Below are 141,945 nucleotides of genomic sequence, written 5' to 3'. Positions count from 1 at the left end.
TGAGTGTGAATGTGCACAGGATGGTGATCGTAGTGGGGTGAGATGAGTGTGAGTGTGCACAGGATGGTGATCGTAGTGGGGTGAGATGGGTGTGAATGTGCACAGGATGGTGCTCGCAGTGGGGTGAGATGAGTGTGGGGGTGTGAATTTGCCCAGGATGGTGCTCGCAGTGGGGTGAGATGGGTGTGAATGCACAGGATGGTGCTCGCAGTGGGGTGAGATGAGTGTGAATGTGCACAGGATGGTGATCGTAGTGGGGTGAGATGAGTGTGAATGTGCACAGCATGGTGATCTCAGTGGGGTGAGATGGGTGTGAATGTGCACAGGATGGTGCTCGCAGTGGGGTGAGATGGGTGTGAATGTGCACAGAATGGTGCTCACAGTGGGGTGAGATGGGTGTGAATGTGCACAGGATGGTGCTCGCAGTGGGGTGAGATGGGTGTGAATGTGCAGGGGATGGTGCTCGCAGTGGGGTGAGATGGGTGTGAATGTGCACGGGATGGTGCTCGTAGTGGGGTGAGATGGGTGTGAATGTGCACAGAATGGTTCTCGCAGTGGGGTGAGATGGGTGTGAATGTGAACAGGATGGTGCTCGTGGTGGGGTGAGATGGGTGTAGGGGTGTGACTGTGCACAGGCTGGTGCTGATAGTGGGGTGAGATGGGTGTGGGGGTGTGGCTATGCACATGCTGGTGCTGGTAGTGGGGTGAGATGGGTGTGAATGTGCACAGAATGGTGCTCGCAGAGGGGTGAGATGGGTGTGAATGTGCACAGGATGGTGCTCACAGTGGGGTGAGATGAGTGTGGGGGTGTGAATTTGCCCAGGGTGGTGCTCGCAGTGGGGTGAGATGGGTGTGAATGCACAGGAAGGTGCTCGCAATGGGGTGAGATGAGTGTGAATGTGCACAGGATGGTGCTCGTAGTGGGATGAGATGAGTGTGAATGTGCACAGGATGGTGCTCACAGTGGGGTGAGATGGGTGTGAATGCACATTATGGTGCTCGCAGTGGGGTGAGATGAGTGTGGGGGTGTGAATTTGCCCAGGATGCTGCTCGCAGTGGGGTGAGATGGGTGTGAATGTGCACAGGATGGTGCTCGCAGTGGGGTGAGATGAGTGTGGTGGTGTGAATTTGCCCAGGATGGTGCTCGCAGTGGGGTGAGATGGGTGTGAATGCACAGGATGGTGCTCGCAGTGGGGTGAGATGAGTGTGAATGTGCACAGGATGGTGCTCGTAGTGGAGTGTGATGAGTGTGAATGTGCATAGGATGGTGATCGCAGTGGGGTGAGATGGGTGTGAATGTGCCCAGGATGGTGCTCGTAGTGGGGTGAGATGAGTGTGAATGTGCACAGGATGGTGCTCGCAGTGGGGTGAGATGGGTGTGAATGTGCACAGGATGGTGCTCGCAGTGGGGTGAGATGGGTGTGAATGTGCACAGGATGGTGATCGCAGTGGGGTGAGATGGGTGTGAATGTGCACAGGATGGTGCTCGCAGTGGGGTGAGATGGGTGTGAATGTGCACAGGATGGTGCTCGCAGTGGGGTGAGATGGGTGTGAATGTGCACAGGATGGTGCTCGCAGTGGGGTGAGATGGGTGTGAATGTGCACAGGATGGTGATCGCAGTGGGGTGAGATGGGTGAGAATGTGCACAGGATGGTGTTCGTAGTGGGATGAGATGGGTGTGAATGTGCACAGGATGGTGCTCGCAGTGGGGTGAGATGGGTGTGAATGTGCACAGGATGGTGCTCGTAGTAGGGTGAGATGAGTGAATCTGCACAGGATGGTGCTCGCAGTGGGGTGAGATGGGTGTGAATGTGCACAGGATGGTGATCGCAGTGGGGTGAGATGGATGTGAATATGCACAGGATGGTGCTCGCAGTGGGGTGAGATGGGTGTGAATGTGCACAGGCTGGTGATCGCAGTGGAGTGAGGTGGGTGAGAATGTGCACAGGATGATGCTCGCAGTGGGGTGAGATGGGTGTGACTGTGCACAGGCTGGTGCTGGTAGTGGGGTGAGATGGGTGTGAATGTGCACAGGATCTTGCTCGCAGTGGGGTGAGATGGGTGTGAATGTGCACAGAATGGTGCTCGCAGTGGGGTGAGATGGGTGTGAATGTGCACAGGATGGTGCTCGTGGTGGGGTGAGATGGGTGTAGGGGTGTGACTGTGCACAGGCTGGTGCTGATAGTGGGGTGAGATGGGTGTGGGGGTGTGACTGTGCACAGGCTGGTGCTGGTAGTGGGGTGAGATTGGTGTGAATGTGCACAGAATGGTGCTCCCAGTGGGGTGAGATGGGTGTGAATGTGCACAGGATGGTGATCGCAGTGGGGTGAGATGGGTGTGAATGTGCACAGGATGGTGCTCGCAGTGGGGTGAGATGGGTGTGAATGTGCACAGGATGGTGCTCGCAGTGGGGTTAGATGGGTGTGAATGTGCACAGGATGGTGATCGCAGTGGGGTGAGATGGGTGAGAATGTGCACAGGATGGTGTTCGTAGTGGGATGAGATGGGTGTGAATGTGCACAGGATGGTGCTCGCAGTGGGGTTAGATGGGTGTGAATGTGCACAGGATGGTGCTCGTAGTGGGGTGAAATGAGTGTGAATCTGCACAGGATGGTGCTCGCAGTGGGGTGAGATGGGTGTGAATGTGCACAGGATGGTGATCGCAGTGGGGTGAGATGGGTGTGATTGTGCACAGGATGGTGCTCGCAGTGGGGTGAGATGGGTGTGAATGTGCACAGGATGATGCTCGCAGTGGGGTGAGATGGGTGTGACTGTGCACAGGCTGGTGCTGGTAGTGGGGTGAGATGGGTGTGAATGTGCACAGGATGTTGATCGCAGTGGGGTGAGATGGGTGTGAATGTGCACAGAATGGTGCTCGCAGTGGGGTGAGATGGGTGTGAATGTGCACAGGATGGTGCTCGTGGTGGGGTGAGATGGGTGTAGGGGTGTGACTATGCACAGGCTGGTGCTGATAGTGGGGTGAGATGGGTGTGGGGGTGTGACTGTGCACAGGCTGGTGCTGGTAGTGGGGCAAGATTGGTGTGAATGTGCACAGAATGGTGCTCCCAGTGGGGTGAGATGGGTGTGAATGTGCACAGGATGGTGATCGCAGTGGGGTGAGATGGGTGTGAATGTGCACAGGATGGTGCTCGCAGTGGGGTGAGATGGGTGTGAATGTGCACAGGATGGTGATCGCAGTGGGGAGAGATGGGTGTGATTGTGCACAGGATGGTGCTCGCAGTGGGGTGAGATGGGTGTGAATGTGCACGGGATGGTGCTCGCAGTGGGGTGAGATGGGTGTGGGGGTGTGAATGTGCACGGAATGGTGCTCGCAGTGGGATGAGATGGGTGTGGGAGTGTGAATGTGCACAGGATGGTGCTCGCAGTAGGGTGAGATGGGTGTGAATGTGCACAGGATGATGCTCGCAGTGGGGTGAGATGGGTGAGAATGTGCACAGGATGGTGTTCGTAGTGGGATGAGATGGGTGTGAATGTGCACAGGATGGTGCTCGCAGTGGGGTGAGATGGGTGTGAATGTGCACAGGATGGTGCTCGTAGTAGGGTGAGATGAGTGAATCTGCACAGGATGGTGCTCGCAGTGGGGTGAGATGGGTGTGAATGTGCACAGGATGGTGATCGCAGTGGGGTGAGATGGATGTGAATATGCACAGGATGGTGCTCGCAGTGGGGTGAGATGGGTGTGAATGTGCACAGGCTGGTGATCGCAGTGGAGTGAGGTGGGTGAGAATGTGCACAGGATGATGCTCGCAGTGGGGTGAGATGGGTGTGACTGTGCACAGGCTGGTGCTGGTAGTGGGGTGAGATGGGTGTGAATGTGCACAGGATCTTGCTCGCAGTGGGGTGAGATGGGTGTGAATGTGCACAGAATGGTGCTCGCAGTGGGGTGAGATGGGTGTGAATGTGCACAGGATGGTGCTCGTGGTGGGGTGAGATGGGTGTAGGGGTGTGACTGTGCACAGGCTGGTGCTGATAGTGGGGTGAGATGGGTGTGGGGGTGTGACTGTGCACAGGCTGGTGCTGGTAGTGGGGTGAGATGGGTGTGAATGTGCACAGGATGGTGCTCGCAGTGGGGTGAGATGGGTGTGAATGTGCACAGGATGGTGCTCGCAGTGGGGTTAGATGGGTGTGAATGTGCACAGGATGGTGATCGCAGTGGGGTGAGATGGGTGAGAATGTGCACAGGATGGTGTTCGTAGTGGGATGAGATGGGTGTGAATGTGCACAGGATGGTGCTCGCAGTGGGGTGAGATGGGTGTGAATGTGCACAGGATGGTGCTCGTAGTGGGGTGAAATGAGTGTGAATCTGCACAGGATGGTGCTCGCAGTGGGGTGAGATGGGTGTGAATGTGCACAGGATGGTGATCGCAGTGGGGTGAGATGGGTGTGATTGTGCACAGGATGGTGCTCGCAGTGGGGTGAGATGGGTGTGAATGTGCACAGGATGATGCTCGCAGTGGGGTGAGATGGGTGTGACTGTGCACAGGCTGGTGCTGGTAGTGGGGTGAGATGGGTGTGAATGTGCACAGGATGTTGATCGCAGTGGGGTGAGATGGGTGTGAATGTGCATAGAATGGTGCTCGCAGTGGGGTGAGATGGGTGTGAATGTGCACAGGATGGTGCTCGTGGTGGGGTGAGATGGGTGTAGGGGTGTGACTATGCACAGGCTGGTGCTGATAGTGGGGTGAGATGGGTGTGGGGGTGTGACTGTGCACAGGCTGGTGCTGGTAGTGGGGCAAGATTGGTGTGAATGTGCACAGAATGGTGCTCCCAGTGGGGTGAGATGGGTGTGAATGTGCACAGGATGGTGATCGCAGTGGGGTGAGATGGGTGTGAATGTGCACAGGATGGTGCTCGCAGTGGGGTGAGATGGGTGTGAATGTGCACAGGATGGTGATCGCAGTGGGGAGAGATGGGTGTGATTGTGCACAGGATGGTGCTCGCAGTGGGGTGAGATGGGTGTGAATGTGCACGGGATGGTGCTCGCAGTGGGCTGAGATGGGTGTGGGGGTGTGAATGTGCATGGAATGGTGCTCGCAGTGGGATGAGATGGGTGTGGGAGTGTGAATGTGCACAGGATGGTGCTCGCAGTAGGGTGAGATGGGTGTGAATGTGCACAGGATGATGCTCGCAGTGGGGTGAGATGGGTGTGACTGTGCACAGGCTGATGCTGGTAGTGGGGTGAGATGGGTGTGAATGTGCACAGGATGGTGCTCGCAGTGGGGTGAGATGGGTGTGAATGTGCACAGGATGGTGATCGCAGTGGGGTGAGATGGGTGTGATTGTGCACAGGATGGTGCTCGCAGTGGGGTGAGATGGGTGTGAATGTGCACGGGATGGTGCTCGCAGTGGGGTGAGATAGGTATGGGGGTGTGAATGTGCACGGAATGGTGCTCGCAGTGGGGTGAGATGGGTGTGGGAGTGTGAATGTGCACAGGATGGTGCTCGCAGTGGGGTGAGATGGGTGTGGGGGTGTGAATGTGCACTTAATGGTGCTCGCAGTGGGGTGAGATGGGCGTGGGGGTGTGAATGTGCACAGGATGGTGCTCGCAGTGGGGTGAGATGGGTGTGGGGGTGTGAATGTGCACGGAATGGTGCTCGCAGTGGGGTGAGATGTGTGTGGGGGTGTGAATGTGCACGGGATGGTGCTCGCAGTGGGGTGAGATGGGTGTGGGGGGGTGTGAATGTGCACAGAATGGTGCTCGCAGTGGCATGAGATGGGTGTGGGGGTGTGAATGTGCACGGAATGGTGCTCGCAGTGGGGTGAGATGTGTGTGGGGGTGTTAATGTGCACGGGATGGTGCTCGCAGTGGGGTGAGATGGGTGTGGGGGGGTGTGAATGTGCACAGAATGGTGCTCGCAGTGGCATGAGATGGGTGTGGGGGTGTGAATGTGCACGGAATGGTGCTCGCAGTGGGGTGAGATGTGTGTGGGGGTGTGAATGTGCACAGGATGGTGATCGCAGTGGGGTGAGATGGGTGTAGGGGTGTGACTGTGCACAGGCTGGTGCTGATAGTGGGGTGAGATGGGTGTGGGGGTGTGACTGTGCACAGGCTGGTGCTGGTAGTGAGGTGAGATGGGTGTGAATGTGCACAGAATGGTGCTCGCAGTGGGGTGAGATGGGTGTGAATGTGCACAGGATGGTGCTCGCAGTGGGGTGAGATGGGTGTGGGGGTGTGAATTTGCCCAGGATGGTGCTCGCAGTGGGGTGAGATGGGTGTGAATGCACAGGATGGTGCTCGCAGTGGGGTGAGATGAGTGTGAATGTGCACAGGATGGTGCTCGTAGTGGGGTGAGATGAGTGTGAATGTGCACAGGATGGTGATCGCAGTGGGGTGAGATGGGTGTGAATGTGCACAGGATGGTGCTCGCAGTGGGGTGAGATGGGTGTGAATGTGCACAGGATGGTGCTCGCAGTGGGGTGAGATGGGTGTGGGAGTGTGAATGTGCACAGGATGGTGCTCGCAGTGGGGTGAGATGGGTGTGAATGTGCACAGGATGGTGCTCGCAGTGGGGTGAGATGAGTGTGAATGTGCACAGAATGGTGCTCGCAGTGGGGTGAGGTGGGTGTGAATGTGCACAGAATGGTGCTCGCAGTGGGGTGAGATGGGTGTGAATGTGCACAGGATGGTGCTTGCAGTGGGGTGAGATGAGTGTGAATGTGCACGGGATGGTGCTCGCAGTGGGGTGAGATGGGTGTGGGAGTGTGAATGTGCACAGGATGGTGCTCGCAGTGGGGTGAGATGGGTGTGAATGTGCACAGGATGGTGCTCGCAGTGGGGTGAGATGAGTGTGAATGTGCACAGAATGGTGCTCGCGGTGGGGTGAGATGGGTGTAGGGGTGTGACTGTGCACAGGCTGGTGCTGATAGTGTGGTGAGATGGGTGTGGGGGTGTGACTGTGCACAGGCTGGTGCTGGTAGTGGGGTGAGATGGGTGTGAATGTGCACAGAATGGTGCTCGCAGTGGGGTGAGATGGGTGTGAATGTGCACAGGATGGTGCTCGCAGTGGGGTGATTTGAGTGTGGGGGTGTGAATTTGCCCAGGATGGTGCTCGCAGTGGGGTGAGATGGGTGTGAATGCACAGGATGGTGCTCGCAGTGGGGTGAGATGAGTGTGAATGTGCACAGTATGGTGCTCGTAGTGGGGTGAGATGAGTGTGAGTGTGCACAGGATGGTGATCGTAGTGGGGTGAGATGGGTGTGAATGTGCACAGGATGGTGCTCGAAGTGGGCTGAGATGAGTGTGGGGGTGTGAATTTGCCCAGGATGGTGCTCGCAGTGGGGTGAGATGGGTGTGAATGCACAGGATGGTGCTCGCAGTGGGGTGAGATGAGTGTGAATGTGCACAGGATGGTGATCGTAGTGGGGTGAGATGAGTGTGAATGTGCACAGGATGGTGCTCGCAGTGGGGTGAGATGGGTGTGAATGTGCATAGGATGGTGCTCGCAGTGGGGTGAGATGGGTGTGAATGTGCACAGAATGGTGCTCGCAGTGGGGTGAGATGGGTGTGAATGTGCACAGAATGGTGCTCGCAGTGGGGTGAGATGGGTGTGAATGTGCACAGGATGGTGCTCGCAGTGGGGTGAGATGGGTGTGAATGTGCAGGGGATGGTGCTCGCAGTGAGGTGAGATGGGTGTGAATGTGCACGGGATGGTGCTCGTAGTGGGGAGAGATGGGTGTGAATGTGCACAGAATGGTTCTCGCAGTGGGGTGAGATGTGTGTGAATGTGCACAGCATGGTGCTCGCGGTGGGGTGAGATGGGTGTAGGGGTGTGACTGTGCACAGGCTGGTGCTGATAGTGGGGTGAGATGGGCGTGGGGGTGTGACTGCACAGAATGGTGCTCGCAGTGGGGTGAGATGGGTGTGAATGTGCACAGGATGGTGCTCACAGTGGGGTGAGATGAGTGTGGGGGTGTGAATTTGCCCAGGATGGTGCTCGCAGTGGGGTGAGATGGGTGTGAATGCACAGGATGGTGCTCGCAGTGGGGTGAGATGAGTGTGAATGTGCACAGGATGGTGCTCGTAGTGGGATGAGATGAGTGTGAATGTGCACTGGATGGTGCTCGCAGTGGGGTGAGATGGGTGTGAATGCACAGGATGGTGCTCGCAGTGGGGTGAGATGAGTGTGGGGGTGTGAATTTGCCCAGGATGGTGCTCGCAGTGGGGTGAGATGGGTGTGAATGTGCACAGGATGGTGCTCGCAGTGGGGTAAGATGAGTGTGGGGGTGTGAATTTGCCCAGGATGGTGCTCGCAGTGGGGTGAGATGGGTGTGAATGCACAGGATGGTGCTCGTAGTGGGGTGAGATGAGTGTGAATGTGCACAGGATGGTGATCGCAGTGGGGTGAGATGGGTGTGAATGTGCCCAGGATGGTGCTCGTAGTGGGGTGAGATGAGTGTGAATGTGCACAGGATGGTGCTCGAAGTGGGGTGAGATGGGTGTGAATGTGCACAGAATGGTGCTCGCAGTGGGGTGAGATGAGTGTGAATGTGCACAGGATGGTGATCGCAGTGGGGTGAGATGGGTGTGAATGTGCACAGGATGGTGCTCGCAGTGGGGTGAGATGGGTGTGAATGTGCACAGGATGGTGATCGCAGTGGGGTGAGATGGGTGTGAATGTGCACAGGATGGTGCTCGCAGTGGGGTGAGATGGGTGTGAATGTGCACAGGATGGTGATCGCAGTGGGATGAGATGGGTGAGAATGTGCACAGGATGGTGCTCGTAGTGGGATGAGATGGGTGTGAATGTGCACAGGATGGTGCTCGCAGTGGGGTGAGATGGGTTTGAATGTGCACAGGATGGTGCTCGTAATGGGGTGAGATGAGTGTGAATGTGCACAGGATGGTGCTCGCAGTGGGGTGAGATGGGTGTGAATGTGCACAGGATGGTGATCGCAGTGGGGTGAGATGGATGTGAATATGCACAGGATGGTGCTCGCAGTGGGGTGAGATGGGTGTGAATGTGCACAGGCTGGTGATCGCACTGGGGTGAGATGGGTGTGAATGTCCACAGGATGATGCTCGCAGTGGGGTGAGATGGGTGTGACTGTGCACAGGATGATGCTCGCAGTGGGGTGAGATGGGTGTGACTGTGCACAGGCTGGTGCTGGTAGTGGGGTGAGATGGGTGTGAATGTGCACAGGATGGTGCTCGCAGTGGGGTGAGATGGGTGTGAATGTGCACAGAATGGTGCTCGCAGTGGGGTGAGATGGGTGTGAATGTGCACAGGATGGTGCTCGTGGTGGGGTGAGATGGGTGTAGGGGTGTGACTGTGCACAGGCTGGTGCTGATAGTGGGGTGAGATGGGTGTGGGGGTGTGACTGTGCACAGAATGGTGCTCCCAGTGGGGTGAGATGGGTGTGAATGTGCACAGGATGGTGATCGCAGTGGGGTGAGATGGGTGTGAATGTGCACAGGATGGTGCTCGCAGTGCGGTGAGATGGGTGTGAATGTGCACAGGATGGTCATCGCAGTGGGGTGAGATGGGTGTGATTGTGCACAGGATGGTGCTCGCAGTGGGGTGAGATAGGTGTGAATGTGCACGGGATGGTGCTCGCAGTGGGGTGAGATGGGTGTGGGGGTGTGAATGTGCACGGAATGGTGCTCGCAGTGGGGTGAGATGGGTGTGGGAGTGTGAATGTGCACAGGATGGTGCTCGCAGTGGGGTGAGATGGGTGTGAATGTGCACAGGATGATGCTCGCAGTGGGGTGAGATGGGTGTGACTGTGCACAGGATGGTGCTCGCAGTGGGGTGAGATGGGTGTGAATGTGCACAGAATGGTGCTCGCAGTGGGTTGAGATGGGTGTGAATGTGCACAGGATGGTGCTCGCAGTGGGGTGAGATGGGTGTGAATGTGCAGGGGATGGTGCTCGCAGTGGGGTGAGATGGGTGTGAATGTGCACGGGATGGTGCTCGTAGTGGGGTGAGATGGGTGTGAATGTGCACAGAATGGTTCTCGCAGTGGGGTGAGATGGGTGTGAATGTGCACAGGATTGTGCTCGCGGTGGGGTGAGATGGGTGTAGGGGTGTGACTGTGCACAGGCTGGTGCTGATAGTGGGGTGAGATGGGTGTGGGGGTGTGACTTTGCACAGGCTGGTGCTGGTAGTGGGGTGAGATGGGTGTGAATATGCACAGAATGGTGCTCGCAGTGGGGTGAGATGGGTGTGAATGTGCACAGGATGGTGCTCACAGTGGGGTGAGATGAGTGTGGGGGTGTGAATTTGCCCAGGATGGTGCTCGCAGTGGGGTGAGATGGGTGTGAATGCACAGGATGGTGCTCGCAGTGGGGTGAGATGAGTGTGAATGTGCACAGGATGGTGCTCGTAGTGGGATGGGATGAGTGTGAATGTGCACTGGATGGTGCTCGCAGTGGGGTGAGATGGGTGTGAATGCACAGGATGGTGCTCGCAGTGGGGTGAGATGAGTGTGGGGGTGTGAATTTGCCCAGGATGGTGCTCGCAGTGGGGTGAGATGGGTGTGAATGTGCACAGGATGGTGCTCGCAGTGGGGTGAGATGAGTGTGGGGGTGTGAATTTGCCCAGGATGGTGCTCGCAGTGGGGTGAGATGGGTGTGAATGCACAGGATGGTGTTCGCAGTGGGGTGAGATGAGTGTGAATGTGCACAGGATGGTGCTCGTAGTGGGGTGAGATGAGTGTGAATGTGCACAGGATGGTGATCGCAGTGGGGTGAGATGGGTGTGAATGTGCCCAGGATGGTGCTCGTAGTGGGGTGAGATGAGTGTGAATGTGCACAGGATGGTGCTCGCAGTGGGGTGAGATGGGTGTGAATGTGCACAGGATGGTGATTGCAGTGGGGTGAGATGGGTGTGAATGTGCACAGAATGGTGCTCGCAGTGGGGTGAGATGAGTGTGAATGTGCACAGGATGGTGATCGCAGTGGGGTGAGATGGGTGTGAATGTGCACAGGATGGTGCTCGCAGTGGGGTGAGATGGGTGTGAATGTGCACAGGATGGTGATCGCAGTGGGGTGAGATGGGTGTGAATGTGCACAGCATGGTGCTCGCAGTGGGGTGAGATGGGTGTGAATGTGCACAGGATGGTGATCGCAGTGGGATGAGATGGATGAGAATGTGCACAGGATGGTGCTCGTAGTGGGATGAGATGGGTGTGAATGTGCACAGGATGGTGCTCGCAGTGGGGTGAGATGGGTGTGAATGTGCACAGGATGGTGCTCGTAGTGGGGTGAGATGAGTGTGAATGTGCACAGGATGGTGCTCGCAGTGGGGTGAGATGGGTGTGAATGTGCACAGGATGGTGATCGCAGTGGGGTGAGATGGATGTGAATATGCACAGGATGGTGCTCGCAGTGGGGTGAGATGGGTGTGAATGTGCACAGGCTGGTGATCGCAGTGGGGTGAGATGGGTGTGAATGTGCACAGGATGATGCTCGCAGTGGGGTGAGATCGGTGTGACTGTGCACAGGATGATGCTCGCAGTGGGGTCAGATGGGTGTGACTGTACACAGGCTGGTGCTGGTAGTGGGGTGAGATGGGTGTGAATGTGCACAGGATGGTGCTCGCAGTGGGGTGAGATGGGTGTGAATGTGCACAGAATGGTGCTCGCAGTGGGGTGAGATGGGTGTGAATGTGCACAGGATGGTGCTCGTGGTGGGGTGAGATGGGTGTAGGGGTGTGACTGTGCACAGGCTGGTGCTGATAGTGGGTGAGATGGGTGTGGGGGTGTGACTGTGCACAGGCTGGTGCTGGTAGTGGGGTGAGATTGGCGTGAATGTGCACAGAATGGTGCTCCCAGTGGGGTGAGATGGGTGTGAATGTGCACAGGATGGTGATCGCAGTGGGGTGAGATGGGTGTGAATGTGCACAGGATGGTGCTCGCAGTGCTGTGAGATGGGTGTGAATGTGCACAGGATGGTGATCGCAGTGGGGTGAGATGGGTGTGATTGTGCACAGGATGGTGCTCGCAGTGGGGTGAGATAGGTGTGAATGTGCACGGGATGGTGCTCGCAGTGGGGTGAGATGGGTGTGGGGGTGTGAATGTGCACGGAATGGTGGTCGCAGTGGGGTGAGATGGGTGTGGGAGTGTGAATGTGCACAGGATGGTGCTCGCAGTGGGGTGAGATGGGTGTGAATGTGCACAGGATGATGCTCGCAGTGGGGTGAGATGGGTGTGACTGTGCACAGGATGGTGCTCGCAGTGGGGTGAGATGGGTGTGAATGTGCACAGAATGGTGCTTGCAGTGGGTTGAGATGGGTGTGAATGTGCACAGGATGGTGCTCGCAGTGGGGTGAGATGGGTGTGAATGTGCAGGGGATGGTGCTCGCAGTGGGGTGAGATGGGTGTGAATGTGCACGGGATGGTGCTCGTAGTGGGGTGAGATGGGTGTGAATGTGCACAGAATGGTTCTCGGAGTGGGGTGAGATGGGTGTGAATGTGCACAGGATGGTGCTCGCGGTGGGGTGAGATGGGTGTAGGGGTGTGACTGTGCACAGGCTGGTGCTGATAGTGGGGTGAGATGGGTGTGGGGGTGTGACTTTGCACAGGCTGGTGCTGGTAGTGGGGTGAGATGGGTGTGAATATGCACAGAATGGTGCTCGCAGTGGGGTGAGATGGGTGTGAATGTGCACAGTATGGTGCTCACCGTGGGGTGAGATGAGTGTGGGGGTGTGAATTTGCCCAGGATGGTGCTCGCAGTGGGGTGAGATGGGTGTGAATGCACAGGATGGTGCTCGCAGTAGGGTGAGATGAGTGTGAATGTGCACAGGATGGTGCTCGTAGTGGGATGAGATGAGTGTGAATGTGCACTGGATGGTGCTCGCAGTGGGTTGAGATGGGTGTGAATGCACAGGATGGTGCTCGCAGTGGGGTGAGATGAGTGTGGGGGTGTGAATTTGCCCAGGATGGTGCTCGCAGTGGGGTGAGATGGGTGTGAATGTGCACAGGATGGTGCTCGCAGTGGGGTGAGATGAGTGTGGGGGTGTGAATTTGCCCAGGATGGTGCTCGCAGTGGGGTGAGATGGGTGTGAATGCACAGGATGGTGTTCGCAGTGGGGTGAGATGAGTGTGAATGTGCACAGGATGGTGCTCGTAGTGGGGTGAGATGAGTGTGAATGTGCACAGGATGGTGATCGCAGTGGGGTGAGATGGGTGTGAATGTGCCCAGGATGGTGCTCGTAGTGGGGTGAGATGAGTGTGAATGTGCACAGGATGGTGCTCGCAGTGGGGTGAGATGGGTGTGAATGTGCACAGGATGGTGATTGCAGTGGGGTGAGATGGGTGTGAATGTGCACAGAATGGTGCTCGCAGTGGGGTGAGATGAGTGTGAATGTGCACAGGATGGTGATCGCAGTGGGGTGAGATGGGTGTGAATGTGCACAGGATGGTGCTCGCAGTGGGGTGAGATGGGTGTGAATGTGCACAGGATGGTGATCGCAGTGGGGTGAGATGGGTGTGAATGTGCACAGGATGGTGCTCGCAGTGGGGTGAGATGGGTGTGAATGTGCACAGGATGGTGATCGCAGTGGGATGAGATGGGTGAGAATGTGCACAGGATGGTGCTCGTAGTGGGATGAGATGGGTGTGAATGTGCACAGGATGGTGCTCTCAGTGGGGTGAGATGGGTGTGAATGTGCACAGGATGGTGCTCGTAGTGGGGTGAGATGAGTGTGAATGTGCACAGGATGGTGCTCGCAGTGGGGTGAGATGGGTGTGAATGTGCACAGGATGGTGATCGCAGTGGGGTGAGATGGATGTGAATATGCACAGGATGGTGCTCGCAGTGGGGTGAGATGGGTGTGAATGTGCACAGGCTGGTGATCGCAGTGGGATGAGATGGGTGTGAATGTGCACAGGATGATGCTCGCAGTGGGGTGAGATGGGTGTGACTGTGCACAGGATGATGCTCGCAGTGGGGTGAGATGGGTGTGACTGTACACAGGCTGGTGCTGGTAGTGGGGTGAGATGGGTGTGAATGTGCACAGGATGGTGCTCGCAGTGGGGTGAGATGGGTGTGAATGTGCACAGAATGGTGCTCGCAGTGGGGTGAGATGGGTGTGAATGTGCACAGGATGGTGCTCGTGGTGGGGTGAGATGGGTGTAGGGGTGTGACTGTGCACAGGCTGGTGCTGATAGTGGGTGAGATGGGTGTGGGGGTGTGACTGTGCACAGGCTGGTGCTGGTAGTGGGGTGAGATTGGTGTGAATGTGCACAGAATGGTGCTCCCAGTGGGGTGAGATGGGTGTGAATGTGCACAGGATGGTGATCGCAGTGGGGTGAGATGGGTGTGAATGTGCACAGGATGGTGCTCGCAGTGGGGTGAGATGGGTGTGAATGTGCACAGGATGGTGATCGCAGTGGGGTGAGATGGGTGTGATTGTGCACAGGATGGTGCTCGCAGTGGGGTGAGATGGGTGTGAATGTGCACAGGATGATGCTCGCAGTGGGGTGAGATGGGTGTGACTGTGCACAGGCTGGTGCTGGTAGTGGGGTGAGATGGGTGTGAATGTGCACAGGATGGTGCTCGCAGTGGGGTGAGATGGGTGTGAATGTGCACAGAATGGTGCTCGCAGTGGGTTGAGATGGGTGTGAATGTGCACAGGATGGTGCTCGTGGTGGGGTGAGATGGGTGTAGGGGTGTGACTGTGCACAGGCTGGTGCTGATAGTGGGGTGAGATGGGCGTGGGGGTGTGACTGTGCACAGAATGGTGCTCGCAGTGGGGTGAGATGGGTGTGAATGTGCACAGGATGGTGCTCACAGTGGGGTGAGATGAGTGTGGGGGTGTGAATTTGCCCAGGATGGTGCTCGCAGTGGGGTGAGATGGGTGTGAATGCACAGGATGGTGCTCGCAGTGGGGTGAGATGAGTGTGAATGTGCACAGGATGGTGCTCGTAGTGGGATGAGATGAGTGTGAATGTGCACTGGATGGTGCTCGCAGTGGGGTGAGATGGGTGTGAATGCACAGGATGGTGCTCGCAGTGGGGTGAGATGAGTGTGGGGGTGTGAATTTGCCCAGGATGGTGCTCGCAGTGGGGTGAGATGGGTGTGAATGTGCACAGGATGGTGCTCGCAGTGGGGTAAGATGAGTGTGGGGGTGTGAATTTGCCCAGGATGGTGCTCGCAGTGGGGTGAGATGGGTGTGAATGCACAGGATGGTGCTCGTAGTGGGGTGAGATGAGTGTGAATGTGCACAGGATGGTGATCGCAGTGGGGTGAGATGGGTGTGAATGTGCCCAGGATGGTGCTCGTAGTGGGGTGAGATGAGTGTGAATGTGCACAGGATGGTGCTCGAAGTGGGGTGAGATGGGTGTGAATGTGCACAGAATGGTGCTCGCAGTGGGGTGAGATGAGTGTGAATGTGCACAGGATGGTGATCGCAGTGGGGTGAGATGGGTGTGAATGTGCACAGGATGGTGCTCGCAGTGGGGTGAGATGGGTGTGAATGTGCACAGGATGGTGATCGCAGTGGGGTGAGATGGGTGTGAATGTGCACAGGATGGTGCTCGCAGTGGGGTGAGATGGGTGTGAATGTGCACAGGATGGTGATCGCAGTGGGATGAGATGGGTGAGAATGTGCACAGGATGGTGCTCGTAGTGGGATGAGATGGGTGTGAATGTGCACAGGATGGTGCTCGCAGTGGGGTGAGATGGGTTTGAATGTGCACAGGATGGTGCTCGTAATGGGGTGAGATGAGTGTGAATGTGCACAGGATGGTGCTCGCAGTGGGGTGAGATGGGTGTGAATGTGCACAGGATGGTGATCGCAGTGGGGTGAGATGGATGTGAATATGCACAGGATGGTGCTCGCAGTGGGGTGAGATGGGTGTGAATGTGCACAGGCTGGTGATCGCACTGGGGTGAGATGGGTGTGAATGTCCACAGGATGATGCTCGCAGTGGGGTGAGATGGGTGTGACTGTGCACAGGATGATGCTCGCAGTGGGGTGAGATGGGTGTGACTGTGCACAGGCTGGTGCTGGTAGTGGGGTGAGATGGGTGTGAATGTGCACAGGATGGTGCTCGCAGTGGGGTGAGATGGGTGTGAATGTGCACAGAATGGTGCTCGCAGTGGGGTGAGATGGGTGTGAATGTGCACAGGATGGTGCTCGTGGTGGGGTGAGATGGGTGTAGGGGTGTGACTGTGCACAGGCTGGTGCTGATAGTGGGGTGAGATGGGTGTGGGGGTGTGACTGTGCACAGAATGGTGCTCCCAGTGGGGTGAGATGGGTGTGAATGTGCACAGGATGGTGATCGCAGTGGGGTGAGATGGGTGTGAATGTGCACAGGATGGTGCTCGCAGTGCGGTGAGATGGGTGTGAATGTGCACAGGATGGTCATCGCAGTGGGGTGAGATGGGTGTGATTGTGCACAGGATGGTGCTCGCAGTGGGGTGAGATAGGTGTGAATGTGCACGGGATGGTGCTCGCAGTGGGGTGAGATGGGTGTGGGGGTGTGAATGTGCACGGAATGGTGCTCGCAGTGGGGTGAGATGGGTGTGGGAGTGTGAATGTGCACAGGATGGTGCTCGCAGTGGGTTGAGATGGGTGTGAATGTGCACAGGATGGTGCTCGCAGTGGGGTGAGATGGGTGTGAATGTGCAGGGGATGGTGCTCGCAGTGGGGTGAGATGGGTGTGAATGTGCACGGGATGGTGCTCGTAGTGGGGTGAGATGGGTGTGAATGTGCACAGAATGGTTCTCGCAGTGGGGTGAGATGGGTGTGAATGTGCACAGGATTGTGCTCGCGGTGGGGTGAGATGGGTGTAGGGGTGTGACTGTGCACAGGCTGGTGCTGATAGTGGGGTGAGATGGGTGTGGGGGTGTGACTTTGCACAGGCTGGTGCTGGTAGTGGGGTGAGATGGGTGTGAATATGCACAGAATGGTGCTCGCAGTGGGGTGAGATGGGTGTGAATGTGCACAGGATGGTGCTCACAGTGGGGTGAGATGAGTGTGGGGGTGTGAATTTGCCCAGGATGGTGCTCGCAGTGGGGTGAGATGGGTGTGAATGCACAGGATGGTGCTCGCAGTGGGGTGAGATGAGTGTGAATGTGCACAGGATGGTGCTCGTAGTGGGATGGGATGAGTGTGAATGTGCACTGGATGGTGCTCGCAGTGGGGTGAGATGGGTGTGAATGCACAGGATGGTGCTCGCAGTGGGGTGAGATGAGTGTGGGGGTGTGAATTTGCCCAGGATGGTGCTCGCAGTGGGGTGAGATGGGTGTGAATGTGCACAGGATGGTGCTCGCAGTGGGGTGAGATGAGTGTGGGGGTGTGAATTTGCCCAGGATGGTGCTCGCAGTGGGGTGAGATGGGTGTGAATGCACAGGATGGTGTTCGCAGTGGGGTGAGATGAGTGTGAATGTGCACAGGATGGTGCTCGTAGTGGGGTGAGATGAGTGTGAATGTGCACAGGATGGTGATCGCAGTGGGGTGAGATGGGTGTGAATGTGCCCAGGATGGTGCTCGTAGTGGGGTGAGATGAGTGTGAATGTGCACAGGATGGTGCTCGCAGTGGGGTGAGATGGGTGTGAATGTGCACAGGATGGTGATTGCAGTGGGGTGAGATGGGTGTGAATGTGCACAGAATGGTGCTCGCAGTGGGGTGAGATGAGTGTGAATGTGCACAGGATGGTGATCGCAGTGGGGTGAGATGGGTGTGAATGTGCACAGGATGGTGCTCGCAGTGGGGTGAGATGGGTGTGAATGTGCACAGGATGGTGATCGCAGTGGGGTGAGATGGGTGTGAATGTGCACAGCATGGTGCTCGCAGTGGGGTGAGATGGGTGTGAATGTGCACAGGATGGTGATCGCAGTGGGATGAGATGGATGAGAATGTGCACAGGATGGTGCTCGTAGTGGGATGAGATGGGTGTGAATGTGCACAGGATGGTGCTCGCAGTGGGGTGAGATGGGTGTGAATGTGCACAGGATGGTGCTCGTAGTGGGGTGAGATGAGTGTGAATGTGCACAGGATGGTGCTCGCAGTGGGGTGAGATGGGTGTGAATGTGCACAGGATGGTGATCGCAGTGGGGTGAGATGGATGTGAATATGCACAGGATGGTGCTCGCAGTGGGGTGAGATGGGTGTGAATGTGCACAGGCTGGTGATCGCAGTGGGGTGAGATGGGTGTGAATGTGCACAGGATGATGCTCGCAGTGGGGTGAGATCGGTGTGACTGTGCACAGGATGATGCTCGCATTGGGGTCAGATGGGTGTGACTGTACACAGGCTGGTGCTGGTAGTGGGGTGAGATGGGTGTGAATGTGCACAGGATGGTGCTCGCAGTGGGGTGAGATGGGTGTGAATGTGCACAGAATGGTGCTCGCAGTGGGGTGAGATGGGTGTGAATGTGCACAGGATGGTGCTCGTGGTGGGGTGAGATGGGTGTAGGGGTGTGACTGTGCACAGGCTGGTGCTGATAGTGGGTGAGATGGGTGTGGGGGTGTGACTGTGCACAGGCTGGTGCTGGTAGTGGGGTGAGATTGGCGTGAATGTGCACAGAATGGTGCTCCCAGTGGGGTGAGATGGGTGTGAATGTGCACAGGATGGTGATCGCAGTGGGGTGAGATGGGTGTGAATGTGCACAGGATGGTGCTCGCAGTGCTGTGAGATGGGTGTGAATGTGCACAGGATGGTGATCGCAGTGGGGTGAGATGGGTGTGATTGTGCACAGGATGGTGCTCGCAGTGGGGTGAGATAGGTGTGAATGTGCACGGGATGGTGCTCGCAGTGGGGTGAGATGGGTGTGGGGGTGTGAATGTGCACGGAATGGTGGTCGCAGTGGGGTGAGATGGGTGTGGGAGTGTGAATGTGCACAGGATGGTGCTCACAGTGGGGTGAGATGGGTGTGAATGTGCACAGGATGATGCTCGCAGTGGGGTGAGATGGGTGTGACTGTGCACAGGATGGTGCTCGCAGTGGGGTGAGATGGGTGTGAATGTGCACAGAATGGTGCTTGCAGTGGGTTGAGATGGGTGTGAATGTGCACAGGATGGTGCTCGCAGTGGGGTGAGATGGGTGTGAATGTGCAGGGGATGGTGCTCGCAGTGGGGTGAGATGGGTGTGAATGTGCACGGGATGGTGCTCGTAGTGGGGTGAGATGGGTGTGAATGTGCACAGAATGGTTCTCGGAGTGGGGTGAGATGGGTGTGAATGTGCACAGGATGGTGCTCGCGGTGGGGTGAGATGGGTGTAGGGGTGTGACTGTGCACAGGCTGGTGCTGATAGTGGGGTGAGATGGGTGTGGGGGTGTGACTTTGCACAGGCTGGTGCTGGTAGTGGGGTGAGATGGGTGTGAATATGCACAGAATGGTGCTCGCAGTGGGGTGAGATGGGTGTGAATGTGCACAGTATGGTGCTCACAGTGGGGTGAGATGAGTGTGGGGGTGTGAATTTGCCCAGGATGGTGCTCGCAGTGGGGTGAGATGGGTGTGAATGCACAGGATGGTGCTCGCAGTAGGGTGAGATGAGTGTGAATGTGCACAGGATGGTGCTCGTAGTGGGATGAGATGAGTGTGAATGTGCACTGGATGGTGCTCGCAGTGGGTTGAGATGGGTGTGAATGCACAGGATGGTGCTCGCAGTGGGGTGAGATGAGTGTGGGGGTGTGAATTTGCCCAGGATGGTGCTCGCAGTGGGGTGAGATGGGTGTGAATGTGCACAGGATGGTGCTCGCAGTGGGGTGAGATGAGTGTGGGGGTGTGAATTTGCCCAGGATGGTGCTCGCAGTGGGGTGAGGATGGGTGTGAATGCACAGGATGGTGTTCGCAGTGGGGTGAGATGAGTGTGAATGTGCACAGGATGGTGCTCGTAGTGGGGTGAGATGAGTGTGAATGTGCACAGGATGGTGATCGCAGTGGGGTGAGATGGGTGTGAATGTGCCCAGGATGGTGCTCGTAGTGGGGTGAGATGAGTGTGAATGTGCACAGGATGGTGCTCGCAGTGGGGTGAGATGGGTGTGAATGTGCACAGGATGGTGATTGCAGTGGGGTGAGATGGGTGTGAATGTGCACAGAATGGTGCTCGCAGTGGGGTGAGATGAGTGTGAATGTGCACAGGATGGTGATCGCAGTGGGGTGAGATGGGTGTGAATGTGCACAGGATGGTGCTCGCAGTGGGGTGAGATGGGTGTGAATGTGCACAGGATGGTGATCGCAGTGGGGTGAGATGGGTGTGAATGTGCACAGGATGGTGCTCGCAGTGGGGTGAGATGGGTGTGAATGTGCACAGGATGGTGATCGCAGTGGGATGAGATGGGTGAGAATGTGCACAGGATGGTGCTCGTAGTGGGATGAGATGGGTGTGAATGTGCACAGGATGGTGCTCTCAGTGGGGTGAGATGGGTGTGAATGTGCACAGGATGGTGCTCGTAGTGGGGTGAGATGAGTGTGAATGTGCACAGGATGGTGCTCGCAGTGGGGTGAGATGGGTGTGAATGTGCACAGGATGGTGATCGCAGTGGGGTGAGATGGATGTGAATATGCACAGGATGGTGCTCGCAGTGGGGTGAGATGGGTGTGAATGTGCACAGGCTGGTGATCGCAGTGGGATGAGATGGGTGTGAATGTGCACAGGATGATGCTCGCAGTGGGGTGAGATGGGTGTGACTGTGCACAGGATGATGCTCGCAGTGGGGTGAGATGGGTGTGACTGTACACAGGCTGGTGCTGGTAGTGGGGTGAGATGGGTGTGAATGTGCACAGGATGGTGCTCGCAGTGGGGTGAGATGGGTGTGAATGTGCACAGAATGGTGCTCGCAGTGGGGTGAGATGGGTGTGAATGTGCACAGGATGGTGCTCGTGGTGGGGTGAGATGGGTGTAGGGGTGTGACTGTGCACAGGCTGGTGCTGATAGTGGGTGAGATGGGTGTGGGGGTGTGACTGTGCACAGGCTGGTGCTGGTAGTGGGGTGAGATTGGTGTGAATGTGCACAGAATGGTGCTCCCAGTGGGGTGAGATGGGTGTGAATGTGCACAGGATGGTGATCGCAGTGGGGTGAGATGGGTGTGAATGTGCACAGGATGGTGCTCGCAGTGGGGTGAGATGGGTGTGAATGTGCACAGGATGGTGATCGCAGTGGGGTGAGATGGGTGTGATTGTGCACAGGATGGTGCTCGCAGTGGGGTGAGATGGGTGTGAATGTGCACAGGATGATGCTCGCAGTGGGGTGAGATGGGTGTGACTGTGCACAGGCTGGTGCTGGTAGTGGGGTGAGATGGGTGTGAATGTGCACAGGATGGTGCTCGCAGTGGGGTGAGATGGGTGTGAATGTGCACAGAATGGTGCTCGCAGTGGGTTGAGATGGGTGTGAATGTGCACAGGATGGTGCTCGTGGTGGGGTGAGATGGGTGTAGGGGTGTGACTGTGCACAGGCTGGTCCTGATAGTGGGGTGAGATGGGTGGGGGTGTGACTGTGCACAGGCTGGTGCTGGTAGTGGGGTGAGATTGGTGTGAAAGTGCACAGAATGGTGCTCCCAGTGGGGTGAGATGGGTGTGAATGTGCACAGGATGGTGATCGCAGTGGGGTGAGATGGGTGTGAATGTGCACAGGATGGTGCTCGCAGTGGGGTGAGATGGGTGTGAATGTGCACAGGATGGTGATCGCAGTGGGGTGAGATGGGTGTGATTGTGCACAGGATTGTGCTCGCAGTGGGGTGAGATGGGTGTGAATGTGCACGGGATGGTGCTCGCAGTGGGGTGAGATGGGTGTGGGGGTGTGAATGTGCACGGAATGGTGCTCGCAGTGGGGTGAGATGGGTGTGGGAGTGTGAATGTGCACAGGATGGTGCTCGCAGTGGGGTGAGATGGGTGTAAATGTGCACAGGATGGTGCTCGCAGTGCGGTGATATGGGTGTGGGGGTGTGAATGTGCACAGGATGGTGCTCACAGTGGGGTGAGATGGGTGTGGGGGTGTGAATGTGCACGGAATTGTGCTCGCAGTGGGGTGAGATGTGTGTGGGGGTGTGAATGTGCATGGGATGGTGCTCGCAGTGGGGTGATATGGGTGTGGGGGGGTGTGAATGTGCACAGAATGGTACTCGCAGTGGGGTGAGATAGGTGTGAATGTGCACAGGATGGTGCTCACAGTGGGGTGAGATGGGTGTGGGGTTGTGATTCTGCACTTAATGATGCTCGCAGTGGGGTGAGATGGGTGTGGGGGTGTAAATGTGCACGGAATGGTGCTCGCAGTGGGGTGAGATGTGTGTGGGGGTGTGAATGTGCACAGGATGGTGATCGCAGTGGGGTGAGATGGGTGTAGGGGTGTGACTGTGCACAGGCTGGTGCTGATAGTGGGGTGAGATGGGTGTGGGGGTGTGACTGTGCACAGGCTGGTGCTGGTAGTGGGGTGAGATGGGTGTGAATGTGCACAGAATGGTGCTCGCAGTGGGGTGAGATGGGTGTGAATGTGCACAGGATGGTGCTCGCAGTGGGGTGAGATGAGTGTGGGGGTGTGAATTTGCCCAGGATGGTGCTCGCAGTGGGGTGAGATGGGTGTGAATGCACAGGATGGTGCTCGCAGTGGGGTGAGATGAGTGTGAATGTGCACAGGATGGTGCTCGTAGTGGGGTGAGATGAGTGTGAATGTGCACAGGATGGTGATCGCAGTGGGGTGAGATGGGTGTGAATGTGCACAGGATGGTGCTCGCAGTGGGGTGAGATGAGTGTGGGGGTGTGAATTTGCCCAGGTTGGTGCTCGCAGTGGGGTGAGATCGGTGTGAATGTGCACAGGATGGTGCTCGCAGTGGGCTGAGATGAGTGTGGGGGTGTGAATTTGCCCAGGATGGTGCTCGCAGTGGGGTGAGATGGGTGTGAATGCACAGGCTGGTGCTCGCAGTGGGGTGAGATGAGTGTGAATGTGCACAGGATGGTGCTCGTAGTGGGGTGAGATGAGTGTGAATGTGCACAGGATGGTGATCGCAGTGGGGTGAGATGGGTGTGAATGTGCACAGGATGGTGCTCGCAGTGGGGTGAGATGGGTGTGAATGTGCACAGAATGGTGCTCGCAGTGGGGTGAGATGGATGTGAATGTGCACAGGATGGTGCTCGCAGCGGGGTGAGATGGGTGTGAATGTGCACGGGATGGTGCTCGCAGTGGGGTGAGATGGGTGTGAATGTGCATGGGATGGAGCTTGTAGTGGGGTGAGATGGGTGTGAATGTGCACAGAATGGTGCTCGCAGTGGGGTGAGATGGGTGTGAATGTGCACAGGATGGTGCTCGCGGTGGGGTGAGATGGGTGTAGGGGTGTGACTGTACACAGGCTGGTGCTGATAGTGGGGTGAGATGGGTGTGGGGGTGTGACTGTACACAGGCTCGTGCTGGTAGTGGGGTGAGATGGGTGTGAATGTGCACAGAATGGTGCTCGCAGTGGGGTGAGATGAGTGTGAATGTGCACAGGATGGTGCTCGCAGTGGGGTGAGATGGGTGTGAATGCACAGGATGGTGCTCGCAGTGGGGTGAGATGAGTGTGAATGTGCACAGGATGGTGCTCGTAGTGGGGTGAGATGAGTGGGAATGTGCACAGGATGGTGATCGCAGTGGGGTGAGATGGGTGTGAATGTGCACAGGATGGTGCTCGCAGTGGGGTGAGATGAGTGTGGGGGTGTGAATTTGCCCAGGATGGTGCTCGCAGTGGGGTGAGATGGGTGTGAATGCACAGGATGGTGCTCACAGTGGGGTGAGATGGGTGTGAATGTGCACAGAATGGTGCTCGCAGTGGGGTGAGATGGGTGTGAATGTGCACAGTATGGTGCTCGCAGTGGGGTGAGATGGGTGTGAATGTGCACGGGATGGTGCTCGTAGTGGGGTGAGATGGGTGTGAATGTGCACAGAATGGTGCTCGCAGTGGGGTGAGATGGGTGTGAATGTGCACAAGATGGTGCTCGGGGTGGGGTGAGATGGGTGTAGGGGTGTGACTGTGCACAGGCTGGTGCTGATAGTGGGGTGAGATGGGTGTGGGGGTGTGACTGTGCACAGGCTGGTTCTGGAAGTGTGGTGAGATGGGTGTGAATGTGCACAGAATGGTGCTCGCAGTGGGGTGAGATGGGTGTGAATGTGCACAGGATGGTGCTCGCAGTGGGGTGAGATGAGTGTGGGGGTGTGAATTTGCCCAGGATGGTGCTCGCAGTGGGGTGAGATGGGTGTGAATGCACAGGATGGTACTCGCAGTGGGGTGAGATGAGTGTGAATGTGCACAGGATGGTGCTCGTAGTGGTGTGAGATGAGTGTGAATGTGCACAGGATGGTGATCGCAGTGGGGTGAGATGGGTGTGAATGTGCCCAGGATGGTGCTCGTAGTGGGGTGAGATGAGTGTGAATGTGCACAGGATGGTGCTCGCAGTGGGGTGAGATGGGTGTGAATGTGCACAGGATGGTGATCACAGTGGGGTGAGATGGGTGTGAATGTGCACAGGATGGTGCTCCCAGTGGGGTGAGATGGGTGTGAATGCACAGGATGGTGATCGCAGTGGGGTGAGATGGGTGTGAATGTGCACAGGATGGTGCTCGCAGTGGGGTGAGATGGGTGTGAATGTGCACAGGATGGTGATCGCAGTGGGGTGAGATGGGTGAGAATGTGCACAGGATGGTGCTCGTAGTGGGATGAGATGGGTGTGAATGTGCACAGGATGGTGCTCGCAGTGGGGTGAGATGGGTGTGAATGTGCACAGGATGGTGCTCGTAGTGGGGTAAGATGAGTGTGAATGTGCACAGGATGGTGATCGCAGTGGGGTGAGATGGGTGTGAATGTGCACAGGATGGTGATCGCAGTGGGGTGAGATGGGTGTGAATGTGCACAGGATGGTGCTTGCAGTGGGGTGAGATGGGTGTGAATGTGCACAGGCTGGTGATCGCAGTGGGGTGAGATGGGTGAGAATGTGCACAGGATGGTGCTCGCAGTGGGGTGAGATGGGTGTGACTGTGCACAGGCTGGTGCTGGTAGTGGGGTGAGATGGGTGTGAATGTGCACAGAATGGTGCTCGCAGTGGGGTGAGATGGGTGTGAATGTGCACAGGATGGTGCTCGTGGTGGGGTGAGATGGGTGTAGGGGTGTGACTGTGCACAGGCTGGTGATGATAGTGGGGTGAGATGGATGTGGGGGTGTGACTGTGCACAGGCTGGTGCTGGTAGTGGGGTGAGATGGGTGTGGGGTTGTGAATGTGCACTTAATGGTGCTCGCAGAGGGGTGAGATGGGTGTGGGGGTGTGAATGTGCACAGGATGGTGCTCGCAGTGGGGTGAGATGGGTGTGGGGGTGTGAATGCACGGAATGGTGCTTGCAGTGGGGTGAGATGTGTGTGTGGGTGTGAATGTGCACGGGATGGTGCTCGCAGTGGGGTGAGATGGGTGTGAATGTGCACAGGATGGTACTCGCAGTGGGGTGAGATAGGTGTGAATGTGCACAGGATGGTGCTTGCAGTGGGGTGAGATGGGTGTGGGGGTGTGAATGCACAGGATGGTGGTTGTAGTGGGGTGAGATGGGTGTGAATGTGCACAGGATGGTGCTCGCAGTGGGGTGAGATGGGTGTGTGAATGCACAGGATGGTGGTTGTAGTGGGGTGAGATGGGTGTGAATGTGCACAGGATGGTGCTCGCAGTGGGGTGAGATGGGTGTGAATGTGCACAGGATGGTGCTCGCAGTGGGGTGAGATGGGTGTGAATGTGCACAGGATGGTGATCGCAGTGGGGTGAGATGGGTGAGAATGTGCACAGGATGGTGCTCGTAGTGGGATGAGATGGGTGTGAATGTGCACAGGATGGTGCTCGCAGTGGGGTGAGATGGGTGTGAATGTGCACAGGATGGTGCTCGTAGTGGGGTGAGATGAGTGTGAATGTGCACAGGATGGTGCTCGCAGTTGGGTGTGAATGTCCACAGGATGGTGATCGCAGTGGGGTGAGATGGATGTGAATGTGCACAGGATGGTGCTCGCAGTGGGGTGAGATGGGTGTGAATGTGCACAGGCTGGTGATCGCAGTGGGGTGAGAATGTGCACAGGATGGTGCTCGCAGTGGGGTGAGATGGGTGTGACTGTGCACAGGCTGGTGCTGGTAGTGGGGTGAGATGGGTGTGAATGTGCACAGGATGGTGCTCGCAGTGGGGTGAGATGGGTGTGAATGTGCACAGAATGGTGCTCGCAGTGGGGTGAGATGGGTGTGAATGTGCACAGGATGGTGCTCGTGGTGGGGTGAGATGGGTGTAGGGGTGTGACTGTGCACAGGCTGGTGATGATAGTGGGGTGAGATGGGTGTGGGGGTGTGACTGTGCACAGGCTGGTGCTGGTAGTGGGGTGAGATGGGTGTGGGGGTGTGAATGTGCACTTAATGGTGCTCGCAGAGGGGTGAGATGGGTGTGGGGGTGTGAATGTGCACAGGATGGTGCTCGCAGTGGGGTGAGATGGGTGTGAATGCACGGAATGGTGCTTGCAGTGGGGTGAGATGTGTGTGTGGGTGTGAATGTGCACGGGATGGTGCTCGCAGTGGGGTGAGATGGGTGTGAATGTGCACAGAATGGTGCTCGCAGTGGGGTGAGATGGGTGTGAATGTGCACAGTATGGTGCTCACAGTGGGGTGAGATGAGTGTGGGGGTGTGAATTTGCCCAGGATGGTGCTCGCAGTGGGGTGAGATGGGTGTGAATGCACAGGATGGTGCTCGCAGTAGGGTGAGATGAGTGTGAATGTGCACAGGATGGTGCTCGTAGTGGGATGAGATGAGTGTGAATGTGCACTGGATGGTGCTCGCAGTGGGTTGAGATGGGTGTGAATGCACAGGATGGTGCTCGCAGTGGGGTGAGATGAGTGTGGGGGTGTGAATTTGCCCAGGATGGTGCTCGCAGTGGGGTGAGATGGGTGTGAATGTGCACAGGATGGTGCTCGCAGTGGGGTGAGATGAGTGTGGGGGTGTGAATTTGCCCAGGATGGTGCTCGCAGTGGGGTGAGATGGGTGTGAATGCACAGGATGGTGTTCGCAGTGGGGTGAGATGAGTGTGAATGTGCACAGGATGGTGCTCGTAGTGGGGTGAGATGAGTGTGAATGTGCACAGGATGGTGATCGCAGTGGGGTGAGATGGGTGTGAATGTGCCCAGGATGGTGCTCGTAGTGGGGTGAGATGAGTGTGAATGTGCACAGGATGGTGCTCGCAGTGGGGTGAGATGGGTGTGAATGTGCACAGGATGGTGATTGCAGTGGGGTGAGATGGGTGTGAATGTGCACAGAATGGTGCTCGCAGTGGGGTGAGATGAGTGTGAATGTGCACAGGATGGTGATCGCAGTGGGGTGAGATGGGTGTGAATGTGCACAGGATGGTGCTCGCAGTGGGGTGAGATGGGTGTGAATGTGCACAGGATGGTGATCGCAGTGGGGTGAGATGGGTGTGAATGTGCACAGGATGGTGCTCGCAGTGGGGTGAGATGGGTGTGAATGTGCACAGGATGGTGATCGCAGTGGGATGAGATGGGTGAGAATGTGCACAGGATGGTGCTCGTAGTGGGATGAGATGGGTGTGAATGTGCACAGGATGGTGCTCTCAGTGGGGTGAGATGGGTGTGAATGTGCACAGGATGGTGCTCGTAGTGGGGTGAGATGAGTGTGAATGTGCACAGGATGGTGCTCGCAGTGGGGTGAGATGGGTGTGAATGTGCACAGGATGGTGATCGCAGTGGGGTGAGATGGATGTGAATATGCACAGGATGGTGCTCGCAGTGGGGTGAGATGGGTGTGAATGTGCACAGGCTGGTGATCGCAGTGGGATGAGATGGGTGTGAATGTGCACAGGATGATGCTCGCAGTGGGGTGAGATGGGTGTGACTGTGCACAGGATGATGCTCGCAGTGGGGTGAGATGGGTGTGACTGTACACAGGCTGGTGCTGGTAGTGGGGTGAGATGGGTGTGAATGTGCACAGGATGGTGCTCGCAGTGGGGTGAGATGGGTGTGAATGTGCACAGAATGGTGCTCGCAGTGGGGTGAGATGGGTGTGAATGTGCACAGGATGGTGCTCGTGGTGGGGTGAGATGGGTGTAGGGGTGTGACTGTGCACAGGCTGGTGCTGATAGTGGGTGAGATGGGTGTGGGGGTGTGACTGTGCACAGGCTGGTGCTGGTAGTGGGGTGAGATTGGTGTGAATGTGCACAGAATGGTGCTCCCAGTGGGGTGAGATGGGTGTGAATGTGCACAGGATGGTGATCGCAGTGGGGTGAGATGGGTGTGAATGTGCACAGGATGGTGCTCGCAGTGGGGTGAGATGGGTGTGAATGTGCACAGGATGGTGATCGCAGTGGGGTGAGATGGGTGTGATTGTGCACAGGATGGTGCTCGCAGTGGGGTGAGATGGGTGTGAATGTGCACAGGATGATGCTCGCAGTGGGGTGAGATGGGTGTGACTGTGCACAGGCTGGTGCTGGTAGTGGGGTGAGATGGGTGTGAATGTGCACAGGATGGTGCTCGCAGTGGGGTGAGATGGGTGTGAATGTGCACAGAATGGTGCTCGCAGTGGGTTGAGATGGGTGTGAATGTGCACAGGATGGTGCTCGTGGTGGGGTGAGATGGGTGTAGGGGTGTGACTGTGCACAGGCTGGTCCTGATAGTGGGGTGAGATGGGTGGGGGTGTGACTGTGCACAGGCTGGTGCTGGTAGTGGGGTGAGATTGGTGTGAAAGTGCACAGAATGGTGCTCCCAGTGGGGTGAGATGGGTGTGAATGTGCACAGGATGGTGATCGCAGTGGGGTGAGATGGGTGTGAATGTGCACAGGATGGTGCTCGCAGTGGGGTGAGATGGGTGTGAATGTGCACAGGATGGTGATCGCAGTGGGGTGAGATGGGTGTGATTGTGCACAGGATTGTGCTCGCAGTGGGGTGAGATGGGTGTGAATGTGCACGGGATGGTGCTCGCAGTGGGGTGAGATGGGTGTGGGGGTGTGAATGTGCACGGAATGGTGCTCGCAGTGGGGTGAGATGGGTGTGGGAGTGTGAATGTGCACAGGATGGTGCTCGCAGTGGGGTGAGATGGGTGTAAATGTGCACAGGATGGTGCTCGCAGTGCGGTGATATGGGTGTGGGGGTGTGAATGTGCACAGGATGGTGCTCACAGTGGGGTGAGATGGGTGTGGGGGTGTGAATGTGCACGGAATTGTGCTCGCAGTGGGGTGAGATGTGTGTGGGGGTGTGAATGTGCATGGGATGGTGCTCGCAGTGGGGTGATATGGGTGTGGGGGGGTGTGAATGTGCACAGAATGGTACTCGCAGTGGGGTGAGATAGGTGTGAATGTGCACAGGATGGTGCTCACAGTGGGGTGAGATGGGTGTGGGGTTGTGATTCTGCACTTAATGATGCTCGCAGTGGGGTGAGATGGGTGTGGGGGTGTAAATGTGCACGGAATGGTGCTCGCAGTGGGGTGAGATGTGTGTGGGGGTGTGAATGTGCACAGGATGGTGATCGCAGTGGGGTGAGATGGGTGTAGGGGTGTGACTGTGCACAGGCTGGTGCTGATAGTGGGGTGAGATGGGTGTGGGGGTGTGACTGTGCACAGGCTGGTGCTGGTAGTGGGGTGAGATGGGTGTGAATGTGCACAGAATGGTGCTCGCAGTGGGGTGAGATGGGTGTGAATGTGCACAGGATGGTGCTCGCAGTGGGGTGAGATGAGTGTGGGGGTGTGAATTTGCCCAGGATGGTGCTCGCAGTGGGGTGAGATGGGTGTGAATGCACAGGATGGTGCTCGCAGTGGGGTGAGATGAGTGTGAATGTGCACAGGATGGTGCTCGTAGTGGGGTGAGATGAGTGTGAATGTGCACAGGATGGTGATCGCAGTGGGGTGAGATGGGTGTGAATGTGCACAGGATGGTGCTCGCAGTGGGGTGAGATGAGTGTGGGGGTGTGAATTTGCCCAGGATGGTGCTCGCAGTGGGGTGAGATGGGTGTGAATGCACAGGATGGTGCTCGCAGTGGGGTGAGATGAGTGTGAATGTGCACAGGATGGTGCTCGTAGTGGGGTGAGATGAGTGTGAATGTGCACAGGATGGTGATCGCAGTGGGGTGAGATGGGTGTGAATGTGCACAGGATGGTGCTCACAGTGGGGTGAGATGGGTGTGGGGGTGTGAATGTGCACGGAATTGTGCTCGCAGTGGGGTGAGATGTGTGTGGGGGTGTGAATGTGCATGGGATGGTGCTCGCAGTGGGGTGATATGGGTGTGGGGGGGTGTGAATGTGCACAGAATGGTACTCGCAGTGGGGTGAGATAGGTGTGAATGTGCACAGGATGGTGCTCACAGTGGGGTGAGATGGGTGTGGGGTTGTGATTCTGCACTTAATGATGCTCGCAGTGGGGTGAGATGGGTGTGGGGGTGTAAATGTGCACGGAATGGTGCTCGCAGTGGGGTGAGATGTGTGTGGGGGTGTGAATGTGCACAGGATGGTGATCGCAGTGGGGTGAGATGGGTGTAGGGGTGTGACTGTGCACAGGCTGGTGCTGATAGTGGGGTGAGATGGGTGTGGGGGTGTGACTGTGCACAGGCTGGTGCTGGTAGTGGGGTGAGATGGGTGTGAATGTGCACAGAATGGTGCTCGCAGTGGGGTGAGATGGGTGTGAATGTGCACAGGATGGTGCTCGCAGTGGGGTGAGATGAGTGTGGGGGTGTGAATTTGCCCAGGATGGTGCTCGCAGTGGGGTGAGATGGGTGTGAATGCACAGGATGGTGCTCGCAGTGGGGTGAGATGAGTGTGAATGTGCACAGGATGGTGCTCGTAGTGGGGTGAGATGAGTGTGAATGTGCACAGGATGGTGATCGCAGTGGGGTGAGATGGGTGTGAATGTGCACAGGATGGTGCTCGCAGTGGGGTGAGATGAGTGTGGGGGTGTGAATTTGCCCAGGTTGGTGCTCGCAGTGGGGTGAGATCGGTGTGAATGTGCACAGGATGGTGCTCGCAGTGGGCTGAGATGAGTGTGGGGGTGTGAATTTGCCCAGGATGGTGCTCGCAGTGGGGTGAGATGGGTGTGAATGCACAGGCTGGTGCTCGCAGTGGGGTGAGATGAGTGTGAATGTGCACAGGATGGTGCTCGTAGTGGGGTGAGATGAGTGTGAATGTGCACAGGATGGTGATCGCAGTGGGGTGAGATGGGTGTGAATGTGCACAGGATGGTGCTCGCAGTGGGGTGAGATGGGTGTGAATGTGCACAGAATGGTGCTCGCAGTGGGGTGAGATGGATGTGAATGTGCACAGGATGGTGCTCGCAGCGGGGTGAGATGGGTGTGAATGTGCACGGGATGGTGCTCGCAGTGGGGTGAGATGGGTGTGAATGTGCATGGGATGGAGCTTGTAGTGGGGTGAGATGGGTGTGAATGTGCACAGAATGGTGCTCGCAGTGGGGTGAGATGGGTGTGAATGTGCACAGGATGGTGCTCGCGGTGGGGTGAGATGGGTGTAGGGGTGTGACTGTACACAGGCTGGTGCTGATAGTGGGGTGAGATGGGTGTGGGGGTGTGACTGTGCACAGGCTCGTGCTGGTAGTGGGGTGAGATGGGTGTGAATGTGCACAGAATGGTGCTCGCAGTGGGGTGAGATGAGTGTGAATGTGCACAGGATGGTGCTCGCAGTGGGGTGAGATGGGTGTGAATGCACAGGATGGTGCTCGCAGTGGGGTGAGATGAGTGTGAATGTGCACAGGATGGTGCTCGTAGTGGGGTGAGATGAGTGGGAATGTGCACAGGATGGTGATCGCAGTGGGGTGAGATGGGTGTGAATGTGCACAGGATGGTGCTCGCAGTGGGGTGAGATGAGTGTGGGGGTGTGAATTTGCCCAGGATGGTGCTCGCAGTGGGGTGAGATGGGTGTGAATGCACAGGATGGTGCTCACAGTGGGGTGAGATGGGTGTGAATGTGCACAGAATGGTGCTCGCAGTGGGGTGAGATGGGTGTGAATGTGCACAGTATGGTGCTCGCAGTGGGGTGAGATGGGTGTGAATGTGCACGGGATGGTGCTCGTAGTGGGGTGAGATGGGTGTGAATGTGCACAGAATGGTGCTCGCAGTGGGGTGAGATGGGTGTGAATGTGCACAAGATGGTGCTCGGGGTGGGGTGAGATGGGTGTAGGGGTGTGACTGTGCACAGGCTGGTGCTGATAGTGGGGTGAGATGGGTGTGGGGGTGTGACTGTGCACAGGCTGGTTCTGGAAGTGTGGTGAGATGGGTGTGAATGTGCACAGAATGGTGCTCGCAGTGGGGTGAGATGGGTGTGAATGTGCACAGGATGGTGCTCGCAGTGGGGTGAGATGAGTGTGGGGGTGTGAATTTGCCCAGGATGGTGCTCGCAGTGGGGTGAGATGGGTGTGAATGCACAGGATGGTGTTCGCAGTGGGGTGAGATGAGTGAGAATGTGCACAGGATGTTGCTCGTAGTGGGGTGAGAAGAGTGTGAATGTGCACAGGATGGTGATCGCAGTGGGGTGAGATGGGTGTGAATGTGCACAGGATGGTGCTCGCAGTGGGGTGAGATGAGTGTGGGGGTGTGAATTTGCCCAGGATGGTGCTCGCAGTGGGGTGAGATGGGTGTGAATGCACAGGATGGTACTCGCAGTGGGGTGAGATGAGTGTGAATGTGCACAGGATGGTGCTCGTAGTGGTGTGAGATGAGTGTGAATGTGCACAGGATGGTGATCGCAGTGGGGTGAGATGGGTGTGAATGTGCCCAGGATGGTGCTCGTAGTGGGGTGAGATGAGTGTGAATGTGCACAGGATGGTGCTCGCAGTGGGGTGAGATGGGTGTGAATGTGCACAGGATGGTGATCACAGTGGGGTGAGATGGGTGTGAATGTGCACAGGATGGTGCTCCCAGTGGGGTGAGATGGGTGTGAATGCACAGGATGGTGATCGCAGTGGGGTGAGATGGGTGTGAATGTGCACAGGATGGTGCTCGCAGTGGGGTGAGATGGGTGTGAATGTGCACAGGATGGTGATCGCAGTGGGGTGAGATGGGTGAGAATGTGCACAGGATGGTGCTCGTAGTGGGATGAGATGGGTGTGAATGTGCACAGGATGGTGCTCGCAGTGGGGTGAGATGGGTGTGAATGTGCACAGGATGGTGCTCGTAGTGGGGTAAGATGAGTGTGAATGTGCACAGGATGGTGATCGCAGTGGGGTGAGATGGGTGTGAATGTGCACAGGATGGTGATCGCAGTGGGGTGAGATGGGTGTGAATGTGCACAGGATGGTGCTTGCAGTGGGGTGAGATGGGTGTGAATGTGCACAGGCTGGTGATCGCAGTGGGGTGAGATGGGTGAGAATGTGCACAGGATGGTGCTCGCAGTGGGGTGAGATGGGTGTGACTGTGCACAGGCTGGTGCTGGTAGTGGGGTGAGATGGGTGTGAATGTGCACAGAATGGTGCTCGCAGTGGGGTGAGATGGGTGTGAATGTGCACAGGATGGTGCTCGTGGTGGGGTGAGATGGGTGTAGGGGTGTGACTGTGCACAGGCTGGTGATGATAGTGGGGTGAGATGGATGTGGGGGTGTGACTGTGCACAGGCTGGTGCTGGTAGTGGGGTGAGATGGGTGTGGGGTTGTGAATGTGCACTTAATGGTGCTCGCAGAGGGGTGAGATGGGTGTGGGGGTGTGAATGTGCACAGGATGGTGCTCGCAGTGGGGTGAGATGGGTGTGGGGGTGTGAATGCACGGAATGGTGCTTGCAGTGGGGTGAGATGTGTGTGTGGGTGTGAATGTGCACGGGATGGTGCTCGCAGTGGGGTGAGATGGGTGTGAATGTGCACAGGATGGTACTCGCAGTGGGGTGAGATAGGTGTGAATGTGCACAGGATGGTGCTTGCAGTGGGGTGAGATGGGTGTGGGGGTGTGAATGCACAGGATGGTGGTTGTAGTGGGGTGAGATGGGTGTGAATGTGCACAGGATGGTGCTCGCAGTGGGGTGAGATGGGTGTGTGAATGCACAGGATGGTGGTTGTAGTGGGGTGAGATGGGTGTGAATGTGCACAGGATGGTGCTCGCAGTGGGGTGAGATGGGTGTGAATGTGCACAGGATGGTGCTCGCAGTGGGGTGAGATGGGTGTGAATGTGCACAGGATGGTGATCGCAGTGGGGTGAGATGGGTGAGAATGTGCACAGGATGGTGCTCGTAGTGGGATGAGATGGGTGTGAATGTGCACAGGATGGTGCTCGCAGTGGGGTGAGATGGGTGTGAATGTGCACAGGATGGTGCTCGTAGTGGGGTGAGATGAGTGTGAATGTGCACAGGATGGTGCTCGCAGTTGGGTGTGAATGTGCACAGGATGGTGATCGCAGTGGGGTGAGATGGATGTGAATGTGCACAGGATGGTGCTCGCAGTGGGGTGAGATGGGTGTGAATGTGCACAGGCTGGTGATCGCAGTGGGGTGAGAATGTGCACAGGATGGTGCTCGCAGTGGGGTGAGATGGGTGTGACTGTGCACAGGCTGGTGCTGGTAGTGGGGTGAGATGGGTGTGAATGTGCACAGGATGGTGCTCGCAGTGGGGTGAGATGGGTGTGAATGTGCACAGAATGGTGCTCGCAGTGGGGTGAGATGGGTGTGAATGTGCACAGGATGGTGCTCGTGGTGGGGTGAGATGGGTGTAGGGGTGTGACTGTGCACAGGCTGGTGATGATAGTGGGGTGAGATGGGTGTGGGGGTGTGACTGTGCACAGGCTGGTGCTGGTAGTGGGGTGAGATGGGTGTGGGGGTGTGAATGTGCACTTAATGGTGCTCGCAGAGGGGTGAGATGGGTGTGGGGGTGTGAATGTGCACAGGATGGTGCTCGCAGTGGGGTGAGATGGGTGTGAATGCACGGAATGGTGCTTGCAGTGGGGTGAGATGTGTGTGTGGGTGTGAATGTGCACGGGATGGTGCTCGCAGTGGGGTGAGATGGGTGTGAATGTGCACAGGATGGTGCTCGCAGTGGGGTGAGATGGGTGTGGGGGTGTGAATGTGCACAGGATGGTGCTCGCAGTGGGGTGAGATGGGTGTGGGGGTGTGAATGCACAGGATGGTGCTCGCAGTGGGGTGAGATGGGTGTGGGGGTGTGAATGTGCACAGGATGGTGCTCGCAGTGGGGTGAGATGGGTGTGGGGGTGTGAATGCACAGGATGGTGCTCGCAGTGGGGTGAGATGGGTGTGGGGGTGTGAATGCACAGGATGGTGGTTGTAGTGGGGTGAGATGAGTGTGAATGTGCACAGGATGGTGCTCGCAGTGGGGTGAGATGGGTGTGGGGGTGTGAATGCACAGGATGGTGCTCGCAGTGAAGTGAGATGGGTGTGGGGGTGTGAATGCACAGGATGGTGATCGCAGTGGGGTGAGATGGGTGAGAATGTGCACAGGATGGTGCTCGTAGTGGGATCAGATGGGTGTGAATGTGCACAGGATGGTGCTCGCAGTGGGGTGAGATGGGTGTGAATGTGCACAGGATGGTGCTCGTAGTGGGGTGAGATGAGTGTGAATGTGCACAGGATGGTGCTCGCAGTGGGGTGAGATGGGTGTGAATGTGCACAGGATGGTGATCGCAGTGGGGTGAGATGGATGTGAATGTGCACAGGATGGTGCTCGCAGTGGGGTGAGATGGGTGTGAATGTGCACAGGCTGGTGATCGCAGTGGGGTGAGATGGGTGAGAATGTGCACAGGATGGTGCTCGCAGTGGGGTGAGATGGGTGTGACTGTGCACAGGCTGGTGCTGGTAGTGGGGTGAGATGGGTGTGAATGTGCACAGGATGGTGCTCGCAGTGGGGTGAGATGGGTGTGAATGCGCACAGAATGGTGCTCGCAGTGGGGTGAGATGGGTGTGAATGTGCACAGGATGGTGCTCGTGGTGGGGTGAGATGGGTGTGAATGTGCACAGGCTGGTGATCGCAGTGGGGTGAGAATGTGCACAGGATGGTGCTCGTAGTGGGGTAAGATGGGTGTGAATGTGCACAGGATGGTGCTCGCAGTGGGGTGAGATGGGTGTGAATGTGCACAGGATGGTGCTCGTAGTGGGGTAAGATGAGTGTGAATGTGCACAGGATGGTGATCGCAGTGGGGTGAGATGGGTGTGAATGTGCACAGGATGGTGATCGCAGTGGGGTGAGATGGGTGTGAATGTGCACAGGATGGTGCTTGCAGTGGGGTGAGATGGGTGTGAATGTGCACAGGCTGGTGATCGCAGTGGGGTGAGATGGGTGAGAATGTGCACAGGATGGTGCTCGCAGTGGGGTGAGATGGGTGTGACTGTGCACAGGCTGGTGCTGGTAGTGGGGTGAGATGGGTGTGAATGTGCACAGAATGGTGCTCGCAGTGGGGTGAGATGGGTGTGAATGTGCACAGGATGGTGCTCGTGGTGGGGTGAGATGGGTGTAGGGGTGTGACTGTGCACAGGCTGGTGATGATAGTGGGGTGAGATGGATGTGGGGGTGTGACTGTGCACAGGCTGGTGCTGGTAGTGGGGTGAGATGGGTGTGGGGTTGTGAATGTGCACTTAATGGTGCTCGCAGAGGGGTGAGATGGGTGTGGGGGTGTGAATGTGCACAGGATGGTGCTCGCAGTGGGGTGAGATGGGTGTGGGGGTGTGAATGCACGGAATGGTGCTTGCAGTGGGGTGAGATGTGTGTGTGGGTGTGAATGTGCACGGGATGGTGCTCGCAGTGGGGTGAGATGGGTGTGAATGTGCACAGGATGGTACTCGCAGTGGGGTGAGATAGGTGTGAATGTGCACAGGATGGTGCTTGCAGTGGGGTGAGATGGGTGTGGGGGTGTGAATGCACAGGATGGTGGTTGTAGTGGGGTGAGATGGGTGTGAATGTGCACAGGATGGTGCTCGCAGTGGGGTGAGATGGGTGTGTGAATGCACAGGATGGTGGTTGTAGTGGGGTGAGATGGGTGTGAATGTGCACAGGATGGTGCTCGCAGTGGGGTGAGATGGGTGTGAATGTGCACAGGATGGTGATCGCAGTGGGGTGAGATGGGTGAGAATGTGCACAGGATGGTGCTCGTAGTGGGATGAGATGGGTGTGAATGTGCACAGGATGGTGCTCGCAGTGGGGTGAGATGGGTGTGAATGTGCACAGGATGGTGCTCGTAGTGGGGTGAGATGAGTGTGAATGTGCACAGGATGGTGCTCGCAGTTGGGTGTGAATGTGCACAGGATGGTGATCGCAGTGGGGTGAGATGGATGTGAATGTGCACAGGATGGTGCTCGCAGTGGGGTGAGATGGGTGTGAATGTGCACAGGCTGGTGATCGCAGTGGGGTGAGAATGTGCACAGGATGGTGCTCGCAGTGGGGTGAGATGGGTGTGACTGTGCACAGGCTGGTGCTGGTAGTGGGGTGAGATGGGTGTGAATGTGCACAGGATGGTGCTCGCAGTGGGGTGAGATGGGTGTGAATGTGCACAGAATGGTGCTCGCAGTGGGGTGAGATGGGTGTGAATGTGCACAGGATGGTGCTCGTGGTGGGGTGAGATGGGTGTAGGGGTGTGACTGTGCACAGGCTGGTGATGATAGTGGGGTGAGATGGGTGTGGGGGTGTGACTGTGCACAGGCTGGTGCTGGTAGTGGGGTGAGATGGGTGTGGGGGTGTGAATGTGCACTTAATGGTGCTCGCAGAGGGGTGAGATGGGTGTGGGGGTGTGAATGTGCACAGGATGGTGCTCGCAGTGGGGTGAGATGGGTGTGAATGCACGGAATGGTGCTTGCAGTGGGGTGAGATGTGTGTGTGGGTGTGAATGTGCACGGGATGGTGCTCGCAGTGGGGTGAGATGGGTGTGAATGTGCACAGGATGGTGCTCGCAGTGGGGTGAGATGGGTGTGGGGGTGTGAATGTGCACAGGATGGTGCTCGCAGTGGGGTGAGATGGGTGTGGGGGTGTGAATGCACAGGATGGTGCTCGCAGTGGGGTGAGATGGGTGTGGGGGTGTGAATGTGCACAGGATGGTGCTCGCAGTGGGGTGAGATGGGTGTGGGGGTGTGAATGCACAGGATGGTGCTCGCAGTGGGGTGAGATGGGTGTGGGGGTGTGAATGCACAGGATGGTGGTTGTAGTGGGGTGAGATGGGTGTGAATGTGCACAGGATGGTGCTCGCAGTGGGGTGAGATGGGTGTGGGGGTGTGAATGCACAGGATGGTGCTCGCAGTGAAGTGAGATGGGTGTGGGGGTGTGAATGCACAGGATGGTGATCGCAGTGGGGTGAGATGGGTGAGAATGTGCACAGGATGGTGCTCGTAGTGGGATGAGATGGGTGTGAATGTGCACAGGATGGTGCTCGCAGTGGGGTGAGATGGGTGTGAATGTGCACAGGATGGTGCTCGTAGTGGGGTGAGATGAGTGTGAATGTGCACAGGATGGTGCTCGCAGTGGGGTGAGATGGGTGTGAATGTGCACAGGATGGTGATCGCAGTGGGGTGAGATGGATGTGAATGTGCACAGGATGGTGCTCGCAGTGGGGTGAGATGGGTGTGAATGTGCACAGGCTGGTGATCGCAGTGGGGTGAGATGGGTGAGAATGTGCACAGGATGGTGCTCGCAGTGGGGTGAGATGGGTGTGACTGTGCACAGGCTGGTGCTGGTAGTGGGGTGAGATGGGTGTGAATGTGCACAGGATGGTGCTCGCAGTGGGGTGAGATGGGTGTGAATGCGCACAGAATGGTGCTCGCAGTGGGGTGAGATGGGTGTGAATGTGCACAGGATGGTGCTCGTGGTGGGGTGAGATGGGTGTAGGGGTGTGACTGTGCACAGGCTGGTGATGATAGTGGGGTGAGATGGGTGTGGGGGTGTGACTGTGCACAGGCTGGTGCTGGTAGTGGGGTGAGATGGGTGTGGGGGTGTGAATGTGCACTTAATGGTGCTCGCAGAGGGGTGAGATGGGTGTGGGGGTGTGAATGTGCACAGGATGGTGCTCGCAGTGGGGTGAGATGGGTGTGGGGGTGTGAATGCACAGGATGGTGCTCGCAGTGGGGTGAGATGGGTGTGAATGCACAGGATGGTGGTTGTAGTGGGGTGAGATGGGTGTGAATGTGCACAGGATGGTGCTCGCAGTGGGGTGAGATGGGTGTGGGGGTGTGAATGCACAGGATGGTGCTAGCAGTGAAGTGAGATGGGTGTGGGGGTGTGAATGCACAGGATGGTGCTCGCAGTGGGGTGAGATGGGTGTGGGGGTGTGAATGTGCACAGGATGGCGGTTGTAGGACACTGCCATCGCCCTTGCTGTAGATCTTATGTCATGGTTTCCCTTATACTGCATCTTGTTTTCTGTTGTACTTGCGCTGATTGCCGTCCTATCTTCACTCTAGTCTGGACCTTACTGGTGTGATGGCCGCTATCGATACACAGAGGCCATTGTGGTCCCTGAATGTGGAGGACCTCCCGCCGTCCCATTAATGACCTCCAGCCTCACCTGCCCAATGTTCTCTGAGGGTTTTCTCGCACCTGCTGGTGCTGTGGTCACACAGGCCCGGATGTTAATCCTGAGTGATCTTTTGTGATGGTGTGTAGGGCACATTTACTATCAGTGTTGACAGCTCAGAGCTGGACCCCCCAATTCTGTGACGGTGACTCGCGCTGAATGAGAAGTTTCATGCATTTTAACTATCCTCTCTAACTTTATACCAGCTTTTGGATGGCTTACGTTATCCTCTTTTCTCTTGACAAAATTTTAGCCCATCCAATATTCCCTCACTTGACATGCAAGTGTGAAACACTTCAGTGTGATGCATGATATGTGCACTAGAATTCTGCCCCATTAATGGCGGTCAAGTAACACCGGCCATATACATTTAGAAACTCCCCAAACACATGAACACCAAGGGCAACCTCTATGTGTTTTGAATGGGGAGCGGGATACAATTCACAGCCAGGCTTCTTGGCCCGACTGCCGCTGCAGCCCTCTGGAACAGATCCTGTCTGGTCTGCTCCTCGGGCCTGCCACCTTCAGTCTTCTCCTTCCCGCCCCCAGGCACCTCCATCCTCCTGAGCCCACGGGCAGCAACTTACCTTCCCTGACTACACATCTTGGCTCCTCTTTCCTGACCCCAGGCACCTCCATCCTCCTGAGCCCCTCCAGAGCCCAAGGGCAGCAACTTACCTTCCCTGACTACACATCGTGGCTCCTCTTTCCTGGCCCCAGGCACCTCCATCCTTCTGAGCCCCTCTGGCAGCAGCTTACCTTCCCTGACTACACATCCCGGCTCCTCTTTCCTGACCCCAGGCACCTCCATCCTCCTGAGCCCCTCCAGAGCCCACAGGCAGCAACTTACCTTCCCTGACTACACATTCCGGCTCCTCTTTCCTGGCCCCAGGCACCTCCATCCTCCTGAGCCCCTCCATAGCCTTCGGGCAGCATCTTACCTTCCCTGACTACACATCCCGGCTCCTCTTTCCTGATCTTAGGCACCTCCATCCTCCTGAGCCCCTCCATAGCCTTCAGGCAGCATCTTACCTTCCCTCACTACACATCCCGGCTCCTCTTTCCTGGCCCCAGGCACCTCCATCGCCTTCGGGCAGCATCTTACCTTCCCTGACTACACATCCTGGCTCCTCTTTCCTGGCCCCAGGCACCTCCATCGCCTTCGGGCAGCATCTTACCTTCCCTGACTACACATCCCGGCTCCTCTTTCCTGGCCCCAGGCACCTCCATAGCCCAGATATGGTCGTTCGATGAGCTGCTGTGTTCTATTTTGGACGCCGGATCAGTGTTTTTCCCAAGCATGTGGCTGGAGCTGCTCATGGTTTGGCCCTTATCTGAGCTCGTTATTCAGACATTTAGCAGTGCGTGGATCAGATGAGTGAGTTGAATCCTACATCATGGGGCGTTTATTAATCAGTGCAGTAATGAAATATTGAAAGGCACATTATAACATTGTGGAAAAGAAACCTCAGACTCTGTAATCCTTTAATCGCAGCCGGACTGGTGCCCCCAGCATGTTCTCATGGGTACGCCCATGACTGGGTTTGCCCATGATTGGGTGGGTACGTCCATGATTGGGTTTGCCCATGATTGGGTGGGTACGTCCATGATTGGGTTTGCCCATGATTGGGTGGGTACGTCCATGATTGGGTTTGCCCATGATTGGGTGGGTACGTCCATGATTGGGTACGCCCATGACTGGGTGGGTACGTCCATGATTGGGTTTGCCCATGACTGGGTGGGTACGTCCATGATTGGGTACGCCCATGACTGGGTGGGTACGTCCATGATTGGGTACGCCCATGACTGGGTGGGTATGTCCATGATTGGGTACACCCATGACTGGGTGGGTACGTCCATGATTGGGTACACCCATGACTGGGTGGGTACGTCCATGATTGGGTACACCCATGACTGGGTGTGTACGTCCATGATTGGGTACGCCCATGTAAGAACAACTGTGCTCTAATATTCTTACATCCCCTAAATGTGTTCACCTGCTTCCATTTATACACAGGCAATTTCCATTACAGCTTTCTTTATACTGGAGCTGAATTCACACTGAACTTTTACATAATGTCTACAAGAAATGGTATTGTGCCCCCCCCCATCGTACCACAGGACCCGCCGTAGCGTGCACCATCACCGTCATCCTCCGTATTCATATCCGAACAGTCAGATGAAGGGTTCAGGGCTCGTTCAGGAGGGAAAGGCTGTATCTGTTTTAGTGAATGACCTCCCTGTGTCAGAATGGAGATACGGCGGGATAATGGCCGCAGTCTGCACTCACCCTCAGTGTGGGCTGCACTAGAGTCCTCGCTGGAAGTGTTCACACAGCCATCCATATCCCCTCTCCTCGCCCAGTCTTTCACGCAGAAGTTTGGACTCCAACCTTCCAGTTACTCGTTGATACTTTCTGCTCCACTGGGGGCGCTGTTGCCCACTTGAATCTCTGGTCGCAGCTCCAGCATTAGTTCAGCTCCCACTCCTGTGACAAGAGCCAAATCCTCTACCCGGCGGAAGCCATGAATCTTGCGGCGATGCGCGGTGATACTTTGTGCTAATGCCCGTGATACACCTGGCAGAGTCATCAGCTCCTCCTCTGTAGCTGCGTTAATGTCCAAACAGCTCTCTGGTGGTGCAGATCGCAGGGAGGACGCGGTCCTTCTCAGTCTTCCTGATCTACAACTCAAAGCAGAACCCATGGCCATGCAGAGTGTGAACAAGGTGCAGTCAAATCAGTCTATCTTCCAAGAGCATGGATTATCCCCAACCACCGCGCACCCCGGAGCTCTCATACAGAAGTGTACAGGGCTGTGTGCGGACTCTGGCACTGGAGGAAGGTGTGCCGCGACCTAATGAGTAACTATGTGACCTTTCCTCTGCTAGATAACAAGTGACTACAATAAGGTAGGAAATTTGTGGGGATCTCCGCGCAACGGAGAGAAGCTGCAGGAGATCCCGCGACCGCGCAACGGAGAGAAGCTGCGGGACATCCCCACGACCGCGCAACGGCGAGAAAATGCGGGAGATCCCCACATCCGCGCAACAGAAAGAAGCTGCGGGAGATCCCCACAACCGCGCAACGGAGAGAAGCTGCGGGAGATCCCCACGACCGCACATCGGAGAGAAGCTGCGGGAGATCCCCACGACCGCGCAAAGGAGAGAAGCGGCGGGAGATCCCCACGACCGCGCAAAGGAGAGAAGCTGCAGGAGAACCCCCACGACCACGCAAAGGAGAGAAATTGCAGGAGATCCCCACGACCGCTCAACGGAGAGAAGCTGCGGGACATCCCCACGACCGCGCAACAGAGAGAAGCAGCGGGAGATCCCCACGACCGCGCAACGGAGAGAAGCGGCGGGAGATCCCCACGACCGCGCAACAGAGAGAAGCGGCGGGAGATCCCCACAACCGCGCAACTGAGAGAAGCTGCAGGAGAACCCCCACGACCGCGCAACGGAGAGAAGCTGCGGGAGATCCCCCCGACCGCGCATCGGAGAGAAGCTGCGGGAGATCCCCACGACCGCGCAACGGAGAGAAGCTGCGGGAGATCCCCACGACTGCGCAATGGAGAGAAGCTGCAGGAGATCCCCCCGACCGCGCATCGGAGAGAAGCTGCGGGAGATCCCCACGACCGCGCAACGGAGAGAAGCTGCGGGAGATCCCCACGACCGCGCATCGGAGAGAAGCTGTGGCAGTTCCCCACGACCGCGCAACGGAGAGAAGCGGCGGGACATCCCCACGACCGCGCAACGGAGAGAAACTGCGGGAGATCCCCACGACCGTGCAACGGAGAGAAGCTGCGGAAGATCCCCCACGACCGTGCTACGGGATGACAAGTGATCTCCCCACAACCTTGCATTAGGGTGTGGAGAAGTGTGAGGTCCTCTGAGTGACCATGCTACAAAATGGTGTGAAGCACCAGGAGTTCCCCACGACCATGTTATAGTATAGAGAGCAACTGCAAGAACTTCTGGTGATTAGTGCTACAAGGCGGAGAGAATTTACAGAAGCCTCCTGTGACCATATAAGAAGATAAGATGTGGCAGGAGCCTGTCCTCCTCCGTGCAATGGGATGAAGAAATGCACCACTCGTACTAAGGCATGGCGGCTGCTCCGGATTTCTCAGTCTGCATTCATAAGATTTCTAGCAGGATGGCGGCGTGGACCTAAATGCGGTTTTTCTGCATCTCTTCCTGGAAGTTTAACGGCAGCCTCTTCTGCTTTGCTGTTCGGCACATTCGCTGTGTATCCAGTGAGGCTGGCAGTGTGTGTACGTAGTCTGCGCATTGTCCCCGCGTAGTCTGCGCATTGTCCCCGCGTAGTCTGCGCATTGTCCCCAGCATCTCCCACACCGCTCCGTGCTTATAGGCAGTCGATTTAAAGCGCTCTGATACTATAAGGCCACATTCCCACTATGAGTTTTTAAAAAAAATGCAAGTAGCCAGTCCTCTTTCTGCTGAGCAGCTTGACCCCGTGATGTAAGGTAGTTCTGTAGGCGGCACGTGCCCTTATCTCGTGCAGAATTAGTAGTGTTTTCTTCTCTTAGGCCACAGCCCCGCTATCAGTATCAGGCCACGGCCCCGCTCTCAGTATTCGGTCAGTATTTTTTCTCAGGAGTGGGAGGCAAAACCAGGAGTGGGTGATAAATGCAGAATTGGTGACTTGTTTCTATTCTACCTTTTCTCTGATTGTTCCTCACCTGGTTTTGGCTCCCACTCCTGATATAAAATACTGACCGCATACTAATAGTGGAGCCGTGGCCTTAAACAGATGCTCAGAAAGGGCTCTAGAAAAAGAAGAGCCTAGACCTGGATATATTGCTCTTGCCAGCAGCCATTGTCTGAGGCTTACAGCTGGCACCTGTCCTCATTGCACAGCCACACGCAGGAGAATCTGCATGTGTTCACTGAACCACTCACCGCATCCTATACATTACATAACTTCTCTTCTGGAGATTAGCGTCTCCGCAGGAGATACTGACATGCCGCGGTCTGGAAAGAGGCGCCGCGTGTCCGCAGGTGATCTGCAGGAGACTGGAGACGCACAATGGACATGGGATTTCTACAGATCCACTGTGCAGTAACATCTGGACGCTGCGGACTGCACGTAGCTCAGGTGCGCTGCATCCAATCCGCAGCAATTACTGATGGTGTGCACGTACGCTTAACGAATAACTCCGAAACTTTCCAGAGATTTGAAATTACATCTAAAAAGAGATCGCCGAAGACCGAGATCAACGCTGCTTCCTCAGATCCAGCAGAAGGTGACATTTTATCTGACAATTCTCTATGGTCGATTTATAAAAAACCCAGACCCTGTCCACAATGTGCGAGCACAGCCTGAAATCTTTACTTTTTGGAAGACGTCCATCAGACAGGTTTCTTGTCAATTCAAGCTAAACTCCGGTAATCTTCTAGCACAGGCGCCATGGAAGCTGTTCCACTTCACCAACAAATGGGCGAGTATATTGCAGAGTGTTTGCCGTTCTGAAACCTGATGGAAAATGGCACCTTATCTACCTCATCTATTCCCAGTACCATTATACATTAAGGAGAAGAATCTCTGCTCTCGCCACAGAAGCGTAAAATATCTGAGATTTATAATCAACTCCTGAGAAAGTGTTCCTGACATTATCAGACGGGATTCACAAAGTTCTGACGCTGAACGAGCTCCAGCCCACAACAAACCAGCTGTGAAAATACTGGGCTCCCCGACGTCCCCGCTCCAAGCTCGTCTTGGCCAATCCCAGACGTCCCCGCTACAAGCTCGTCTTGGCCAATCCCCGACGTCCCCGCTACAAGTTCGTCTGGGCCAATGCCAGACGTCCCCGCTACAAGCTCGTCTGGGCCAATGCCAGACGTCCCCGCTACAAGCTTGTCTGGGCCAACGCCAGACGTCCCCGCTACAAGCTCGTCTGGGCCAACGCCAGACGTCCTCGCTACAAGCTCGTCTGGGCCAACGCCAGACGTCCCCGCTACAAGCTCGCCTTGGCCAACGCCAGACGTCCCCGCTACAAGCTCGCCTTGGCTAATCCCCGACGTCCTCGCTACGCGCTCGCCTTGGCCAATGCCAGACGTCCTCGCTACGCGCTCGCCTTGGCCAATGCCAGACGTCCTCGCTACGCGCTCGCCTTGGCCAAATGTCAGACGTCCTCGCTACGCGCTCGCCTTGGCCAACGCCAGACGTCCCCGCTACAAGCTCGCCTTGGCCAACGCCAGACGTCCCCGCTACAAGCTCGCCTTGGCCAACGCCAGACGTCCTTGCTACAAGCTCGTCTGGGCTAATGCCAGACGTCCTCGCTACAAGCTCGCCTTGGCCAATCCCCGACGTCCCCGCTACAAGCTCGCCTTGGCCAATCCCCGACGTCCTCGCTACAAGCTCGCCTTGGCCAATCCCCGACGTCCTCGCTACAAGCTCGCCTTGGCCAATGCCAGACGTCCTCGCTACGCGCTCGCCTTGGCCAATGCCAGACGTCCTCGCTACGCGCTCGCCTTGGCCAATGCCAGACGTCCCCGCTACAAGCTCGTCTTGGGCAATGAACACTTCAGTTCGTTTCAGCACAATATTTCATCAATTTGGGACAGAATTCCCATGCCCTGGACAAAATAATTCTTCCCACCACAAAAGCGTGTATAATTTATAGTAATAGGGCAACACGGTGGCTCAGTGGTTAGTACTGTATGATGGCTCAGTGGATAGCACTGTTGCTTTGCAGCGCTGGGGTCCTGAGTTCAAATCCCAAGGACAATATCTGCAAGGAGTTCGTATATTCTCCCCATGTTTGCGTGGGTTTCCTCCCTCACTCCAAAGACTGATAGGGAATGTAGACTGTGAGCCCCAATGGCTCTATATAAGGAACAAATAAATAGTGCTAGATCTGGTAGGGTATTGAGTGGGATGGCAAGTATGGCTTTATCCACGTTGAGCTGAAGGAAGAGGATAAGGGCAGAGACACACTGCCGTATAACTCGTGCGAGGATCGCATCGCACGGACTGGCCGGCTCCTCTCCTGACCTGAGCACCACAGCAGGATGGATTTCTATGCAGCTGTCAAGGTCAGGAGAGGTGTGAGGTTTATGAGCTGATCCTCACATGAGAAATACAGCAGTGTCCCTACCTCAGGGATTGTGGACAGCAGAGAAGTAACGTCTGGGGCAGAGAGGTAGATCTGAGTGTCATCAGCACATAGGTGGTACTGGAAGTCATGGGACTTTGAGTTGAGTTGTCCCAGGCGAAAGGTACAGATGGAGAAGAGTAGGGGTCCTAGGACAGAGCCTTGAGGGACACAGTCAATGAGAGAGCAGGGTGAGGAGGTAGTATGGGAAAGGGAGACGCTAAATTTGCAGTTAGTGAGGTATGAGGATATCCAGGAGAGGGTGAGGTCTTTCATGAGGGAAGAAAGAATCTGCATTAGTAGTTAACGGTGTCGAAGACCGAGGACTAGCCTAGGAGGAGCACAACGTAATGTAAAGAGCAGAGGACAGGTCTAGAAAGAGGTGTATATAGAAGTGTATTCTTGCTGGTAAGTCATTAGTAATTTTGGTTAGGGCAGTTTGGTGGGAGGGGTGGGGATGGAAGGCAGATTGTAGGTTGTCGAGGAGCAACTTGGAGAAAAGTTTGATGTGGACGTGCTGTCCGAGCAGTTTGGAGGTGAATGGGAGCAGCGATATGGGGCAATGGCTGGACGTAGAGGTTAGGTCTAGGGACAGTTTCTTCAGGATAGGTATGATTGTTGCATATTTGAAAGCAAAAGGGAAGGTACCAGAAGTTAATGATGGAGAGATGGGTTATGACTGGGATAAGCGTGATGGTGAGATTGGGGGGAGAGTTGGGATAAGGTCAAGAGAACAAGGGGTGAGGTGCGATTTGGAGAGATGAGTTCGCTTTACTTCAGTGATGGTGGAGAGGAAGTTTATGAGGGAGGGGACGGGGTCTGTTATATGGAGGTTTCTGGTGGTTGAACAGTAAAGACGAGGCTGATTTGGTCAATCTTATTTTTGAAATGTGCAACAAAGTCTTCTGCAGGAATGAGGGCGGCCGGAGAGGGCAGTGGTGGGTGGAGGAGGGAGGTAAATGTGTGACATTGTGGAAAACAGAGTGAGGATACGGTGGACACCGGTGAGTGTGGAGGTGTGAGCGGGAATGAGCTAGCTGCTGAGAGGATAGAGATAAGAATGTGAGTAGATGGTGGTCAGGGAGAGAGGTGAAGATTAGGTCCAGCGTATGCCCATCTGTGGGTGGATGCAGAGGACCATTGTGTCAGACCAAAACATGAAGAACGTGACAAAAGGTTGGAGGCTTCGGATTGGCGGGTGTCAATGGGGATATTGAAGTCACCCATGATGCTGGTAGGAATGTCAGCAAAGAGTGTAGAATCTGGGCTGAGAAGTGGTCCATAAAGGCAGGGGCTGGAGGTCCGTATATAACGGCCACCTGGAGGGAGAGCAGATGCCGACAGAGTGCACTTCAAAAGAAGGGAAGGTAGAGGTCATTAGGTTGAGGGTGTAGTTGTTAGAAAGGAGGCCAACTCCTCCACCATGTCTATTGGCAAGGCGAGGAGCGTGGGTGTAGTGAAGGCCAGCGTAGCAGGGGACACTATCAGCCATGCTTCTGTCAGGGCCAGGAAGGATAGATCGTAAAGAGGTTGTGCATGACCCGGACCCTATTACAGATTCATCGGGCGTTCCATAGGGCTCCAAGGAGCGAGAGCGGCCGAGTGAGGTCAAGAGGATGGGCATTAGCTTGGAGAGGTTGCCGTAGTTTCTAGTAGCTGGAAAGTGATAGAGATAGAGGACCAGGATTGGGAGATGGGTCACCAGCGGGGGGCGGGAGGGGAGGCGGTGCGGGGGAGGGGAGGAGGTGCGGGGGAGGGGAGTGCATGGTCTGTTTTATATTTTATAAGGAGAGATCTCAGGTTAAGGAACAAGTGAGTGAGAGATAAATGATTGGTGGGTGATGGGGTTTAGGTTTTGGCTTAACTCTGCTGTCTGTGTAAAGCCTCAATTAGAGGTCTGTGATACAGGGATGTCTGAATGAGGCTTTACTGCGGTCCGCAAAGCGCATCAGAAGAGAGGACATAACTGGTTACAGTGACAGCCGAGCTCAGCGTTCAGAGCACTGCTGCGGGACAATCTCACTACTGTACTCTGAGAACCACGGCGGTGACAGCAGCGCTATTATTAATGGCAGGTTATCGGCCGCTTCTCACCGCTGGCAGACGTCAGCGCCACAGCTCCGGGCTTCAGAAGTAACTTCTTACAGCTCTGTAGCCTGACATTAGTAGTGCCATACCAGGCTGCCTCACTGCCCCCGCCCGCGCAGCCCCACCGCCCCAGCAGCCTCCCCGGCCCCCGCCCGCGCGGCCCCACTGGATGCAGATCCCTGCACGTACCGGTGAGACGTGATCGCTGGACATTGTAGCTCGGTGCACAACGCTGGGTTCCACCTGCAGCAGCCGCCTGGGCGCCCAGCTGAGGGGACGGTCGCATTGGCGGAGTCTAATGCTCGGACACGGCCATCAGCTGTCAGGTTCCCTTTAAAGAATTGGTGCCAAGATGGAGGTCAGGGTTTATTGTCAAAGTCAACGCTGTTCAGTGCATTAATGGGGTTGTCCCTCTCAGAAAAGGCTCATTGTAAATAAACCGTGCCTTACTAACCCTCCCCTGGTCCAGTGATTTGTCTCTGCCCCAGTCTCTGTTTGGCTGCAGCGGTGACTGGCTGCAGCTATGCTGATGAGATCTCAAGGAGCTCAGTGTCCGTGTCTCGGTGGGCGCAGTCTGGGCCTCCATTGGACAGTCTACACTTACATTGTCTCCATTTACTACTCACCTGACCACTTCATGTTGGCAGCACACGCTGGCCGCCGTTGTGTTGCGCACAGACACCGCTACCGCTGGTCTCTTATTCTGTCTTGCGGCAGCATTGCTCCATTATGGGAATTGCACAATTTCTGAATCACTACTGATTAACCCATTGGAGGCCGCTACAGACTCCAGGAAATAAACATTTCAGGCTCGACCAACTGCTGAGAGTCATCACCGCCACCGTGCGCAAGAAGTGGTCGGGCCGCAGACGGGCAGCATCGGTACCTCACACAAGGACGAGGTGTAGTCGGGCGACCGCCCTCCACTCTCTGAATTCAGGGTCCATACGACGGATGGGACAGATGCCCCCCCCCCCCAGGACGCTCCAGTGGACGGGACAGACAGGCGGACACCCCCCCCCCAGGACGCTCCAGTGGACGGGACAGACAGGCGGACATCCCCCCCCAGGACGCTCCAGTGGACGGGACAGATGAGCGAACATCCCCCCCGCCCCAGGATGCTCCAGTCGACGGGACAGATGGGCGGACATCCCCCCCAGGACGCTCCAGTGGACGGGACAGATGGGCGAACATCCCCCCCAGGACGCTCCAGTGGACGGGACAGATGGGCGGACATCCCCCCCAGGACGCTCCAGTGGACGGGACAGATGGGCGGACATCCCCCCCAGGACGCTCCAGTGGACGGGACAGATGGGCGGACATCCCCCCCAGGACGCTCCAGTGGACGGGACAGATGGGCGGACATCCCCCCCAGGACGCTCCAGTGGACGGGACAGATGGGCGGACATCCCCCCCAGGACGCTCCAGTGGACGGGACAGATGGGCGGACATCCCCCCCAGGACGCTCCAGTGGACGGGACAGATGGGCGGACATCCCCCCCAGGACGCTCGTGGACGGGACAGATGGGCGGATATCCCCCCACAGTGGATTCTTGGCCAACTGAAGAGCTCTCCATTCCACAGAGCAGCAGCACATACATATTTTATTGAACACTTCACACGAGGGGCCCGGGGCCCTCACTAGGAGTCCTGCAGACGGCCCGGATTCAGCAGAACTTTCTCTCCTGGTTTGAACGCTGGCATTCCTAGATAAGGGCAGCTGGCACAGCGAAAGGCGTCCCCCAGGTAACACTGAAAGACAAAGCAGGGACATTGGACCCCCAGCCCAGCTTGCCCCTCTAATCACCCCACCGCCCCGAGCCTGCCCCTCTCCTCACCACCCATCTCCTCCCCTGCCCACCCCTCTCCTTCCTACCCCGCCCGCCCCTCAACCCCTCCCCCACCCCAGTCTGCGCCTCTCCTCTCCGCCCCGAGCAGACTCCCGCTCTCCTCCCCCCCTCCGGCCCAGTCTGCCCCTCTCCTCCCTGCCCCGAGCAGACTCCCGCTCTCCTTCACTCCCCGGCCCAGTCTGCCCCTCTCCTCCCTGCCCCGAGCAGACTCCCGCTCCCCCCCCCCCCAGCCCAGTCTGCCCCTCTCATCCCTGCCCCAAGCAGACTCCCGCTCCCCCCCCCCGGCCCAGTCTGCGCCTCTCCTCCCTGCCCCGAGCAGACTCCCGCTCCCCCCCCCCCCAGCCCAGTCTGCCCCTCTCATCCCTGCCCCAAGCAGACTCCCGCCCCCCCCCCCCCCCCCCGGCCCAGTCTGCGCCTCTCCTCCCTGCCCCGAGCAGACTCCCGCTCTCCTCCCCCCCTCCGGCCCAGTCTGCCCCTCTCCTCCCCCCCCACGGCCCAGTCTGCCCCTCTCCTCCCTGCCCCGAGCAGACTCCCGCTCTCCTCCCCCCCTCCGGCCCAGTCTGCGCCTCTCCTCCCTGCCCCGAGCAGACTCCCGCTCTCCTCCCCCCCTCCGGCCCAGTCTGCCCCTCTCCTCCCCCCCCACGGCCCAGTCTGCTCCTCTCCTCCCTGCCCCGAGCAGACTCCCGCTCTCCCCCCCCCCCGGCCCAGTCTGCCCCTCTCCTCCCTGCCCCGAGCAGACTCCCGCTCTCCTCCCCCCCTCCGGCCCAGTCTTCCCCTCTCCTCCCCGAGCAGGCTCCCGCTCTCCTCCCCCCCTCCGGCCCAGTCTCCCCCTCTCCTCCCCGAGCAGACTCCCGCTCTCCTCCCCCCCGGTCCAGCCTGCCCCTCTCCTCCCCGCCCCAAGCAGACTCTGCCCCTCTCCTCTCTGAGCAGACTCCCGCTCTGCCTCCTAGTACAACCAGCAACAGGAGAGAATCCCTTTGGACTTGAGAGTCCATACTCACATTACCACAAGCCGAGACGGCCGGCTTCGGGGCTGCACTCTTGCTCTCCTCCAGTTCCTCTGCTAGTCCACAAGTGCTGTGGAGAGAAGAGACCCCATTGTGGATGTGGTGTGACCGGTGGGTGATCTCAGCGACTCAAGTGCTAACGGCTCTCACCAGTTCTTGCAGGCTTTACGCTTCTTCTCACCCCCCTCCCCACAGCCACCGAGCCGCAAAGAAGATGGTGGCGGCTTTTTAAGGTCGTCTTGGTCTAGGAGATCGTCTGAGTCTAAGAGATCCTGAAACAAATGAAATGACTGAACAGTAATGCAGAGAGTGGGGCACAGCTCAGCAGCCCCCCCGATTTCTGCCGCCGCCCCCAGCGTCCCCCCGACCTCTGCCGCCACCCCCAGCGGGCCCCCGACCTCTGCCGCCGCCCCTAGCGTCACCCGACCTCTGCCGCCGCCCCTAGCGTCACCCGACCTCTGCCGCCGCCCCCAGCGTCCCCCGACCTCTGCCGCCACCCCCAGCGTCCCCCGACCTCTGCCGCCGCCCCCAGCGGGCCTCCCGACCTCTGCCGCCGCCCCCAGCGGGCCTCCCGACCACTGCCACCGCCCCCAGCGGGCCTCCCGACCACTGCCACCGCCCCCAGACCACTGCCGCAGCCCCTGACCTCTGCCACCGCTCCCAGCAGCTCCCTAACCTCTGCCGCCGCCCCCAGCGTCCCCTCGACCTCTGCCGCCGCCCCCAGCGTCCGCCCGACCTCTGCCGCCGCCCCCAGCGTCCGCCCGACCTCTGCCGCCGCCCCCAGCGTCCGCCCGACCTCTGCCATCTCCGCACGACACATGTGATAACTGCCACCATCTCCTCCCCCTCTGACGCTTACATGTCACCCCTGACCTCAAGCCTACTCCCCGGCCCAGCCACCCTCCGCCACTCGCATCTGGACGTAGCCGCCCCCGATGTAAGGAGAGACAACTGACCACATCCTCGTCGTTCATGTCACTGGCAGACAGCGTCCACAGCTTCACGGCGGCCTGATCAGCAGACGGCTTTCCTGGGGCACAAACACCGGGTTACTGATGGCCGTGCCCCCCAGCCCTGCCCCCCACACACTGTGCTCACAGCTCTCAGTCAGTACCGGGCCCCGGGCGTCTGGACAGGGACAGCTGCCGCGAGGACCCCACTTCATAGTTCGGTTTTTTAGCAGTTAATGTAACACAGTCAACATCCGAGCTGGAGGGTCCCAGAAGCCCCCCGGTCTGATCCATCCCCTGCTCTGGAGGAATCTACAGAGAAACAGAACAATGAGATGACACGGAGCAGCGCACCATATACGAGCCCCGACCAAAGGGGGCGTCGGGGTCTACAGACTGACCGTGAACATACAAAACTACGGGCCGGACCCCAGCATGTTAAGGGCTGTGGAGTCGGAGCCCATTTTGGTGGAGTCGGTATAAAATGGACCAACTCCAACTCCTAAAATATATAATATATTGGGTGCAGTCATTCAATGCAGTCTGTGGGAATATTTTTCATAATAATTTTGGAAAGTTATGAAATGTCCTATAAATGTCCGTCCTATTCCTGATCTCAGGGTCTGGACTTTACTGAGATGAATCTGTGCTGCAGGAAATTTATCACTTACACATGAGCCGTGTACGAGGGGGCCGGAGTCGTGGACATTGAGGAGTCGGAGCCGCGTACGAGGGAGTCGGGGTCGTGGACATTGAGGAGTCGGAGCCGCGTACGAGGGAGTCGGGGTCGTGGACATTGAGGAGTCGGAGCCGCGTACGAGGGAGTCGGGGTCGTGGACATTGAGGAGTCGGAGCCGCGTACGAGGGAGTCGGGGTCGTGGACACTGAGGAGTCGGAGCCGCGTACGAGGGAGTCGGGGTCGTGGACACTGAGGAGTCGGAGCCGCGTACGAGGGAGTCGGGGTCGTGGACATTGAGGAGTCGGAGCCGCGTACGAGGGAGTCGGGGTCGTGGACATTGAGGAGTCGGAGCCGCGTATGAGGGAGTCGGGGTCGTGGACATTGAGGAGTCGGAGCCGCGTATGAGGGAGTCGGGGTCGTGGACATTGAGGAGTCGGAGCCGCGTATGAGGGAGTCGGGGTCGTGGACATTGAGGAGTCGGAGCCGCGTATGAGGGAGTCGGGGTCGTGGACATTGAGGAGTCGGAGCCGCGTATGAGGCAGTCGGGGTCGTGGACATTGAGGAGTCGGAGCCGCGTATGAGGGAGTCGGGGTCGTGGACATTGAGGAGTCGGAGCCGCGTATGAGGGAGTCGGGGTCGTGGACATTGAGGAGTCGGAGCCGCGTATGAGGGAGTCGGGGTCGTGGACATTGAGGAGTCGGAGCCGCGTATGAGGGAGTCGGAGTCGTGGACATTGAGGAGTCGGAGCCGTGTATGAGGGAGTCGGAGTCGTGGACATTGAGTCGTCGGAGCCGTGTATGAGGGAGTCGGAGTCGTGGACATTGAGTCGTCGGAGCCGTGTATGAGGGAGTCGGAGTCGTGGACATTGAGGAGTCGGAGCCGTGTATGAGGGAGTCGGAGTCGTGGACATTGAGGAGTCGGAGCCGTGTATGAGGGAGTCGGGGTCGTGGACATTGAGGAGTCGGAGCCGTGTATGAGGGAGTCGGGGTCGTGGACATTGAGGAGTCGGGGTCGTGGACATTAAGGAGTCGGGGTCGTGTATGAGGGAGTCGGACCCGTGGACATTGAGGAGTCGGAGGTTTGGCTCACCGACTCCACAGTCCTGGACAAAAAAGGAGGGGGGCGCAAAAGGAAGGGTGGGGCAGAGCTGTGAAGTCGGAGTCGGTGTCCATTTTGGTGGAGTCGGTATAAAGTGGACCGACTCCAACTCCTAAAATACATAATAAATTGGGTACCGTCAGGGATCACCACAGGGACGACACCAGAGAGATCACACAATATCTCACTGTGCCGTCACACTGTCAGTATTTCGTCCGGAATCGCGAGCACACGATCCAGACTACTCGCTACATGGATATCGGTAAGCGACCAGTGAGCGTATGGCGTCACACTTCTGGGTCCCACAGCCTGGATTCCATGTTTATGCCCTCCGTACGGTCGCTATCAGCTATACGATAGCCCGATTATTAATATTCTTTGCCACCACCATCCAGATTTGAAATATAATACAGGCCTGGCCGGACGCCTGCGTTTTGGTAGCGTATATGGCTTCGGGGGAGGGAACGATTACAGAACAAAAGAAACAGAACTATTAAATTTTATATTTAATCCAAAAGGGAGGCCGTGTTTTGGAAAAATATATATAAGGATGTTACAAAGGAGACATTAAAATACATAAGCAGTTACATAAAATAAACAGGATAAAACAAGATAACTTACACTATAAAGCTCGCTGCGATGAATCAGTATAGGTGGAGGAGGGGCTCCCCAGTTTATTATGCTGTTATTGAACAGGACCCGTTGCTTATAATTCTTATTCCCCCCTGGCAATGAGTGCTCCTCTATTCTCCATGGGTTCTATTATACCTAAGGAGAGATCTGGCCCCACGCCCCTTGTGGTTACATCATGTGGGCCGGTCTCCAGCCTGTACATTTTTATTACAGACGCTAACTTCTGCAATAACTCATCGCTCGTTGATCGCAGAAGTGTGCGACGACATTTTTTCCCTTATGATTTTATCTTCAGTTAGAGACCACACATCGCATAGCTGCAGTCTGCTATTCTGGGGTTTTTGCGCTACAGCTCTCTGATTTGGCTGGCAACGATGAAAAACTATGTATGCATTCCTCGGCTGTTTCTGTCTCTAGAAATATGGGTCCCATTATTGTCAGACGCATGGGACTTACAATATTTCATATTTCGTTTCGCAGTCGGATTGTCTGGAGATTTCTCTGTTAAGCTCAGAAAGCAACTTCCCCAGTTACAAGCAAATTTGTGTAATCCTGCCAGTAATTACAACCCTGCGTGTGCCAGGGACAAGAGGCTCACATCTTAACACAGTTTGGTTACACCTCCTGGCTGGCATTTGTTTGTGTAAGGCCTTTTGGCTGTGGGTGATAATTTGCAGGAAGATACTGTATATTTTCATGGAGACAGCTCTCTAAAGATGGATAAGGGAGGGGGTGAAGAAAAGGCCTGAGAGAAATGGCCAGTATCTATGTCAGACTTTCAATATTCCTCAATATCTCCCTGACAGGTACAGTAGTTCAATGCAGTTTGTGATGAATATTTTCCATAATAATTTGGAAAAGTCTGAACTGTCCTATAAATTTCCGTCCTATTCCTGATCTCAGGGTCTGGACTTTTATCTGAGATGAATCTGTGCTACAGTAAATTTATCACTTACACATCAGCCGTGTATGAGGGAGTCTGAGTCTGAGGTTTGGCTCACCGACTCTACAGCCCTGATATTCACGGCCCGGCGCGCTCACACCCGTGGCATATTCACGGCCCGGCGCGCTCAGACCCGTGGCATATTCACGGCCCGGCGCGCTCAGACCCGTGGCATATTCACGGCCCGGCGCGCTCAGACCCGTGGCATATTCACGCCACGACGCGCTCAGACCCGTGGCATATTCACGCCACGACGCGCTCAGACCCGTGGCATATTCACGCCACGACGCGCTCAGACCCGTGGCATATTCACGCCACAACACGCTCAGACCCGTGGCATATTCACGCCCCGACGCGCTCAGACCCGTGGCATATTCGCGCTCAGACCCGTGGCATATTCACGCCCCGACGCGCTCAGACCCGTGGCATATTCACGCCCCGACGCGCTCAGACCCGTGGCATATTCGCGCTCAGACCCGTGGCATATTCACGCCCCGACGCGCTCAGACCCGTGGCATATTCACGCCCCGACGCGCTCAGACCCGTGGCATATTCACGCCCCGACGCGCTCAGACCCGTGGCATATTCACGCCCCGACGCGCTCAGGCACACACTTACCTGTGTCACTTCTGTTAATCCAGACAGTGTGAGAGAGGAAGAGAGCTGAGCCGGAGACCGGAGAGCAGCTGCAGAGAGACAACATACTGTCAGTACACGGTCAGTGAACATGGGGGGGCCGGGGCCTGCACAGTGAGGGGGGGTAAGCAGTAGGGGGCAGGCTCAGAGATGATGAAACCACTCCAAGCATATCCACAGCATCAGAAGTGGGGGCTTCCTTGGTGTGGATGAGGGGCACCCAGTGAGGCCACTGAATTATGTTTGACCTTCCCCTCCTCACCCTCCTGAGGCTCCCGGAGCAGCACAATGCCGCCAGGCTTTAAGATCCGAGCGACTTCTGCCAGAAGATCTGAGCTGTGAATGGCCGAACATCCGGAGACCAGACCGAGAAGGACGAGGTCAAAGCTGGAGTCTGTGTGAGAGGCTGGAAGAAGAGAGCGTGAGGGCGAGAGCGGCGCCACGTGACCCCGCTCTACGGCGGCGGCTACTTACACATCATCAGGCGCTCTATGTTCTCTACCTTCACCTTCCCACCGGGAGCCACCGACACCTGCACCAGAGACACGAAGGCCTGCAGCGCGTCCGGAGCACAACCGCCATCCCAGGTGACAAGCGCATGATGGCAGCACGACAGACGTTCCCTCAGAGCAGCCATCCTGCAGATGAGAAGCGTCACAGGTGAGAACCGCCATATGCACCACACAACAGCGCCGCCGCGATATACGACGTCCCAACCGCCATATGCACAACCGCGCCGCCACAATATATACACTACCGTTCAAAAGTTTGGGGTCACGCAGACAATTTTGTGTTTTCCATGATACTTTTATTTATCAAATGAGTTGGAAAATGAATAGAAAGTATCGTCCAGACATTGAGAAGGTTAGAAATAATGATTTTTATTAAAGAATAATTTTCTCCTTCACACTTTGCTCCTTTGCAGCAATTCCAGCCCTTTCTAGCTGTTAATTTGCTGAGGTCATCATGTGACATTTCCCCCCATGCTTCCTGAAGCCCCTCCACAAGTTGGATTGGCTTGATGGGCACTTTTTGCACCATACGGTGAAGCTGCTCCCACAACAGCTCAATGGGGTTGAGATCTGGTGATTGCGCTGGCCACTCAATTACAGATAGAATACCAGCTGCCGGCTTCTTCCCTATAGTTCATGTATAATTTGGAGGTGTGCTTTGGGTCATTGTCCTGTTGTAGGATGAAATTGGCTCTAATCAAGCGCTGTCCACAGGGTATGGCATGGCGTTGCAAAATGGAGTGATAGCCTTCCTTATTCAAAATCCCATTTACCTTGTATAAATCTCCCACTTTACCAGCACCAAAGCAACCCCAGACCATCACATTACCTCCACCATGCTTGACAGATGGCGTCTGGCACTCTTCCAGCATCTTTTCAGTTGTTCTGCGTCTCACAAATGTTCTTCTGTGTGATCCAAACACCTCAAACTTTGATTCGTCTGTCCATAAAACTTTTATCCAATCTTCCTCTGTCCAACGTCTGTGTTCTTTTGCCCATATTAATCTTTTCCTTTTATTAGCCAGTCTCAGATATGGCTTTTTCTTTGCCCCTTTGCCCTGAAGGCCAGCATCCCGGAGTCGCCTCTTCACTGTAGACGTTGACGCTGGCATTTTCCGTGTACTATTTAATGAAGCTGTCAGTTGAGGAGCTGTGAAGTGTCGATTTCTCACACTAGAGACTCTAATGTCCTTGTCTTGTTGCTCAGTTGTGCAGCGCGGCGCCCACTTCTCTTTCTACTCTGGTTAGAGCCTGTTTGTGCTCTCCTATAATGTTCTTGTCTTGTTGCTCAGTTGTGCAGCGCGGCCTCCACTTCTCTTTCTACTCTGGTTAGAGCCTGTTTGTGCTCTCTTTCTACTCTGGTTAGAGCCTGTTTGTGCTCTCCTCTGAAGGCAGTAGTACACACTGTTGGAGAAAATCTTCAGTTTCTTGGCAATTTCTCGCATGGAATAGCCTTCATTTCTAAGAACAAGAATAGACTGTCGAATTTCACATGAAAGTTCTCTTTTTCTGGCCATTTTGAGAGTTTCATAGAACAAACAAATGTAATGCCCATGATTCTCAACTAGCTCAAAGGAAGGTCAATGTTATAGCTTCTCAAATCAGCCAAACCGTTTTCAGCTGGGCTAACATACTTGTGCAAGGGTTTTCTAAACATCCATTAGCTTCTTACACAGTCAGCAAACACAATGTACTATTAAAACACTGGAGTGGTGGTTGTTGGAAATGGGCCTCTATACACCTATGTAGATACTGCAATAAAAACAAGACGTTTGCAGCTAGAATAGTTATTTACCACATTAACAATGTATAGAGTGGATTTCTGATTCATCCTTGTTCTTAGAATATGAACTGATGGTGACCTTTGACACTTTCAGAGCAGGAATGAATGTGTCGCATGGATTTATGTCATTCTACATCAACTAAGGAATGTGCTCCTCAGACTTGTAAGGCCAACACAACACTGGACCTGGTCACAGGACAATAAAACCTTCACACTCCTTATGTATTAACTGCTAAAATATTTATAGCCAGAACTGTTTAACTCTTCCATAATACCTCTGCTTTTCTTCATCTGTCTTACCTATTGCATTTTTTGTATGTCTTATTGTGTATAAACATGTGACTCTTCAGATTTTGTGGTATACTATGCCTGATGAAGAGACCTGCGTAGTCTCGAAAGCTGCAATTTGTTCCCATCTTTTCAGTTCGCCATTAACAGGTATCAACCACTGAGGACTCTCAAATCTAAATATTGTTCTATCTATTAGCTAACACGGTGCAAGAAGATATATTCTCCCTATTTCTGATTCATTTAATGTCGGCTTCATTGAAAAAAAATGTGCTTTTCTTTAAAATATAATGAAAATTCTAAATGACCACAAACTTTTGAACAGTAGTGTACGAAGTCCCAACCGCACCGCCATATGCATGGCACAACCGCGACATAAGAGACCCCAATCCCCCTCGATATAAGAGGAGACAATCCCCCTCCCCCCCGATATAAGAGGAGACAATCCCCCTCTCCCCCCGATATAAGAGGAGACAATCCCCCTCTCCCCCCGATATAAGAGGAGACAATCCCCCTCCCCCCCCGATATAAGAGGAGACAATCCCCCTCCCCCCCCGATATAAGAGGAGACAATCCCCCTCCTCCCCCGATATAAGAGGAGACAATCCCCCTCCCCCCCCGATATAAGAGGAGACAATCCCCCTCCCCCCCCGATATAAGAGGAGACAATCCCCCTCCCCCCCCGATATAAGAGGAGACAATCCCCCTCCCCCCCCGATATAAGAGGAGACAATCCCCCTCCCCCCCCGATATAAGAGGAGACAATCCCCCTCCCCCCCCGATATAAGAGGAGACAATCCCCCTCCTCCCCCGATATAAGAGGAGACAATCCCCCTCCTCCCCCGATATAAGAGGAGACAATCCCCCTCCTCCCCCGATATAAGAGGAGACAATCCCCCTCCTCCCCCGATATAAGAGGAGACAATCCCCCTCCTCCCCCGATATAAGAGACAATCCCCCTCCTCCCCCGATATAAGAGGAGACAATCCCCCTCCTCCCCCGATATAAGAGGAGACAATCCCCCTCCTCCCCCGATATAAGAGGAGACAATCCCCCTCCTCCCCCGATATAAGAGGAGACAATCCCCCTCCCCCCCGATATAAGAGGAGACAATCCCCCTCCCCCCCCGATATAAGAGGAGACAATCCCCCTCCCCCCCCGATATAAGAGGAGACAATCCCCCTCCCCCCCCGATATAAGAGGAGACAATCCCCCTCCCCCCCCGATATAAGAGGAGACAATCCCCCTCCCCCCCCGATATAAGAGGAGACAATCCCCCTCCCCCCCGATATAAGAGGAGACAATCCCCCTCCCCCCCCGATATAAGAGGAGACAATCCCCCTCCCCCCGATATAAGAGGAGACAATCCCCCTCCCCCCCGATATAAGAGGAGACAATCCCCCTCCCCCCCCGATATAAGAGGAGACAATCCCCCTCCTCCCCCGATATAAGAGGAGACAATCCCCCTCCTCCCCCGATATAAGAGGAGACAATCCCCCCCCCCCGATATAAGAGGAGACAATCCCCCTCCTCCCCCGATATAAGAGGAGACAATCCCCCTCCTCCCCCGATATAAGAGGAGACAATCCCCCCCCCCGATATAAGAGGAGACAATCCCCCCCCCCGATATAAGAGGAGACAATCCCCCCCCCCGATATAAGAGGAGACAATCCCCCCCCCCCGATATAAGAGGAGACAATCCCCCCCCCCCCGGATATAAGAGGAGACAATCCCCCTCCTCCCCGATATAAGAGGAGACAATCCCCCTCCTCCCCGATATAAGAGGAGACAATCCCCCTCCCCCCCGATATAAGAGGAGACAATCCCCCTCCCCCCCGATATAAGAGGAGACAATCCCCCTCCCCCCCGATATAAGAGGAGACAATCCCCCTCCCCCCCGATATAAGAGGAGACAATCCCCCCCCCCGATATAAGAGGAGACAATCCCCCTCCCCCCCGATATAAGAGGAGACAATCCCCCTCCCCCCCGATATAAGAGGAGACAATCCCCCTCTCCCCCCGATATAAGAGGAGACAATCCCCCTCCCCCCGATATAAGAGGAGACAATCCCCCTCCCCCCCCGATATAAGAGGAGACAATCCCCCCCCCCGATATAAGAGGAGACAATCCCCCTCCCCCCCGATATAAGAGGAGACAATCCCCCCCCCCGATATAAGAGGAGACAATCCCCCCCCCGATATAAGAGGAGACAATCCCCCTCCCCCCCGATATAAGAGGAGACAATCCCCCCCCCCCCGATATAAGAGGAGACAATCCCCCTCCTCCCCGATATAAGAGGAGACAATCCCCCTCTCCCCCCGATATAAGAGGAGACAATCCCCCTCCCCCCGATATAAGAGGAGACAATCCCCCTCCTCCCCGATATAAGAGGAGACAATCCCCCTCTCCCCCCGATATAAGAGGAGACAATCCCCCCCCCCGATATAAGAGGAGACAATCCCCCTCCTCCCCGATATAAGAGGAGACAATCCCCCTCTCCCCCCGATATAAGAGGAGACAATCCCCCTCCTCCCCGATATAAGAGGAGACAATCCCCCTCTCCCCCCGATATAAGAGGAGACAATCCCCCCCCCCGATATAAGAGGAGACAATCCCCCTCCTCCCCCGATATAAGAGGAGACAATCCCCCTCCTCCCCCGATATAAGAGGAGACAATCCCCCCCCCCGATATAAGAGGAGACAATCCCCCTCCCCCCCCGATATAAGAGGAGACAATCCCCCTCCCCCCCGATATAAGAGGAGACAATCCCCCTCCCCCCCGATATAAGAGGAGACAATCCCCCCCATATACAGGTGGGTTCACCTTCCGACGCCGTTTTCCTCCGGTTCCAGGTGAGGATTTTACTTACCACTTCCGGTGACCCGGATGTGACGTCACTGCTCCGGCAGATTAGTCTCCGCCCTCCGGCTACAGCAGCTACCATGGCGGCCTCGGTGGTGCGGTGTTTGTCGGCTGCGGGCGGCGGAAGACTCCTTGTACTGTGCGGGCGGCAGCGGCGGCTCTGCGGTGAGAGGAAGCGGCGGGAACGGGGGGAGGAGGACGGGAAGGACGCGGCCAGAGGTCACAGCCACCCCGGGGGCGGGAACTCACCGACAGGCTCCGCCCCCATAAATGCTCCGCCCCCATAAATGCTCCGCCCCTTGACCCTGATCTTTTCCGTGTGCCTTTCCTGGTCTCTGGGCTGTGGAGGTGATTGGCTCCTCCCCCCCTGGTCTCTGGGCTGTGGAGGTGATTGGCTCCTCTCCCCCCTGGTCTCTGGGCTGTGGAGGTGATTGGCCCCTGGTCTCTGGGCTGTGGAGGTGATTGGCTCCTCCCCCCTGGTCTCTGGGCTGTGGAGGTGATTGGCTCCTCCCCCCCTGGTCTCTGGGCTGTGGAGGTGATTGGCTCCTCCCCCCCTGGTCTCTGGGCTGTGGAGGTGATTGGCCCCTGGTCTCTGGGCTGTGGAGGTGATTGGCTCCTCACCCCCTGGTCTCTGGGCTGTGGAGGTGATTGGCTCCTCCCCCCCTGGTCTCTGGGCTGTGGAGGTGATTGGCTCCTCCCCCCCTGGTCTCTGGGCTGTGGAGGTGATTGGCTCCTCCCCCCCTGGTCTCTGGGCTGTGGAGGTGATTGGCTCCTCAACCCCTGGTCTCTGGGCTGTGGAGGTGATTGGCTCCTCCCCCCTGGTCTCTGGGCTGTGGAGGTGATTGGCTCCTCCCCCCCTGGTCTCTGGGCTGTGGAGGTGATTGGCTCCTCCCCCCCTGGTCTCTGGGCTGTGGAGGTGATTGGCTCCTCCCCCCCTGGTCTCTGGGCTGTGGAGGTGATTGGCTCCTCCCCCCTGGTCTCTGGGCTGTGGAGGTGATTGGCTCCTCCCCCCCTGGTCTCTGGGCTGTGGAGGTGATTGGCTCCTCTCCCCCCTGGTCTCTGGGCTGTGGAGGTGATTGGCCCCTGGTCTCTGGGCTGTGGAGGTGATTGGCTCCTCCCCCCCTGGTCTCTGGGCTGTGGAGGTGACTGGCTCCTCACCCCCTGGTCTCTGGGCTGTGGAGGTGATTGGCTCCTCCCCCCTGGTCTCTGGGCTGTGGAGGTGATTGGCTCCTCTCCCCCCTGGTCTCTGGGCTGTGGAGGTGATTGGCTCCTCCCCCCTGGTCTCTTGGCTGTGGAGGTGATTGGCTCCTCCCCCCTGGTCTCTTGGCTGTGGAGGTGATTGGCTCCTCCCCCCTGGTCTCTTGGCTGTGGAGGTGATTGGCTCCTCCCCCCTGGTCTCTTGGCTGTGGAGGTGATTGGCTCCTCCCCCCTGGTCTCTTGGCTGTGGAGGTGATTGGCCCCTGGTCTCTGGGCTGTGGAGGTGATTGGCCCCTGGTCTCTGGGCTGTGGAGGTGATTGGCTCCTCCCCCCCTGGTCTCTGGGCTGTGGAGGTGATTGGCTCCTCCCCCCCTGGTCTCTGGGCTGTGGAGGTGACTGGCTCCTCACCCCCTGGTCTCTGGGCTGTGGAGGTGATTGGCCCCTGGTCTTTGGGCTGTGGAGGTGATTGGCTCCTCACCCCCTGGTCTCTGGGCTGTGGAGGTGATTGGCTCCTCACCCCCTGGTCTCTGGGCTGTGGAGGTGATTGGCTCCTCCCCCCCTGGTCTCTGGGCTGTGGAGGTGATTGGCTCCTCCCCCCTGGTCTCTGGGCTGTGGAGGTGATTGGCTCCTCCCCCCTGGTCTCTGGGCTGTGGAGGTGATTGGCTCCTCCCCCCTGGTCTCTGGGCTGTGGAGGTGATTGGCTCCTCCCCCCCCTGGTCTCTGGGCTGTGGAGGTGATTGGCCCCTGGTCTCTGGGCTGTGGAGGTGATTGGATCCTCACCCCCTGGTCTCTGGGCTGTGGAGGTGATTGGATCCTCACCCCCTGGTCTCTGGGCTGTGGAGGTGATTGGCTCCTCACCCCCTGGTCTCTGGGCTGTGGAGGTGATTGGCTCCTCACCCCCTGGTCTCTGGGCTGTGGAGGTGATTGGCTCCTCACCCCCTGGTCTCTGGGCTGTGGAGGTGATTGGCTCCTCCTCCCCTGGTCTCTGGGCTGTGGAGGTGATTGGCCCCTGGTCTCTGGGCTGTGGAGGTGATTGGCCCTCCCCCCTGGTCTCTGGGCTGTGGAGGTGATTGGCTCCTCCCCCCTGGTCTCTGGGCTGTGGAGGTGATTGGCTCCTCCCCCCCTGGTCTCTGGGTTGTGGAGGTGATTGGCTCCTCCCCCCTGGTCTCTGGGCTGTGGAGGTGATTGGCTCCTCCCCCCTCTGGTCTCTGGGCTGTGGAGGTGATTGGCTCCCCCCCCCCCTGGTCTCTGGGCTGTGGAGGTGATTGGCTCCTCACCCCCTGGTCTCTGGGCTGTGGAGGTGATTGGCTCCTCACCCCCTGGTCTCTGGGCTGTGGAGGTGATTGGCTCCTCACCCCCTGGTCTCTGGGCTGTGGAGGTGATTTGCTCCTCCCCCCCTGGTCTCTGGGTTGTGGAGGTGATTGGCTCCTCCCCCCCTGGTCTCTGGGCTGTGGAGGTGATTGGCTCCTCCCCCCCCTGGTCTCTGGGCTGTGGAGGTGATTGGCTCCTCACCCCCTGGTCTCTGGGCTGTGGAGGTGATTGGCTCCTCCCCCCCTGGTCTCTGGGCTGTGGAGGTGATTGGCTCCTCACCCCCTGGTCTCTGGGCTGTGGAGGTGATTGGCTCCTCCCACCTGGTCTCTGGTCTCTGGAGGTGATTGGCTCCTCACCCCCTGGTCTCTGGAGGTGATTGGCTCCTCACCCTCTGGGCTGTGGAGGTGATTGGCTCCTCACCCCCTGGTCTCTGGGCTGTGGAGGTGATTGGCTCCTCACCCCCTGGTCTCTGGGCTGTGGAGGTGATTGGCTCCTCACCCCCTGGTCTCTGGGCTGTGGAGGTGATTGGCTCCTCACCCCCTGGTCTCTGGGCTGTGGAGGTGATTGGCTCCTCCCCCCCTGGTCTCTGGGCTGTGGAGGTGATTGGCTCCTCACCCCCTGGTCTCTGGGCTGTGGAGGTGATTGGCTCCTCACCCCCTGGTCTCTGGGCTGTGGAGGTGATTGGCTCCTCACCCCCTGGTCTCTGGGCTGTGGAGGTGATTGGCTCCTCACCCCCTGGTCTCTGGGCTGTGGAGGTGATTGGCTCCTCCCCCCTGGTCTCTGGGCTGTGGAGGTGATTGGCTCCTCCCCCCTGGTCTCTGGGCTGTGGAGGTGATTGGCTCCTCACCCCCTGGTCTCTGGGCTGTGGAGGCGATTGGCTCCTCACCCCCTGGTCTCTGGGCTGTGGAGGTGATTGGCTCCTCACCCCCTGGTCTCTGGGCTGTGGAGGTGATTGGCTCCTCACCCCCTGGTCTCTGGGCTGTGGAGGTGATTGGCTCCTCCCCCCTGGTCTCTGGGCTGTGGAGGTGATTGGCTCCTCCCCCCTGGTCTCTGGGCTGTGGAGGTGATTGGCTCCTCCCCCCTGGTCTCTGGGCTGTGGAGGTGATTGTCTCCCCCCCCCCCTGGTCTCTGGGCTGTGGAGGTGATTGGCCCCTGGTCTCTGGGCTGTGGAGGTGATTGGCTCCTCCTCCCCTGGTCTCTGGGCTGTGGAGGTGATTGGCCCCTGGTCTCTGGGCTGTGGAGGTGATTGGCTCCTCACCCCCTGGTCTCTTTGCTGTGGAGGTGATTGGCTCCTCCCCCCTGGTCTCTGGGCTGTGGAGGTGATTGGCCTCCCCCCCCCCCTGGTCTCTGGGTTTGTGGAGGTGATTGGCTCCTCACCCCCTGGTCTCTGGGCTGTGGAGGTGATTGGCTCCTCACCCCCTGGTCTCTGGGCTGTGGAGGTGATTGGCTCCTCACCCCCTGGTCTCTGGGCTGTGGAGGTGATTGGCTCCTCACCCCCTGGTCTCTGGGCTGTGGAGGTGATTGGCTCCTCACCCCCTGGTCTCTGGGCTGTGGAGGTGATTGGCTCCTCACCCCCTGGTCTCTGGGCTGTGGAGGTGATTGGCTCCTCCTCCCCTGGTCTCTGGGCTGTGGAGGTGATTGGCCCCTGGTCTCTGGGCTGTGGAGGTGATTGGCCCTCCCCCCTGGTCTCTGGGCTGTGGAGGTGATTGGCTCCTCCCCCCCCTGGTCTCTGGGCTGTGGAGGTGATTGGCTCCTCCCCGCCTGGTCTCTGGGTTGTGGAGGTGATTGGCTCCTCCCCCCCGGTCTCTGGGCTGTGGAGGTGATTGGCTCCTCCCCCCTCTGGTCTCTGGGCTGTGGAGGTGATTGGCTCCTCCCCCCCTGGTCTCTGGGCTGTGGAGGTGATTGGCTCCTCCCCCCCCGGTCTCTGGGCTGTGGAGGTGATTGGCTCCTCACCCCCTGGTCTCTGGGCTGTGGAGGTGATTGGCTCCTCACCCCCTGGTCTCTGGGCTGTGGAGGTGATTGGCTCCTCAACCCCTGGTCTCTGGGTTGTGGAGGTGATTGGCTCCTCCCCCCCTGGTCTCTGGGTTGTGGAGGTGATTGGCTCCTCCCCCCCCTGGTCTCTGGGCTGTGGAGGTGATTGGCTCCTCACCCCCTGGTCTCTGGGCTGTAGAGGTGATTGGCTCCTCACCCCCTGGTCTCTGGGCTGTGGAGGTGATTGGCTCCTCACCCCCTGGTCTCTGGGCTGTGGAGGTGATTGGCTCCTCACCCCCTGGTCTCTGGGCTGTGGAGGTGATTGGCTCCTCCCACCTGGTCTCTGGTCTCTGGAGGTGATTGGCTCCTCACCCCCTGGTCTCTGGAGGTGATTGGCTCCTCACCCCCTGGTCTCTGGGCTGTGGAGGTGATTGGCTCCTCCCCCCTGGTCTCTGGGCTGTGGAGGTGATTGGCTCCTCACCCCCTGGTCTCTGGGCTGTGGAGGTGATTGGCTCCTCACCCCCTGGTCTCTGGGCTGTGGAGGTGATTGGCTCCTCACCCCCTGGTCTCTGGGCTGTGGAGGTGATTGGCTCCTCACCCCCTGGTCTCTGGGCTGTGGAGGTGATTGGCTCCTCACCCCCTGGTCTCTGGGCTGTGGAGGTGATTGGCTCCTCACCCCCTGGTCTCTGGGCTGTGGAGGTGATTGGCTCCTCACCCCCTGGTCTCTGGGCTGTGGAGGTGATTGGCTCCTCACCCCCTGGTCTCTGGGCTGTGGAGGTGATTGGCTCCTCACCCCCTGGTCTCTGGGCTGTGGAGGTGATTGGCTCCTCACCCCCTGGTCTCTGGGCTGTGGAGGTGATTGGCTCCTCACCCCCTGGTCTCTGGGCTGTGGAGGTGATTGGCTCCTCACCCCCTGGTCTCTGGGCTGTGGAGGTGATTGGCTCCTCACCCCCTGGTCTCTGGGCTGTGGAGGTGATTGGCTCCTCACCCCCTGATCTCTGGGCTGTGGAGGTGATTGGCTCCTCACCCCCTGGTCCCTGGGCTGTGGAGGTGATTGGCTCCTCACCCCCTGGTCTCTGGGCTGTGGAGGTGATTGGCTCCTCACCCCCTGGTCTCTGGGCTGTGGAGGTGATTGGCCCCTGGTCTCTGGGCTGTGGAGGTGATTGGCTCCTCCCCCCTGGTCTCTGGGCTGTGGAGGTGATTGGCTCCTCCCCCCTGGTCTCTGGGCTGTGGAGGTGATTGGCCCCTGGTCTCTGGGCTGTGGAGGTGATTGGCTCCTCCTCCCTGGTCTCTGGGCTGTGGAGGTGATTGGCACCTCCCCCCTGGTCTCTGGGCTGTGGAGGTGATTGGCTCCTCCTCCCCTGGCCTCTGGGCTATGGAGGTGATTGGCCTCTGGGCTGTGGAGGTGATTGGCCCTCCCCCCTGGTCTCTGGGCTGTGGAGGTGATTGGCTCCTCCCCCCTGGTCTCTTGGCTGTGGAGGTGATTGGCCCCTGGTCTCTGGGCTGTGGAGGTGATTGGCTCCTCCTCCCTGGTGTCTGGGCTGTGGAGGTGATTGGCTCCTCACCCCCTGGTGTCTGGGCTGTGGAGGTGATTGGCTCCTCACCCCCTGGTCTCTGGGCTGTGGAGGTGATTGGCTCCTCACCCCCTGGTCTCTGCGCTGTAAAGGTGATTGGCTCCTCCCCCCTGGTCTCTGGGCTGTGGAGGTGATTGGCTCCTCCCCCCTGGTCTCTTGGCTGTGGAGGTGATTGGCCCCTGGTCTCTGGGCTGTGGAGGTGATTGGCTCCTCCCCCCTGGTCTCTGGGCTGTGGAGGTGATTGGCTCCTCCTCCCCTGGTCTCTGGGCTGTGGAGGTGATTGGCCCCTGGTCTCTGGGCTGTGGAGGTGATTGGCCCTCCCCCCTGGTCTCTGGGCTGTGGAGGTGATTGGCTCCTCCCCCCTGGTCTCTTGGCTGTGGAGGTGATTGGCCCCTGGTCTCTGGGCTGTGGAGGTGATTGGCTCCTCACCCCCTGGTCTCTGGGCTGTGGAGGTGATTGGCTCCTCACCCCCTGGTCTCTGGGCTGTGGAGGTGATTGGCTCCTCACCCCCTGGTCTCTGGGCTGTGGAGGTGATTGGCTCCTCCTCCCCTGGTCTCTGGGCTGTGGAGGTGATTGGCCCCTGGTCTCTGGGCTGTGGAGGTGATTGGCTCCTCACCCCCTGGTCTCTGGGCTGTGGAGGTGATTGGCTCCTCACCCCCTGGTCTCTGGGCTGTGGAGGTGATTGGCTCCTCACCCCCTGGTCTCTGGGCTGTGGAGGTGATTGGCTCCTCACCCCCTGGTCTCTGGGCTGTGGAGGTGATTGGCTCCTCACCCCCTGGTCTCTGGGCTGTGGAGGTGATTGGCTCCTCACCCCCTGGTCTCTGGGCTGTGGAGGTGATTGGCTCCTCACCCCCTGGTCTCTGGGCTGTGGAGGTGATTGGCTCCTCATCCCCTGGTCTCTGGGCTGTGGAGGTGATTGGCTCCTCACCCCTTGGTCTCTGGGCTGTGGAGGTGATTGGCTCCTCACCCCCTGGTCTCTGGGCTGTGGAGGTGATTGGCTCCTCACCCCCTGGTCTTTGGGCTGTGGAGGTGATTGGCTCCTCACCCCCTGGTCTCTGGGCTGTGGAGGTGATTGGCTCCTCACCCCCTGGTCTCTGGGCTGTGGAGGTGATTGGCTCCTCACCCCCTGGTCTCTGCGCTGTGGAGGTGATTGGCTCCTCCTCCCTGGGCTGTGGAGGTGATTGGCTCCTCCCCCCTGGTCTCTGGGCTGTGGAGGTGATTGGCCCCTGGTCTCTGGGCTGTGGAGGTGATTGGCTCCTCCTCCCTGGTCTCTGGGCTGTGGAGGTGATTGGCACCTCCCCCCTGGTCTCTGGGCTGTGGAGGTGATTGGCTCCTCCTCCCCTGGTCTCTGGGCTGTGGAGGTGATTGGCCCTCCCCCCTGGTCTCTGGGCTGTGGAGGTGATTGGCTCCCCCCCCCTGGTCTCTTGGCTGTGGAGGTGATTGGCCCCTGGTCTCTGGGCTGTGGAGGTGATTGGCTCCTCCTCCCTGGTGTCTGGGCTGTGGAAGTGATTGGCTCCTCACCCCCTGGTCTCTGGGCTGTGGAGGTGATTGGCTCCTCACCCCCTGGTCTCTGGGCTGTGGAGGTGATTGGTTCCTCCCCCCTGGTCTCTGGGCTGTGGAGGTGATTGGCTCCTCCCCCCTGGTCTCTTGGCTGTGGAGGTGATTGGCCCCTGGTCTCTGGGCTGTGGAGGTGATTGGCTCCTCCTCCCTGGTCTCTGGGCTGTGGAGGTGATTGGCTCCTCCCCCCTAGTCTCTGGGCTGTGGAGGTGATTGGCTCCTGGTCTCTGGGCTGTGGAGGTGATTGGCTCCTCCTCCCTGGTCTCTGGGCTGTGGAGGTGATTGGCTCCTCACCCCCTGGTCTCTGGGCTGTGGAGGTGATTGGCTCCTCCTCCCCTGGTCTCTGGGCTGTGGAGGTGATTGGCCCCTGGTCTCTGGGCTGTGGAGGTGATTGGCCCTCCCCCCTGGTCTCTGGGCTGTGGAGGTGATTGGCTCCTCCCCCCTGGTCTCTTGGCTGTGGAGGTGATTGGCCCCTGGTCTCTGGGCTTTGGAGGTGATTGGCTCCTCCTCCCTGGTGTCTGGGCTGTGGAGGTGATTGGCTCCACACCCCCTGGTCTCTGGGCTGTGGAGGTGATTGGCTCCTCACCCCCTGGTCTCTGGGCTGTGGAGGTGATTGGCTCCTCACCCCCTGGTCTCTGGGCTGTGGAGGTGATTGGCTCCTCACCCCCTGGTCTCTGCGCTGTGGAGGTGATTGGCTCCTCCCCCCTGGTCTCTGGGCTGTGGAGGTGATTGGCCCCTCCCCCCTGGTCTCTGGGCTGTGGAGGTGATTGGCCCCTGGTCTCTGGGCTGTGGAGGTGATTGGCTCCTCCCCCCTGGTCTCTGGGCTGTGGAGGTGATTAGCTCCTCCCCCCTGGTCTCTGGGCTGTGGAGGTGATTGGCTCCTCCTCCCCTGGTCTCTGGGCTGTGGAGGTGATTGGCCCCTGGTCTCTGGGCTGTGGAGGTGATTGGCCCTCCCCCCTGGTCTCTGGGCTGTGGAGGTGATTGGCTCCTCCCCCCTGGTCTCTGGGCTGTGGAGGTGATTGGCTCCTCCTCCCTGGTCTCTGGGCTGTGGAGGTGATTGGCTCCTCCCCCCTGGTCTCTGGGCTGTGGAAGTGATTGGCCCCTCCCCCTGGTCTCTGGGCTGTGGAGGTGATTGGCCCCTGGTCTCTGGGCTGTGGAGGTGATTGGCTCCTCACCCCCTGGTCTCTGGGCTGTGGAGGTGATTGGCTCCTCCCCCCTGGTCTCTTGGCTGTGGAGGTGATTGGCCCCTGGTCTCTGGGCTGTGGAGGTGATTGGCTCCTCCCCCCCTGGTCTCTGGGCTGTGGAGGTGATTGGCTCCTCCCCCCCTGGTCTCTGGGCTGTGGAGGTGATTGGCTCCTCCCCCCCTGGTCTCTGGCCTGTGGAGGTGATTGGCTCCTCCCCCCCGGTCTCTGGGCTGTGGAGGTGATTGGCTCCTCACCCCCTGGTCTCTGGGCTGTGGAGGTGATTGGCTCCTCCCCCCCTGGTCTCTGGGCTGTGGAGGTGATTGGCTCCTCCCCCCCTGGTCTCTGGGCTGTGGAGGTGATTGGCTCCTCACCCCCTGGTCTCTGGGCTGTGGAGGTGATTGGCTCCTCCCCCCGGTCTCTGGGCTGTGGAGGTGATTGGCTCCTCACCCCCTGGTCTCTGGGCTGTGGAGGTGATTGGCTCCTCCCCCCCTGGTCTCTGGGCTGTGGAGGTGATTGGCTCCTCCCCCCCGGTCTCTGGGCTGTGGAGGTGATTGGCTCCTCCCCCCCGGTCTCTGGGCTGTGGAGGTGATTGGCTCCTCCCCCCTGGTCTCTGGGCTGTGGAGGTGATTGGCTCCTCCCCCCCTGGTCTCTGGGCTGTGGAGGTGATTGGCTCCTCCCCCCTGGTCTCTGGGCTGTGGAGGTGATTGGCTCCTCACCCCCTGGTCTCTGGGCTGTGGAGGTGATTGGCTCCTCACCCCCTGGTCTCTGGGCTGTGGAGGTGATTGGCTCCTCACCCCCTGGTCTCTGGGCTGTGGAGGTGATTGGCTCCTCACCCCCTGGTCTCTGGGCTGTGGAGGTGATTGGCTCCTCTCCCCCTGGTCTCTGGGCTGTGGAGGTGATTGGCTCCTTACCCCCTGGTCTCTGGGCTGTGGAGGTGATTGGCTCCTCACCCCCTGGTCTCTGGGCTGTGGAGGTGATTGGCTCCTCCCCCCCTGGTCTCTGGGCTGTGGAGGTGATTGGCTCCTCCCCCCCTGGTCTCTGGGCTGTGGAGGTGATTGGCTCCTCCCCCCTGGTCTCTGGGCTGTGGAGGTGATTGGCTCCTCCCCCCTCGTCTCTGGGCTGTGGAGGTGATTGGCCCCTGGTCTCTGGGCTGTGGAGGTGATTGGCTCCTCCCCCCCTGGTCTCTGGGCTGTGGAGGTGATTGGCCCCTCACCCCCTGGTCTCTGGGCTGTGGAGGTGATTGGCTCCTCCCCCCTGGTCTCTGGGCTGTGGAGGTGATTGGCTCCTCCCCCCCTGGTCTCTGGGCTGTGGAGGTGATTGGCTCCTCCCCCCCTGGTCTCTGGGCTGTGGAGGTGATTATCTCCTCCCCCCCTGGTCTCTGGAGGTGATTGGCTCCTCCCCCCCTGGTCTCTGGGCTGTGGAGGTGATTGGCTCCTCACCCCCTGGTCTCTGGGCTGTGCAGGTGATTGGCTCCTCCCCCCTGGTCTCTTGGCTGTGGAGGTGATTGGCCCCTGGTCTCTGGGCTGTGGAGGTGATTGGCTCCTCCCCCCCTGGTCTCTGGGCTGTGGAGGTGATTGGCTCCTCCCCCCCTGGTCTCTGGGCTGTGGAGGTGATTGGCTCCTCCCCCCCTGGTCTCTGGGCTGTGGAGGTGATTGGCTCCTCCCCCCCTGGTCTCTGGGCTGTGGAGGTGATTGGCTCCTCCCCCCTGGTCTCTGGGCTGTGGAGGTGATTGGCTCCTCCCCCCCTGGTCTCTGGGCTGTGGAGGTGATTGGCTCCTCACCCCCTGGTCTCTGGGCTGTGGAGGTGATTGGCTCCTCCCCCCCTGGTCTCTGGGCTGTGGAGGTGATTGGCTCCTCCCCCCTGGTCTCTTGGCTGTGGAGGTGATTGGCCCCTGGTCTCTGGGCTGTGGAGGTGATTGGCTCCTCCCCCCCTGGTCTCTGGGCTGTGGAGGTGATTGGCTCCTCCCCCCCTGGTCTCTGGGCTGTGGAGGTGATTGGCTCCTCCCCCCCTGGTCTCTGGGCTGTGGAGGTGATTGGCTCCTCACCCCCTGGTCTCTGGGCTGTGGAGGTGATTGGCTCCTCACCCCCTGGTCTCTGGGCTGTGGAGGTGATTGGCTCCTCACCCCCTGGTCTCTGGGCTGTGGAGGTGATTGGCTCCTCACCCCCTGGTCTCTGGGCTGTGGAGGTGATTGGCTCCTCACCCCCTGGTCTCTGGGCTGTGGAGGTGATTGGCTCCTCACCCCCTGGTCTCTGGGCTGTGGAGGTGATTGGCTCCTCACCCCCTGGTCTCTGGGCTGTGGAGGTGATTGGCTCCTCACCCCCTGGTCTCTGGGCTGTGGAGGTGATTGGCTCCTCACCCCCTGGTCTCTGGGCTGTGGAGGTGATTGGCTCCTCACCCCCTGGTCTCTGGGCTGTGGAGGTGATTGGCTCCTCACCCCCTGGTCTCTGGGCTGTGGAGGTGATTGGCTCCTCACCCCCTGGTCTCTGGGCTGTGGAGGTGATTGGCTCCTCACCCCCTGGTCTCTGGGCTGTGGAGGTGATTGGCTCCTCTCCCCCTGGTCTCTGGGCTGTGGAGGTGATTGGCTCCTCACCCCCTGGTCTCTGGGCTGTGGAGGTGATTGGCTCCTCACCCCCTGGTCTCTGGAGGTGATTGGCTCCTCACCCCCTGGTCTCTGGGCTGTGGAGGTGATTGGCTCCTCACCCCCTGGTCTCTGGGCTGTGGAGGTGATTGGCTCCTCTCCCCTGGTCTCTGGGCTGTGGAGGTGATTGGCTCCTCCCCCCTGGTCTCTTGGCTGTGGAGGCGATTGGCTCCTCCCCCCTGGTCTCTTGGCTGTGGAGGTGATTGGCCCCTGGTTTCTGGGCTGTGGAGGTGACTGGCTCCTCACCCCCTGGTCTCTGGGCTGTGGAGGTGATTGGCTCCTCACCCCCTGGTCTCTGGGCTGTGGAGGTGATTGGCTCCTCACCCCCTGGTCTCTGGGCTGTGGAGGTGATTGGCTCCTCCCCCCTGGTCTCTGGGCTGTGGAGGTGATTGGCTCCTCACCCCCTGGTCTCTGGGCTGTGGAGGTGATTGGCTCCTCCCCCCTGGTCTCTTGGCTGTGGAGGTGATTGGCCCCTGGTCTCTGGGCTGTGGAGGTGACTGGCTCCTCACCCCCTGGTCTCTGGGCTGTGGAGGTGATTGGCTCCTCACCCCCTGGTCTCTGGGCTGTGGAGGTGATTGGCTCCTCACCCCCTGGTCTCTGGGCTGTGGAGGTGATTGGCTCCTCCCCCCTGGTCTCTGGGCTGTGGAGGTGATTGGCTCCTCCCCCCTGGTCTCTGGGCTGTGGAGGTGATTGGCCCCTGGTCTCTGGGCTGTGGAGGTGATTGGCTCCTCCCCCCTGGTCTCTGGGCTGTGGAGGTGATTGGCTCCTCACCCCCTGGTCTCTGGGCTGTGGAGGTGATTGGCTCCTCACCCCCTGGTCTCTGGGCTGTGGAGGTGATTGGCTCCTCACCCCCTGGTCTCTGGGCTGTGGAGGTGATTGGCTCCTCACCCCCTGGTCTCTGGGCTGTGGAGGTGATTGGCTCCTCACCCCCTGGTCTCTGGGCTGTGGAGGTGATTGGCTCCTCACCCCCTGGTCTCTGGGCTGTGGAGGTGATTGGCTCCTCACCCCCTGGTCTCTGGGCTGTGGAGGTGATTGGCTCCTCACCCCCTGGTCTCTGGGCTGTGGAGGTGATTGGCTCCTCACCCCCTGGTCTCTGGGCTGTGGAGGTGATTGGCTCCTCACCCCCTGGTCTCTGGGCTGTGGAGGTGATTGGCTCCTCTCCCCCTGGTCTCTGGGCTGTGGAGGTGATTGGCTCCTCACCCCCTGGTCTTTGGGCTGTGGAGGTGATTGGCTCCTCACCCCCTGGTCTCTGGGCTGTGGAGGTGATTGGCTCCTCACCCCCTGGTCTCTGGAGGTGATTGGCTCCTCACCCCCTGGTCTCTGGAGGTGATTGGCTCCTCACCCCCTGGTCTCTGGGCTGTGGAGGTGATTGGCTCCTCTCCCCTGGTCTCTGGGCTGTGAAGGTGATTGGCTCCTCCCCCCTGGTCTCTTGGCTGAGGAGGTGATTGGCCCCTGGTCTCTGGGCTGTGGAGGTGACTGGCTCCTCACCCCCTGGTCTCTGGGCTGTGGAGGTGATTGGCTCCTCCCCCCTGGTCTCTTGGCTGTGGAGGTGATTGGCCCCTGGTCTCTGGGCTGTGGAGGTGACTGGCTCCTCACCCCCTGGTCTCTGGGCTGTGGAGGTGATTGGCTCCTCACCCCCTGGTCTCTGGGCTGTGGAGGTGATTGGCTCCTCACCCCCTGGTCTCTGGGCTGTGGAGGTGATTGGCTCCTCACCCCCTGGTCTCTGGGCTGTGGAGGTGATTGGCTCCTCACCCCCTGGTCTCTGGGCTGTGGAGGTGATTGGCTCCTCACCCCCTGGTCTCTGGGCTGTGGAGGTGATTGGCTCCTCTCCCCCTGGTCTCTGGGCTGTGGAGGTGATTGGCTCCTTACCCCCTGGTCTCTGGGCTGTGGAAGTGATTGGCTCCTCACCCCCTGGTCTCTGGGCTGTGGAGGTGATTGGCTCCTCCCCCCCTGGTCTCTGGGCTGTGGAGGTGATTGGCTCCTCCCCCCCTGGTCTCTGGGCTGTGGAGGTGATTGGCTCCTCCCCCCTGGTCTCTGGGCTGTGGAGGTGATTGGCTCCTCCCCCCTCGTCTCTGGGCTGTGGAGGTGATTGGCCCCTGGTCTCTGGGCTGTGGAGGTGATTGGCTCCTCCCCCCCTGGTCTCTGGGCTGTGGAGGTGATTGGCCCCTCACCCCCTGGTCTCTGGGCTGTGGAGGTGATTGGCTCCTCCCCCCTGGTCTCTGGGCTGTGGAGGTGATTGGCTCCTCCCCCCCTGGTCTCTGGGCTGTGGAGGTGATTGGCTCCTCCCCCCCTGGTCTCTGGGCTGTGGAGGTGATTATCTCCTCCCCCCCTGGTCTCTGGAGGTGATTGGCTCCTCCCCCCCTGGTCTCTGGGCTGTGGAGGTGATTGGCTCCTCACCCCCTGGTCTCTGGGCTGTGCAGGTGATTGGCTCCTCCCCCCTGGTCTCTTGGCTGTGGAGGTGATTGGCCCCTGGTCTCTGGGCTGTGGAGGTGATTGGCTCCTCCCCCCCTGGTCTCTGGGCTGTGGAGGTGATTGGCTCCTCCCCCCCTGGTCTCTGGGCTGTGGAGGTGATTGGCTCCTCCCCCCCCTATTCTCTGGGCTGTGGAGGTGATTGGCTCCTCCCCCCCTGGTCTCTGGGCTGTGGAGGTGATTGGCTCCTCCCCCCTGGTCTCTGGGCTGTGGAGGTGATTGGCTCCTCCCCCCCTGGTCTCTGGGCTGTGGAGGTGATTGGCTCCTCCCCCCCTGGTCTCTGGGCTGTGGAGGTGATTGGCTCCTCACCCCCTGGTCTCTGGGCTGTGGAGGTGATTGGCTCCTCCCCCCCTGGTCTCTGGGCTGTGGAGGTGATTGGCTCCTCCCCCCTGGTCTCTTGGCTGTGGAGGTGATTGGCCCCTGGTCTCTGGGCTGTGGAGGTGATTGGCTCCTCCCCCCCTGGTCTCTGGGCTGTGGAGGTGATTGGCTCCTCCCCCCCTGGTCTCTGGGCTGTGGAGGTGATTGTCTCCTCCCCCCCTGGTCTCTGGGCTGTGGAGGTGATTGGCTCCTCACCCCCTGGTCTCTGGGCTGTGGAGGTGATTGGCTCCTCACCCCCTGGTCTCTGGGCTGTGGAGGTGATTGGCTCCTCACCCCCTGGTCTCTGGGCTGTGGAGGTGATTGGCTCCTCACCCCCTGGTCTCTGGGCTGTGGAGGTGATTGGCTCCTCACCCCCTGGTCTCTGGGCTGTGGAGGTGATTGGCTCCTCACCCCCTGGTCTCTGGGCTGTGGAGGTGATTGGCTCCTCACCCCCTGGTCTCTGGGCTGTGGAGGTGATTGGCTCCTCACCCCCTGGTCTCTGGGCTGTGGAGGTGATTGGCTCCTCACCCCCTGGTCTCTGGGCTGTGGAGGTGATTGGCTCCTCACCCCCTGGTCTCTGGGCTGTGGAGGTGATTGGCTCCTCACCCCCTGGTCTCTGGGCTGTGGAGGTGATTGGCTCCTCACCCCCTGGTCTCTGGGCTGTGGAGGTGATTGGCTCCTCACCCCCTGGTCTCTGGGCTGTGGAGGTGATTGGCTCCTCACCCCCTGGTCTCTGGGCTGTGGAGGTGATTGGCTCCTCACCCCCTGGTCTCTGGGCTGTGGAGGTGATTGGCTCCTCTCCCCCTGGTCTTTGGGCTGTGGAGGTGATTGGCTCCTCACCCCCTGGTCTCTGGAGGTGATTGGCTCCTCACCCCCTGGTCTCTGGAGGTGATTGGCTCCTCACCCCCTGGTCTCTGAGCTGTGGAGGTGATTGGCTCCTCACCCCCTGGTCTCTGGGCTGTGGAGGTGATTGGCTCCTCTCCCCTGGTCTCTGGGCTGTGGAGGTGATTGGCTCCTCCCCCCTGGTCTCTTGGCTGTGGAGGCGATTGGCTCCTCCCCCCTGGTCTCTTGGCTGTGGAGGTGATTGGCCCCTGGTCTCTGGGCTGTGGAGGTGACTGGCTCCTCACCCCCTGGTCTCTGGGCTGTGGAGGTGATTGGCTCCTCACCCCCTGGTCTCTGGGCTGTGGAGGTGATTGGCTCCTCACCCCCTGGTCTCTGGGCTGTGGAGGTGATTGGCTCCTCCCCCCTGGTCTCTGGGCTGTGGAGGTGATTGGCTCCTCACCCCCTGGTCTCTGGGCTGTGGAGGTGATTGGCTCCTCCCCCCTGGTCTCTTGGCTGTGGAGGTGATTGGCCCCTGGTCTCTGGGCTGTGGAGGTGACTGGCTCCTCACCCCCTGGTCTCTGGGCTGTGGAGGTGATTGGCTCCTCACCCCCTGGTCTCTGGGCTGTGGAGGTGATTGGCTCCTCACCCCCTTGTCTCTGGGCTGTGGAGGTGATTGGCTCCTCCCCCCTGGTCTCTGGGCTGTGGAGGTGATTGGCTCCTCCCCCCTGGTCTCTGGGCTGTGGAGGTGATTGGCCCCTGGTCTCTGGGCTGTGGAGGTGATTGGCTCCTCCCCCCTGGTCTCTGGGCTGTGGAGGTGATTGGCTCCTCACCCCCTGGTCTCTGGGCTGTGGAGGTGATTGGCTCCTCACCCCCTGGTCTCTGGGCTGTGGAGGTGATTGGCTCCTCACCCCCTGGTCTCTGGGCTGTGGAGGTGATTGGCTCCTCACCCCCTGGTCTCTGGGCTGTGGAGGTGATTGGCTCCTCACCCCCTGGTCTCTGGGCTGTGGAGGTGATTGGCTCCTCACCCCCTGGTCTCTGGGCTGTGGAGGTGATTGGCTCCTCACCCCCTGGTCTCTGGGCTGTGGAGGTGATTGGCTCCTCACCCCCTGGTCTCTGGGCTGTGGAGGTGATTGGCTCCTCACCCCCTGGTCTCTGGGCTGTGGAGGTGATTGGCTCCTCACCCCCTGGTCTCTGGGCTGTGGAGGTGATTGGCTCCTCACCCCCTGGTCTCTGGGCTGTGGAGGTGATTGGCTCCTCACCCCCTGGTCTCTGGGCTGTGGAGGTGATTGGCTCCTCTCCCCCTGGTCTCTGGGCTGTGGAGGTGATTGGCTCCTCACCCCCTGGTCTTTGGGCTGTGGAGGTGATTGGCTCCTCACCCCCTGGTCTCTGGGCTGTGGAGGTGATTGGCTCCTCACCCCCTGGTCTCTGGAGGTGATTGGCTCCTCACCCCCTGGTCTCTGGAGGTGATTGGCTCCTCACCCCCTGGTCTCTGGGCTGTGGAGGTGATTGGCTCCTCTCCCCTGGTCTCTGGGCTGTGAAGGTGATTGGCTCCTCCCCCCTGGTCTCTTGGCTGAGGAGGTGATTGGCCCCTGGTCTCTGGGCTGTGGAGGTGACTGGCTCCTCACCCCCTGGTCTCTGGGCTGTGGAGGTGATTGGCTCCTCCCCCCTGGTCTCTTGGCTGTGGAGGTGATTGGCCCCTGGTCTCTGGGCTGTGGAGGTGACTGGCTCCTCACCCCCTGGTCTCTGGGCTGTGGAGGTGATTGGCTCCTCACCCCCTGGTCTCTGGGCTGTGGAGGTGATTGGCTCCTCCCCCCTGGTCTCTGGGCTGTGGAGGTGATTGGCTCCTCCCCCCTGGTCTCTTGGCTGTGGAGGTGATTGGCCCCTGGTCTCTGGGCTGTGCAGGTGATTGGCTCCTCCCCCCTGGTCTCTGGGCTGTGGAGGTGATTGGCTCCTCACCCCCTGGTCTCTGGACTGTGGAGGTGATTGGCTCCTCCCCCCTGGTCTCTGGGCTGTGGAGGTGATTGGTCCCTGGTCTCTGGAGGTGATTGGCTCCTCCCCCCCTGGTCTCTGGGCTGTGGAGGTGATTGGCCTCCCCCCCCCCTGGTCTCTGGGCTGTGGAGGTGATTGGCTCCTCCCCCCTGGTCTCTGGGCTGTGGAGGTGATTGGCCCCTCCCCCCTGGTCTCTGGGCTGTGGAGGTGATTGGCTCCTCCCCCCCTGGTCTCTGGACTGTGGAGGTGATTGGCTCCTCCCCCCCTGGTCTCTGGGCTGTGGAGGTGATTCGCTCCTCCCCCCCTGGTCTCTGGGCTGTGGAGGTGATTGGCTCCTCCCCCCCTGGTCTCTGGGCTGTGGAGGTGATTGGCCTCTCCCCCCCCTGGTCTCTGGGCTGTGGAGGTGATTGGCTCCTCACCCCCTGGTCTCTGGGCTGTGGAGGTGATTGGCTCCTCACCCCCTGGTCTCTGGGCTGTGGAGGTGATTGGCTCCTCACCCCTGGTCTCTGGGCTGTGGAGGTGATTGGCTCCTCACCCCCTGGTCTCTGGGCTGTGGAGGTGATTGGCTCCTCACCCCCTGGTCTCTGGGCTGTGGAGGTGATTGGCTCCTCACCCCCTGGTCTCTGGGCTGTGGAGGTGATTGGCTCCTCACCCCCTGGTCTCTGGGCTGTGGAGGTGATTGGCTCCTCCCCCCTGGTCTCTGGGCTGTGGAGGTGATTGGCTCCTCACCCCCTGGTCTCTGGGCTGTGGAGGTGATTGGCCCCTGGTCTCTGGGCTGTGGAGGTGATTGGCTCCTCACCCCCTGGTCTCTGGGCTGTGGAGGTGATTGGCTCCTCTCCCCCTGGTCTCTGGGCTGTGGAGGTGATTGGCTCCTCACCCCCTGGTCTCTGGGCTGTGGAGGTGATTGGCTCCTCCCCCCCTGGTCTCTGGGCTGTGGAGGTGATTGGCCCCTGGTCTCTGGGCTGTGGAGGTGATTGGCTCCTCCCCCCCTGGTCTCTGGGCTGTGGAGGTGATTGGCTCCTCCCCCCCTGGTCTCTGGGCTGTGGAGGTGATTGGCTCCTCCCCCCTGGTCTCTGGGCTGTGGAGGTGATTGGCCTCTCCCCCCCCCCCTGGTCTCTGAGCTGTGGAGGTGATTGGCTCCTCCCCCCTGGTCTCTGGGCTGTGAAGGTGATTGGCTCCTCCCCCTGGGCTGTGGAGGTGATTGGCTCCTCCCCCTGGGCTGTGGAGGTGATTGGCTCCTCCCCTTGGGCTGTGGAGGTGATTGGCTCCTCCCCCTGGTCTCGGGGGCTGTGGGGGGCGACCTGCGGTCCTTTGCCCCTGACATTGGTTGGGAGTTGTGTGACCATCGGAGATGATGACTACCCCCTTCATGGCCGTTCTCTCACTATGGCTTCTTTCTATGTTCTAGCCCTGACTCGCCCGGCGGGCTGCGGCGCCCGGACCCTGTGGGCGACCTCGGCCCTGAGATCCAGAGAAGAGAAATCCTCTCCACCGTTTTCTTTCCCATCAGAGGTGGCCGAGGAGCTGAGCTCTGCGCCTCCCAGGTATGATGGGGCTCCTCATGGTGCTTGAGGTGCCGGCTCCTGAGGGCCCGCTCTGATTACGGCTGTGGCTGCAGGTTTACTGACCAGGGAGGAGAGGAGTCCGAGGGCTACGAGAGCGAGGAGCAGCTGCAGCAGCGCATCCTCTCCGCCGCTCTGACATTTGTACCGGAGTACGGCTGGAGCTCAGAGGCCATTGCTGAGGGGGCAAAGGTAAGCAGTGCGGCCAGTCCTAGGGCCCACAGGGCCGGCCACATGTCACCTCTCCCCTTTCTCTCCAGTCCCTGGATCTGTCTGCTGCTGCTGCAGGAATCTTCCCCAATGGCGGCGGCGTTGAGCTCGTCCTGCACTTCATATCTGTGTGTAATAAGAACCTGACTGAGCTGCTGGAGCAGGAGCACAAACTGGTCCAACTGGGCAGCACGGAGTGAGTACGGGGAGTGGCGTGCGAGTGTGGGGAGCGAGTGCGGGGCGCCGGGAGTGAACAGGGGGAGCAAGTGTGGGGCGCCGGGAGTGAACAGGGGGAGCGAGTGTGGGGAGCAAGTGTGGGGCGGGGGGAGCAAGTGTGGGGCGCCGGGAGTGAACAGGGGGGAGCGAGTGTGGGGAGCAAGTGTGGGGCGAGGGGAGCGAGTGCGGGGCGCCGGGAGTGAACAGGGGGAGCGAGTGTGGGGCGCCGGGAGTGAACAGGGGGAGCTAGTGTGGGGAGCGAGTGTGGGGCGCCGGGAGTGAACAGGGGGATCGAGTGTGTGGAGCGAGTGTGGGGAGCGAGTGCAGGGCGAGGGGAGCGAGTGCGGGGCGCCGGGAGTGAACAGGGGGAGCAAGTGTGGGGAGCAAGTGTGGGGAGCGAGTGTGGGGCGCCGGGAGTGAACAGGGGGAGCGAGTGTGGGGAGCGAGTGTGGGGAGCAAGTGCGGGGCGAGGGGAGCGAGTGTGGGGCGCCGGGAGTGAACAGGGGGAGCGAGTGCGGGGCGAGGGGAGCGAGTGCGGGGCGAGGGGAGCGAGTGCGGGGCGCCGGGAGTGAACAGGGGGAGCGAGTGTGGGGAGCGAATGTGGGGATCAAGTGCGGGGCGAGGGGAGCGAGTGTGGGGCGCCGGGAGTAAACAGGGGGAGCGAGTGTGGGGAGCAAGTGCGGGGCGAGGGGAGCGAGTGTGGGGCGCCGGGAGTGAACAGGGGGAGCGAGTGTGGGGAGCGAGTGCGGGGCGAGGGGAGCGAGTGCGGGGTGCCGGGAGTGAACAGGAGGAGCGAGTGTGGGGAGCAAGTGCGGGGCGAGGGGAGCGAGTGTGGGGCGAGGGGAGCGAGTGCAGGGCGCCGGGAGTGAACAGGGGAAGCGAGTGTGGGGAGCAAGTGCGGGGCGAGGGGAGCGAGTGTGGGGCGCCGGGAGTGAACAGGGGGAGCGAGTGTGGGGAGCGAGTGCGGGGCGAGGGGAACGAGTGCGGGTTGTGGGGCCCGGGGAGTACGAGGTGCAGGAGCTGGTGCGAGGCGCAAGTACGAGACGTGGGGAGCGAGTACGGGCCACGGGGAGGAACCCAGCACATAGTTCACATTGTAAGGTGTTACCTCCTGTGCTTCAGGAAGAAGAAAACAGAGCAGTTCCTGAGAGACGCAGTGGAGACTCGGCTGAGGATGATCATCCCCTACATAGAGCGTTGGCCACAGGTAGCGGCGTCATCACATCCACTGTACAGTGCCCAGGACAGCGGTGATGTCACCACTGTATAATATAACTGATATCTGGAGAGCGGTGATGTCACTGCTGTATAATATAACTGATATCTGGAGAGCGGTGATGTCACCACTGTATAATATAACTGATATCTGGAGAGCGGTGATGTCACTGCTGTATAATATAACTGATATCTGAAGAGCGGTGATGCCACCTCTGTATAGTATAACTGATATCTGGAGAGTGGTGATGTCACTGCTGTATAATATAACTGATATCTGGAGAGCGGTGATGTCTCTGCTGTATAATATAACTGATATCTGGAGAGCGGTGATGTCACTGCTGTATAATATAACTGATATCTGGGGAGCGGTGATGTCTCTGCTGTATAATATAACTGATATCTGGAGAGCGGTGATGTCACCGCTGTATAATATAACTGATATCTGGAGAGCGGTGATGTCACTGCTGTATAATATAACTGATATCTGGAGAGCGGTGATGTCACTGCTGTATAATATAACTGATATCTGGAGAGCGGTGATGTCACTGCTGTAAAATATAACTGATATCTGGAGAGCGGTGATGTCACCGCTGTATAATATAACTGATATCTGCAGAGCGGTGATGTCACCGCTGTATAATATAACTGATATCTGGAGAGCGGTGATGTCACTGCTGTATAATATAACTGATATCTGGGGAGCGGTGATGTCACCGCTGTATAATATAACTGATATCTGGAGAGCGGTGATGTCACCACTGTATAATATAACTGATATCTGGAGAGCGGTGATGTCACCGCTGTATAATATAACTGATATCTGGGGAGCGGTGATGTCACCACTGTATAATATAACTGATATCTGGAGAGTGGTGATGTCACTGCTGTATAATATAACTGATATCTGGAGAGCGGTGATGTCACCGCTGTATAATATAACTGATATCTGGAGAGCGGTGATGTCTCTGCTGTATAATATAACTGGTATCTGGAGAGCGGTGATGTCACCTCTGTATAATATAACTGATATCTGGGGAGCGGTGATGTCACTGCTGTATAATATAACTGATATCTGGAGAGCGGTGATGTCACTGCTGTATAATATAACTGATATCTGGGGAGCGGTGATGTCTCTGCTGTATAATATAACTGATATCTGGAGAGCGGTGATGTCACTGCTGTATAATATAACTGATATCTGGAGAGCGGTGATGTCACCTCTGTATAATATAACTGATATCTGGAGAGCGGTGATGTCTCTGCTGTATAATATAACTGATATCTGGAGAGCGGTGATGTCTCTGCTGTATAATATAACTGATATCTGGAGAGCGGTGATGTCACCTCTGTATAATATAACTGATATCTGGAGAGCGGTGATGTCACTGCTGTATAATATAACTGATATCTGGGGAGCGGTGATGTCACTGCTGTATAATATAACTGATATCTGGGGAGCGGTGATGTCACTGCTGTGTAATATAACTGATATCTGGAGAGCGGTGATGTCACTGCTGTATAATATAACTGATATCTGGAGAGCGGTGATGTCACTGCTGTATAATATAACTGATATCTGGAGAGCGGTGATGTCACTGCTGTATAATATAACTGATATCTGGAGAGCAGTGATGTCTCTGCTGTATAATATAACTGATATCTGGAGAGCGGTGATGTCTCTGCTGTATAATATAACTGATATCTGGAGAGCGGTGATGTCACTGCTGTATAATATAACTGATATCTGGGGAGCGGTGATGTCTCTGCTGTATAATATAACTGATATCTGGGGAGCGGTGATGTCTCTGCTGTATAATATAACTGATATCTGGAGAGCGGTGATGTCACCGCTGTATAATATAACTGATATCTGGAGAGCGGTGATGTCACTGCTGTATAATATAACTGATATCTGGAGAGCGGTGATGTCACTGTTGTATAATATAACTGATATCTGGAGAGCGGTGATGTCACCGCTGTATAATATAACTGATATCTGGAGAGCGGTGATGTCACCGCTGTATAATATAACTGATATCTGGAGAGCGGTGATGTCACTGCTGTATAATATAACTGATATCTGGAGAGCGGTGATGTCACTGCTGTAAAATATAACTGATATCTGGAGAGCGGTGATGTCACCGCTGTATAATATAACTGATATCTGGAGAGCGGTGATGTCACTGCTGTATAATATAACTGATATCTGGGGAGCGGTGATGTCACCGCTGTATAATATAACTGATATCTGGAGAGCGGTGATGTCACCGCTGTATAATATAACTGATATCTGGGGAGCGGTGATGTCTCTGCTGTATAATATAACTGATATCTGGAGAGCGGTGATGTCACTGTTGTATAATATAACTGATATCTGTAGAGCGGTGATGTCACCGCTGTATAATATAACTGATATCTGGAGAGCGGTGATGTCACTGCTGTATAATATAACTGATATCTGGAGAGCGGTGATGTCACTGCTGTATAATATAACTGATATCTGGAGAGCGGTGATGTCACTGCTGTATAATATAACTGATATCTGAAGAGCGGTGATGTCACTGCTGTATAATATAACTGATATCTGGAGAGCGGTGATGTCACCGCTGTATAATATAACTGATATCTGGAGAGCGGTGATGTCACTGCTGTATAATATAACTGATATCTGGAGAGCGGTGATGTCACTGCTGTATAATATAACTGATATCTGGAGAGCGGTGATGTCACCGCTGTATAATATAACTGATATCTGGAGAGTGGTGATGTCACCGCTGTATAATATAACTGATATCTGGAGAGCGGTGATGTCACCGCTGTATAATATAACTGATATCTGGAGAGCGGTGATGTCACCGCTGTATAATATAACTGATATCTGGAGAGCGGTGATGTCACTGCTGTATAATATAACTGATATCTGGAGAGCGGTGATGTCACCGCTGTATAATATAACTGATATCTGGAGAGTGGTGATGTCACCGCTGTATAATATCACTGATATCTGGAGAGCGGTGATGTCACTGCTGTATAATATCACTGATATCTGGAGAGCGGTGATGTCACTGCTGTATAATATAACTGATATCTGGAGAGCGGTGATGTCACCGCTGTATAATATAACTGATATCTGGAGAGCGGTGATGTCACTGCTGTATAATATAACTGATATCTGGAGAGCGGTGATGTCACCGCTGTATAATATAACTGATATCTGGAGAGTGGTGATGTCACCGCTGTATAATATCACTGATATCTGGAGAGCGGTGATGTCACTGCTGTATAATATCACTGATATCTGGAGAGCGGTGATGTCACTGCTGTATAATATAACTGATATCTGGAGAGCGGTGATGTCACTGCTGTATAATATAACTGATATCTGGAGAGCGGTGATGTCACTGCTGTATAATATAACTGATATCTGGAGAGCGGTGATGTCACTGCTGTATAATATAACTGATATCTGGAGAGCGGTGATGTCACTGCTGTATAATATAACTGATATCTGGAGAGCGGTGATGTCACTGCTGTATAATATAACTGATATCTGGAGAGCGGTGATGTCACTGCTGTATAATATAACTGATATCTGGAGAGCGGTGATGTCACTGCTGTATAATATAACTGATATCTGGAGAGCGGTGATGTCACTGCTGTATAATATAACTGATATCTGGAGAGCGGTGATGTCACTGCTGTATAATATAACTGATATCTGGAGAGCGGTGATGTCACCGCTGTATAATATAACTGATATCTGGAGAGCGGTGATGTCACCGCTGTATAATATAACTGATATCTGGAGAGCGGTGATGTCACCGCTGTATAATATAACTGATATCTGGAGAGCGGTGATGTCACTGCTGTATAATATAACTGATATCTGGAGAGCGGTGATGTCACCGCTGTATAATATAACTGATATCTGGAGAGCGGTGATGTCACCGCTGTATAATATAACTGATATCTGGAGAGCGGTGATGTCACTGCTGTATAATATAACTGATATCTGGAGAGCGGTGATGTCACCGCTGTATAATATAACTGATATCTGGAGAGCGGTGATGTCACCGCTGTATAATATAACTGATATCTGGAGAGCGGTGATGTCACCGCTGTATAATATAACTGATATCTGGAGAGCGGTGATGTCACCGCTGTATAATATAACTGATATCTGGAGAGCGGTGATGTCACTGCTGTATAATATAACTGATATCTGGAGAGCGGTGATGTCACCGCTGTATAATATAACTGATATCTGGAGAGCGGTGATGTCACTGCTGTATAATATAACTGATATCTGGAGAGTGGTGATGTCACCGCTGTATAATATAACTGATATCTGGAGAGCGGTGATGTCACTGCTGTATAATATAACTGATATCTGGAGAGCGGTGATGTCACTGCTGTATAATATAACTGATATCTGGAGAGCGGTGATGTCACAGCTGTATAATATAACTGATATCTGGAGAGCGGTGATGTCACTGCTGTATAATATCACTGATATCTGGGGAGCGGTGATGTCACTGCTGTATAATATAACTGATATCTGGAGAGCGGTGATGTCACTGCTGTATAATATAACTGATATCTGGAGAGCGGTGATGTCACTGCTGTATAATATCACTGATATCTGGAGAGCGGTGATGTCACTGCTGTATAATATCACTGATATCTGGAGAGCGGTGTTGTCACTGCTGTATAATATAACTGATATCTGGAGAGCGGTGATGTCACCGCTGTATAATATAACTGATATCTGGAGAGCGGTGATGTCACTGCTGTATAATATAACTGATATCTGGAGAGCGGTGATGTCACTGCTGTATAATATAACTGATATCTGGAGAGTGGTGATGTCACCGCTGTATAATATAACTGATATCTGGAGAGCGGTGATGTCACAGCTGTATAATATAACTGATATCTGGAGAGCGGTGATGTCACTGCTGTATAATATAACTGATATCTGGAGAGCGGTGATGTCACAGCTGTATAATATAACTGATATCTGGAGAGTGGTGATGTCACCGCTGTATAATATAACTGATATCTGGAGAGCGGTGATGTCACAGCTGTATAATATAACTGATATCTGGAGAGCGGTGATGTCACTGCTGTATAATATAACTGATATCTGGAGAGTGGTGATGTCACTGCTGTATAATATAACTGATATCTGGGGAGCGGTGATGTCACTGCTGTATAATATAACTGATATCTGGAGAGCGGTGATGTCACTGCTGTATAATATAACTGATATCTGGGTAGCGGTGATGTCACTGCTGTATAATATAACTGATATCTGGAGAGCGGTGATGTCACCTCTGTATAATATAACTGATATCTGGAGAGCGGTGATGTCACCTCTGTATAATATAACTGATATCTGGAGAGCGGTGATGTCACTGCTGTATAATATAACTGATATCTGGAGAGCGGTGATGTCACTGCTGTATAATATAACTGATATCTGGAGAGCGGTGATGTCACTGCTGTATAATATAACTGATATCTGGAGAGTGGTGATGTCACTGCTGTATAATATAACTGATATATGGAGAGCGGTGATGTCACTGCTGTATAATATAACTGATATCTGGGGAGCGGTGATGTCACTGCTGTATAATATAACTGATATCTGGAGAGCGGTGATGTCACCGCTGTATAATATAACTGATATCTGGAGAGCGGTGATGTCACTGCTGTATAATATAACTGATATCTGGAGAGCGGTGATGTCACTGCTGTATAATATAACTGATATCTGGAGAGCGGTGATGTCACTGCTGTATAATATAACTGATATCTGGAGAGTGGTGATGTCACCTCTGTATAATATAACTGATATCTGGAGAGCGGTGATGTCACTGCTGTATAATATAACTGATATCTGGAGAGCGGTGATGTCACTGCTGTATAATATAACTGATATCTGGAGAGTGGTGATGTCACCTCTGTATAATATAACTGATATCTGGAGAGCGGTGATGTCACCGCTGTATAATATAACTGATATCTGGAGAGCGGTGATGTCACTGCTGTATAATATAACTGATATCTGGAGAGCGGTGATGTCACTGCTGTATAATATAACTGATATCTGGAGAGCGGTGATGTCACTGCTGTATAATATAACTGATATCTGGAGAGCGGTGATGTTACTGCTGTATAATATAACTGATATCTGGAGAGCGGTGATGTCACTGCTGTATAATATAACTGATATCTGGGGAGCGGTGATGTCACTGCTGTATAATATAACTGATATCTGGAGAGCGGTGATGTCACTGCTGTATAATATAACTGATATCTGGAGAGCGGTGATGTCACTGCTGTATAATATAACTGATATCTGGGGAGCGGTGATGTCTCTGCTGTATAATATAACTGATATCTGGGGAGCGGTGATGTCACTGCTGTATAATATAACTGATATCTGGGGAGCGGTGATGTCACCGCTGTATAATATAACTGATATCTGGAGAGCGGTGATGTCACCTCTGTATAATATAACTGATATCTGGAGAGCGGTGATGTCACTGCTGTATAATATAACTGATATCTGGAGAGCGGTGATGTCACTGCTGTATAATATAACTGATATCTGGAGAATGGTGATGTCACTGCTGTATAATATAACTGATATCTGGAGAGCGGTGATGTCACTGCTGTATAATATAACTGATATATGGAGAGTGGTGATGTCACTGCTGTATAATATAACTGATATATGGAGAGCGGTGATGTCACTGCTGTATAATATAACTGATGTCACTGCTGTATAATATAACTGATATCTGGAGAGCGGTGATGTCACCGCTGTATAATATAACTGATATCTGGAGAGCGGTGATGTCACTGCTGTATAATATAACTGATATATGGAGAGTGGTGATGTCACTGCTGTATAATATAACTGATGTCACTGCTGTATAATATAACTGATATCTGGAGAGCGGTGATGTCACTGCTGTATAATATAACTGATATCTGGAGAGCGGTGATGTCACTGCTGTATAATATAACTGATATCTGGGGAGCGGTGATGTCACTGCTGTATAATATAACTGATATCTGGAGAGCGGTGATGTCACTGCTGTATAATATAACTGATATCTGGGGAGCGGTGATGTCACCGCTGTATAATATAACTGATATCTGGAGAGCGGTGATGTCACTGCTGTATAATATAACTGATATCTGGAGAGCGGTGATGTCACTGCTGTATAATATAACTGATATCTGGAGAGCGGTGATGTCACTGCTGTATAATATAACTGATATCTGGAGAGTGGTGATGTCACCGCTGTATAATATAACTGATATCTGGAGAGCGGTGATGTCACTGCTGTATAATATAACTGATATCTGGAGAGCGGTGATGTCACTGCTGTATAATATAACTGATATCTTGGGAGCGGTGATGTCACTGCTGTATAATATAACTGATATCTGGAGAGCGGTGATGTCTCTGCTGTATAATATAACTGATATCTGGAGAGCGGTGATGTCACTGCTGTATAATATAACTGATATCTGGAGAGCGGTGATGTCACTGCTGTATAATATAACTGATATCTGGAGAGCAGTGATGTCTCCGCTGTATAATATAACTGATATCTGGGGAGCGGTGATGTCACCGCTGTATAATATAACTGATATCTGGAGAGCGGTGATGTCACCTCTGTATAATATAACTGATATCTGGAGAGCGGTGATGTCACTGCTGTATAATATAACTGATATCTGGAGAGCGGTGATGTCACTGCTGTATAATATAACTGATATCTGGAGAGCGGTGATGTCACTGCTGTATAATATAACTGATATCTGGAGAGCGGTGATGTCACTGCTGTATAATATAACTGATATCTGGAGAGCAGTGATGTCTCCGCTGTATAATATAACTGATATCTGGAGAGAGGTGATGTCACTGCTGTATAATATAACTGATATCTGGAGAGCGCTGATGTCACTGCTGTATAATATAACTGATATCTGGAGAGCGGTGATGTCACTGCTGTATAATATAACTGATATCTGGAGAGCGGTGATGTCACTGCTGTATAATATAACTGATATCTGGAGAGCGCTGATGTCACTGCTGTATAATATAACTGATATCTGGAGAGCGGTGATGTCACTGCTGTATAATATAACTGATATCAGGAGAGCGGTGATGTCACTGCTGTATAATATAACTGATATCTGGAGAGCGGTGATGTCACTGCTGTATAATATAACTGATATCTGGAGAGCGGTGATGTCACTGCTGTATAATATAACTGATATCTGGAGAATGGTGATGTCACTGCTGTATAATATAACTGATATCTGGAGAGCGGTGATGTCACTGCTGTATAATATAACTGATATCTGGAGAGCGGTGATGTCACCGCTGTATAATATAACTGATATCTGGAGAGCGGTGATGTCACTGCTGTATAATATAACTGATATCTGGAGAGCGGTGATGTCACTGCTGTATAATATCACTGATATCTGGGGAGCGGTGATGTCTCTGCTGTATAATATCACTGATATCTGGGGAGCGGTGATGTCACCGCTGTATAATATAACTGATATCTGGAGAGCGGTGATGTCACCTCTGTATAATATAACTGATATCTGGAGAGTGGTGATGTCACTGCTGTATAATATAACTGATATCTGGAGAGCGGTGATGTCACTGCTGTATAATATAACTGATATCTGGAGAGCGGTAATGTCACTGCTGTATAATATAACTGATATCTGGAGAGCGGTGATGTCACTGCTGTATAATATAACTGATATCTGGAGAGCGGTGATGTCACTGCTGTATAATATAACTGATATCTGGAGAGCGGTGATGTCACTGCTGTATAATATAACTGATATCTGGAGAGCGGTGATGTCACTGCTGTATAATATAACTGATATCTGGAGAGCGGTGATGTCACTGCTGTATAATATAACTGATATCTGGAGAGCGGTGATGTCACTGCTGTATAATATAACTGATGTCACTGCTGTATAATATAACTGATATCTGGAGAGCGGTGATGTCACTGCTGTATAATATAACTGATGTCACTGCTGTATAATATAACTGATATCTGGAGAGCGGTGATGTCACTGCTGTATAATATAACTGATATCTGGGGAGCGGTGATGTCACTGCTGTATAATATAACTGATATCTGGAGAGCGGTGATGTCTCTGCTGTATAATATAACTGATATCTGGGGAGCGGTGATGTCACTGCTGTATAATATAACTGATATCTGGAGAGCGGTGATGTCACTGCTGTATAATATAACTGATATCTGGAGAGCGGTGATGTCACTGCTGTATAATATAACTGATATCTGGAGAGCGGTGATGTCACTGCTGTATAATATAACTGATATCTGGAGAGCGGTGATGTCACTGCTGTATAATATAACTGATATCTGGAGAGTGGTGATGTCACTGCTGTATAATATAACTGATATCTGGAGAGCGGTGATGTCACTGTTGTATAATATAACTGATATCTGGAGAGCGGTGATGTCACCTCTGTATAATATAACTGATATCTAGAGAGCGGTGATGTCACTGCTGTATAATATAACTGATATCTGGAGAGTGGTGATGTCACCTCTGTATAATATAACTGATATCTGGAGAGCGGTGATGTCACTGTTGTATAATATAACTGATATCTGGAGAATGGTGATGTCACCGCTGTATAATATAACTGATATCTGGGGAGCGGTGATGTCACCGCTGTATAATATAACTGATATCTGGAGAATGGTGATGTCACTGCTGTGTAATATCACTGATATCTGGAGAGCGGTGATGTCACCTCTGTATAATATAACTGATATCTGGAGAATGGTGATGTCACTGCTGTGTAATATCACTGATATCTGGAGAGCGGTGATGTCACTGCTGTATAATATAACTGATATCTGGAGAGCGGTGATGTCACCGCTGTATAATATAACTGATATCTGGGGAGCGGTGATGTCTCTGCTGTATAATATCACTGATATCTGGAGAGCGGTGATGTCACTGCTGTATAATATAACTGATATCTGGAGAGCGGTGATGTCACTGCTGTATAATATAACTGATATCTGGAGAGCGGTGATGTCACTGCTGTATAATATAACTGATATCTGGAGAGCGGTGATGTCTCTGCTGTATAATATAACTGATATCTGGAGAATGGTGATGTCACTGCTGTGTAATATCACTGATATCTGGAGAGCGGTGATGTCACTGCTGTATAATATAACTGATATCTGGAGAGCGGTGATGTCACCGCTGTATAATATAACTGATATCTGGGGAGCGGTGATGTCACCTCTGTATAATATAACTGATATCTGGAGAGCGGTGATGTCACCTCTGTATAATATAACTGATATCTGGGGAGCGGTGATGTCACCGCTGTATAATATCACTGATATCTGGAGAGCGGTGATGTCACTGCTGTATAATATAACTGATATCTGGAGAGCGGTGATGTCACCGCTGTATAATATAACTGATATCTGGAGAGCGGTGATGTCACTGCTGTATAATATAACTGATATCTGGAGAGCGGTGATGTCTCTGCTGTATAATATAACTGATATCTGGAGAGCGGTGATGTCACTGCTGTATAATATAACTGATATCTGGAGAGCGGTGATGTCACCGCTGTATAATATAACTGATATCTGGAGAGCGGTGATGTCACTGCTGTATAATATAACTGATATCTGGAGAGCGGTGATGTCTCTGCTGTATAATATAACTGATATCTGGAGAGCGGTGATGTCACCGCTGTATAATATAACTGATATCTGGAGAGCGGTGATGTCACCGCTGTATAATATAACTGATATCTGGAGAGTGGTGATGTCACTGCTGTATAATATAACTGATATCTGGGGAGCGGTGATGTCTCTGCTGTATAATATCACTGATATCTGGAGAGCGGTGATGTCACTGCTGTATAATATAACTGATATCTGGAGAGCGGTGATGTCACTGCTGTATAATATAACTGATATCTGGAGAGCGGTGATGTCACTGCTGTATAATATAACTGATATCTGGAGAGCGGTGATGTCACTGCTGTATAATATAACTGATATCTGGAGAGCGGTGATGTCACCTCTGTATAATATAACTGATATCTGGAGAGCGGTGATGTCTCTGCTGTATAATATAACTGATATCTGGAGAGCGGTGATGTCACTGCTGTATAATATAACTGATATCTGGAGAGCGGTGATGTCACTGCTGTATAATATAACTGATATCTGGAGAGCGGTGATGTCACCTCTGTATAATATAACTGATATCTGGAGAGCGGTGATGTCACCTCTGTATAATATAACTGATATCTGGAGAGCGGTGATGTCACCACTGTATAATATAACTGATATCTTGAGAGCGGTGATGTCACTGCTGTATAATATAACTGATATCTGGGGAGCGGTGATGTCACTGCTGTATAATATAACTGATATCTGGAGAGCGGTGATGTCACCGCTGTATAATATAACTGATATCTGGAGAGCGGTGATGTCACTGCTGTATAATATAACTGATATCTGGAGAGCGGTGATGTCACTGCTGTATAATATAACTGATATCTGGAGAGCGGTGATGTCACTGCTGTATAATATAACTGATATCTGGAGAGCGGTGATGTCACTGCTGTATAATATAACTGATATCTGGAGAGCGGTGATGTCACTGCTGTATAATATAACTGATATCTGGAGAGCGGTGATGTCACTGCTGTATAATATAACTGATATCTGGAGAGCGGTGATGTCACTGCTGTATAATATATCTGATATCTGGAGAGCGGTGATGTCACTGCTGTATAATATAACTGATATCTGGAGAGCGGTGATGTCACCTCTGTATAATATAACTGATATCTGGAGAGCGGTGATGTCACTGCTGTATAATATAACTGATATCTGGAGAGCGGTGATGTCACTGCTGTATAATATAACTGATATCTGGAGAGCGGTGATGTCACCGCTGTATAATATAACTGATATCTGGAGAGCGGTGATGTCTCTGCTGTATAATATAACTGATATCAGGAGAGCGGTGATGTCACTGCTGTATAATATAACTGATATCTGGAGAGCGGTGATGTCACTGCTGTATAATATAACTGATATCTGGAGAGCGGTGATGTCACTGCTGTATAATATAACTGATATCTGGAGAGCGGTGATGTCACCGCTGTATAATATAACTGATATCTGGAGAGCGGTGATGTCTCTGCTGTATAATATAACTGATATCTGGAGAGCGGTGATGTCACTGCTGTATAATATAACTGATATCTGGAGAGCGGTGATGTCTCTGCTGTATAATATAACTGATATCTGGAGAGCGGTGATGTCACTGCTGTATAATATAACTGATATCTGGAGAGCGGTGATGTCACTGCTGTATAATATAACTGATATCTGGGGAGCGGTGATGTCACTGCTGTATAATATAACTGATATCTGGAGAGCGGTGATGTCACTGCTGTATAATATAACTGATATCTGGAGAGCGGTGATGTCACTGCTGTATAATATAACTGATATCTGGAGAGCGGTGATGTCTCTGCTGTATAATATAACTGATATCTGGAGAGCGGTGATGTCACCGCTGTATAATATAACTGATATCTGGAGAGCGGTGATGTCACTGCTGTATAATATAACTGATATCTGGGGAGCGGTGATGTCACCGCTGTATAATATAACTGATATCTGGGGAGCGGTGATGTCACCGCTGTATAATATAACTGATATCTGGAGAGCGGTGATGTCTCTGCTGTATAATATAACTGATATCTGGAGAGTGGTGATGTCACTGCTGTATAATATAACTGATATCTGGAGAGCGGTGATGTCACTGCTGTATAATATAACTGATATCTGGAGAGCGGTGATGTCACCGCTGTATAATATAACTGATATCTGGAGAGCGGTGATGTCACTGCTGTATAATATAACTGATATCTGGAGAGCGGTGATGTCACTGCTGTATAATATAACTGATATCTGGAGAGCGGTGATGTCACCGCTGTATAATATAACTGATATCTGGAGAGCGGTGATGTCACCGCTGTATAATATAACTGATATCTGGGGAGCGGTGATGTCACCGCTGTATAATATAACTGATATCTGGGGAGCGGTGATGTCACTGCTGTATAATATAACTGATATCTGGGGAGCGGTGATGTCACTGCTGTATAATATAACTGATATCTGGAGAGCGGTGATGTCACTGCTGTATAATATAACTGATATCTGGAGAGCGGTGATGTCACCGCTGTATAATATAACTGATATCTGGGGAGCGGTGATGTCACTGCTGTATAATATAACTGATATCTGGAGAGCGGTGATGTCACTGCTGTATAATATAACTGATATCTGGAGAGCGGTGATGTCACCGCTGTATAATATAACTGATATCTGGGGAGCGGTGATGTCACTGCTGTATAATATAACTGATATCTGGAGAGCGGTGATGTCACTGCTGTATAATATAACTGATATCTGGAGAGCGGTGATGTCACTGCTGTATAATATAACTGATATCTGGAGAGCGGTGATGTCACCGCTGTATAATATAACTGATATCTGGAGAGTGGTGATGTCACCGCTGTATAATATAACTGATATCTGGAGAGTGGTGATGTCACTGCTATATAATATAACTGATATCTGGAGAGCGGTGATGTCACTGCTGTATAATATAACTGATATCTGGAGAGCGGTGATGTCACCGCTGTATAATATAACTGATATCTGGAGAGCGGTGATGTCACTGCTGTATAATATAACTGATATCTGGAGAGCGGTGATGTCACTGCTGTATAATATAACTGATATCTGGAGAGCGGTGATGTCACCGCTGTATAATATAACTGATATCTGGAGAGCGGTGATGTCACCGCTGTATAATATAACTGATATCTGGGGAGCGGTGATGTCACCGCTGTATAATATAACTGATATCTGGGGAGCGGTGATGTCACTGCTGTATAATATAACTGATATCTGGAGAGCGGTGATGTCACTGCTGTATAATATAACTGATATCTGGAGAGCGGTGATGTCACTGCTGTATAATATAACTGATATCTGGAGAGCGCTGATGTCACTGCTGTATAATATAACTGATATCTGGAGAGCGGTGATGTCACTGCTGTATAATATAACTGATATCTGGAGAATGGTGATGTCACTGCTGTATAATATCACTGATATCTGGAGAGCGGTGATGTCACTGCTGTATAATATAACTGATATCTGGAGAGCGGTGATGTCACTGCTGTATAATATCACTGATATCTGGGGAGCGGTGATGTCACTGCTGTATAATATAACTGATATCTGGAGAGCGGTGATGTCACTGCTGTATAATATAACTGATATCTGGAGAGCGGTGATGTCACCGCTGTATAATATAACTGATATCTGGAGAGCGGTGATGTCACCGCTGTATAATATAACTGATATCTGGAGAGCGGTGATGTCTCTGCTGTATAATATAACTGATATCTGGAGAGCGGTGATGTCACCGCTGTATAATATAACTGATATCTGGGGAGCGGTGATGTCACTGCTGTATAATATAACTGATATCTGGAGAGCGGTGATGTCACTGCTGTATAATATAACTGATATCTGGAGAGCGGTGATGTCACTGCTGTTTAATATAACTGATATCTGGAGAGCGCTGATGTCACTGCTGTATAATATAACTGATATCTGGAGAGCGGTGATGTCACTGCTGTATAATATAACTGATATCTGGAGAGCGGTGATGTCACTGCTGTATAATATAACTGATATCTGGAGAGCGGTGATGTCACCGCTGTATAATATAACTGATATCTGGAGAGCGGTGATGTCACCGCTGTATAATATAACTGATATCTGGAGAGCGGTGATGTCACCGCTGTATAATATAACTGATATCTGGAGAGCGGTGATGTCACTGCTGTATAATATAACTGATATCTGTAGAGCGGTGATGTCATTGCTGTATAATATAACTGATATCTGGAGAATGGTGATGTCACTGCTGTATAATATAACTGATATCTGTAGAGCGGTGATGTCATTGCTGTATAATATAACTGATATCTGGAGAATGGTGATGTCACTGCTGTATAATATCACTGATATCTGGAGAGCGGTGATGTCACTGCTGTATAATATAACTGATATCTGGAGAGCGGTGATGTCACTGCTGTATAATATAACTGATATCTGGAGAATGGTGATGTCACTGCTGTATAATATCACTGATATCTGGAGAGTGGTGATGTCACCGCTGTATAATATAACTGATATCTGGAGAGCGGTGATGTCACCGCTGTATAATATAACTGATATCTGGAGAGCGGTGATGTCACTGCTGTATAATATAACTGATATCTGGAGAGCGGTGATGTCACTGCTGTATAATATAACTGATATCTGGAGAGCGGTGATGTCACTGCTGTATAATATAACTGATATCTGGAGAGCGGTGATGTCACTGCTGTATAATATACCTGATATCTGGAGAGCGGTGATGTCTCTGCTGTATAATATCACTGATATCTGGAGAGCGGTGATGTCACTGCTGTATAATATAACTGATATCTGGAGAGCGGTGATGTCACTGCTGTATAATATAACTGATATCTGGAGAGCGGTGATGTCACTGCTGTATAATATAACTGATATCTGGAGAGCGGTGATGTCACTGCTGTATAATATAACTGATATCTGGAGAGCGGTGATGTCTCTGCTGTATAATATAACTGATATCTGGAGAGCGGTGATGTCACTGCTGTATAATATAACTGATATCTGGAGAGCGGTGATGTCTCTGCTGTATAATATAACTGATATCTGGAGAGCGGTGATGTCACTGCTGTATAATATAACTGATATCTGGAGAGCGGTGATGTCTCTGCTGTATAATATAACTGATATCTGGGGAGCGGTGATGTCTCTGCTGTATAATATAACTGATATCTGGAGAGTGGTGATGTCACTGCTGTATAATATAACTGATATCTGGGGAGCTGTGATGTCACTGCTGTATAATATCACTGATATCTGGAGAGCGGTGATGTCACTGCTGTATAATATCACTGATATCTGGAGAGCGGTGATGTCACCGCTGTATAATATAACTGATATCTGGGGAGCGGTGATGTCTCTGCTGTATAATATAACTGATATCTGGAGAGTGGTGATGTCACCGCTGTATAATATAACTGATATCTGGGGAGCGGTGATGTCTCTGCTGTATAATATAACTGATATCTGGAGAGCGGTGATGTCACCGCTGTATAATATAACTGATATCTGGGGAGTGGTGATGTCACCGCTGTATAATATAACTGATATCTGGAGAGCGGTGATGTCACCGCTGTATAATATAACTGATATCTGGGGAGCGGTGATGTCTCTGCTGTATAATATAACTGATATCTGGAGAGCGGTGATGTCACTGCTGTATAATATAACTGATATCTGGGGAGCGGTGATGTCTCTGCTGTATAATATAACTGATATCTGGAGAGCGGTGATGTCTCTGCTGTATAATATAACTGATATCTGGAGAGCGGTGATGTCACTGCTGTATAATATAACTGATATCTGGAGAGTGGTGATGTCTCTGCTGTATAATATAACTGATATCTGGAGAGTGGTGATGTCTCTGCTGTATAATATAACTGATATCTGGAGAGTGGTGATGTCACCACTGTATAATATAACTGATATCTGGAGAGTGGTGATGTCACTGCTGTATAATATAACTGATATCTGGAGAGCGGTGATGTCACTGCTGTATAATATAACTGATATCTGGAGAGTGGTGATGTCTCTGCTGTATAATATAACTGATATCTGGAGAGTGGTGATGTCACCGCTGTATAATATAACTGATATCTGGAGAGCGGTGATGTCTCTGCTGTATAATATAACTGATATCTGGAGAGCGGTGATGTCACTGCTGTATAATATCACTGATATCTGGGGAGCGGTGATGTCACTGCTGTATAATATAACTGATATCTGGAGAGCGGTGATGTCACCGCTGTATAATATAACTGATATCTGGAGAGCGGTGATGTCACTGCTGTATAATATAACTGATATCTGGAGAGCGGTGATGTCACCACTGTATAATATAACTGATATCTGGAGAGCGGTGATGTCTCTGCTGTATAATATAACTGATATCTGGAGAGTGGTGATGTCACTGCTGTATAATATAACTGATATCTGGAGAGTGGTGATGTCTCTGCTGTATAATATAACTGATATCTGGAGAGCGGTGATGTCACCACTGTATAATATAACTGATATCTGGAGAGCGGTGATGTCTCTGCTGTATAATATAACTGATATCTGGAGAGTGGTGATGTCACTGCTGTATAATATAACTGATATCTGGAGAGTGGTGATGTCACTGCTGTATAATATAACTGATATCTGGGGAGCGGTGATGTCTCTGCTGTATAATATAACTGATATCTGGAGAGTGGTGATGTCTCTGCTGTATAATATAACTGATATCTGGGGAGCGGTGATGTCACCGCTGTATAATATAACTGATATCTGGAGAGTGGTGATGTCACTGCTGTATAATATAACTGATATCTGGAGAGTGGTGATGTCACTGCTGTATAATATAACTGATATCTGGAGAGTGGTGATGTCACTGCTGTATAATATAACTGATATCTGGGGAGCGGTGATGTCTCTGCTGTATAATATAACTGATATCTGGAGAGTGGTGATGTCTCTGCTGTATAATATAACTGATATCTGGGGAGCGGTGATGTCACCTCTATATAATATAACTGATATCTGGAGGGTGGTGATGTCACTGCTGTATAATATAACTGATATGTGGGGAGCGGTGATGTCTCTGCTGTATAATATAACTGATATCTGGAGAGTGGTGATGTCTCTGCTGTATAATATAACTGATATCTGGAGAGTGGTGATGTCACCGCTGTATAATATAACTGATATCTGGAGGGTGGTGATGTCACTGCTGTATAATATAACTGATATGTGGGGAGCGGTGATGTCTCTGCTGTATAATATAACTGATATCTGGAGAGTGGTGATGTCTCTGCTGTATAATATAACTGATATCTGGGGAGTGGTGATGTCACTGCTGTATAATATAACTGATATCTGGAGAGTGGTGATGTCTCTGCTGTATAATATAACTGATATCTGGGGAGCGGTGATGTCACCGCTGTATAATATAACTGATATCTGGAGGGTGGTGATGTCACTGCTGTATAATATAACTGATATCTGGGGAGCGCTGATGTCACTGCTGTATAATATAACTGATATCTGGGGAGCGGTGATGTCACCTCTGTATAATATAACTGATATCTGGAGAGCGGTGATGTCACTGCTGTATAATATAACTGATATCTGGAGAGCGGTGATGTCACTGCTGTATAATATAACTGATATCTGGGGAGCGGTGATGTCACCGCTGTATAATATAACTGATATCTGGGGAGCGGTGATGTCTCTGCTGTATAATATAACTGATATCTGGGGAGCGGTGATGTCACTGCTGTATAATATAACTGATATCTGGAGAGCGGTGATGTCACTGCTGTATAATATAACTGATATCTGGGGAGCGGTGATGTCACCGCTGTATAATATAACTGATATCTGGGGAGCGGTGATGTCTCTGCTGTATAATATAACTGATATCTGGAGAGTGGTGATGTCACCGCTGTATAATATAACTGATATCTGGAGAGCGGTGATGTCACTGCTGTATAATATAACTGATATCTGGGGAGCGGTGATGTCGCTGCTGTATAATATAACTGATATCTGGAGAGCGGTGATGTCACTGCTGTATAATATAACTGATATCTGGAGAGCGGTGATGTCACTGCTGTATAATATAACTGATATCTGGGGAGCGGTGATGTCACTGCTGTATAATATAACTGATATCTGGGGAGCGGTGATGTCACTGCTGTATAATATAACTGATATCTGGGGAGCGGTGATGTCACTGCTGTATAATATAACTGATATCTGGAGAGCGGTGATGTCACTGCTGTATAATATAACTGATATCTGGGGAGCGGTGATGTCACTGCTGTATAATATAACTGATATCTGGAGAGCGGTGATGTCACTGCTGTATAATATAACTGATATCTGGGGAGCGGTGATGTCACTGCTGTATAATATAACTGATATCTGGAGAGCGGTGATGTCACTGCTGTATAATATAACTGATATCTGGAGAGCGGTGATGTCTCTGCTGTATAATATAACTGATATCTGGAGAGCGGTGATGTCGCTGCTGTATAATATAACTGATATCTGGAGAGCGGTGATGTCACCGCTGTATAATATAACTGATATCTGGAGAGCGGTGATGTCACCGCTGTATAATATAACTGATATCTGGAGAGCGGTGATGTCACTGCTGTATAATATAACTGATATCTGGAGAGCGGTGATGTCACTGCTGTATAATATAACTGATATCTGGAGAGCGGTGATGTCACTGCTGTATAATATAACTGATATCTGGAGAGCGGTGATGTCACTGCTGTATAATATAACTGATATCTGGAGAGCGGTGATGTCACTGCTGTATAATATAACTGATATCTGGAGAGCGGTGATGTCACTGCTGTATAATATAACTGATATCTGGGGAGCGGTGATGTCACTGCTGTATAATATAACTGATATCTGGAGAGCGGTGATGTCACTGCTGTATAATATAACTGATATCTATATATACATGGCAGCAGGTGTAGCGCCCCCTAGTGATGTCTCTCTCTTCTAGGCGATGGGGATTCTCCTTTTGCCGTACAATCTTCCCTCGGGTCTGACGCTCCTGACGACGATGGTAGATGACATTTGTCACTATGCCAGCGACCAGTCTACAGACGTGAGTGCCCTCTGCAGTGTGGGTGGTCCTGTGACGGTGGGGTGGGGTGGGGTTGGGGCTGCCTCTGGTTAGTCCCTCTCCCACGTGTTGCTCCTGCAGGTGGGCTGGTACACGCGGCGGGCGGTGCTGGCTGGGATCTACAATACCACGGAGCTGGTTATGATGCAGGACACGTCGCCGGACTACGAGGACACCTGGAACTTCCTGCACAACCGGATCTCTGAGGCCATGACCATGGGAGATTCTGTCACACAGGTATTAACTTCACTGCTCCATCCCCAGAGAAGGTGGTGGTCTCCCGCTCTCGCGTCGTCCTCGGCCGCGTCCCCCGACCTCCCGCTCTCGCGTCGTCCTCGGCCGCGTCCCCCGACCTCCCGCTCTCGCGTCGTCCTCGGCCGCGTCCCCCGACCTCCCGCTCTCGCGTCGTCCTCGGCCGCGTCCCCCGACCTCCCGCTCTCGCGTCGGCCGCGTCCCCCGACCTCCCGCTCTCGCGTCGGCCGTGTCCCCCGACCTCCCGCTCTCGCGTCGGCCGCGTCCCCCGACCTCCCGCTCTCGCGTCGTCCTCGGCCGCGTCCCCCGACCTCCCGCTCTCGCATTGTATTCTCTGTTGTAGGTGACCAGCACTGGAGAAGCCGTGATCCAGGGGCTGATGGGCGCCGCTGTCACTGTGAGTATCCAACAGCCGGTCCGGTCAGCAGCCATTATGGTGGCTATTCTTTCCTTGTCAGAGTGATGATGATGATGGATTTGGGGGTGAGGATGGAGGTGACATAACGGCAGTACATGGTGGTGGTATAGGGGGAGTTCATGCATTTTTCTGCTTCCATCCTATAACGGGCAGATCACTGAGTCTTTTCCTCTTTTCCAGTTGAAGAACCTGACGGGTCTGAACCAGCGCCGGTGAACATCGCCCCCTGTATCCCCCATTAAACGATTGTGTAGCACAGCTGTGTCCAGTGACTGTGTGAGGGGAGCCGAGCTCTATATATACCGAGGATAAGCCATAGGTTCACATTTATATACTGCCATGTGGGGTATCAGCATGCCCCCGCTATATAGCCTCATATACCATCCTGTGGGGTATCGGCGTGCCCCCGCTATATAGCCTCATATACCATCCTGTGGGGTATCGGCGTGCCCCCGCTATATAGCCTCATATACCGCCATGTGGGGTATCAGCGTGCCCCCGCTATATAGCCTCATATACCGCCATGTGGGGTATTGTTTTGTCCCCGGTTATTAGGTGCAGATATCTTTGGACGGTGACACAGGTTTTGGTATCTTGTCCGTATACCAGATCATAGTCCGGATTCGTTCCTCTCACCCATCTGGATGTAACGTGCCACCTCCCAGCTTTAGGGCAGAGACAGACTGCTGGATAACTCGTGCGAGGATCGCTGCACGGACAGCTCCTCAGCACGATGGATTTTCTAAGCAGCTGTTAAAACTTACAGGAGCATCTCAGTAAATTAGAATATCATCAAAAAGTGAATTTATTTCAGTTCAATACAAAAAGTGACACCCCCCTATATTATATCAAAAATAACCTCCACGGCGCAGGTCCACTGGGGTGGGAGAATTAGTAGACGGGAGGTGGAAACTGGATGGTCAAAGGGTCTCCTCAAGGGGAGCTGTGCCGAGGTGGCTGGAACTGGACGGTCAAAGGGTTTCCTCAAGGAGCTGTGCCGGGGTGGCTGGGACTGGAAGGTCAAAGAGTCTCCTCAAGGAGCTGTGCCAGGTTGGCTGGGAGTGGACGGTCAAAGGGTCTCATCAAGGAGCTGTGCCGGGGTGGCTGGGACTGGACGGTCAAAGGGTCTCCTCAAGGAGCTGAGCTGGGGTGGCTGGGACTGGACCGTCAAAGGGTGTCATCAAGGAGCTGTGCCAGGGTGGGTGGGACTGGACGGTAAAAGGGTCTCATCAAGGAGCTGTGCTGGGGTGGCTGGGACTGGACGGTCAAAGGGTCTCCTCAAGGAGCTGAGCTGGGGTGGCTGGGACTGGACCGTCAAAGGGTGTCATCAAGGAGCTGTGCCGGGGTGGGTGGGACTGGACGGTAAAAGGTTCTCATCAAGGAGCTGTGCTGGGGTGGCTGGAACTGGACGGTCAAAGGGACTCCTCAAGGAGCTGAGCCAGTGGGGGGGGGGCTGCGACTGGAAGGTCAAACGGTCTCAAGTAGCTGGGTCAGGGTGGCTGGAACAGGACCGTCAAAGGGTCTCCTCAAGGAGCTGTGGCTGGAACTGGACGGTCAGAGGGGCTCATAAAGGAGCTGTGCTGGGGTGGCTGGGACTGCACGGTCAAAGGATCTCCTCAAGGAGCTGAGCCGGGGGGGTGCAGGGACTGGACGGTCCAAGGGGCTCCTCAAAGAGCTGAGCCGGGTTGGCTGGGACTGCACGGTCAAAGGGTCTCCTCAAGGAGCTGTGTCAGGGTGGCTGGAACTGGACGGTTAAAGGGTCTCCTCAAGGAGCTGAGCTGGGGGGGTGCTGGGACTGGACGGTCAAAGGATCTCCTCAAGGAGCTGGGTCAGGGTGGCTGGAACTGGACCGTCAAAGGGTCTCCTCAAAGAGCTGAGCCGGGGTGGCTGGGACTGGATGGTCGAAGGGGCTCATCAAGGAGCTGAGCCAGGGTGGCTGGGACTGCACGGTCAAAGGGTCTCCTCAAGGAGCTGAGCCAGGGGGGCTGGGACTGGACGGTCAAAGGGTCTCCTCAAGGAGCTGGGTCAGGGTGGCTGGAACTGGACGGGCAAAGGGTCTCCTCAAGAAGCTGAACTAGGGGGGGGGGGCTGGGACTGGACGTTCAAATGGTCTCCTCAAGGAGCTGTGGCTGGAACTGGACGGTCAAAGGGGCTCAAGGAGATGTGCCGGGGTGGCTGGAACTGGACGGTCAAAGGGTCTCCTCAAGGAGCTGTGCCGGGGTGGCTGGAACTAGTCGGTCAAACGATGTCATCAAGGAGCTGTGCCGGGGTGGCTGGCACTGGACTGTCAAAGGGTCTCCTCAAGGATCTGTTCCGGGGTGGCTGGGACTGGACGGTCAAAGGGTCTCATCAAGGAGCTGTGCCGGGGTGGCTGGAACTGGACCGTCAAAGGGTCTCCTCAAGGAGCTGAGCTGGGGTGGCTGGGACTGGACGGTCAAAGGGTCTCATCAAGGAGATGTGCCGGGATGGCTGGAACTGGACGGTTAAAGGGTCTCATCAAGGAGATGTGCTGGGATGGCTGGAACTGGAAGGTCAAAGGGTCTCCTCAAGGAGATGTGCTGGGATGGCTGGAACTGGAAGGTCAAAGGGTCTCCTCAAGGAGATGTGCTGGGATGGCTGGAACTGGAAGGTCAAAGGGTCTCCTCAAGGAGATGTGCTGGGATGGCTGGAACTGGAAGGTCAAAGGGTCTCCTCAAGGAGCTGTGCCAGGGGGTGGCTGGGACTGGACGGTCCAAGGGGCTCATCAAGGAGCTGTGCCAGGGTGGCTGGGACTGTACGGTCAAAGGGTCTCATCAAGGAGCTGAGCCGGGGTGGCTGGGACTGGAGGGTCAAAGGGTCTCCTCAAGGAGCTGTGCCGGGGTGGCTGGGACTAGTCCTTCAAAGGGTGTCATCAAGGAGCTGTGCCGGGGTGGCTGGGACTGGACCTGTCAAAGGGTCTCCTCAAGGAGCTGTGCCGGGGTGGGTGGGACTGGACCGTCAAAGGGTGTCATCAAGGAGCTGTGCCGGGGTGGGTGGGACTGGACGGTAAAAGGTTCTCATCAAGGAGCTGTGCTGGGGTGGCTGGAACTGGACGGTCAAAGGGACTCCTCAAGGAGCTGAGCCAGTGGGGGGGGGGGCTGCGACTGGAAGGTCAAACGGTCTCAAGTAGCTGGGTCAGGGTGGCTGGAACAGGACCGTCAAAGGGTCTCCTCAAGGAGCTGTGGCTGGAACTGGACGGTCAGAGGGGCTCATAAAGGAGCTGTGCTGGGGTGGCTGGGACTGCACGGTCAAAGGATCTCCTCAAGGAGCTGAGCCGGGGGGGTGCAGGGACTGGACGGTCCAAGGGGCTCCTCAAAGAGCTGAGCCGGGTTGGCTGGGACTGCACGGTCAAAGGGTCTCCTCAAGGAGCTGTGTCAGGGTGGCTGGAACTGGACGGTTAAAGGGTCTCCTCAAGGAGCTGAGCTGGGGGGGTGCTGGGACTGGACGGTCAAAGGATCTCCTCAAGGAGCTGGGTCAGGGTGGCTGGAACTGGACCGTCAAAGGGTCTCCTCAAAGAGCTGAGCCGGGGTGGCTGGGACTGGATGGTCGAAGGGGCTCATCAAGGAGCTGAGCCGGGGTGGCTGGGACTGCACGGTCAAAGGGTCTCCTCAAGGAGCTGAGCCAGGGGGGCTGGGACTGGACGGTCAAAGGGTCTCCTCAAGGAGCTGGGTCAGGGTGGCTGGAACTGGACGGGCAAAGGGTCTCCTCAAGAAGCTGAACTAGGGGGGGGGGCTGGGACTGGACGTTCAAATGGTCTCCTCAAGGAGCTGTGGCTGGAACTGGACGGTCAAAGGGGCTCAAGGAGATGTGCCGGGGTGGCTGGAACTGGACGGTCAAAGGGTCTCCTCAAGGAGCTGTGCCGGGGTGGCTGGAACTAGTCGGTCAAACGATGTCATCAAGGAGCTGTGCCGGGGTGGCTGGCACTGGACTGTCAAAGGGTCTCCTCAAGGATCTGTTCCGGGGTGGCTGGGACTGGACGGTCAAAGGGTCTCATCAAGGAGCTGTGCCGGGGTGGCTGGAACTGGACCGTCAAAGGGTCTCCTCAAGGAGCTGAGCTGGGGTGGCTGGGACTGGACGGTCAAAGGGTCTCATCAAGGAGATGTGCCGGGATGGCTGGAACTGGACGGTTAAAGGGTCTCATCAAGGAGATGTGCTGGGATGGCTGGAACTGGAAGGTCAAAGGGTCTCCTCAAGGAGATGTGCTGGGATGGCTGGAACTGGAAGGTCAAAGGGTCTCCTCAAGGAGATGTGCTGGGATGGCTGGAACTGGAAGGTCAAAGGGTCTCCTCAAGGAGATGTGCTGGGATGGCTGGAACTGGAAGGTCAAAGGGTCTCCTCAAGGAGATGTGCTGGGATGGCTGGAACTGGAAGGTCAAAGGGTCTCCTCAAGGAGATGTGCTGGGATGGCTGGAACTGGAAGGTCAAAGGGTCTCCTCAAGGAGATGTGCTGGGATGGCTGGAACTGGAAGGTCAAAGGGTCTCCTCAAGGAGCTGTGCCGGGGTGGCTGGGACTGGACGGTCAAAGGGTGTCGTCAAGGAGCTGTGCCGGGGTGGCTGGGACTGGACGGTCAAAGGGTCTCATCAAGGAGCTGTGCCAGGATGGCTGGGACTGGACGGTCAAAGGGTCTCATCAAGGAGCTGTGCCGGGGTGGCTGGGACTGGACGGTCAAAGGGTCTCTTCAATGAGCTGTGCCGGGGTGGCTGGTACTGCACGGTCAAAGGGTCTCCTCAAGGAGCTGAGCTGGGGTGGCTGGAACTGGACGGTCAAAGGGTATCCTCAAGGAGCTGAGCCAGTGGGGGGTGGCTGGAACTGGACGGTCAAAGGGTCTCCTCAAGTAGCTGTGCCGGGGTGGCTGGAACTGGACGGTCAAAGGGTCTCCTCAAGGAGCTGTGCCGGGGTGGCTGGAACTGGACGGTCAAAGGGTGTCGTCAAGGAGCTGTGCCGGGGTGGCTGGGACTGGACGGTCAAAGGGTCTCATCAAGGAGCTGTGCCGGGGTGGCTGGGACTGGACGGTCAAAGGGTCTCATCAAGGAGCTGTGCCAGGATGGCTGGGACTGGACGGTCAAAGGGTCTCATCAAGGAGCTGTGCCGGGGTGGCTGGGACTGGACGGTCAAAGGGTCTCTTCAATGAGCTGTGCCGGGGTGGATGGTACTGCACGGTCAAAGGGTCTCCTCAAGGACCTGAGCCGGGGTGGCTGGGACTCGACCGTCCAAGGGGCTCATCAATTAGCTGTGCCGGGGTGGCTGGGACTGGACGGTCCAAGGGGCTCCTCAAGGAGCTGAGCCGGGTTGGCTGGGACTGCACGGTCAAAGGGTCTCCTCAAGGAGCTGTGTCAGGGTGGCTGGAACTGGACGGTTAAAGGGTCTCATCAAGGAGCTGAGCAGTGGGGGGGGGGGTGCTGGGACTGGACTCAAACCGTCTCCTCAAGGAGCTGAGCCGGGGTGGCTGGGACTGGATGGTCGAAGGGGCTCATCAAGGAGCTGAGCTGGGGTGGCTGGGACTGGAGGGTCAAAGGGTCTCCTCAAGGAGCTGTGCCGGGGTGGCTGGAACTAGTCGGTCAAAAGGTGTCATCAAGGAGCTGTGCCGGGGTGGCTGGGACTAGATGGTCAAAGTGTCTCCTCAAGGAGCTGTGCCGGGGTGGCTGGAACTGGATGGTAAAAGGGTCTCATCAAGGAGCTGTGCCGAGGTGGCTGGAACTGGACGGTCAAAGGGTCTCCTCAAGGAGCTGTGCCGGGGTGGCTGGGACTGGAAGGTCAAAGGGTCTCCTCAAGGAGATGTGCCGGGGTGGCGGGAACTGGACGGTCAAAGGGGCTCATGAAGGAGCTGTGCTGGGGTGGCTGGGACTGGAGGGTCAAAGGGTATCCTCAAGGAGCTGTGCCAGGGTGGCTGGGACTGGACCGTCAAAGGGTCTCCTCAAGGAGATGTGCCGGGATGGCTGGAACTGGATGGTTAAAGGGTCTCATCAAGGAGCTGTGCCGGGGTGGCTGGGACTGGGCGGTCAAAGGGTCTCCTCAAGGAGATGTGCTAGGATGGCTGGAACTGGACGGTCAAAGGGTCTCCTCAAGGAGATGTGCTGGGATGGCTGGAACTGGAAGGTCAAAGGGTCTCCTCAAGGAACTGTGGCTGGGACTGGACGGTCAAAGGGTCTCATCAAGGAGCTGTGCCAGGATGGCTGGGACTGGACGGTCAAACGGTCTCTTCAAGGAGCTGTGCCGGGGTGGCTGGTACTGCACGGTCAAAGGGTCTCCTCAAGGACCTGAGCCGAAGAAGCTGGGACTGGACGGTCAAAGGGTCTCCTCAAAGAGCTGTGTCGGGGTGGCTGGAACTGGACGGTCAAAGGGTCTCATCAAGGAGCTGTGCCAGGGTGGCTGGGACTGGACGGTCCAAGGGGCTCCTCAAAGAGCTGTGCCAGGGACTGGACGGTCCAAGGGGCTGCTCAAAGAGCTGAGCCGGGTTGGCTGGGACTGGACGGTCAAAGGGTCTCCTCAAGGAGCTGGGTCAGGGTGGCTGGAACTGGACGGGCAAAGGGTCTCCTCAAGAAGCTGAACTAGGGGGGGGGCTGGGACTGGGACTGGACGTTCAAATGGTATCCTCAAGGAGCTGTGGCTGGAACTGGACGGTCAAAGGGTCTCCTCAAGGAGCTGTGCTGGGGTGGCTGGGACTGGAGGGTCAAAGGGTCTCCTCAAGGAGCTGTGCCGGGGTGGCTGGAACTAGTCGGTCAAACGATGTCATCAAGGAGCTGTACCGGGGTGGCTGGGACTGGACGGTCAAAGGGTCTCATCAAGGAGCTGTGCCGGGGTGGCTGGAACTGGGCGGTCAAAGGGTCTCATCAAGGAGCTGTGCCGGGGTGGCTGGAACTGGACCGTCAAAGGGTCTCTTCAAGGAGCTGAGCTGGGGTGGCTGGGACTGGACGGTCAAAGGGTCTCCTCAAGGAGCTGTGCCGGGGTGGCTGGGACTGGACGGTCAAAGGGTGTCATCAAGGAGCTGTGCCGGGGTGGCTGGGACTGGATGGTCAAAGGGTCTCATCAAGGAGCTGTGCCAGGGTGGCTGGAACTGGACGGTCAAAGGGCCTCATGAAGGAGATGTGCCGGGATGGCTGGAACTGGACGGTTAAAGGGTCTCATCAAGGAGATGTGCTGGGATGGCTGGAACTGGAAGGTCAAAGGGTCTCCTCAAGGAGATGTGCTGGGATGGCTGGGACTGGAAGGTCAAAGGGTCTCCTCAAGGAGATGTGCCGGGGTGGCGGGAACTGGACGGTCAAAGGGGCTCATGAAGGAGCTGTGCTGGGGTGGCTGGGACTGGAGGGTCAAAGGGTATCCTCAAGGAGCTGTGCCAGGGTGGCTGGGACTGGACCGTCAAAGGGTGTCATCAAGGAGCTGTGCTGGGGGGGCTGGGACTGGACGGTCAAAAGGAGTCATCAAGGAGCTGTGCCGGGGTGGCTGGGACTGGGCGGTCAAAGGGTCTCCTCAAGGAGATGTGCCTGGATGGCTGGAACTGGATGGTTAAAGGGTCTCATCAAGGAGCTGTGCCGGGGTGGCTGGGACTGGGCGGTCAAAGGGTCTCCTCAAGGAGATGTGCTGGGATGGCTGGGACTGGGCGGTCAAAGGGTCTCCTCCAGGAGATGTGCTGGGATGGCTGGAACTGGACGGTCAAAGGGTCTCCTCAAGGAGATGTGCTGGGATGGCTGGAACTGGAAGGTCAAAGGGTCTCCTCAAGGAACTGTGGCTGGGACTGGATGGTCAAAGGGTCTCATCAAGGAGCTGTGCCGGGGTGGCTGGTACTGCACGGTCAAAGGGTCTCCTCAAGGAGCTGAGCCGAAGAAGCTGGGACTGGACGGTCAAAGGGTCTCCTCAAGGTGCTGTGTCGGGGTGGCTGGAACTGGACGATCAAAGGGTCTCCTCAAGGAGCTGAGCCAGTGGGGGGGGGGGTGGAACAGGACTGTCAAAGAGTCTCCTCAAGGAGATGTGCCGGGGTGGCGGGAACTGGACGGTCAAAGGGGCTCATGAAGGAGCTGGGCTGGGGTGGCTGGGACTGGAGGGTCAAAGGGTCTCCTCAAGGAGCTGTGCCGGGGTGGCTGGGACTGGACCGTCAATGGGTGTCATCAAGGAGCTGTGCCGGGGTGGCTGGGACTGGACCGTCAAAGGGTGTCATCAAGGAGCTGTGCCGGGGTGGCTGGGACTGGACGGTAAAAGGGTCTCATCAAGGAGCTGTGTCGGGGTGGCTGGAACTGGACAGTTAAGGGGTCTCCTCAAGGAGATGTTCCGTGATGGCTGGAACTGGACGGTTAAAGGGTCTCATCAAGGAGCTGTGCCGGGGTGGCTGGGACTGGGCGGTCAAAGGGTCTCCTCAAGGAGATGTGCTGGGATGGCTGGAACTGGACGGTTAAAGGGTCTCCTCAAGGAGCTGTGCCGGGGTGGCTGGGACTGGGCGGTCAAAGGGTCTCCTCAAGGAGATGTGCTGGGATGGCTGGAACTGGACGGTCAAAGGGTCTCCTCAAGGAACTGTGGCTGGGACTGGACCGTCAAAGGGGCTCATCAAGGAGCTGAGCCGAGGAAGCTGGGACTGGACGGTCAAAGGGTCTCCTTAAGGTGCTGTGTCGGGGTGGCTGGAACTGGACGGTCAAAGGGTCTCCTCAAGGAGCTGGGTCAGGGTGGCTGGAACTGGACGGTCAAATGGTCTCCTCAAGGAGCTGTGGCTGGAACTGGACGGTCAGAGGGGCTCATAAAGGAGCTGTGCTGGGGTGGCTGGGACTGGACGGTCAAAGGGTCTCATCAAGGAGCTGTGCCGGGGTGGCTGGGAGTGGACGGTCAAAGGGTCTCCTCAAGGAGCTGTGCCGGGGTGGCTGGAACTGGACGGTCAAAGGGTCTCATCATGGAGCTGTGCCGGGGTGGCTGGGACTGGACAGTCAAAGGGTCTCATCAAGGAGCTGTGCCGGGGTGGCTGGAACTGGACGGTCAAAGGGTCTCCTCAAGGAGCTGTGCCGGGGTGGCTGGGACTGGACGGTCAAAGGGTGTCATCAAGGAGCTGTGCCAGGGTGGCTGGGACTGGACGGTCAAAGGATCGCCTCAAGGAGCTGTGTCAGGGTGGCTGGGACTGGACGGTCAAAGGGTGTCATCAAGGAGCTGTCCTAGGGTGGCAGGGACTGGACGGTCCAAGGGGCTCATCAAGGAGCTGTGCCAGGGTGGCAGGGACTGGACGGTCAAAGGGTCTCCTCAAGTAGCTGAGCCGGGGTGGCTGGACTGAACGGTCCAAGGGGCTCCTGAAGGAGCTGAGCCGGGGTGGCTGGGACTGCATGGTCCAAGGGGCTCCTCAAGGAGCTGTGTCAGGGTGGCTGGAACTGCACGGTTAAAGGGTCTCTTCAAGGAGCTGAGCTGGGGTGGCTGAGACTGGACGGTCAAAGGGTCTTCTCAAGGAGCTGAGCCGGGGGGGTGCAGGAACTGGACGGTCAAAGGGTCTTCTCAAGGAGCTGAGCCGGGGGGGTGCAGGGACTGGACGGTCAAAGGGTCTCCTCAAGGAGCTGTGGCTGGGACTGGATGGTCAAAGGGTCTCCTCAAGGAGCTGTGCCAGGGGGTGGCTGGGACTGGACGGTCAAAGGGTCTCCTCAAGGAGCTGTGCCGGGGTGGCTGGGACTGGGCGGTCAAAGGGTCTCCTCAAGGAGATGTGCTGGGATGGCTGGAACTGGACGGTCAAAGGGTCTCCTCAAGGAACTGTGGCTGGGACTGGACCGTCAAAGGGGCTCATCAAGGAGCTGTGCCAGGGGGTGGCTGGGACTGGACGGTCCAAGGGGCTCATCAAGGCGCTGTGCCAGGGTGGCTGGGACTGTACGGTCAAAGGGTCTCATCAAGGAGCTGAGCTGGGGTGGCTGGGACTGGACGGTCAAAGGGTCTCCTCAAGTAGCTGAGCCGAAGAAGCTGGGACTGGACGGTCAAAGGGTCTCCTCAAGGTGCTGTGTCGGGGTGGCTGGAACTGGACGATCAAAGGGTCTCCTCAAGGAGCTGAGCCAGTGCGGGGGGGGCTGGGACTGGACCGTCAAAGGGTCTCAAGTAGCTGGGTCAGGGTGGCTGGAACAGGACCGTCAAAGGGGCTCATCAAGGAGCTGAGCCGTGGAAGCTGGGAGTGGACGGTCAAAGGGTCTCCTCAAGGTGCTGTGTCGGGGTGGCTGGAACTGGACGGTCAAAGGGTCTCCTCAAGGAGCTGAGCCAGTGGGGGGGGGGCTGCTACTGGACGGTCAAAGGGTCTCAAGTAGCTGGGTCAGGGTGGCTGGAACAGGACTGTCAAAGGGTGTCAACAAGGAGCTGAGCCGGGGTGGCTGGAACTGGACGGTCAAAGGGTCTCCTCAAGGAGCTGTGTCAGGGTGGCTGGAACTAGACGGTCAAAGGGTCTCCTCAAGGAGCTGTGGCTGGAACTGGACGGTCAGAGGGTCTCCTCAAGGAGCTGTGCTGGGGTGGCTAGGACTGGACAGTCAAAGGGTCTCCTCAAGGAGCTGTGCCGGGGTGGCTGGAACTGGACGGTCAAAGGGTCTCATCAAGGAGCTGTGCCGGGGTGGCTGGGACTGGATAGTCAAAGGGTCTCATCAAGGAGCTGTGCCGGGGTGGCTGGAACTGGACGGTCAAAGGGTCTCCTCAAGGAGCTGTGCTGGGGTGGCTGGGACTGGACGGTCAAAGGGTGTCATCAAGGAGCTGTGCCAGGGTGGCTGGGACTGTACGGTCAAAGGATCTCCTCAAGGAGCTGTGCCAGGGTGGCTGTGACTGGACGGTCAAAGGGTGTCATCAAGGAGCTGTGCCAGGGTGGCAGGGACTGGACGGTCCAAGGGGCTCATCAAGGAGCTGTGCCAGGGTGGCAGGGACTGGACGGTCCAAGGGGCTCCTGAAGAAGCTGAGCCGGGGTGGCTGGGACTGCACGGTCAAAGGGTCTTCTCAAGGAGCTGAGCTGGGGTGGCTGAGACTGGACGGTCAAAGGGTCTTCTCAAGGAGCTGAGCCGGGGGGGTGCAGGGACTGGACGGTCAAAGGGTCTTCTCAAGGAGCTGAGCCGGGGGGGTGCAGGGACTGGACGGTCAAAGGGTCTCCTCAAGGAGCTGTGGCTGGGACTGGACGGTCAAAGGGTCTCCTCAAGGAGCTGTGCCAGGGGGTGGCTGGGACTGGACGGTCCAAGGGTCTCTTCAAGGATCTGTTCCGGGGTGGATGGGACTGGACTGTCAAAGGGTCTCTTCAAGGATCTGTTCCGGGGTGGCTGGGACTGGACCGTCAAAGGGTCTCATCAAGGATCTGTTCCGGGGTGGCTGGGACTGGACCGTCAAAGGGTCTCATCAAGGAGCTGTGCCGGGGTGGCTGGAACAGGACGGTCAAAGGGTCTCATCAAGGAGCTGTGCCGGGGTGGCTGGAACTGGACCGTCAAAGGGTCTGCTCAAGGAGCTGAGCTGGGGTGGCTGGGACTGGACGGTCAAAGGGTGTCATCAAGGAGCTGTGCCGGGGTGGCTGGGACTGGATGGTCAAAGGGTCTCCTCAAGGAGCTGTGCCGGGGTGGCTGGAACTGGATGGTAAAAGGGTCTCATCAAGGAGCTGTGCCGGGGTGGCTGGAACAGGATGGTCAAAGGGTCTCATCAAGGAGCTGTGCCGGGGTGGCTGGAACTGGACCGTCAAAGGGTCTGCTCAAGGAGCTGTGCCGGGGTGGCTGGGACTGGATGGTCAAAGGGTCTCCTCAAGGAGCTGTGCCGGGGTGGCTGGAACTGGATGGTAAAAGGGTCTCATCAAGGAGCTGTGCTGGGGTGGCTGGGACTGGAGGGTCAAAGGGTATCCTCAAGGAGCTGTGCCAGGGTGGCTGGGACTGGACCGTCAAAGGGTGTCATCAAGGAGCTGTGCCGGGGGGGCTGGGACTGGACGGTCAAAGGGAGTCATTAAGGAGATGTTCCGGGATGGCTGGAACTGGACGGTTAAAGGGTCTCATCAAGGAGCTGTGCCGGGGTGGCTGGGACTGGGCGGTCAAAGGGTCTCCTCAAGGAGATGTGCTGGGATGGCTGGAACTGGAAGGTCAAAGGGTCTCCTCAAGGAACTGTGGCTGGGACTGGACGGTCAAAGGGTCTCATCAAGGAGCTGTGCCAGGATGGCTGGGACTGGACGGTCAAAGGGTCTCATCAAGGAGCTGTGCCGGGGTGGCTGGGACTGGACGGTCAAACGGTCTCTTCAAGGAGCTGTGCCGGGGTAGCTGGTACTGCACGGTTAAAGGGTCTCCTCAAGGAGCTGAGCTGGGGTGGCTGGGACTGGACGGTCAAAGGGTCTCCTCAAGGTGCTGTGTCGGGGTGGCTGGATCTGGACGGTCAAAGGGTCTCAAGTAGCTGGGTCAGGATGGCTGGAACAGGACCGTCAAAGGGTGTCATCAAGGAGTTGAGCCGGGGTGGCTGGAACTGGACGGTCAAAGGGTCTCCTCAAGGAGCTGTGTCAGGGTGGCTGGGACTGGAAGGTCAAAGGGTCTCCTCAAGGAGATGTGCCGGGGTGGCTGGGACTGGAGCGTCAAAGGGTCTCCTCAAGGAGCTGTGCCGGGGTGTCTGGGACTGGACCGTCAAAGGGTGTCATCAAGGAGCTGTGCCGGGGTGGCTGGGACTGGACGGTAAAAGGGTCTCATCAAGGAGCTGGGCCGGGGTGGCTGGAACTGGACGGTTAAAGGGTCTCATCAAGGAGCTGTGCCGGGGTGGCTGGGACTGGGCGGTCAAAGGGTCTCCTCAAGTAGATGTGCTGGGATGGCTGGAACTGGACGGTCAAAGGGTCTCCTCAAGGAACTGTGGCTGGGACTGGACCGTCAAAGGGGCTCATCAAGGAGCTGTGCCGGGGTGGCTGGGACTGGACGGTAAAAGGGTCTCCTCAAGGAGCTGTGCCGGGGTGGCTGGAATTGGACGGTCCAAGGGGCTCATCAAGGAGCTGTGCCGGGGTGGCTGGGACTGGAGGGTTAAAGGGTGTCGTCAAGGAGCTGTGGCTGGGACTGGACGGTCAAAGGGTCTCATCAAGGAGCTGTGCCGGGGTGGCTGGGACTGGACGGTCAAAGGGTCTCTTCAATGAGCTGTGCCGGGGTGGCTGGTACTGCACAGTCAAAGGGTCTCCTCAAGGAGCTGAGCCGAGGAAGCTGGGACTGGACGGTCAAAGGGTCTCCTCAAGGTGCTGTGTCGGGGTGGCTGGAACTGGACGGTCAAAGGGTCTCCTCAAGGAGCTGAGCCAGTGGGGGGGGGGCTGGGACTGGAAGGTCAAAGGGTCTCAAGTAGCTGGGTCAGGGTGGCTGGAACTGGACGGTCAAAGGGTCTCCTCAAGGAGCTGTGTCAGGGTGGCTGGAACTGGACGGTCAAAGGGTCTCCTCAAGGAGCTGTGGCTGGAACTGGACGGTCAGAGGGGCTCATAAAGGAGCTGGGGTGGCTGGGACTGGACAGTCAAAGGGTCTCCTGAAGGAGATGTGCTGGGGTGGCTGGGAGTGGACGGTCAAAGGGTCTCCTCAAGGAGCTGTGCCGGGGTGGCTGGAACTAGACGGTCAAAGGGTCTCATCAAGGAGCTGTGCCGGGGTGGCTGGAACTGGACGGTCAAAGGGTGTCGTCAAGGAGCTGTGCCAGGGTGGCTGGGACTGGACGGTCAAAGGGTGTCATCAAGGAGCTGTGCCAGGTTGGCTGGGACTGGACGGTCAAAGGATCTCCTCAAGGAGCTGTGCCGGGGAGGCTGGGACTGGACGGTCAAAGGGCGTCATCAAGAAGCTGTGCCGGGGTGGCTGGGACTGGACGGTCAAAGGGTCTCCTCAAGTAGCTGAGCCGGGGTGGCTGGACTGAACGGTCCAAGGGGCTCCTCAAGGAGCTGAGCCGGGGGGGTGCAGGGACTGGACGGTCAAAGGGTCTCCTCAAGGAGCTGAGCTGGGGTGGCTGGGACTGGACGGTAAAAGGGTCTTCTCAAGGAGCTGAGCCGGGGGCGTGCAGGGACTGGACGGTCAAAGGGTCGTCTTCTCAAGGAGCTGAGCCAGGGGGATGCAGGGACTGGACGGTCAAAGGGTCTCCTCAAGGAGCTGGGTCAGGGTGGCTGGAACTGGACCGTCAAAGGGTCTCGTCAAGGAGCTGAGCCGGGGTGGCTGGGACTGCACGGTCAAAGGGTCTCCTCAAGGAGCTGTGTCGGGGTGGCTGGAACTGGACGGTCAAAGGGTCTCCTCAAGGAGCTGAGCCGGGGGGGGCTGGGACTGGACGGTCAAAGGGTCTCCTCAAGGAGCTGGGTCAGGGTGGCTGGAACTGGATGGTCAAAGGGTCTCCTCAAGGAGCTGTGGCTGGGACTGGACGGTCAAAGGGTCTCCTCAAGGAGCTGTGCCAGGGGGTGGCTGGGACTGGACGGTCCAAGGGGCTCATCAAGGAGCTGTGCCAGGGTGGCTGGGACTGTACGGTCAAAGGGTCTCATCAAGGAGCTGAGCCGGGGTGGCTGGGACTGGAGGGTCAAAGGGTCTCCTCAAGGAGCTGTGCCGGGGTGGCTGGGACTAGTCCTTCAAAGGGTGTCATCAAGGAGCTGTGCCGGGGTGGCTGGGACTGGACCTGTCAAAGGGTCTCCTCAAGGAGCTGTGCCGGGGTGGCTGGGACTGGACGGTCAAAGGGTCTCATCAAGGAGCTGTGCCAGGGTGGCTGGGACTGGACGGTCAAAGGGTCTCATCAAGGAGCTGTGCCGGGGTAGCTGGAACTGGACCGTCAAAGCGTCTCAAGGAGCTGTGGCGGGGTGGCTGGAACTGGACGGTCAAAGGGTGTCATCAAGATGCTGTGCCGGGGTGGCTGGGACTGGACGGTCAAAGGGTCTCATCAAGGAGCTGTGCCGGGGTGGCAGGAACTGGACGGTCAAAGGGTCTCCTCAAGGAGCTGAGCCGGGGTGGCTGGGACTGGACGGTCAAAGGGGCTCATGTAGGAGCTGTGCCGGGGTGGCTGGAACTGGACGGTCAAAGGGTGTCAACAAGGAGCTGTGCCGGCGTGGCTGGGAATGGACAGTCAAAGGGTGTCCTCAAGGAGCTGAGCCAGGGGGATGCAGGGACTGGACGGTCAAAGGGTCTCCTCAAGGAGCTGGGTCAGGGTGGCTGGAACTGGACCGTCAAAGGGTCTCCTCAAAGAGCTGAGCCGGGGTGGCTGGGACTGGATGGTCGAAGGGGCTCATCAAGGAGCTGAGCCGGGGTGGCTGGGACTGCACGGTCAAAGGGTCTCCTCAAGGAGCTGTGTCGGGGTGGCTGGAACTGGACGGTCAAAGGGTCTCCTCAAGGAGCTGAGCCGGGGGGGGCTGGGACTGGACGGTCAAAGGGTCTCCTCAAGGAGCTGGGTCAGGGTGGCTGGAACTGGATGATCAAAGGGTCTCCTCAAGGAGCTGTGGCTGGGACTGGACGGTCAAAGGGTCTCCTCAAGGAGCTGTGCCAGGGGGTGGCTGGGACTGGACGGTCCAAGGGGCTCATCAAGGAGCTGTGCCAGGGTGGCTGGGACTGTACGGTCAAAGGGTCTCATCAAGGAGCTGAGCCGGGGTGGCTGGGACTGGAGGGTCAAAGGGTCTCCTCAAGGAGCTGTGCCGGGGTGGCTGGGACTAGTCCTTCAAAGGGTGTCATCAAGGAGCTGTGCCGGGGTGGCTGGGACTGGACCTGTCAAAGGGTCTCCTCAAAGAGCTGTGCCGGGGTGGCTGGGACTGGACGGTCAAAGGGTCTCATCAAGGAGCTGTGCCAGGGTGGCTGGGACTGGACGGTCAAAGGGTCTCATCAAGGAGCTGTGCCGGGGTAGCTGGAACTGGACCGTCAATGCGTCTCAAGGAGCTGTGGCGGGGTGGCTGGAACTGGACGGTCAAAGGGTGTCATCAAGATGCTGTGCCGGGGTGGCTGGGACTGGACGGTCAAAGGGTCTCATCAAGGAGCTGTGCCGGGGTGGCTGGGACTGGACGGTCAAAGGGGCTCATGTAGGAGCTGTGCCGGGGTGGCTGGAACTGGACGGTCAAAGGGTGTCAAGAAGGAGCTGTGCCGGCGTGGCTGGGAATGGACAGTCAAAGGGTGTCCTCAAGGAGCAGTGCCGGGGTGGCTGGGACTGGACGGTCAAAGGGTCTCATCAAGGAGCTGTGCCGGGGTGGCTGGAACTGGAAGGTCAAAGGGTGTCTTCAAGGAGCTCTGCCGGGATGGCTGGGACTGGAGGGTCTCCTCAAGGAGCTGTGCCGGGGTGGCTGGGACTGGACAGTCAAAGGGTCTCATCAAGGAGCTGTGCCGGGGTGGCTGGGACTGGACGGTCAAAGGGTCTCATCAAGGAGCTGTGCCGGAGTGGCTGGTACTGGACGGTCAAAGGGTCTCATCAAGGAGCTGTGCCGGAGTGGCTGGTACTGGATGGTCAAAGGGTCTCATCAAGGAGCTGTGCCGGGGTGGCTGGAACTGGACCGTCAAAGGGTCTCCTCAAGTAGCTGTGCCGGGGTGGCTGGAACTGGACGGTCAAAGGGTGTCGTCAAGGAGCTGTGCCGGGGTGGCTGGAACTGGACGGTCAAAGGGTCTCATCAAGGAGCTGTGCCGGGGTGGCTGGGACTGGACGGTCAAAGGGGCTCATCAAGGAGCTGAGCCGGGGTGGCTGGGACTCGACCGTCCAAGGGGCTCATCAAGGAGCTGAGCCGGGGTGGCTGGGACTCGACCGTCCAAGGGACTCATCAAGGCGCTGTGTCGGGGTGGCTGGGACTGGACGGTCGAAGGGGCTCATCAGGGAGCTGTGCCGGGGTGGCTGGGACTGGATGGTCCAAGGGTCTCCTCAAGGAGCTGTGCCGGGGTGGCTGGGACTGGATGCTCATTGGGTCTCATCAAGGAGCTGAGCCGGGGTGGCTGGGACTGGACGGACAAAGGGTCTCCTCAAGGAGCTGAACCGAGGAAGCTGGGACTGGACGGTCAAAGGGTCTCCTCACGGAGCTGAGCCAGTGGGGGGGGGGCTGGGACTGGACGGTCAAAGGGTCTCATCAAGGAGCTGAGCCGGGGTGGCTGGGACTGGACGGTCAAAGGGTGTCATGAAGGAGCTGTGCTGGGGTGGCTGGGACTGGAGGGTCAAAGGGTCTCCTCAAGGAGCTGTGCCGGAGTGGCTGGAACTGGACAGTCAAAGGGTCTCCTCAAGGAGCTGTTGCGGAGTGGCTGGAACTGGACGGTCAAAGGGTCTCCTCAAGGAGCTGTGCCGGGGTGGCTGGGACTGCACGGTCAAAGGGTCTCCTCAAAGAGCTGTGTCAGGGTGGCTGGAACTGTACAGTTAAAGGGTCTCCTCAATGAGCTGAGCCGAGGAAGCTGGGACTGAACAGTCAAAGGGTCTCCTCAAGGAGCTGTGTCGGGGTGGCTGGAACTGGACGGTCAAAGGGGCTCATTAAGGAGCTGTGCCGGGGTGGCTGGGACTGGACGGTCAAAGAGTCTCCTCAAGGAGATGTGCCGGGGTGGCTGGGAGTGGACGGTCAAAGGGTCTCCTTAAGGAGCTGTGCCGGGGTGGCTGGAACTGGACGGTCAAAGGGTCTCCTCAAGGAGCTGTGCCGGGGTGGCTGGGACTGGACAGTCAAAGGGTCTCCTTAAGGAGCTGAGCCTGGGTGGATGGGACTGAACGGTAAAAGGGTGTCATCAAGGAGCTGGGCCGGGGTGGCTGGGACTGGACGGTCAAAGGGTCTCATCAAGGAGCTGAGCCGGGGTGGATGGGACTGAACGGTCAAAGGGTCTCATCAAGGAGCTGAGCCGGGATGGCTGGGACTGGACGGTCCAAGGGGCTCCTCAAGGAGCTGAGCCGGGGTGGCTAGGACTGCACGGTTAAAGGGTCTCCTCAAGGAGCTGTGCCGGGGTGGCTGGAACTGGACCGTCAAAGGGTCTGCTCAAGGAGCTGAGCTGGGGTGGCTGGGACTGGACGGTCAAAGGGTGTCATCAAGGAGCTGTGCCGGGGTGGCTGGGACTGGATGGTCAAAGGGTCTCCTCAAGGAGCTGTGCCGGGGTGGCTGGAACTGGATGGTAAAAGGGTCTCATCAATGAGCTGTGCCGGGGTGGCTGGGACTGGAGGGTCAAAGGGTATCCTCAAGGAGCTGTGCCAGGGTGGCTGGGACTGGACCGTCAAAGGGTGTCATCAAGGAGCTGTGCCGGGGGGGCTGGGACTGGACGGTCAAAGGGAGTCATTAAGGAGATGTGCCGGGATGGCTGGAACTGGACGGTTAAAGGGTCTCATCAAGGAGCTGTGCCGGGGTGGCTGGGACTGGGCGGTCAAAGGGTCTCCTCAAGGAGATGTGCTGGGATGGCTGGAACTGGAAGGTCAAAGGGTCTCCTCAAGGAACTGTGGCTGGGACTGGACGGTCAAAGGGTCTCATCAAGGAGCTGTGCCAGGATGGCTGGGACTGGACGGTCAAAGGGTCTCATCAAGGAGCTGTGCCGGGGTGGCTGGGACTGGACGGTCAAACGGTCTCTTCAAGGAGCTGTGCCGGGGTGGCTGGTACTGCACGGTTAAAGGGTCTCCTCAAGGAGCTGAGCTGGGGTGGCTGGGACTGGACGGTCAAAGGGTCTCCTCAAGGTGCTGTGTCGGGGTGGCTGGATCTGGACGGTCAAAGGGTCTCCTCAAGGAGCTGAGCCAGTGGGGGGGGTGGCTGGAACTAGTCGGTCAAAGGGTGTCATCAAGGAGCTGTGCCGGGGTGGCTGGGACTGGACTGTCAAAGGGTCTCCTCAAGGAGCTGTGCCGGGGTGGCTGGGACTGGACGGTCAAAGGGTCTCATCAAGGAGCTGTGCCGGGGTGGCTGGAACTGGACCGTCAAAGGGTCTCCTCAAGGAGCTGTGACGGGGTGGCTGGAGCTGGACGGTCAAAGGGTGTCCTCAAGGAGCAGTGCCGGGGTGGCTGGGACTGGACGGTCAAAGGGTCTACTCAAGGAGCTGTGCCGGGGTGGCTGGAACTGGAAGGTCAAAGGGTGTCATCAAGGAGCTCTGCCGGGATGGCTGGGACTGGAGGGTCAAAGGGTCTCTTCAAGGAGCTGTGCCGGGGTGGCTGGGACTGGACGGTCAAAGGGTCTCATCAAGCAGCTGTGCCAGAGTGGCTGGGACTGGATGTTCAAAGGGTCTCATCAAGGAGCTGTGCCGGGGTGGCTGGAACTGGACCGTCAAAGGGTCTCCTCAAGTAGCTGTGCCGGGGTGGCTGGAACTGGACGGTCAAAGGGTCTCAAGGAGCTGTGCCGGGGTGGCTGGAACTGGTGGTCAAAGGGTGTCGTCAAGGAGCTGTGCCGGAGTGGCTGGGACTGGACGGTCAAAGGGTCTCATCAAGGAGCTGTGCCGGGGTGGCTGGAACTGGATGGTCAAAGGGTCTCAAGGAGCTGTGCCGGGGTGGCTGGAACTGGCGGTCAAAGGGTGTCGTCAAGGAGCTGTGCCTGGACGGTCAAAGGGTCTCATCAAGGAGCTGTGCCGGGGTGGCTGGGACTGCACGGTCAAAGGGTCTCATCAAGGAGCTGAGCCGGGGTGGCTGGGACTGGACGGTCAAAGGGTCTCATCAAGGAGCTGTGCCGGGGTGGCTGGGACTGGACGGTCAAAGGGTCTCATCAAGGAGCTGAGCCGGGGTGGCTGGGACTGGACGGTCAAAGGGTCTCATCAAGGAGCTGAGCCGGGGTGGCTGGGACTGGACGGTCAAAGGGTCTCATCAAGGAGCTGTGCTGGGGTGGCTGGAACTGGACGGTCAAAGGGTCTCCTCAAGGAGCTGTGGCTGGGACTGGACGGTCAAAGGGGCTCATCAAGGAGCTGAGCCGGGGTGGCTGGGACTCGACCGTCCAAGGGGCTCATCAAGGAGCTGAGCCAGGGTGGCTGGGACTCGACCGTCCAAGGGGCTCATCAAGGAGCTGTGTCGGGGTGGCTGGGACTGGACGGTCGAAGGGGCTCATCAGGGAGCTGTGCTGGGGTGGCTGGGACTGGATGGTCCAAGGGTCTCATCAAGGAGCTGAGCCGGGGTGGCTGGTACTGCACGGTCAAAGGGTCTCCTCAAGGAGTTGTGTCAGGATGGCTGGAACTGGACGGTCAAAGGGTCTCCTCAAGGAGCTGAGCCGAGGAAGCTGGGACTGGACGGTCAAAGGGTCTCCTCAAGGTGCTGTGTCGGGGTGGCTGGAACTAGACGGTCAAAGGGTCTCCTCAAGGAGCTGAGCCAGTGGGGGGGGGCTGGGACTGGACGGTCAAAGGGTCTCCTCAAGGAGCTGTGCCGGAGTGGCTGGAACTGCACGGTCAAAGGGTGTCCTCAAGGAGCTGTGTCAGGGTGGCTGGAACTGGACAGTTAAAGGGTCTCCTCATGGAGCTGAGCCGAGGAAGCTGGGACTGAACGGTCAAAAGGTCTCCTCAAGGAGCTGTGTTGGGGTGGCTGGGACTGGACGGTCAAAGAGTCTCCTCAAGGAGATGTGCCGGGGTGGCTGGGAGTGGACGGTCACAGGGTCTCCTCAAGGAGCTGTGCCGGGGTGGCTGGAACTGGACGGTCAAAGGGTCTCCTCAAGTAGCTGTGCCGGGGTGGCTGGGACTGGACGGTGAAAGGGTATCATCAAGGAGCTGTGCCAGAGTGGCAGGGATTGGACGGTCCAAGGGGCTCCTCCAGGAGCTGTGTCAGGGTGGCTGGAACTGGACCGTCAAAGGGTCTCCTCAAGGAGCTGTGACGGGGTGGCTGGAGCTGGACGGTCAAAGGGTGTCCTCAAGGAGCAGTGCCGGGGTGGCTGGGACTGGACGGTCAAAGGGTCTACTCAAGGAGCTGTGTCGGGGTGGCTGGAACTGGAAGGTCAAAGGGTGTCATCAAGGAGCTCTGCCGGGATGGCTGGGACTGGAGGGTCAAAGGGTCTCTTCAAGGAGCTGTGCCGGGGTGGCTGGGACTGGACGGTCAAAGGGTCTCATCAAGCAGCTGTGCCAGAGTGGCTGGGACTGGATGTTCAAAGGGTCTCATCAAGGAGCTGTGCCGGGGTGGCTGGAACTGGACCGTCAAAGGGTCTCCTCAAGTAGCTGTGCCGGGGTGGCTGGAACTGGACGGTCAAAGGGTCTCATCAAGGAGCTGTGCTGGGGTGGCTGGGACTGGAGGGTCAAAGGGTCTCCTCAAGGAGCTGTGCCGGGGTGGCTGGGACTGGACGGTCAAAGGGTCTCATCAAGGAGCTGTGCCAGGGTGGCTGGAACTGGACGGTCAAAGGGTCTCATCAAGGAGCTGTGCCGGGGTGGCTGGAACTGGACCGTCAAAGGGTCTCCTCAAGGAGCTGTGCCGGGTGGCTGGAACTGGACCGTCAAAGGGTCTCCTCAAGGAGCTGTGCCGGGGTGGCTGGAACTGGACAGTCAAAGGGTCTCCTCAAGGAGCTGTGTCGGGGTGGCTGGGACTGGACGGTCAAAGGGTCTCATAAAGGAGCTGTGCTGGGGTGGCTGGGACTGGACGGTCAAAGAGTCTCCTCAAGGAGATGTGCCGGGGTGGCTGGGAGTGGACGGTCACAGGGTCTCCTCAAGGAGCTGTGCCGGGGTGGCTGGAACTGGACAGTCAAAGGGTCTCCTCAAGGAGCTGTGTCGGGGTGGCTGGGACTGGACGGTCAAAGGGTCTCCTCAAGGAGCTGTGCCGGGGTGGCTGGGACTGGACGGTCAAAGGGTCTCCTCAAGGAGCTGTGCCGGGGTGGCTGGAACTGGACGGTCAAAGGGTGTCATCAAGGATCTCTGCCGGGATGGCTGGGACTGGAGGGTCAAAGGGTCTCCTCAAGGAGCTGTGCCGGGGTGGCTGGAACTGGACGGTCAAAGGGTCTCCTCAAGGAGCTGTGCCGGGGTGGCTGGAACTGGACCGTCAAAGGGTCTCCTCAAGGAGCTGTGCCGGGGTGGCTGGAACTGGACCGTCAAAGGGTCTCCTCAAGGAGCTGTGCCGGGGTGGCTGGAACTGGACAGTCAAAGGGTCTCCTCAAGGAGCTGTGTCGGGGTGGCTGGGACTGGACGGTCAAAGGGTCTCATAAAGGAGCTGTCCTGGGGTGGCTGGGACTGGACGGTCAAAGAGTCTCCTCAAGGAGATGTGCCGGGGTGGCTGGGAGTGGACGGTCACAGGGTCTCCTCAAGGAGCTGTGCCGGGGTGGCTGGAACTGGACAGTCAAAGGGTCTCCTCAAGGAGCTGTGTCGGGGTGGCTGGGACTGGACGGTCAAAGGGTCTCCTCAAGGAGCTGTGCCGGGGTGGCTGGAACTGGACGGTCAAAGGGTGTCATCAAGGAGCTGTGTCGGGGTGGCTGAAACTGGACCGTCAAAGGGTCTCCTCAAGGAGCTGTGCCGGGGTGGCTGGGACTGGACGGTCAAAGGGTCTCATCAAGGAGCTGTGCCGGGGTGGCTGGAACTGGACCGTCAAAGGGTCTCCTCAAGGACCTGTGCCGGGGTGGCTGGGACTGGACGGTCAAAGGGTCTCCTCAAGGAGCTGTGCCGGGGTGGCTGGGACTGGACGGTCAAAGGGTCTCCTCAAGGAGCTGTGCCGGGGTGGCTGGAACTGGACCGTCAAAGGGTCTCCTCAAGTTGCTGTGCCCGGAGGGCTGGATGTACAATTCATAAGTGAAGGGATTTGGGCCACTGATTTGATGGAGCCGGAGTTATATAGGGATTTACCTCATGGATTCATTTGGATGTTCCCTATCTGTGGTCCAGATGTGGACCTTGTAGTGGGGGCCCGTAGAGCATCGGCCTGCGGGAGGGGAACCGTAGAGCGTCGGCCTGTGAGGGGGGGGGGTGGGATCTCGCAGAGCGTCGGCCTGCGGGTGGGGGGCTCGCAGAGCGTCGGCCTACGGGGGGGGGGGCTCGCAGAGCGTCGGCCTGCGGGAGGGGGGCTCGCAGAGCGTCGGCCTGCGGGGGGGGGCTCGCAGAGCGTCAGCCTGCGGGGGGGGGGGGGGGGGCTCGCAGAGCGTCGGCCCGCGGGTATTAGGATAATTAGTTATAATTAGACGCTGGAGTAATAATGGTGCTGGGGATGAAGAGGGATAATCAGAGGGACACAAGTCAGGTGCGATTGCGGCTTCAGGTCTTGGGTGTTGGACCCCCGAGTCTTGTGTACTTTGACCTTTAGTTTAGCTCTTCTTGAGTAATATATGGCTACTCTGACTCAAGGTTTATAGTCCTCCTTGGTTATCAGCCCAGTTTTTATAGGTTGATTTAGCTAATATACCAGAAGAAGAAGCAGCAGTGCTGGATGAGCATGTACAATGCTGGATAATATCCACATACTCAGACACTTCAGTCCGCATGGTGTAGAGCGAGTGTTGGCGATACAGAGGTAGCTGTAGGTTGAGCTGGAGCCCCGTGCCGGCAGCGGGGAGGCCGCGTCCTGCGCTGGTTCCGGTGGAGGAGATCGGCAGCCGCCGCGTGGGGTACGGTGCAAGGGAGCGGTAACGTCAGGGGAAAAGAGAGCGGAGGTGGGTGCCGGAGTCCGGTCTGGAAAGCGGGCTTCAGATACAAGGACCTGCGCGACATCAGACACCGGTGTGGACGGACGGCAGAGAGGACCAAGATTAGGATCCTACGCGTTTCAGATACCACAGTATCCCTGATGGAGTAATCGACAAATGCTAATTCTGAGCAATTGCATCTAAGTTGTGTCCCTCTGATTATTCCTCTTCATCCCCTGCACCATTATTACTCCAGTGTCTAATTATAACTAATTATCCTAGTCCCCACAGGACCACACTCTGCAAGCCGCCCCCCCTGGAGTACGATGCTCTACCAGCACCCCCTCCCCGCAGGACGACGCCCTACGAGCACACAACACCCCCCCCCCCCACCGCAGGACGACGCCCTACAAGCACACAACCCCCCTCCCCCCACGGTTGTCACTTTTTTTTATTGAACTGAAATAAATTCACTTTTTGATGATATTCTAATTTACTGAGATGCAGCTGTAGGTCAGGAGATCAGACAGCCATTAAGAGGTTTATGGTGCGATCCTCACACAAGAAATACAGCAGTCTGCTCTTACTGTGAGGTAATTCACATTCTGATTGGTGGAAGGGTTTAGGAATTACAGTTCTGTACTATGGAGCTGCATCTTATTGAAGGGACCCGAAGTATTTGTTTCAGAAGCTCATTAATGGGCGGGATGGGCTTTTCCCTCATTATTCCATCATCAATTAAGCAGGTAGACGGTCTAGAACCGATTCTAGGTGTGGTATTTGCATTTGGAAGCTGTTGCTGTGAACCCACAACATGCGGTCAGAGAAGCTCTCGCCGGAGGAGAAACCGACCATCAATAGGCTGAAAAAGGCAGAAATGTTAGAAGAGGCCAAATCAACATTTTGTACATTATACAAAAACAGAGCGCCCGGGTGAGCTGGACGTGGAAAGGGGCTGGATGTCCCCAGAAGACAACAGTGGTGTATGATCACAAACCCCTTCACAGCAATCCTCCAAGGAAAGACCACTCTCCAGGAAGTCGCTGTCTCAGTATCTAAGTCCACCATAAAAAGAAGATGTAATGAGAGCAAATACCGAGGGATCACCACAAGGTGCAAACCATTAATCATCCGGAAAACAGAAAGGCCGAATTAGACTCTACCAAAAATATCTAAAGAAGCCGCCCAGGTCTGGAAAAGCAAAACTGCACTCAACCTGCACCAGAATGATGGAAGAGGAAAGTCTGGAGAAGGCTCGGAGCGGCTCCTGGTCCTCGGCACGTCCTGTGTAACACATGGTGGAGGCGGTGTGATGGTGCGGGCATGCATGGCGTCCAATGGCCCAGGGTCACTAGTGATTACGGATTATGTGACTGAAGACAGAAGCCACCGGATGAATCCTGTGTGTACAGGGTGAGACTGTCTGCTCAGATCCAACCAAATGCAGCAAGAATGATTGGACGACGCTTCACAGGACAGACGGACAATGACTAGTGATGATCGAGTACGTATCATTAACCCTTTCAGCAAGTATTTTGGCGTGCTCAGCGTTTTTCACTGTCGCTGCACATGCAAGTGTCATGGCTGTTAGTCATTCTCTGTATGTGTCACGGCTGTCTAACAGGCGAGGCGACAGTGAAAAACGCTGAGCAAGCCAAAATACTCGGAGTACCCGAGCGTGCTCGCCGGAAAGGGTTAATGATACTCGATCAACATTAACAATGACCCAAAACATCCTGCAAAAGCAAAGAAGTGGAATATTGTGCAATGGCCGCGTCCTCACCAGATCTCAGCTGATCGAGCCGCATTTCACAGGATGAAGAAAAAAGGCAGAAAGAGCCGCAAACAAGCGAGAACTGAAGTCACTGCAGTAAAGGCAGCAAAGCCTCACGCTGGAGACCAGCGATGGTGACGTCCATGGCCTCCAGACTTCAGGCCATCATTGCTGCAAAGCCTCACACCAGAGGAGACCAGCGATGGTGACAGCCATGGCCTCCAGACTTCAGGCCGTCATTGCTGCAAAGCCTCACTCCAGAGGAGACCAGCGATGGTGACAGCCATGGCCTCCAGACTTCAGGCCATCATTGCTGCAAAGCCTCACACTGGAGGAGACCAGCGATGGTGACATCCATGGCCGCCAGACTTCAGGCCATCATTGCTGCAAAGCCTCACACCGGAGGAGACCAGTGATGGTGACAGCCATGACCTCCAGACTTCAGGCCATCATTACTGCAAAGCCTCACACCGGAGGAGACCAGCGATGGTGACGGCCATGACCTCCAGACTTCAGGTCGTCATTGCTGCAAAGCCTCACGCTGGAGACCAGCGATGGTGATGTCCATGGCCTCCAGACTTCAGGCCATCATTGCTGCAAAGCCTCACACTGGAGGAGACCAGCGATGGTGACGGCCATGACCTCCAGACTTCAGGCCATCATTGCAGCAAAGCCTCACACAGGAGACCAGCGATGGTGACAGCCATGACCTCCAGACTTCAGGCCATCATTACTGCAAAGCCTCACACCAGAGGAGACCAGCGATGGTGACGTCCATGGCCTCCAGACTTCAGGCCGTCATTACTGCAAAGCCTCACACTGGAGGAGACCAGCGATGGTGACAGCCATGGTCTCCAGACTTCAGACCATCATTGCTGCAAAGCCTCACGCTGGAGACCAGCGATGGTGATGTCCATGGCCTCCAGACTTCAGGCCATCATTGCTACAAAGCCTCACACCAGAGGAGACCAGCGATGGAGAAGTCCATGGCCTCCAGACTTCAGGCCGTCATTGCTGCAAAGCCTCACACCAGAGGAGACCAGCGATGGTGACAGCCATGGCCTCCAGACTTCAGGCCATCATTGCTGCAAAGCCTCACACCAGAGGAGACCAGCGATGGTGACGGCCATGACCTCCAGACTTCAGGCCATCATTACTGCAAAGCCTCACACCAGAGGAGACCAGCGATGGTGACGTCCATGGCCTCCAGACTTCAGGCCGTCATTACTGCAAAGCCTCACACTGGAGGAGACCAGCGATGGTGACGGCCATGACCTCCAGACTTCAGGCCATCATTGCAGCAAAGCCTCACACAGGAGACCAGCGATGGTGACAGCCATGACCTCCAGACTTCAGGCCATCATTACTGCAAAGCCTCACACCAGAGGAGACCAGCGATGGTGACATCCATGGCCTCCAGACTTCAGACCGTCATTGCTGCAAAGCCTCACACCGGAGGAGACCAGTGATGGTGACATCCATGGCCGCCAGACTTCAGGCCATCATTGCTGCAAAGCCTCACACCGGAGGAGACCAGTGATGGTGACAGCCATGACCTCCAGACTTCAGGCCATCATTACTGCAAAGCCTCACACCGGAGGAGACCAGCGATGGTGACGGCCATGACCTCCAGACTTCAGGTCGTCATTGCTGCAAAGCCTCATGCTGGAGACCAGCGATGGTGATGTCCATGGCCTCCAGACTTCAGGCCATCATTGCTGCAAAGCCTCACACTGGAGGAGACCAGCGATGGTGACGGCCATGACCTCCAGACTTCAGGCCATCATTGCAGCAAAGCCTCACACAGGAGACCAGCGATGGTGACAGCCATGACCTCCAGACTTCAGGCCATCATTACTGCAAAGCCTCACACCAGAGGAGACCAGCGATGGTGACGTCCATGGCCTCCAGACTTCAGGCCGTCATTACTGCAAAGCCTCACACTGGAGGAGACCAGCGATGGTGACAGCCATGGTCTCCAGACTTCAGACCATCATTGCTGCAAAGCCTCACGCTGGAGACCAGCGATGGTGATGTCCATGGCCTCCAGACTTCAGGCCATCATTGCTACAAAGCCTCACACCAGAGGAGACCAGCGATGGAGAAGTCCATGGCCTCCAGACTTCAGGCCGTCATTGCTGCAAAGCCTCACACCAGAGGAGACCAGCGATGGTGACAGCCATGGCCTCCAGACTTCAGGCCATCATTGCTGCAAAGCCTCACACCAGAGGAGACCAGCGATGGTGACGGCCATGACCTCCAGACTTCAGGCCATCATTACTGCAAAGCCTCACACCAGAGGAGACCAGCGATGGTGACGTCCATGGCCTCCAGACTTCAGGCCGTCATTACTGCAAAGCCTCACACTGGAGGAGACCAGCGATGGTGACAGCCATGGTCTCCAGACTTCAGACCATCATTGCTGCAAAGCCTCACGCTGGAGACCAGCGATGGTGATGTCCATGGCCTCCAGACTTCAGGCCATCATTGCTGCAAAGCCTCACACCAGAGGAGACCAGCGATGGTGACGTCCATGGCCTCCAGACTTCAGGCCGTCATTACTGCAAAGCCTCACACTGGAGGAGACCAGCGATGGTGACAGCCATGGTCTCCAGACTTCAGACCATCATTGCTGCAAAGCCTCACGCTGGAGACCAGCGATGGTGATGTCCATGGCCTCCAGACTTCAGGCCATCATTGCTGCAAAGCCTCACACCGGAGGAGACCAGCGATGGTGACGTCCATGGCCTCCAGACTTCAGGCCGTCATTACTGCAAAGCCTCACACTGGAGGACACCAGCGATGGTGACGTCCATGGCCGCCAGACTTCAGACCATCATTGCTGTAAAGATGCACAAAAACCTCTACTGAAATAGAGGTAACTAGAATATGTGTAAACATGAAAAAAACTCTAAAATAAATTTTTTTCTGATTCTTTTTTAAAAAACATCAAAAAAACCCCTGTGATATGCGAATAAGAAGATCCATGATTATATCAAGATCCGTCCAATATCCCTTAGGGACTATTTAACATTGAGTCAAAAAATGGAAGTAGATGACCACACATGGGCCAGTGAAGTCTTCGACATGATAAACATTCATATACAATACAGACTTAAAACTGCCCCATCTCAAAAAGCCTCAACTGATACAGCCTGTCATAGAGGTTGGCACCCTAGTATACGAGTCTGGCGCACCCATTCACCGGCGGCCGTCCCTCACTTTCCCTGCTAGACCCTGATAATGTGCGTTATAAACAGGTGATGATTGAGTGCCGGCTCTAATACATTTTTCATACTATACTAATCAATAGATAAAGAGATTGCAGCATGATGGCCGACGTATGTCATATTCCGGAAATCACCCCAACGCGTTTCCCCTTCCTGTGGGTTCATCAGGAGGTGAAATGTACAGGACCCCAGAACGGCATGAGTAGAGATGCAGCTCGATGGAGGATGTGGCAGGCGGTGCCGGTGTGTGCGCCACGGCGGTGCCGGTGTGTGTCACGGCGGTGCATTAATATTGTGCTCAGTCATGGCCCCGTGAATCTCGTACACCTACACTGTGTTCCAAATTATTATGCAAATAATATTTTCTCAGATTTTCCTACATTCCCTCTATGAATTCCAGTCATTGTAATTTTCCAGTCTAATAACTATTCGAGTACAATTGAAAGGTTTTTGTATAAACTGCCGATGATAACAGGAGATTTATAAAAAAATAAACTCAAAATGCCCTCAAAATGCATGTTCCACATTATTCTGCACAGCAGAGTTTTCAACCTTTTCATTTTAATAAAGAACAAAAAAATGGTCATTTGTGAAATTCTAAGCATTAGCCGGTTATTACACACTGAAATCAAACAGTTTTCACCTCAAAACTTTATTCTAGGTGATGTTACATTTTCACATAGGACCGCTTGTTGGAAAGGAGCTTCTGAACTCTCTCGTCCATTGAATTTGTCAGGTTTTGGATGGTTTCTGCTTCAATTGTTTTGCATGAGGACAGAATACCCTCCCAGAGCTGTTGCTTAGATGTGAACTGCCTCCCGCCATCATAGACACTCCTTTTGATGATGCTCCAGAGGTTCTGAATGGGGTTGAGGTCAGGGGAGCATGGGGGTCACACCATAAGTTTGTCCCCTTTTATGCCCATATCAGCCAGAGATGCAGATGTGTTATGTGCAGCATGAGACGGGGCATTATCATGCATGAAATGATCTCGATGGTCCAGATGGATGGAGTGGAGGATGGCTGGTTGATGGACACCCCATGCAAACACGGCTACAGCGCCAACAAGGAGGAGGTGGAGTAATGTTTTGGGCTGGAATCATGGGGAGAGAGATTGTCGGCCCTTTTAGGATCCCTGAAGGGGTAAAGATGAACTCCATAATGTATGTTGAGTTTCTCAAACAGCACTTCCTTCCATGGTTCAAGAAGAAGAACCGTGTATTTCACAGCAAGATCATTTCATGCCTGATAATGCCCCGTCTCATGCTGCACATAACACATCTGCATCTCTGGCTGATATGGGCATAAAAGGGGACAAACTTATGGTGTGACCCCCATGCTCCCCTGACCTCTACCCCATTCAGAACCTTTGGAGCATCATTAAAAGGAGTGTCTATGATGGCGGGAGGCAGTTCACATCTAAGCAACAGCTCTGGGAGGGTATTCTGTCCTCATGCAAAACAATTGAAGCAGAAACCATCCAAAACCTGACAAATTCAATGGACGAGAGAGTTCAGAAGCTCCTTTCGAACAAGGGGTCCTATGTGAAAATGTAACATCACCTAGAATAAAGTTTTGAGGTGAAAACTGTTTGATTTCAGTGTGTAATAACCTGCTAATGCTTAGAATTTCACAAATGACCATTTTTTTGTTCTTTATTAAAATGAAAAGGTTGAAACCTCTGCTGTGCAGAATAATGTGGAACATGCATTTTGAGGGCAGATTGAGTGTTTTATTTTTTATAAATCTCCTGTTATCAGCAGTTTATACAAAAACCTTTCAATTGTACTCGAATAGTTATTTGACTGGAAAATTACAATGACTGCAATTCATAGAGGGAATGTGGGAAAATCTGAGAAAATATTATTTGCATAATAATTTGGAACACAGTGTACTTCAGATACCGTCCTCCCCACCTTATGTTGTCTCCTGTCTGCAGATTGAGACTGTGCACGCCCAGGTCCCTGGACGCTAGAGGTTGCGTCGTCAGCGAGCGGCACGCGTCGCTATCTATACCGGAAATGACGTTTGCGTTCCACGATGACTCGCAAAGAGGGGTCGGCTAAGCTCACGCCTGCGTCCCACCGTCACTTCCGGGAACGTCTCCATACTTGCGTTCCAGGGTGAGGCGCAGAGGGGGTTGGGTAAGCTCACGCCTGCGTCCCACCGTCACTTCCGGGAACGTCTCCATACTTGCGTTCCAGGGTGAGGCGCAGAGGGGGTTGGGTAAGCTCACGCCTGCGTCCCACCGTCACTTCCGGGAACGTCTCCATACTTGCGTTCCAGGGTGAGGCGCAGAGGGGGTTGGGTAAGCTCACGCCTGCATCCCACCGTCACTTCCGGGAACGTCTCCATACTTGCGTTCCAGGGTGAGGCGCTGTTAAATGGTTAATTATGGAAATTCATTTGGAATGTTAATTAATAATCGATAATCATTTTTCTTAAATTTGAGTTCTATACAAGGATTGTATCAGCCATCGTGTCTAGTTGACATGCGCTATTTGTGTGTGTATTTTTAGTTCACTACCATATGTAGAACAGGTGTCCATACGACTGGCTATAAAAGCCCATGGTACAGAAAGGGGGGCTCTCTTGCTCTTCCCACCGCACAAGACGCAGAAGAAGAATCTTCATGCTGAGAAGCAGATGACATGTAGGCCTGGACACGTGCTGGACAAAGACATGATTTACCAGCCAGGATCCAAGGAAAGATGGGTGAATCTCAACAATTAAGCTAATTATGGACAATTACTTTATAACTAATTATTGTATGTACCTGCTGCAATCTGATTCTTTTTAATGGACAATCCAAGAATAAATAGATACATTTTTTTATAAGAATATCGTGATATTGATACTTTGAGAAGTCCTCAGTAGAAAAAATAATACAGAGAAGAGTATTATTTTACAGGCGCAGAGGGGGTTGGGTAAGCTCACGCCTGCGTCCCACCGTCACTTCCGGGAAAGTCTCCATACTTGCGTTCCAGGGTGAGGCGCAGAGGGGGTTGGGTAAGCTCATGCCTGCGTCCCACCGTCACTTCCGGGAACGTCTCCATACTTGCGTTCCAGGGTGAGGCGCAGAGGGGGTTGGGTAAGCTCATGCCTGCGTCCCACCGTCACTTCCGGGAACGTCTCCATACTTGCGTTCCAGGGTGAGGCGCAGAGGGGGTTGGGTAAGCTCACGCCTGCGTCCCACCGTCACTTCCGGGAACGTCTCCATACTTGCGTTCCAGGGTGAGGCGCAGGAGATAGAACAGATTACTGCACACACGTCACCCTCGGGTGTCTGCCTTCAACATTGCGGCAATGGAATAGACTTCCCTGCCTGTATTCATTCCAGGCTTAATAGTTATGATAAGAAGTAGCTCCTCATGGTCCAATTATAGGAAAATAATGTATATTATTCAAGTATAATTATATATATAGACATAGAGATCAAGCCCACTATGGCCCAGGGAAGTTCTAGCCCCTATGGAGACCATATACGTGAAAGGGAAGGGAGGGTAGGTGTTTTAGATCCACTCAAGGAGACTGAAGTTGATTGAAGTTGATATATGTAGATTTAATGTATAGATAGTCATCTCCCACTGGGGGACCTCCAGCTTGGAGGTATAGAGAAGACATCCTCTCAGCAATAAATCCTCATAACAGGACATGGGTGGAGGTAGACCAAACAAGTATCAGGCCAGGCAATACATGCGGGCATAGAGAGAAACGCGCGGTGGGGGTCTACAGGAAGCATGTGTAGGAAAGCAGCTCATTTAGCCCCTTAGGGGCCACAGATTTTAATCTGAAAATCCATTGTTTCTTTTCTGAGGATTATCTTATTCATGTCACCCCCCCCCTTGTTTTTGGTCTTAGGCGTTCAATCATAGTGAATGATATTTCTTTAAGTCGTCCGCCATGTGTCTCATTCATGTGAGGTGCGATGGGGGTGTCACACTGAATCCTAATGTCTCCTAGATGCTCGCCCACCCGCACTCGTAACTCTCTAGTGGTTTTACCCACATAGTCCTTTGGACAAGTACATGTCACTTTATACACCAACCCCTGACGACCTGCAGCTGCCAAAATCTCTCAAAGAGAAATGCCTGCCGGTAGTGGAGCTGGTGAAGGCGTTACAGACATCCATCCACTCGCACCTACTACAGCTGCCACATCTGTAACACCCACAAGGCTTTCTGTCCAGCCAGGTGCCAGGTTTGGTTGGTTTCTGTACCAGGTGGTCACCAATGGATTTACCCCTTCTATATGTAATACGTGGGACAGGTGGGAATAAGTCCTATACGTTTGGGTCTGCTAACAAGTCCCCCCAATCTTTTCTAAGAATTCCAGACACCCTCTCTGATTATCAAAGGTGCCTCTTATTCTCAGAATGTCCTTTACCTGGGGTTTATCTTTTTTAGAGTTTACAAGAAGTGACCGTCTGTTCCTACCCAAGGCCTCCGAATAGGATCTATCCAGGACTTGGGACGGAGATCCCCTTTCATGAAACCTATTGTATAGATCTGTGGCCTGATCTCTGAAGGTGCCGATATTACTGCAATTTCTCCTCACAGGTAAGAATTGGCTTTTTGGAATGCCGCGCTTTAGAGCCTCGGGATGGTGGCTATCCCACTTCAGAAGGTTGTTTGTTGCGGTTGGTTTGCGATATGTACATGTACTGATCCATCCATCCTTCTCCTTTCCTTATCCTCAAGTCCAGGAAGGCTATATCATCAATCTGGCATTCATAGGTGAAGCTCAGTCCCAGTCCATTGATATTGATGGTACCAATGAACCGTTTGAACTCAACCTCTGTTCCCGACCAGAATACCAAAATATCATCAATGTATCCGGCCCAGAGGCCGATGTGTGGATGCCATGATTGACCCTCCTCTCCAAAAATTATTGTTTCCTCCCACCAGCACAGGAACAGATTGGCCTACGTGGGGGCACAGGGACTCCCCATGGCCGTGCCCCTGAGCTGGTGGAAGTACTGGTCATTAGAGAAAGTAGTTGTGAGTGAGAGTAAAGCGCAGCAAGTCCTCTACCAGTCTATTATGGTCATCGCATTCTACTGACCTCGTTCTTAGGAAGTGTCCCACCGCCTGAATTCCTGCTTCATGAGGGATGGTGCGGTAGAGGGCCTCCACATCAATGGAGGCCAGATAGGGGGTCTCCTCCACAGCAATGGAGGCCAGATAGGGGGTCTCCTCCACAGCAATGGAGGCCAGATAGGGGGTCTCCTCCACAGCAATGGAGGCCAGATAGGGGGTCTCCTCCCCAGCAACACCCTCTAATTGGGTCAAGAGATGTGATGTATCCCGGACATAGGATGGCAGAGATACAACAAATGGGCGCAAAACTTTATCAATATAGAAACCAATATTTTGAGACGGAGAATCAATGGCAGCAACTATGGGGCGGCCTTTTAGCAGGTTAACTCTTTTATGGATCTTAGGAAGAGCGTAAAAAGTGGTATTGTTGGTACTTTGGGCTTCAGGTATAAGAATTCATTATATGAAATTAGACCTTTTTCTTTCGCCTCATCCAGAATATCGATCACTTGAGGTATAGGTTGTGGTGGATTCTTTGGGAGGACTTCATATGTGTCTTTATCCTTCAATATCGTCTGGCACAATGTGAGATATTTGGTGTGATCCGTCAGTAGTAGGTTACCGCCTTATCCGATGCTTTTATTATCAGATGTTTCTTATTCTCCAGTTTTCTCAGAGCTTGTGAGTCCTCAGTGGATAGATTAGAGCGTTGTCTATTGTCTCTTGCAATTTTACATCTTGTTCGATCAGATCCATAAAGATATCAATACTGGTCATCTCATTGTTCGGAGGAATCCTTGTACTCCTGTTTTTTAGGTCCATAAATATTGATATGGGTCTACCTCCACCCATGTCCTGTTATGAGGATCTATTGCTGAGAGGATGTCTTCTCTAGTTCTCTATACCTCCAAGCTGGAGGTCCCCCAGTGGGAGATGACTATCTATACATTAAATCTACATATATCAACTTCAATCAACTTCAATCAACTTTAATCTCCTTGAATGGATCTAAAACACCTACCCTCCCTTCCCTTCCCCGTATATGGTCTCCATAGGGGCTAGAACTTCCCTGGGCCGTAGTGGGCTTGATCTCTATGTCTATATATATATATATATATATATATATATATATATATATATATATATATATATATATATATATATATATATATATATATATATATATATATATATATATATATATATATATAATTATACCTGATAAAGACATTATTTTCCTATATTTGGACCATGAGGAGCTACTTCTTATCATAACTATTAAGCTGTGGCGCGCACACCGGCACCGCCTGCCACATCCTCCATCGAGCTGCATCTCTACTCATGCCGTTCTGGGGTCCTGTACATTTCACCTCCTGATGAACCCACAGGAAGGGGAAACGCGTTGGGGTGATTTCCGGAATATGACATACGTCGGCCATCATGCTGCAATCTCTTTATCTATTGATTAGTATAGTATGAGAATTGTATTAGAGCCGGCAGTCACTCATTACCTGTTTATAACGCACATTATCAGGGTCTAGCAGGGAAAGTGAGGGACGGCCGCCGGTGAATGGGTGCGCCAGACTCGTATACTAGGGTGCCAACCTCTATGACAGGCTGTATCAGTTGAGGCTTTTTAAGATGGGGCAGTTTTAAGTCTGTATTGTATATTAATACTTATGTTTAAGACTTCACTGACCCATGTGTGGTCATCTACTTCCATTTTTGACTCAATGTTAAATAGTCCCTAAGGGATATTGGACGGATCTTGATATAATCATGGATCTTCTTACTCGCATATCACAGCGTTTTTTGGTGTTTTTTAAAAAAGAATCAGAATAAAATTATTATTTTAGAGGTTTTTTCATGTTTACACGTCATTGCTGTAAAGCCTCACACCAGGAGACCAGCGATGGTGACAGCCATGACCTCCAGACTTCAGGCCGTCATTGCTGTAAAGCCTCACACCGGAGGAGACCAGCGATGGTGACGTCCATGGCCTCCAGACTTCAGGCCGTCATTGCTGCAAAGCCTCACACCAGAGGAGACCAGTGATGGTGACGTCCATGGCCGCCAGACTTCAGGCCATCATTACTGCAAAGCCTCACACCGGAGGAGACCAGCGATGGTGACGGCCATGACCTCCAGACTTCAGGTCGTCATTGCTGCAAAGCCTCACACTGGAGACCAGCGATGGTGATGTCCATGGCCTCCAGACTTCAGGCCGTCATTGCTGCAAAGCCTCACACTGGAGGAGACCAGTGATGGTGACAACCATGGCCTCCAGACTTCAGACCATCATTGCTGCAAAGTCTCACACAGGAGACCAGCGATGGTGACATCCATGGCCTCCAGACCGTCATTGCTGCAAAGCCTCACACCGGAGGAGACCAGTGATGGTGACAGCCATGGCCTCCAGACTTCAGGCCGTCATTGCTGCAAAGCCTCACACCGGCGGAAACCAGCGATGGTGAAGGCCATGACCTCCAGATTTCAGGTAATCATTGCTGCAGAGCCTCACACCAGAGGAGACCAGCGATGGTGACGTCCATGGCCTCCAGACTTCAGGCAGTCATTGCTTCAGAGCCTCACACCAGAGAAGACCAGCGATTGTGACGGCCATGGCCTCCAGACTTCAGGCCGTCATTGCTGCAAAGCCTCACACTGGAGACCAGCGATGGTGATGTCCATGGCCTCCAGACTTCAGGCCGTCATTGCTGCAAAGCCTCACACTGGAGACCAGCGATGGTGATGTCCATGGCCTCCAGACTTCAGGCCGTCATTGCTGCAAAGCCTCACACCGGAGGAGACCAGTGATGGTGACAGCCATGGCCTCCAGACTTCAGGCCGTCATTGCTGCAAAGCCTCACACCGGCGGAAACCAGCGATGGTGACGGCCATGACCTCCAGACTTCAGGCCATCATTGCTGCAGAGCCTCACACCGAAGGAGACCAGCGATGGTGACGGCCATGGCCTCCAGACTTCAGACCATCATTGCAGCAAAGCCTCACACCTGAGGAGACCAGCGATGGTGACGTCCATGGCCTCCAGACTTCAGGCCGTCATTGCTGCAAAGCCTCACACCAGAGGAGACCAGCGATGGTGACAGCCATGACCTCCAGACTTCAGGCCATCATTGCTGCAAAGCCTCACACCGGAGGAGACCAGTGATGGTGGCAGCCATGGCCTCCAGACTTCAGGCCGTCATTGCTGCAAAGGCTCACACCAGAGGAGACCAGCGATGGTGACGGCCATGACCTCCAGACTTCAGGCCATCATTACTGCAAAGTCTCACACCGGAGGAGACCAGCGATGGTGGCAGCCATGGCCTCCAGACTTCAGGCCGTCATTGCTGTAAAGCCTCACACCAGAGGAGACCAGCGATGGTGACGTCCATGGCCTCCAGACTTCAGGCCGTCATTACTGCAAAGCCTCACACTGGAGGAGACCAGCGATGGTGACGGCCATGACCTCCAGACTTCAGGCCATCATTACTGCAAAGCCTCACACCGGAGGAGACCAGCGATGGTGGCAGCCATGGCCTCCAGACTTCAGGCAGTCATTGCTGTAAAGCCTCACACCAGAGGAGACCAGCGATGGTGACGGCCATGACCTCCAGACTTCAGGCCGTCATTGCTGCAAAGCCTCACACCGGAGACCAGCGATGGTGGCAGCCATGGCCTCCAGACTTCAGGCCGTCATTGCTGTAAAGCCTCACACCAGAGGAGACCAGCGATGGTGACGTCCATGGCCTCCAGACTTCAGGCCGTCATTACTGCAAAGCCTCACACTGGAGGAGACCAGCGATGGTGACGGCCATGACCTCCAGACTTCAGGCCGTCATTGCTGTAAAGCCTCACACCGGAGGAGACCAGCGATGGTGACGTCCATGGCCTCCAGACTTCAGGCCGTCATTGCTGTAAAGCCTCACACCAGAGACCAGCGATGGTGACAGCCATGACCTCCAGACTTCAGGCCGTCATTGCTGTAAAGCCTCACACCGGAGGAGACCAGCGATGGTGACGTCCATGGCCTCCAGACTTCAGGCCGTCATTGCTGTAAAGCCTCACACCGGAGGAGACCAGCGATGGTGACGTCCATGGCCTCCAGACTTCAGGCCGTCATTGCTGCAAAGCCTCACACCAGAGGAGACCAGTGATGGTGACGTCCATGGCCGCCAGACTTCAGGCCATCATTACTGCAAAGCCTCACACCGGAGGAGACCAGCGATGGTGACGGCCATGACCTCCAGACTTCAGGTCGTCATTGCTGCAAAGCCTCACACTGGAGACCAGCGATGGTGATGTCCATGGCCTCCAGACTTCAGGCCGTCATTGCTGCAAAGCCTCACACTGGAGGAGACCAGTGATGGTGACAACCATGGCCTCCAGACTTCAGGCCATCATTGCTGCAAAGTCTCACACAGGAGACCAGCGATGGTGACATCCATGGCCTCCAGACCGTCATTGCTGCAAAGCCTCACACCGGAGGAGACCAGTGATGGTGACAGCCATGGCCTCCAGACTTCAGGCCGTCATTGCTGCAAAGCCTCACACCGGCGGAAACCAGCGATGGTGACGGCCATGACCTCCAGACTTCAGGCCGTCATTGCTGCAAAGCCTCACACTGGAGACCAGCGATGGTGATGTCCATGGCCTCCAGACTTCAGGCCGTCATTGCTGCAAAGCCTCACACTGGAGACCAGCGATGGTGATGTCCATGGCCTCCAGACTTCAGGCCGTCATTGCTGCAAAGCCTCACACCGGAGGAGACCAGTGATGGTGACAGCCATGGCCTCCAGACTTCAGGCCGTCATTGCTGCAAAGCCTCACACCGGCGGAAACCAGCGATGGTGACGGCCATGACCTCCAGACTTCAGGCCATCATTGCTTCAGAGCCTCACACCAGAGAAGACCAGCGATGGTGACGGCCATGGCCTCCAGACTTCAGACCGTCATTGCTGCAGAGCCTCACACCGAAGGAGACCAGCGATGGTGACGGCCATGGCCTCCAGACTTCAGACCATCATTGCAGCAAAGCCTCACACCTGAGGAGACCAGCGATGGTGACGTCCATGGCCTCCAGACTTCAGGCCGTCATTGCTGCAAAGCCTCACACCAGAGGAGACCAGCGATGGTGACGGCCATGACCTCCAGACTTCAGGCCATCATTGCTGCAAAGCCTCACACCGGAGGAGACCAGTGATGGTGGCAGCCATGGCCTCCAGACTTCAGGCCGTCATTGCTGCAAAGGCTCACACCAGAGGAGACCAGCGATGGTGACGGCCATGACCTCCAGACTTCAGGCCGTCATTGCTGCAAAGCCTCACACTGGTGGAGACCAGCGATGGTGACGGCCATGACCTCCAGACTTCAGGCCGTCATTGCTGCAAAGCCTCACACCGGAGACCAGCGATGGTGGCAGCCATGGCCTCCAGACTTCAGGCCGTCATTGCTGTAAAGCCTCACACCAGAGGAGACCAGCGATGGTGACGTCCATGGCCTCCAGACTTCAGGCCGTCATTACTGCAAAGCCTCACACTGGAGGAGACCAGCGATGGTGACGGCCATGACCTCCAGACTTCAGGCCGTCATTGCTGTAAAGCCTCACACCGGAGACCAGCGATGGTGGCAGCCATGGCCTCCAGACTTCAGGCCGTCATTGCTGTAAAGCCTCACACCAGAGGAGACCAGCGATGGTGACGTCCATGGCCTCCAGACTTCAGGCCGTCATTACTGCAAAGCCTCACACTGGAGGAGACCAGCGATGGTGACGGCCATGACCTCCA

General features: G+C 55.5%; 2 protein-coding genes across 4 annotated transcripts; one reads left to right on the top strand and one right to left on the bottom strand.

Moving 5' to 3' along the window:
* Positions 1–50,169: 50,169 nt before the first annotated feature.
* CIAPIN1 (cytokine induced apoptosis inhibitor 1) lies at positions 50,170–61,983 on the bottom strand. Of its 2 annotated transcripts, none has more exons than XM_073659873.1 (9): positions 61,833–61,983; positions 56,853–57,016; positions 56,641–56,784; positions 56,361–56,428; positions 52,554–52,701; positions 52,396–52,469; positions 51,590–51,711; positions 51,434–51,509; positions 50,170–50,334 (listed from the first exon to the last, which is right to left on the bottom strand). In XM_073659873.1, exons 2-9 carry the CDS (start codon positions 57,013–57,015, stop codon positions 50,224–50,226), a joined length of 906 nt encoding a protein of 301 aa, XP_073515974.1. In that variant the 5' UTR covers position 57,016; positions 61,833–61,983; the 3' UTR covers positions 50,170–50,223. The 2 variants fall into 2 exon arrangements, with proteins under 2 accessions (XP_073515974.1, XP_073515973.1); XM_073659872.1 differs by having other exon boundaries at positions 61,787–61,904.
* On the top strand, positions 61,827–103,024 carry COQ9 (coenzyme Q9). Of its 2 annotated transcripts, none has more exons than XM_073659870.1 (9): positions 61,827–61,990; positions 80,303–80,438; positions 80,513–80,648; positions 80,717–80,862; positions 82,005–82,089; positions 101,976–102,080; positions 102,180–102,335; positions 102,694–102,747; positions 102,949–103,024. In XM_073659870.1, the coding sequence occupies exons 1-9, from the start codon at positions 61,906–61,908 to the stop codon at positions 102,982–102,984; spliced, it is 939 nt and encodes a 312-aa protein (XP_073515971.1). In that variant the 5' UTR covers positions 61,827–61,905; the 3' UTR covers positions 102,985–103,024. The 2 variants fall into 2 exon arrangements, with proteins under 2 accessions (XP_073515971.1, XP_073515972.1); XM_073659871.1 differs by lacking the exon at positions 61,827–61,990 and adding an exon at positions 62,105–62,173.
* Positions 103,025–141,945: the final 38,921 nt, after the last annotated feature.

Source organism: Phyllobates terribilis, unplaced genomic scaffold, assembly GCF_046119375.1.
Source record: "Phyllobates terribilis strain yellow unplaced genomic scaffold, ASM4611937v1 Scaffold_14__1_contigs__length_39327217, whole genome shotgun sequence".
NCBI classification, from domain to species: Eukaryota; Metazoa; Chordata; class Amphibia; order Anura; family Dendrobatidae; genus Phyllobates; species Phyllobates terribilis.
Note: the sequence above shows the minus strand (reverse complement) of the source record. Positions and strands in the feature narration are given on the sequence as shown.

Coding starts and splice junctions, on each gene's coding strand:
- CIAPIN1 (XM_073659873.1), bottom strand. CDS start 57,015: ATGGCTGCTCTGAGGGAACGTCTGTCGTGCTGCCATCATGCGCTTGTC. Junction 56,429..56,640: donor GCTCCGGGAGCCTCAGGAGG/GTGAGGAGGGGA, acceptor GTCTCTCTGCAG/CTGCTCTCCGGTCTCCGGCT. Junction 50,335..51,433: donor CCGTCTCGGCTTGTGGTAAT/GTGAGTATGGAC, acceptor TTTGTCTTTCAG/TGTTACCTGGGGGACGCCTT.
- COQ9 (XM_073659870.1), top strand. CDS start 61,906: ATGGCGGCCTCGGTGGTGCGGTGTTTGTCGGCTGCGGGCGGCGGAAGA. Junction 80,439..80,512: donor CTGAGCTCTGCGCCTCCCAG/GTATGATGGGGC, acceptor CTGTGGCTGCAG/GTTTACTGACCAGGGAGGAG. Junction 82,090..101,975: donor ACATAGAGCGTTGGCCACAG/GTAGCGGCGTCA, acceptor TCTCTCTTCTAG/GCGATGGGGATTCTCCTTTT.